The sequence below is a fragment of the Pinus tabuliformis genome, chromosome 1_2, assembly GCF_031772625.1.
Source record: "Pinus tabuliformis cultivar Carrire ecotype Pingquan chromosome 1_2, CPIR1, whole genome shotgun sequence".
Classification (NCBI taxonomy): domain Eukaryota; kingdom Viridiplantae; phylum Streptophyta; class Pinopsida; order Pinales; family Pinaceae; genus Pinus; species Pinus tabuliformis.
The window spans coordinates 279264006-279408184 of record NC_142298.1 but is presented as its reverse complement, the minus strand read 5'-3'; the positions used below and the strand labels follow the sequence as shown (position 1 = coordinate 279408184).

The 144179-nt window shown below is 36.5% G+C and overlaps 1 protein-coding gene across 4 annotated transcripts; it reads right to left on the bottom strand.

Moving 5' to 3' along the window:
• Positions 1-79696: 79696 nt before the first annotated feature.
• LOC149205425 (myosin-12-like) lies at positions 79697-114919 on the bottom strand. Of its 4 annotated transcripts, XM_089395067.1 has the most exons (40): positions 114463-114919; positions 111310-111438; positions 110607-110750; positions 110252-110397; positions 109817-109973; positions 109643-109701; positions 109346-109505; positions 109020-109169; positions 108727-108863; positions 108462-108608; positions 108250-108351; positions 107722-107779; positions 107471-107572; positions 107132-107169; positions 106696-106822; positions 106430-106600; positions 87691-87822; positions 87448-87554; positions 87247-87307; positions 86966-87143; positions 86578-86783; positions 86116-86235; positions 85683-85781; positions 84997-85212; positions 84701-84840; positions 84405-84506; positions 84089-84206; positions 83918-83968; positions 83710-83793; positions 83408-83578; positions 83030-83185; positions 82705-82902; positions 82452-82598; positions 82271-82341; positions 81911-82010; positions 81135-81191; positions 80930-80986; positions 80743-80823; positions 80539-80618; positions 79697-80366 (listed from the first exon to the last, which is right to left on the bottom strand). In XM_089395067.1, the coding sequence occupies exons 1-40, from the start codon at positions 114463-114465 to the stop codon at positions 80243-80245; spliced, it is 4686 nt and encodes a 1561-aa protein (XP_089251193.1). In that variant the 5' UTR covers positions 114466-114919; the 3' UTR covers positions 79697-80242. The 4 variants fall into 4 exon arrangements, with proteins under 4 accessions (XP_089251193.1, XP_089251191.1, XP_089251192.1 ...); XM_089395065.1 differs by lacking the exon at positions 114463-114919 and having other exon boundaries at positions 111310-111444; XM_089395066.1 differs by lacking the exon at positions 114463-114919 and having other exon boundaries at positions 83918-83965; positions 111310-111444.
• Between the last annotated feature and the right edge of the window lie 29260 nt (positions 114920-144179).

Genomic DNA, 144179 nt, shown 5'->3' with positions numbered 1-144179 from the left:
TTATTCCTTTGGGGTTATTTTTCTAGAGATTCTTACTGGGAAGCCACCTTCAGATAAGGATTTTGCAGCATGGGGTCAAAACTTTGTTGATGACAAGCATCGCCTTTTGCGCATCATAGATCCTACTCTTCAACCAGAGGTTGAAGGAAGGGAAGAAATCTCAGTGTCTATGGGGATTGCATTGAATTGTGCTTCTGCTTCCCCTCAAAAGAGACCATCAATGAAGGAGGTATTGCATTTTCTAGAAAAAATGCCATCATCCACAACCGATTAACCAATTCTTTCTTCCTATGTATCATCCTTGCTTTGACATAAGTTGGACAGAGATGAGGACTTACACCCACATTCCGTATTCAACAGCTCTACTTAGACATTGACATAACTGACATAGACACCTCTATGATTGGGACTCAGACAAACTCTGCTGTCAACTCAGCTGCTTATGAAATCTCTAGAGTCTTCTTAAAAATTTCAATATTTCTACAGTTGAGGATTGTAGCAAAACTCAGGGATCAAACTTAACTCCATGCTTATGAGGCATCCGTGTTCTCACAGTTTACTTGCAGCTCATTCTCAGTTTTAATGGGAAGGTGATATATGGTGTATTATTGTTGCAGTGGCAGGGGATGGATTTTAATTGTTGGTTGGACCAAAAGAAATGGATGCAAATCAATATTGAAAATTAGATTTATTGGTTCAGCTATAGTTTGCATATACAAAGAAGAAACTGCTCCTTTTTTAGGTTATAATATTTATATATACATGTTCATCTCAGCAACAAATGATAATTTATCAAAACCATGAGAATGCTACACAACTTCCTTCATAAGCCTTCTTAGGAAGACCATGAAATAAGACAAGTGACCCTGTGCTTGTATTTGTATCTTATTCTACATAACATCTTCTTACTTAGCTAGAGAACAATTGGCTGCAGTATTTATATCAGTTTCTGTGGAATGTTTCTGCTGTTATATATTGAACAGGTCCATTATACCGTATTACTAGATTCTGCAGAGTCTATCCCTATTTTCTCTTCTTTAGAATATATATCAACCCTTTTGTTTTGTTTCAAGGATATGTTGCAGTTTATTTCATTTCTCCTTTATCTTTAATATGGATATTTATCTTTTTTATCACCACGTTCTCTGTGGTTCATTTAAATTGGATATTTTTCATTTTGTTCATTGGGTTCTCTGTATTTTGTTATAACTAGTTATTGATAATTTTGCCCACTGAGTTCCCTGAGGTCGAGTATAATGCTTTCCTTGCTTATCAAAGAGTATTGCTTATCAAAGAGTATTGATTCCTTTTCAATTTCAACATTCTTGATAACCAAATTCAGTTCTCTGTAATCATTGCAAAAGGGAGTCCATTATCATGTAGGGTTTGAATTGTTATTCTCCTCTTGTTGCATGCTAATCTTGATCACCTCGTTCAGCTTCTAAGGTTCTTAGTGGCCTATCATTTTCAGATCCTTTGACTAACACTATATCTCTCCAATCTTGCAGGATGGTCATCAAACTCTCCCTTTTATCTGCCATGGTGGGCCAGGATTAAAATTGCAAAGGGAGTAGCCAGAGGCCTAGCTTATTTACATGAAAGGAAGTTTGTTCATGCAAATATTAAGCCAAGCAACATCCTTCTGGGCTTTGACATGGAGCCATACATAACAGATTTTGGGCTAGAAAAACTACTGGATAGTGCCAATGTCAAGTATAGTAGCTCTGCTATCCACCTAAGGAACCTTGAAGGTATATTTTTAGGGAGCAAATGCTCGACTCCCGCAATAGCCTGAAAAAAACGTTTTAATTTAAAATAGAATTATCATGGTAAATTGGTATAAGAATATTAGTAGAAAAAATCACCTAGTTATAAGCCTAAATATTGGGAAAGGCTAATTCTTCATGTGGCATAATCAATTAGCCATGTTATCTTGCTACATGATGCAAAAAAATGACCCATGGATCCTAATACTTTTTAGGGCTCTTTTTCAATTCAATAGGCTTTTCTTCTTCTTCTTCTTCCTGAGATGGTAAAGATAATGACTCAAGAATGACTCTAAGCTTACTAGATAACCAAATTCTCAACATACCTTGCAATGCATATTTGTTATACCTCTATTATAGACCAAGACAAATGTAACAAATCAATGTACACTAGTGCATCAATATGATTGTTTTCACATAAGTCTTGATCATTAAAAGGACATTAAGGTTTGTACCTTTTGGGACAATTGCTAGTATAGTCAACATTAGAGAAATACAAACGACCCAGAACCTGAGAGAAAATACAAATGACCTAGATCCATTAAAACCTTGAAAGTTTGTTCATGAACTCTCTGAATATTGTATAAAATGTGTACTGTATTTGAAACTTCAATTTGCCATTAAATTAATGGGACATGAATTCCCACAAAGTAGTTCAAAAATGTGCAATTAAGTTGAGCTTTCATCTTGTCATTCAATTGATGGACACTCAATATTAAAAATATAAGATAAATATATAGGAGTAGCATGTGAGTGTCAGTTTTATAAAGAAGATTCTTTTTATTATTAATAAAAATATAGATAGTTAGTTTCATTTTAAAGGGTTATAAATATGAGTTATAAATACAAGACTTAAAAGGTTGTAAATATTTAAAGTGTTGTAAGTATGAGTTATTAATTGTTTTTACTCAAAAGTTGATAAATAGAAATTTAGCAATTTCTTTTTAATTGAGTGACTCAAATTCATGTTTCTTTAGGTTGAAGGTAAAGCCACTAAAGTGTAAAAAATTGTGATGCCAATAATTAGAGGGATTGTCATCATGGGGTGATAAAAAATTTAATATTCCAAGAAGAGGAGGTAGTGGTAGATTCTAAATAAATTAGCAATGCAACAACATAAATGTTTGCGACAAATTTAGAGAGATCCACCTTGTTGAATAATGCACACACTACATGGATAATGGATTTCCGCACTATATGCCTTACGGCGTTTTCTTTGCAACATCTGGTGCAATGCTAGTTAAATTACTCTTAAAGGAATTATAAAAAGGGGAATGTTCTTCTTCTCTTAGGACTCTACAATTATTCAAGACTACTCAATCGAATTTGGTCTCTAGATGCTTAATTCATTGGTTTGGCTAGTTATCTCTCTATAAGAGTTTGTTTCCATTTTAACCATATGAGTTGACTACTAACTATTGACAATTAATGGTTTATATTTTATGTTTATGCACCATTATATGGAGTTAGTGAATAATTTGTTAAGAAGGGGAGAGGAGTTATGGTGGTAATGAGAAATATTTTAATGGAAATTTTAACTAGAAAATGAGATAGAATTCTATAGTTTCAACAGAATTAGGATCAAGGGCCCTTAGCCTTTTGGTTGAGGGTATTGGTTGGGTAATAAGCCTTTTATAATCCATAGGTTGTCTAGATATTGTTGTACATAAAGGATTTGTAGCTAATAACCAACATAGACTATTCTCAATGGCTAAGTTAATTAAATATCCTTACTTAAAAAATTATTGAATCCTTAATTTTTGAGTTGGATATAATTATTCTTATTCGTATGGGATATTTTTATTTTTGAATTATGCCTCAAATTGTTGTGAATACGTATAATTTTTAAATTGTTTTTTTATAAACTTCTTAGTTCTTTTCCATTAACTAAAATGCAATTTTTATTGGTAGTTGTTTGGTAAACTAAATAGAAAATTATAATTTTTAAACTATTTTACCCTACATAATTAATAAACCTAATGTTGACCCAGGTGATACCATTTTAAGGAACCACTCTTAGCCTAACAACAATGTGATGAATATAATAATTTAACAAATTCTTTCTTCCTATTATTTTCCTATTGTGTTTCATTTAGGTCATAAGTAGTCAAAGCCAATCATATGCTATCTTTGATAAATGAGAACAATTATCCACAATGGTGAGCATTATAGATACTAGTTTTTTAACACTCTAACTTTGATTATATAAAATATGATGTAATATATATGTGTGTGAATCAGGCTATGATTCAAATAGTAAAACTAAAGGCCAAGCAGTATAAATAATGTGCATCAAAGTTATTAATAAAAAATTCGTCGTTGACTCTAAGACAAATGGGACTAAATTGGGGGAGGGGGTGGGGGGTGGAGGTGGTGAGTGTGGGGAGGGCCTATGATTCCATGAGAGGGGTACTTAAGGGGGCTCAAAATTGAAAAGGTCATAAAATACAATATTTTAATGTAACCCAAAGTCCCTTTACCTTAGTTTATGTTCAAAGTATATCAAGTTTGGGATGCATGCCAAAGTAGTTGGAAGAAGTCTTTAGAGTGAGAATTGGTTAGTTGAAGCCATGCATACTTAATCCTTATCTTTCTAGGGAATTGACAATTCCTACTTTTGATCATTTTATTAGTATTCTAGCCTAATACAACCTATAAGAGGAAGGGAAAAAAACTTATAATAGAGGTTGAATTGTGATTGTGATAGTAATTTATATGAGATCTAGGGATATTATGCCACTGGTATGTAATTCTGTTATGAAAATTTCCATTAAGATTACATGTAGATCCTAAGATCGATACCTTCCTCGCTAGTCACTAGTTTATGCTAGAGCCTAGGAAAAAGGTGTTATAGCCCAAACGATTACATTGTAGAGAAGGGGATCCACCCTTTGGGTTGTGAAAATTGAAGGGGGAAAGAGAATTGATGGAGGAGCATCACATGAAATGAATATCAGTGGCCTAAGCAGTCAAATCATCTTTTAGTAAAGAGGGTTGGATCTCTCGAATTTATTTTTATATCAATTATTGTAATAATCAGCATATTTTGATTATTATTAGAATAGGGAATAAGTTTGTTAGAATAGGTGTGGATCGAGGCTTTAGAATAGGGATTTAATTGTTAGCCTGATAAAAATAGAGATTGAGTTGTCGAATGCAATTAGAGTAGGATTTGATCAATAAAACAGAAAAGATGTAATGATCGAGGGGATGGAGGAAAAAAATTGAGCTTTAAGAATTAAATAGGACAGAGAACAGAAATTGACAAAATCAAGCCGAAAGGGCATGACTCTATGATTTTTTTTTATCTATTGAAATAAAGGATTGAATTGTGGTGTGTATTATTGTCCCTGGTGTGAATTCCCTTCGTAATTGTGTATCATGTTCACGATCATCTCTAGTGTTATTCTTATGGTTATGTGTTATTAACATAAAGAATATAGATGGAACAATGTCGAGGTTGTTATTTTAAAGGTTCTGTGTTTGAACGCGTCAAAACCCTTTTGATCATAGACCAATGGAATGGTGAGCAGTGAAGGGTTGTGGAACGATGAGTCATAATCGGCGGAACCATGAATCGGAAGGAGACTGTGGAATGTTGAGTGCACAGAGCAGTGAATCGTCAGCGGAACGAAGAGCGCATGGAACTGTGATGGTTGTGGAACCGTGAGACGAAACGAGGAGTGGTTTTTGAAAACAGCAAGTGGTTATCGCGCGAGTTCAAAACCATAAGTGGTAATATTTCTGTGAGCGCAATAAAACATGGGAGTGCCACGTAGCCCACTCAAAAGCACCGATATCATGTGATTTCAAAACAATAACCAATGCGCTTGTTGGAGCACGATATTGCGTGAAGACCATTAGATCGAGCTGATAAAGATCGATGTTGGAGATTACATTGCGACGATTCCAGAATTAAAGTGACCGGTGATTGGTCAAATCAAGGTGGGACTGTTCGTTGATTGGCCAGAGGTAAAGTGGGACCGCCAAATCCGAGTTTGGGATTGTCCCTATTAATTAGGTTGCAACCTTTGGGTTTCCACCAATAAAATTTGAGATTCTGTTGACCTCGGCATCATTTGGTATCAGAGCCAGGGTTAGATTTTGTTACAGTAAACATGCCGCCTAGGAGAGGAGCTGGTATAGGTCGGGCAAGACCTGTCGCAAATGAAATCTTGCTAGAAGAGATTTGAAACCTATGTACAAAATGGAGACAATGGAAACTACTCAAAGGAAAGCACCTGATGAAGGAGATGTCAGTGCTGCAGAGGAATCTTCTGAGGAAGCTACCAAAGTTCTCAAAATGTTGGTCAAAGTAAGTGGAAGACCAAAGGTGGAAATACCTTTGTATGATGGAAATCTCAATGTAGAAGAGTTGATGGACTGGATTAGTTCATTGGACAAGTATTTCGACTATGAGGAGGTTGATGACAAAAAGAAGGTGAAATTTGCAGTTACCAGATTGAAGGGTCATGCAGCTATCTGGTGGGATGAACTACAAACATCCAGAGCAAGAAAGGGGAAGCCCAAGATCAAACAATGGGATAAAATGGTGAGTAGGTTGAAAGGTAAATTCATGCCAAAATATTATCAGTTAAATCTTTTCAGACAGTTACAGAATTTGAGACAAAAGGGGATGACTGTCAAAGAATATACAAAAGAATTTTATAAGCTAAGCATTAGAGCAGGACATGTAGAGGATGACGTAGAAAAGGTAGCCAAATACATCAATGGCTTGAGATATGACATAAAAGATGAAATCAACTTGCTGAGTCTAAAGACAATTGAAGATGCCTATCAAGTAGCTTTGAAAGCAGAGGAGAAGATGTTGAGAAAACAAAATCAGAGGAACAAAGGGAAAAGTTCAGCAAGAGGTAGAGGAACTACCAGATCAAGATTTCAGCACCCTCAGGGTGACGTAGGAGGTTCAAGTAGTAGACCACTATAGGGAGGAGACTTTAGTAGAGGAATATTTGCACCCAGAGGAAGAGGCCGAGGAAGAGAAATTCAATGTTATACATGTGGAGAATGGGGACATGGATCATGGGACTATCCTCATAATAAAGAAACAAATTAGTGGAATGTGAATGTGGCTGAGGCAAAGGAAGAAAAACCTCAAATTACAAATGAGGAAGAATCACCCAAAGTAGGAGAATCTTTGTTATTGAAAAGGGTATTTCTTAAAGCAGAGAAAGGGATAGGAAAACCAGCTTAGAGAAAGAGTTTATTCATAACTACATGCAAGTCCAAAGGAAAATGTTGTAAAGTGATAATTGATAGTGGAAGCACTGATAACATTGTTTCTATAGAAATGGTGGAAAAGTTGGGATTAGTAAAAATAGTACACCCTACTCCTTACAAAGTATCATGCCTGCAAAAAGGACATCAACTTATTGTGACAGAAAAATGCAAAGTAGAAATCCATATTGGTACTTACAAGGATGTGATATTATGTGATGTAATGCCAATGGACGTGTGCCATATATTGCTAGGAAGACCTTGGAAGTTTGATAGAAAAGCCATTCATGATGGTAGAAGAAATACCTATACCTTGGAGAAGGATGGAGTGAAGCATACATTGTTGCCATTAAAGGATGAAGCTGACAAAGGAACAGCTGGAAATAGTGTTATGCTGATGAGTGGAAAGGAGTTGTTGCAAGAAGTTGGAAAAGGTGAAGAAATGCATTTTGCTGTCATAGGGAGGCCTAAGGTAATTTTGAATTCTACACACTTGGATGATTTACCTTAAGAAATCAAAACTCTGCTGAATGATTTTGCTGATATTATTGTGGATGAGTTTCCAAATTCATTGCCACCAATCAGGAGTATTAGTCATCACATTGACCTGATACCTGGAGCAAGTTTGCCAAAAAAGTAGCATACAGATTGACTCCTCAGGAGAATGCAAAAGTTGGAAGACAGGTGCAGGAGTTGTTGGACAAGGGGTTGATCAGAGAGAGTCTTAGTCCATGTGTTGTGCCAACAGTGCTAAGCCCAAAGAAAGGTGGTGAGTGGCACATGTGCACAGACTCTAGAGCCATCAGTAAAATCTCAATCAGGTATCGTTCTCCTTTACCACGAATGGATGGTTTGATAGATTGTTTAAGTGGGTCAAAGTAATTTACTAAAATAGATCTGAAAAGTTGATATCATCAAATAAGGATTAGAGAAGGAGATGAATGGAAAACTGCATTCAAAACAAACAGTGGTTTGTATGAATGGTTAGTGATGCTTTTTGGACTCACTAATGCACCCAGCACATTCATGAGGTTGATGAATGAAGTCTTGAAGGACTATGCAAGCAAGTTTGTCATTGTTTACCTTGATGATATTCTAGTTTTCAGTCGAAGCAAAGAGGAGCATTTGGAGCATCTTAAACTGGTTCTGAGGACTCTGCAAAAAGAGAAACTGCTAATAAATCTGAAGAAATGCAGTTTTATGAAAGAAGAGTTGATCTATTTGGGATTTGTAGTTTCTAAAGAAGGTCTGAAAATGGATCCAGAGAAAGTCCAAGCAATCTTGAACTGGCCAACTCCAAGAAACATATTTCAGGTAAGAAGTTTTCATGGTCTTGCAAGTTTCTATAGAAAATTTATTAGAAGTTTTAGTCAGATTTTTGCACCAATTATTGAAAAAATCAAAGAGACTGATCAGCCATTGAAGTGGATAGAAGATGTAGACAAAAATTTTAAGTTGCTGAAGAAGAAAATCACAGAAAAACCAGTTTTAGCTTTGCCTGACTTTTGGAAAAGTTTTTCAAGTTGAAACTGATGCTAGTGGAGTTGCAATTGGAGTCATTTTAAGTCAAGAACAGAGGCCAATAACATACTTCAGTGAGAAACTAAATGAACCTAAGAAAAAATACTCCTCTTATGACAAAGAATTTTATGCTATTGTGAAAGCCTTAAAAAAATGGAGACATTATTTGCTGCCAAAGGAGTTTGTATTGTAATCTGACAATCATGCATTGCAGTTTATAAACAATCAGCCAAAATTGAACCAGAAGCATGCCAAGTAGGTAGAGTATTTACAAAGTTTTACTTTTGTGATAAAGCATAAAAGTGGTAAGTTGAACAAATTTGTTGATGCTTTGAGCAGGGTAAATTTCATTATGCAAGAATTGAAAGTTGGTGTTGTAGGATTTAAAGGAATGGTTGATATGTATAAAGATGATGCAGATTTCAGAGATATTTATGTAGTTGTACAAAATCCGACAGTTCATAATAAAGCCAGTAGTTATATTATCTTATCCAAGGAGGTTTACTATTTAAAGGTAACAAACTGTGCATTCCCAAATGTTCTATGAGGGAAAACATAATCAAGGAGAAACACCGTGGAGGGTTATCTGGGCACTTTGGACAAGACAAAACCTTTGCTCAGGTAAATGCTTTTTATTACTAGCCAAAAATGCAAACTGATGTTAGGAGATTTGTTGAGAAGTGCAGGGTCTGTCAGCATGCTAAGGGGAGAAGCCAAAACACAAGATTGTACCAGCCACTGCCAATACTAGAACAACCATGGGATGCAGTTAGTATGGATTTTGTTTTGGGTTTGCCAAAGACTCAAGGAGGAAATGATTCCATTTATGTTGTGGTAGATATATTTTCTAAAATGGCACATTTCATTGCATGCAAGAAGACTAGTGATGCAACACATATTGCTAATCTGTTTTTTTTCAGAAGTTGTAAGACAAAATGGTTTGCCTATAAGTATTGTGTCTGACATGGATACAAAGTTTGTTGGGAATTTCTGGAGAACTATGTGGAAGAAACTAGGTGCAAACCTTAGTTTTAGTTCAGCTTATCATCCTCAAATGGATGGACAAACCGAGGTAGTATACAGAAGCCTGGGAAATATATTAAGAAATTTATTGTATATAAATCCTACGCATTGGGATTTAGCACTTGCTCAAGCTGAGTTTGCTTATAATGACACCCCTAACCATAGTATTGGGATGAGTCCATTCCAGATTGTTTTTGGAATGAATCCAAGAGGTGTGTATGAGCTCAGGAACTTGGGTAAACAGGAGGCAAGAAGTGCAAAGGCTAAAGAGTTTGCAGAGAAGATGCAGAAACTACAGGAAGATGTCAAAGAAAGATTGCAAAAAAGCAGTGGAAAATACAAACAGAGAGCTGATATAAAGTGAAAAGAAAAAGAATTCAAAGTGGGTGATCTATTGACGGTGTACTTGAGGAAAGAAATATTTTCTGTTGGGACTTATAACAAATTGAAACTGAAAAAGATAGGACCATGTAGAATTGTGAGAAAATTTTCAACCAATGCTTATGAAATTAAGTTGCTAGAAGGGATTGGAATCTCGCGTATCTTTAATGTTGCAGATTTGTACCCATACAAGGAGACAAAGTCAGAGCTACAAGATGAACCTGCAGAAGATGAAGAACAAACTGTACATTGGGAAGAACAAATTCCTAAAACAGTCAAGAAAGAGGTGGAAGTTGTTCTGGAGAAAAGAGTAACTAAAACAACCAGAGGACATGTTTATTTTAAATATTTAGTCAAATGGAAGGGACAACCAATAGAGGATGCCAATTGGCTGACAGTAGCAGAGTCGTAGAAGTATGGAGTAAACCCTGAAAGTATGATGAATGATTCTTTTCTTCCCCGGGAGTCTGATGTAGGAGCATCACATGAAATTAATATCATTGGCCTAAGCGGTCAAATCATCTTTTAATAAAGAGGGTTGGATCTCTCGAATTTATTTTTTATTTCAATTATTGTATAATCAACATATTTTGATTATTATTAGAATAGGGAATACGTTTGTTAGAATAGGTGTGGATCGAGGATTTAGAATATGGATTTAATTGTTAGCCTGATAAAAATAGAGATTGAGTTTTCGAATGCAGTTAGAGTAGGATTCAATAACACAGAAAAGATGTAATGATCGAGGAGATAGAGGAAAAAGAATGAGCTTTAAGAATTAGATAGGACAGAGAGCAAAAATTGACAAAATCAAGTCGAAAGGGCATGACTATGATTTTTTTTATCTATTGAAATAAAGGATTGAATCATGGTGTGTATTATTGTCCCTGGTGTGAATTCCCTTCGTAATTGTGTATCATGTTCATGATCATCTCTAGTGTTATTCTTATGGTTATGTGTTATTAACGTAAAGAATATAGATGGAACAGTGCTGAGGTTGTTATTTTAAAGGTTCTGTGTTTGAACGTGTTGAAACCCTTTTGATCATAGACCAATGGAATGGTAAGCGGTGAAGGGTTGTGAAATGGTGAGTCATAATTGGCAGAACCATGAATCGGAAGGAGACTGTGGAATGTTGAGTGCACAGAGCATTGAATCGTCGGCGGAACGAAGATCGCATGGAATTTTGACGGTTGTGGAACCGTGAGATGGAACGAGGAGTGGTTTTTGAAAACAGCAAGTGGTTACCGCGCAAGTTCAAAACCATAAGTGGTAATATTTCTGTGAATGCGATAAAACATGGGAGCACCATGTAGCCCACTCAAAACCATCGATATCACGTGATTTCAAAACAATAACCAGTGCGCTTGTTGGACCGTGATATTCTGTGAAGACCATTGGATCGGGCTGATAAAGATCGATGGTGGATATTCCATCACGACGATTCCAAAATTAAAGTGACTGGTGATTGGTCAAATCAAGGTGGGATGTTCCTTGATTGGTCGAAGGTAAAGTGGGACTGCCAAATCCGAGTTTGCGATTGTCCCTGTTAATTAGGTTGCAGCCTTTGGGTTTCTGCCAATAACATTTGAGATTCTGTTGACCTCGGCATCAAGAATTAGTTATTTGGAATGGATGGGTGAGTGAGAAGGCTATGAAATTAATGGAAAACTAGGTTGAGATATTTCTCATTTATCCTTATGGACTGGTAGCCCTATCTCAAGGGTGGCCTATATTAGAAATACCTAGTGCAATAATTCCTATGGCTAGGAGGAATGTCCCATGCCTATAGCCAATCGATGTAATTCATTATTAAAGATAAGTACTCTATTATGTGTATTTTATGTGTTGTTTATTCTACTGTTTTATATGCTTAATTGTTATTATGATAATAACTAGTTTTATATGTAAATATAAATCTCGATGTCTAACTTGAACTACGTAAGCCTACATGTCATTTTTTGGATATTTGCACCATATGACAAGGCATATTATATCATAGTGGTGGAGTAATGACTAAATTCAGGGGAAACTGGTGAGAAATTTATATTACCTTACTACCCCAACAGGCACAAGGGTGATTAAGTATGCCATTATGTCATATTAGAGCTCAATTAGAGGTCATGTATGCTACAATGTGGTAGTAGAGATTTAATAGAGGTTGGGTACACTACAATGTGGTTATAAATCTTGATTGGAGGTCAAGTATGCTACAATGTGGTATTAAAGCTTAATTGGAGGTCAAACATGTTACAATGTGGTAATACAGAACAATTTAATGTTGGGTATGTCTTTTCCCATGGGGAATAGAATAGTTGGTTAGTGGGTACACTATTAAGGTACTCCATATATGATGATAATTGGTTTGAAACCATAGGTAGTCCCACCACCTATCATTTAAAAAAACGAAAAAGAAAAAGTTGAGTATGATACAATGTGGTATCATAACTTGACTGGAGGCTCAATGTGGCACAATGTGATATCAGAGCCCTGCTTTGGCATAATTACTCATGGTATTAGAGAAATAGTGATCCAAGTTTTAAAAAAAAAATGAAATGTGGTATGAACATTGTGGGTTTCAAAGTCAAAGTTGTAGTAACTGGGTTTAGACTATGTGTGGATAGAGACTAAATAGAGTTATATGTTTATTACAATGTGGTACTAAAATAAAGGTTTCCACACTTAAACTGCATTGGCCTAGAGACTTCAAATTATAGAGGTGGAAGTTTTAAATATGGTCACAAGATTATTAATAAAATCCCCCCATGTGAAATTAGGGAGATTATTTGGTGTGAGGAAATTAAGCCTCAAGGGTTAAAATCCCCAAAAATTGCACTCAATTTAAGCATGAAGATGCTTAGAATTGGATATATTTTAGAGCTATAGATTCAACCATGGAGAATTTGGGGTAGAAAAAATATTTGTATTTCTAAGCAATTCAAGCCAAATTTGCACCTAGAATCATTGAAGTGACAATTAACTATGTTAGTTTTCCAATTACATAGTCAAATTTGGCCTACAAGGCTATACTTCATATTTTTATGGAATTTTGTGTAATGGGAACTTTTGAAAAATGTGAAAATGCCAAATTTCAAAACCAGTAATCAAGACTGTATTATTGAATCATTTGCTTATGGAATTGTTGTTGTTGTAATTGAATTTTACCAAGGCTTCTAGAATGGACTCAGTAAACCCTTCCACAATTGATTCCGCTAAAGGCTTTGACATATACACATTAGAGGAAATTTCTCCAAAATTGGGCCTCCTAGGGAAATAAAATATTAACCCATGTACGCTACATCAAAGTTGTGCATGCTACATCACATATGCCATATAAGCTAGACTAATATAAAATATTGAAATGAAAGTTAAAAATAATAATGATAAGTTTAAATTATTGAACATAAATAATAAATGATAATAAATATCATACTATAAATAATACTAATAATATGTAATATAAAATAAATGAAATAATATATCATTAATTTTTAGTAATAAAATTTAATAATCATAGTTTTTTTCCCAAGAAAAAAACATTAATTTTATTCAATTTGAAGTAAGGAACAAAATTACATTTTGTAAATGTTATAAGCATTCAGTAAGATAAGCCTCTGAGTTTATGAGTAAGAAGGAAAAAACTAAAAAAATAAAAATACATAATAAACTTTGGAAGTTAGGTATAATAATATAATAATAATACTAATTATAACATCATCACGATATAATAATATATTATATATTAATATATAATATAATCAAAATATTATATTAAAGATCAATGCGATCGGGAAATACTAAGAAATACTTAGTACTATAGTATAGATTAAATAGTATATAAAAAAACAAATAATATTACAAGTTAAAAAATATATTATAATTTTATATTTACTGATGAAATTTTATATATAATTTTATAATTTTATAAAGTAAATTTATAATATAATAATAGTTATATATTATTAATAGATAATAGAAATATATATTAAGAGTGGTAGGTGTGAGGAGTGTGATTTATCACTCTAGAGGAATAATACACAGAACCTTCTCTTGGAGTCTCAAACACGCCCCCAAAAATCAAGAAGATAATATGCATTGTTCTAAGGAATCTCTATAATGGTCTCACTTCCTATGGTAAATCTAATTATAATATGTGACTCCAAAAACACCACAAGGAACATGCATCATGGAACTTCCCCCCTCGACCCTCAACTTTAGTCAATATTCTAGCATATATGATTAGGATCAAAATCCATCCTAGACATAGGTTATTTCATGTTCTATGTTCCAACAACTCCGCAGTGAATGAACTAGCTTCCCAAGCAGTGAGGCACCCCATCAAAACCTTGTGAATCAACTCAAGAGTATCATTTGACTAGTTCCTTGATGAGTAGTTGGAAACCTAATTAGTAGACACACTGGAAATTTTGATTGATCACAAAATTCATCACTAATGCACGGAGAATGATCTGGGTTTCCACGGAGAATGATCTGGGTTTCCTTTGGTCTAGTTAAATATACATGTAGGTCAAAGTTTGTCTCATTTTAGGGGTGTTTTATAAAATGTATATAATATAATTTCCCTAGTTTAATATAATTTAGTTATAAAATAGATGGTTTGAATACAGACTTTGAAGATTTTTTTCCTAAAATTGATGTAGCCACACTAAGTGCCCTAGTCTATCTGTTAGACATTTTGGAGGTTTTTCTGGCCTATTTTATGGTCTAATTTTCTCATAATCTAGCAAGCACTTGTTAGAATCACAAGTATGAGTTGTGAACTCTCTATAATTCGAGTGTCCCCGGGGTCTTTTAGGGTGTTGAATCCATATATGTAGTCAAAAACCAAGTTTGAACAAAAAAAAAAGAATTGACCAAAAAAAATTGTCGAATTCCAACCAAAAATTCCATTCGTCTAATAATTAGACAACACCTAACTGATTTGAAACTTTGTTATGCTTCCATGCACGGGTTTTTCTCAATATAATTTCCTAGTTGTCATTAAAAAAATAATGAAAATATACATTATTGTTGCTATACAATAATAATATAAATATAATAATTAATAGACTTCATACAATAAATAACTAAAGTGCTAATAATATAAAATATTCCATATTTTTTTTAAAGTTCAGCTGGTCAAACATGTCCAGGGGGATTGAACTTCCGATCACTTGGATTCACAAGGGCTTGCTAACATGTTTTTTTCCCAATAGTGCTACCACCTGTGGACAAGATAAAATATTCAATAATGAATATTTTTAAAGATGTTGAATATATCGAAAGACATCTCACCAAGTTCTTCTTGGAAATATAACTAAGTTCGGTCTTCATAATTATCCTTGCACTTGTATCAATATGTATTTCATGTAAAAGAAGAAAAAATATTATTATTATTATTATTAGTCAAAGCATGTTCTTCACGCTTGTAGGGTTCTTTGATTCAAAAAAAAATATAGTATGAGTCATTAAGTCAAATTCCCATTTGGACTTTTTGAAAGAAAAGAAAAGAAATTTATTCTTGAGTCAATGTGTCTTCACAAGACCAAGTTGGCCCTCCACATGGACAAGTCAGCCAACCCATAAGTTGTGTTGCTTCATATGGTCGAACAAGTATATGTTAGCACCTCTGCTCCACATTTTGGTAATCACTTCGATTTTATGTGAAAGCATGAGAGAAAAGACCAACGAAGTCAAAGGAAAGAGAAGGAGATCTACAGAGAAAAGAAGAAGAAAAAAATTCCCTAATTTTGTCCACACATGTGACGTACCTACGGTTTTTCAGAAGTTTTTAAAGGGCCAAGATTTCAGGGCCCGAAATTTCAAGGGCTGAATTTTCAGGGGATGACCAGAATTCAAAATTTTGACTAGCTTCGACTTTGTTGACTTTGACTTGGTGGATGAGACTTGGAGGAGGGATGACTTGGGTTGATTGTGACAGTCTTGGTCTTGGTCTTGGGTTTTGGATATATCAATTTATCTAATTCTATAAGAATAGGATTGTTTGGGTTTTCCCCCTTGTGGGGTTTTGCCCTAGCTTGGAGCCTACATCTTTGTGTTCTTTGTCTCTTGTGATATCATGTTTTGGTAATTGTTTGATGAAGAAAAACATAAAAAATAAATAATAAGCAAACAAATATTCACAAGCAATTATCAAGTAAGAGAATCAACCCTAATCTGCTAGCCTATTGGTCTCTCAACATCGTTTCAGAGTTGAGGGTAAAGGTAGACATTCTGAAGATCACATCTTGTTGGCACAATTGAAAAACCTTCTACAACTATCATATCTCTCAAGACACTCTTGTAGCAACTACATATTTCAAGATATTCTTGCAGAAATTAGACCCAGAGATCATCATCATTATAGCAGACATCATTCAAGAAAATTCTTGGAAGCAACATCAACTTAGAAACACTCCTATAACAACTTCTCATTTTACAAAGGAAATATGAACCGATACCTAGAAGAATAGTCCAAGACCTCTGTTGTAAAAAAAAAATAAGAAGCAAGAAATATGTGACCTATCTTGTACATGTTCATGTGATCCAAAATCACTAATCCATGTTGTTAAATTTTCTAAGGGTTATTATTGTTCTTTGCTTTAGATAATTTAATTTCTTCATTTGCATATTAAATTCACCCCATAACATCATATCATTATTCAAATTTACAATATTATTCAACAACATATGCAATTATATAGAAAGAACAATATCATAATCAATGCAACAGAACATAAAGGAACAATAGAAGAAAAACATTCACACATAGAGACGTCGGGATTGGTCAAAGACTAGGGAAAAACCCACTATAGAGAAAACCCTTTCAAAATCTTATTCTTATTAGATTGTCAATGAATGATTTAGAAAAAGAGAGTACAATGATCCATATCTTCAACCATAAACATATCCATCAAAATCAGTTAAACAACATTCATGAGATGAACCCAACAATGTTAATAATCAAAACCCTACTTCAGAAGCCTGCAGTCAATTGTCATTGTCTGTAGTCAACTGTCAAACATTGCATTCAACTAACAAAGTTTGCGGTCAACTGATAAAACCAAACCCTAGCTTCTAACCACACGCAGAGAGTGATGTGCATGCCGCTGAAACCCTCCAACCACACACATGAGCCTACGTGTCTGTGGTTATGACCGAAATTTTCCTAAAGCATGCTTGCAGCTAGAAATCAAAACCCTAAAGACATGTGTGAGCTTCGGACCCTACAATATTAGACCTACCAATCTCCGCAACCCAACCTCAGACATGTGCAAGCCAAGCCCAAAGAAAGAAGAATGATCATAATGATGATGTCCAAATGAGGGGCACTTGACTTGTATTTATAGCCATCGATGGGTGTCCAATTTCTCTTTTGGGTCGACCTGTCCTTTTGTGCACATGTGGTATTTTCCTCAAATATACACTTTCCCTTATCCAAATTGAGTGCTTCAATAGTAAAAATCGGTCCTCTCGAAAAGAGGAATCTAGTCCCATGTTTGGAATCTGTCACTGAGTTGCAAAATTAACACTCCCTCTCAGTAAGGGAGAAATTCCAAGTGCATCATGTAATCATCGCAACTATCATATCATCAAATCATATCCTCTCTCAAGTATCTTGTCATCAAATGTCGTCACTGATCATCTCTACTTCTACCTGCTTATCTCTTGATTGTCTCTGCTCATATGTTGAACATTGTCGAATCTAAATGAAGAAGAATCTAACATCATAGGGGAGCTTAAGCTACCACCCTTTATTCATCAGGGAGTCATTGTTACCACCTGAAATCACTACCAGCGGGGAGCCCAATGCTACAACCCAGAGAAACATCAGAAAGCTTGTCATTAGGGAGCCTTGCTCAACCTCAAACCACATCGGGGAGCACATCCTACAACAAAATCCAATGAAAATGAGTAAGGTCCTATGGGACACTCTCACCTCATGTCTATGATAGTGGGGAAGGTCCTATTAGACACTCTCATCCCATTGTCAAGAAATAGGTGAGATACTACTTATCAAGCAAGGATCAAAACCATCCCATTGTGAAATTAATGGGCGAGATACCACTTTCTATACAAGGTAGGGATCACAACCATCCTATTTCCTATTGATCTTCCCAATAATGACCCGCAATAGTCATGTGGTAGAACATATGTATCATAATCAGCTTGGGTTGTACACCTCCAAGCACTCTCTCAATCCGTTGGCCAAACGGGGAGCGGTATTCCCAACAAGTCCGACTTATGGGTATGATGCCAACTGGGGTATACTCTACATAGACCAAGATAAGAATGCAACATCTCCAACCCTATAGATAATAGATAGGGATGAAACCCTATTATCGAGAGATCCTTCAACCCCAGGATCCCTCCATCTGAATTCCTCACCCTGGGAGCTCAGACATGGGGGGAAGAGTTGGCTCATTGTCCTCGACCAATCCTTGTCTTTGTAGATCAGAAACATATCAACATGCTCATATTCAATAGTTGCTTAAACATCATATTGCAGAAGACCTTTTTCTTCCTATTCATGCAGGACATCAAATCAAATATTATATTAGAACAAATATATATCACAAAAGGATACCTTATTCATCCTCCCTCTCATGGTGGAAGCAACCACAGGCCTAATCTTGTCTCGTACAATAACATTGTCTCAATATACGAATATATCTCAGTCCCAGCTATATATGGGATTCTCTTCCAGTCAAATCCCACTCTTTATAATTGTAATGTATCATTGTCACATCCATAACCTATTCAAAATAGCTCTCCAAAGATTTTCTTCAACCTGCCTCATAACTAGCCATGCTAGCAACATCGTACTCAACCTCGTTCATGATTAAAGCTACGGTCTTTTCATCCAAAAATATCATTGTAGATCTCATACCAAAGTAGCACCTAGATGTCCTCATCTCATCAATAAAAATCCCAAATAGCATCAGTACATCCATGCAGTCAAATATCATAGGAATAATATCTCAGACCCCATGCAAATATCTCGAAGTGTGTTTGGCGGAAACCCAATGTGTATGAACCGGCTCAATCATGAATTGACTTAGGTTGTTTTTCTACAAAACACGTGTCTAGATGGATGTTTGCAAGGAATATCAATGCTTCAATCAACTATCAGTTGTCAAGTCAGGTTCAACAATATATCTGCATAACTTCTTGAAATTCAATCGAAATGTCCAAGGATTTGCATTTCCTCTTTCCAAAACCTCTTCAATAGCTTCATGATATATATTTTTTTTTTTCCAAACTTCATAAAGTAGTTCATCATGCCAAGATTCTTCATTTCGAACTTGAGAGGCCAACTCCCTCTTACTTTGATCAACAGAGGCTCATTACCTATCAAGAATAGACCATCAGTATATAAAACCAAAACCAAAGGCATACCTTGGACCGCTTTTCAAGTAGATATTTGGATCGGCACATCTTCCTAGCTTCACCAGGTAACTATCAATGCAGACATACCAGGCTCAAAAAACTAGCTTCATACAATGCTTTATGCAAACATAATACTTAAAACATAGTTACCAATCAAACGAGAAAATGACCTAGTACCCGTTTTTTTGAAGTAGCAAAAAATCACTCGATTTTCAAAAATAGTGATTCAAAATACACCTTTGTTTTTTGAGCATATTTTTGCCACTTTAATTTTTTTTTATCTATCAAGTATGAACAATTTTTTCAAATGTTAGTGATTTTCATGTTGATTTTGAAAAGTGTTGATGCAGCATCAACACATTTTTTAGAGGGCTTATTTTTGATACTTTAAATTTTTTTATGTATCAAATGTGAACATTTTTTTTGTTAGTGATTTTCATCTTGATTATGAAAAGTGTTGATGAGCATCAACCCTTTTTGTTTAAAGGGCTTAGTTTTTACAGTTTAAATTTTCTAATGAATTAAGTGCGGATAATTTTTTTTAAATGTTGGTGATTTTCATGTTAGTAATAAAACATTTAAAAAAAAAAACATGACAAAAAAAAAATCAAATACAAAAAATATATATTAAAAAAAAACCTATAAAAATGTAAAAAAATAAAATAAAACATAAAACATGGCACAAAAATAATAATAAAAACATGTTAGTAAAAAAAAAAAAAAGGACCAAAAAAAATCAAATACAAAAAATATATAAAAAAACAAAAAAACCTATAAAAATGTAAAAAAAAAAAAACAACCAAAATTAACTCGTAAAAAAAAAACAATAATAAAAAATTTGATTTTTTTTCAAAAAATATATATATAATTTAAAGAAAAACAAATTGAACCACAAACAAAAAACAACCTCATTAAAAAAAAAAAAAAAAAAAAAAAAAAAAAAAAAAAAAACCCAAAAAAAATAATGAAATTTAAATTAAATAATTTAAATAAACAAAAATTTAAAATAAAATAAAATAAAAATTTAAGAATTATTTAAAAAATAAATAAAACAAATTCAAAACAATTAAAAATTTTATAAAAATAAAATAAAATAAATAATAATAATTTAAACATATTTAAAAAAAACAACAAACAAATTTAAATAAAAAATAAAAATTCAAAACAAATTAAAAATTTTAAAAACAAAAAACAACCAAAAAAAATTAAACAAAACAATTAACCCAGCCCCCCACTCTCCCCTACCAACCCTCGGCCTTCCCCTCTCCTGTCCCCTTCTCTCCCCCCAACCCCTCCCCTCTCCCCTACATCCCCTCTCGCCCCTACTCCCCGCCCTCCCCCCCGCACCCCCCTCTCCTCCCCACCTGGGCTTGCAGCCTACAGCGTCTTAGTCTCTGGCCGCAGGTGGGGGAGGTTGCACACAACTCTCCCCTACCCGCCCGAAGGGGAGGGGAGGGAGGTACGTGGGGATCGGGGGAGCGGTACGGGAGAGGGAGGGCCGAGGGTGGGGAGGAGAGGGGGGTGAGGGAGGCAAGGAGAGGGAGGGCCGAGGGTCTGGAGGAGAGGGGGGTGAGGGACGAGGGGATACGAGGTCTGAGGGTGGCGAGGAGAGTAGGGTGGCGGGCGGAGTGGGGTTAATTGTTTTTTTTCTTTTTTCTTTTTTAATTGTTTTTGTTTAATCTTTAAAATTAAATTTTTTTACTTTTAATTTATGTTTTTCTTTTATTTGTTTTGAATTTATTTTTTTTTATTTTTTTTTTAATTTTTTTTTAATTTAATATATTTTTTTTTTTTTTTTAATTTAAATTTTATAATGTAATTTTAAAAAATTAATTTTTTTTAATTTAAATAATTTTTATTTTTTTATTCTAATTTTAAATTTATTTTTTTAATTGTTTTGAAAAATATATATATATATATATATATATTTTAATTTTATTTATTTTATTTTGCGTTAATTATTTAACATTTTTTTAAATGATGTTTTTATTTTTTATTTTTTATTTTTTGTTTGTTTGTTTGTTTTTTTTTTTTTTTTTTTTTTTTTTGCCGTATATTATATTTAGCGGCTAAAAGAAAATTAAGTTATTATAAGAAAGTCATCAACCCCACCCTAGAAGATCAAAAGTATCTCTCTATTTTAATTAGCTCAAAGAAGAAAATTAATATAGTAAAGATTAGAACGAATTCTCATGAGCTCCATAGTGAAACAGGTCGTTGGGCAATTCCTAAAACACCATGGATGGAAAGGATCTACCATATATGTGGGAATAGGAACATCGAGGATGAAAACCACTTCCTCTTAGAGTGCCCCGCATACAACCACATTAGATCTCAGTTTCACAATCTTTGTTACAACACTGACCTTCCTAGCCTTTTACAATGTCAAAATTATAGTGAGCTTGGAAGACTTCTCTCCAAGTTTTTTGAGCATAGGAATAAAATCTTAAATCAAATTAAATAATTTGTTTTTAGGTCCGATAGACCAATGTTTGGTCTCAGGGGACGTTAACCATCATCATCATCATATATTTTTTAATTTTTTTTATTTTGTATATTTTTTTTTGTTTTGTTTATTTATTTTTTATTTCAATTTTCCATTTTTACAAGTTAATTTTGATTTATTGTTTTTTACATCTTTTTTTTTTAATTAAATTTAATTTATTTTTTGTCATGAATGGTCCCCTTGCCACCCCTTGTTGGTTAGGCCTCGTGGTGGTCGGGGAAATTTTTTTTTTTAAGTTTTTAATTTTTTTTATTGTTGTACTTTATTTTTGTAACCTTTTTTTTTCTAGTTTTATTTTATTTTACTCTTCTTTTTTTTCTTTTCTTTTTTTTTAATTTTACATGGTATGGTTAATTTTTTTTTACATTTTATAAGTTTTTTTTGTCATTACTATATATTTTTTACATTTGATTTTTTTTGTCATGTTTTTTTTTATGTTTTATTACTTGTTATTATTTTTATTTTTTATTTTTTTTCAATATTTGAATTTTTGTTTTCTTTTGTATTTTTGTGTTTCTTTTTATTGTTTTTTTTCAAATTTGAATTTTTGCATTTCTATATATTTTTTATATTTGATTTTTTGTCATGTTTTTTTATGTTTTATTACTTGTCATTATTTTTTTTTTCAATATTTGAATTTTTGTTTTCTTATGTATCTTTCTTATATATATATATATAGATATATATTGCAGGGTCTGTGTCGATGCTTGTCTAGCAACCCGATCCCATTATGTGCAATTTGATAGTCTATTTTAAAATTTTCGTTATAATGAATTGAATTTGCCCCACAATGGGTTGAGCTCACCTACACTGCGTGTCAATTTGATAGTTGATTTTTAATTTTTTTTGCAATGTATCAAGTTGTCTTAGGCTAAAATTTCAAAATCATTATACATTTAGCATTTAAAAAAATTACTCTTGGTATAATAACTCTTTCATTCAGGTGTTCATTTTTAAAGTTTTTTTAGTCATAAAAATATTCCATAATGTCATGCTTCAAATATTTTGAAAATTTAAGATTGTTTTGTAGTCATAATCTTTGGTTTTAATTCCATGGTTGGAAAATTGTCAAAATTTTAATGTTTTTCTAAGTTGTGATATTTTATCTTTAGTGTTATGGTTGAAAACAATTATAAATATTTTTTCTTAGCACCATGCTTGAAAATTGTTGGAATTTTAAGGTTTTTCAAAAAGTGATATTTTAAATTTAATGGCATGCTTAAAAATCGTTGGAATTTTAAGGCTTTTCAAAGACGTGATATTTTATCATTAATGTCATGCTTGAAAATCATTGGAAATTTAATTTTTTCAGAGTCACAATATTTTGTTTTTAACGTCATTATTAAAAAATGTTGAAAATGTACCATGAAAAAAAAGATGTTATTCTGACATCAACACTTTTCGATTTCAAGGTGTCTTTTGCACCAAACAAAATGGCTTTTATTGTTTTTTACTGTTATTTTCAAAAGATATTTCAAATTTACTCTGAAAAAAAATGGTGATGCAGATGTAGAATCAACACTTTTTATTTTTGGGTTGTTTTTTCATGTTTTTTTTGGGATTTTTGGGCTCAAGTACCCGTTTTGAGGTAATAGTTTCCGTTTGATCGGTAACTATGTTTTGACCGAACCAACATGCTCAACCTCATACAAATCGCTATTGTGCAATCAAATCAACTAATTTAGCTTATCAAGCATTAGATGTTAAATCAAAAACTAATATTAAATACATAAAAGTTTCTACCAATATCATTGTGACAAACTCTTCATACCGGGTGACAGGTAAAGCTCACATCCAAATACCAAGTTATGACTTCATCTATTGTCATGTAAACAAATTGTTATTAAGCATTTTCAAACTCCATCAGGCCATCCACATAATCATAATATGAATTATTTTTGCCATTATACATCAATGATAAGTCATATAGGTTTCATCCAATCATACTACATACTAAATCACAATTGTTTACACTTCAACCAATGTTCCAAAGCCAATGATGCCAATACATAATCACTATTGGATACCAATATTATTCACTGGAAGTTACTTGGCCACATAGAACTGTCATCAAGGCAAATCATCAGTTATCAAATCAAAATCCTAATTTGTTAACATTGTGATTTCAATCAATCCATAAACCAAAACATATCTATGAACTATCAAGCATCATGTTGAAAACTCTAATAATGCTCATCTATATTAAACCAATCAGACAAATCTTGTCAATCTCTTGCAACTATTATCAATTACTGTCATATACTAGCTTTGATGATCAAATCAAAATGACATATTGATATGCATATTTCAGTCCCCTACAAGCACAATTTTAGTCAACACATTCACATTATTTATAGTGAGTCAAACATTCAAACTTCCGTGCTCATAGGACTTTTTATTGTCTGCTCCATATCTATAGGGCTTTCATACTCCTGGTGTGCTCCTAATCTCATACATAATGCCTCATTTTTTGTGTCCTACAGGAACAACCACACCCATAGGGCTTCTTTCGCACAGTTGGGAGGCTTATAACCAAACTCTTAAGCTTTTCTACCAGCAATTGGGGCTTAGACTAAGAGAAACTCTGTTTTCTCAAACCAGAACTTGTTGGATACATCTTATGGAGAGTTTTTCCCTCTTAATGAGCAACCACTTCAGTCATCATCATTCAAGTCGTCAACCTATCTATTATAATGCTATCATGCATCAAAAAAACTATTAGATCATCAAACTATATCAAACTCTTGGACATATATACATCATATCAATGGTTAGTGTCATATAATAGGGCATCTCGCAAGTGCTTCATCATACTTCAAGAATCATAATCACTTCGTTACTTCTTTTACATATTCAATCATCAATTCAAGACATTCAATTTTGTCACATTGTCCAATTTACTAAGCTTATCAAAACCTAAACAAGGTCATCAAGAAGATCTTGAATATCAATCTTATTGTTACACTTTCATCATTAAGGTTACCATGATGATCACAAGTATCAAATCACAATATATCAAATTCAATGCATCTGGTAAATTCATCATGTCTAGAATCTAAGATCCTTGCCACATATCAAGTGTACCAATATATATCACATGTACCTAAACTTACTATTATACTCATATATGAGTCATTCATGAAGGTGATAGTCCCATCATACCTTAGGGCTTACCTTGTCATCCAGTATTGCAGCTAAAACAATATATTATACATACCTTATAACATTAAAATCCCTTTTCACTTTGTATCACTTACTTGTCATGCATAACTGTAGCTCTTCTCTTCCTACACTAGCCATCTTTTCCTGCACTTCAGATGATCCTCAAAAAGGATATACTTATCACATCTTATTAGGAGGTTAGAAACATCCAAATACTCGAATATACATGCAAGAAGTATGATCAACGATCAAATCAATAATCTAAAAGTAAAGACATAAACTAGAAAAGTACTTATCTTCAATGAGAGGTGATCATCTCCCTCTTGAACCAGCCTTCAAGAGTCATGACTTGATCGGAATGGAAAATGGCATCAACCCATGGTATCCATCCACACATGTTATTCATCCACCCATGGAATTTACCCACGATATTGTAAGTGGCATCCACCCATGGTATTTATCCACCCATGATATTCATTCACCCATGGTATTGTGACATCCACCCATGGTATTCATTCACCCATGGAATTTACCCGTGGTATTGTGAAATCCACCCATGGTATTCATTCACCCATGGAATTGACCTATGGTATTGTGACATCCACCCATGGAATTGACCCATGGTATTGTAACTGAAAAATACTATAAGTAACAAGTCACATTTTGTAAAATGACAGTTTATCTGCCACAATGTAGCTTTTACAGTTATTTTTCATTTTAATAAAAAAAAATTTGTGGTTTTGTTCATTGGGCATTCTCCTCTTTTTCTTCTGGCATTTCAATTTTTCAGATCTTGGGGGCCTCTCTCCCAAAATCCATTTCAATCTTTTAGATCTTGGTAGCAGAGCAAGTTATGATTTAAAAGTGCATTTTCTTGGGCCAAGCCAGAAGAATTTTTCTTTTTTCATTTTTTTGCAGGAATGTTTTTGTGCGGTGACTTTGTAGATCAGATCTGAAATATTTGGTACAAAATTTACAAAAAAAGTACCATATTTGGATTCCTTGCGAAAAATACTAAAATTCAAAAAAAAAATTGGCTGAATTAGAGTCCGGATAAGGGAGATATCGTTGATTTAAAATCAACAATGTTGTAAAAAAAAATCTGACGACAATTGTTGGACGACGACTCTCCTATAATTTTTTGCAGTTTTTATACAGAATTCCAAAACAGTGATTACAGATCTGAGTTCCTCTCGAAAAAATCACCCAATTTCAAAAACAAAATAGGTCGAATCGGAGTTCGGATGTGGGAGATATCACTGATTTAAAATCAGCTATTTTTCAGAACTTTTGTGACAACGGAACTGTTGCAGCACAAATCCGAGATTTCAGACTGTCAAGATAAGGATTTCCAACACATGGGAAGATGCAAAATGATCCTTTTGTTTCCAAAAACAGGCTATAATAAATATTCTGAGTTATATTGACCAAGTTATGTCCATTTTAATTCTGGAGCAACATTCGGAGCAGTTTCCCTTTGGAGACATAACCTCCCACCCCGCTTTAGTAGTCACCTGGTTCACATTCATCAGTTTCATCATAGTAGCATTCCGCTTGGGTTCTTTGGAGATGTTCCCTCCCACTTTAGGCTATGTAGGCACCTGCTACTTCATCAATAACCAACATCACGGTTATGAGTCAACCGTACAAAATCCTTGTCATCGAAGTCCATTTTCTAGGCCACACACTGTTAGCATCACAGTTGGTCACAAGCATTACAGGGTATCTCTATCCTCAGATATTTGTTTGTCATGGTTATAGGTCATCCACAAACCCACACTTCATCAAAGTCCATTTTCTAGGCCACACACTGTCAGTATCACAGTTGGTCACAAGCATTACAGGGTATCTCTATCCTCGGATCTTCGTTCATCATGGTTATGGGTCATCCACAAACCCACACTTCATCGAAGTCCATTTGCTAGGCCGCACACTATTAGTATCACAGTTGGTCACAAGCATTACAGTGTATCTCTATCCTCGGATCTTCGTTCATCATGGTTATGGGTTAACCACATAAAACCCTTCTCTTCAGTGGGTCTTCATATTCAACAAAGACTTCACAGGAGGGAAATTCACGCAATGGGGACCATTGCTTCTTAAAAAGGGAGGAATGATCCGAATGGAAAATGGAATCAACCCATGGTATTCATCCACCCATGGTATTGTAAGTGGCATCCACCCATGGTATTGTAAGTGACATCCACCCATGGTATTGTGACATCCACCCATGGTATTCATTCACCCATGGAATTGACCAGTGGTATTGTGACATCCACCCATGGTATTCATTCACCCATGGAATTGACCCGTGGTATTGTAACTGAAAAATACTATAAGTAACAAGTCGCATTTTGTAAAAGGACAGTTTGTCTGCCACAATGTAGCTTTTACAGTTATTCTCCGTTTTAATAAAAAAAAAATCTTTGTGGTTTTGTTCATTGGGCATTCTCCTCTTTTTCTTCTGGCATTTCAATTTTTCAGATCTTGGGGGTCTCCCCCCAAGATCTGGATCATGACTATCCATTTTCTATATAACATTGTTGCCTTCATTATGTTTCAACCATCTTCAGCAAAAACCAAGCTTAATTGAGACTATCTCATCTATGGTTACCTCAAACCTGTCACAAATACTTGAACATATTCACACTAATTATGTTATAGTTTCTAGAGTGCATATCTCAAATCTTTGTCATAATCTAGGGTTTCTTCCAAATCCTAACCTTATAATATCCATCAAACCCTAATAGTCAAATTGCCTAGGGTTTCCTTCAAACCCTAGTATTCTTTTAGGTCTCCTCCATCTTCTCTTGCTTCCATGATTGGTGTCTTCATAGGGGATGATCTCAATGACTTTCCTTCTGCCCAGCTCTGATACCATGTTAAATTTTCTTAGGGCTATATTTTTCTTTGCTTTAGATAATTTCGTTTCTTCATTTTCATATTAAATTCACCCCAAAGCATCATATCATTCTTTAGATTTACAACATTATTCAAAAACATATGTGATTATATAGAAAGAATAATATCATCATCAATGCAGCGGAACATAAAAGAACAATAGAAGAAAAGAATTCACACATAGAGACACCAAGATTGGTAAAATACCAGGGAAAAACCCACTACGGGTAAAACCCTTTCAAAATCTTCTTCTTATTAGATTGTCATTGAATGATTGAGAAAAAGATAGTACAATGATCCATATATTCAACCATAATCCTATCCAACAAAATCATCTAAACAACATTCATGAGATGAACCCAACAATGCTAATAATCAAAACCCTGCTTCATAAGCCTATGGTCAATTGTCATTGTCTACAATCAATTGTCAAACACTACAGTCAACTGACAAAATCTGTAGTCAACCGATAAAGCCAAACCCTAGCTTCCAACCGCATGCACAGAGTGATGTGCGTGTGGCTGAAACCCTCCAACCACACGCATGAGCCTACGTGCCTACAGTTATGACTGAAATTTGCCTGAAGCATTCCTATGGTTGGAAACCGAAACCCTTAACACATGTGAAAGCTTCAGACCCTACAATCTCGGACTTGTACGAACCAATATTTGTGATCCAGGTGGATCCTCTAATACAATGGCATGGAAAAACTTAGAAAATCAAAGTAATCAGAAGGAAGTCAACTTAGGATCAGAGCGGAGGTCTAGTCTTCCTGATTCCAATGGTGCAGATGGTACTTCAATCCGAGTCCATATGATGAAGTTATCGCACAAAGAAGGGTTCTTCAATCCTTAAGAAAATGAGGATTTCCTTTGAAAATGAGTCTTAAGACTTTAAGACCAAATCACAATCAGAGGTTGCATAGAGGCGAACTTAAGCTTTGGGCAGTGGAACCCCTGATTGTCGATCTTCGATCATATCGGATCAGCAAATCGGAGGCAATCCCAATTGGAGGTCTTACCTATATGCATATCGGTGGTAGCAGGGTGCGATCGACGATCAGATTGGATCGGCAGAACCACTATCAGACACTCGGGGCAATATATGTGTGTGATGCCGATGCGATTGGCCAACGCCAATATCGGTGATCGGCGATCGGCAGTCGAACATTCCGAATAACCAGGACAGGGACACCCCCGATATGTCGATTTGCGACCTCAGCGTGGACCCTATATGGGAAGTAAACCCGATTTTATGTTTTATGAAGTTCGAGTATATTGTTTTTGGGCAGATTTCAGTGTTTTTCGGGATTTTTTTTGAAGTTTTATCATTTCAAATGATAGAATTCCATTTACAGGAACGGTTGCGCCCGCCAATCGTTCCATGCTACCAACCTCCATAGTTAAGCAGGCAAGCCCCAATTTAAATGGGATCATGTCCGAGAATCCATTATAAAAGAGGATCGTTGGAAAGAAGTATGGAGGCAATTTTGGTGGCAGCATGCTATTTCGTAGGAGGCTGAGAGCACATGTTGGTCTATTTTGGACAGTTTACATACTCCAGCGCCTCTCTTTGCTGCGGGCCGCTTTGGTGTTGCTTACCTCTCCATCTCAGGCATCTATTGCACAGCCATCTTGCAGATTGGAGGTATACGCCTCTTGTGTGACAGTTTGATGAATGTAATTCTATTCTTTCATGCCATTTGATAAGAAATGCCTCCCCATTGTTGAGCTGGGCCCGAAGACGTAGTCCAAATTGGACGAACTCTTTTATCAAGCCTTGGTGTCCTCTTTTGTGCCTTTTTATGTGTTTACTTCTTCTTTTCTTATGTGCACATTTTCATGTTAAGCTACAATTTTATATGTAATTCTTTTCTATACATCTATAAGAGAAAACATCCTGGATCAAGTGGTATTAGAGCAGGGCTTTTTAGATGTGAATTGCATGTTTGTATGCTAACAAGAGGCAGGCTTCAAAGAGGCGAAGGGAATCTAGAACCTTTCGATCCAGAGGCAGGGCGTGCACCTCGAAGAAGAAACATGGCTGAAGAGGAAGCTCATATTGAAGAGGAGCGCAATTTCAGAAAGACTTTCTATTTGATGGCAGAGAATGTCAGTTAATTGGTTCTAAGGCTGGAGAGAGCAGAGGGAAGAATTGTAAAAGAACTAGGCTTAGCACATGGAGATGGTGGAGGAGATCCCTGTTATAGACATATTTGGGCACTGCAACCCCAAACTTATATGTCCATAAACTAGGGACTCCTTAAGTCCCTAAAAGTGTTGTTTCACACCCTAAAGGATCATGGTCAACTGATTACCTCATTTCCCAGAAGTTCCACCTGAAAAACTACTCAGAACTGGCCAAAACTGGACCATACAGACTGCTCCGTGGGCAAGGTGCGATGCATACTGACTGCCTAACTAGCCAGGTGTGATGCATAATGAATTACCTTCTATGGGGTGCGATGAGCGAGAATAGACAAATGGCAGAGACATTTTGCAAGGTGGATGATCATGGAATCTTCCAAAAACTTCTCCCATGACACTTGCCTCTCTGAATTCAGCCAGGGATGAGTAAGAGATCATGAAATCTCCAAGTGGAACCAAGAACTATCAGTGGAATGACACTAATCAAAAACCCAGAGCTAACTCACACCATTGCAAGACATCTATAAATGGATCCCTCATCTGAGAGATCTAGAGGCTGGAATTTTGTATTTTGTAAGGAAGTGCTGTTGGTTTGTTGGTGAGAAGAGACATTGCATTGTTGGGTGATTTTCTTGTTCATGAGGTGAAGAGGGCTTCTACAACTGGGAGGATGATTCTGGATTAGATAGATGGGTTGTAATCCTCTCTTACATTACTATTAATAAAGTTCCTTGAGTTTTCTTCCATATGATCTTATATTTGTGAATCTTATTGTTTATGAATGCAATTGTATGGTCAATGTGTTTCTGATTCCGCATTGTTTATGATGTTTTAGATAGAGATTCTTTGATATTTTGTTGTTACTTTGACTCTACAGGTACTCTTTGAAGCGGGACAAGTAGGAGAGGAGTGGAAAATTCAATCAAGGAAAGGAGAAATCAAGCTAGGATCAAAACGAAAGATCCAGATTGGTCCTCTTTTCTTCTCTTCCATCTATCACACTTAAAGGAACTCTTGAAAATCTTTCATTGTTTGTTTCTAAGATAGCTACCCATCTTAGTGGGACTAGCAGTTTGAATCGACACTAGTTTTCCCTGAAACAAAATGGTGACTCCGCTGGGGAACAAATAGTTTGTTTTGTTTGTTTATTGTTTGCTTTATAAACTATAGACGGAGCCTGAAGTTAACCAGCTAGCCTTCAAAACGCCTTTGCTATGCAATTGCGAAGTAGATAAACGCTGCTTCAATCAATCTCCGGGTTGGTTTATGAACTGAACATCTGACTTACAAAGCATCCTAAGTGCCCTTGTGGTAGCTCAGAACCTCATCAGATCCTACCCTTATGCTTTGTGTTTACTGTCCATCATTACTCAACCTAAATCACTGAACTTAGCTACAAGTTTTGAGCAAAAACCAAGCTCAGTTTCGCTCCCTGGCCCATCGTACTATTTGTAACTATGCAACCTAGATGCATCGCACCTCCCGTGTGTTGCAGGTGAGATGCATCCCTGTTTCACTGTGTTGCAGGTGCGATGATTGAGTGACACTGTTTTCTTCTCTGAAATTTTGTTTTTTCTCCTTGTTTTCAGCTTTATTCAGTAGTTTTGCTATTCATGATCAGTACCTTCTTACTGAGACCATCTTCCTTCACATTATTTCAGCCTCCATCAGTTACGAATTGTAAATGTTTTTGTGTACTTGTCAATCATTTACAGTATTGCTTTGTCGAAAGTAGCCTAATCGAACTGTCGTTCTTGATGCAAGTGTCGTAATTGTCATTCTGAATCAAAAGAAGAGTGTCGTAAAGTCTTCCTCTTCTAGATAGTTGATTGTACTTTTGTCATTGTACTTGATTTGAAATTATTAGTATTTGAAGTGTCAAAAACAGTTTTCAATTCGAAATCGAAAAGTATCGTCTTAGTCTTCCTTTCATTTTGAAAAGAAAACTGTTAGTACTGTTGCTTTGAAAGAAAATAGTTCAAATCTGTACTTAGCTTTCTATTTGGGCATTCACACATTAAGGAAGCGGAAAACAAATACATGCATCTGCATCTACATTTTGACTACATGCGAAATTTGATTTAGGAAAAGTGCATTTAGTCTGTGCTTTATGCTCTCTGCTAAAAGAAATCGTCATCTTCTTTCCTTTGTAGCTAGGATTTTCATTGCTAAAAGAACATAAATGACTGTTTATCATTTTAGATTGCATATTTAGGAATTTCACATCTACATCACGCGGTGAACCTTGAAATACAAACTTCTAAGCAAGATCAAATCTAAAATAAACCTCAATGAACATAAAAATGCTTTGGAACCTAACGCAACACATCTAGAATTCTAGGATAGAGACGTGTTCCGGCATCATAAAACCTGGTAACTATCATTTTCATCGAAGGTTGGGTGATTCCTCCTCTTTGATACTACAAGTGCCAGTACGGACTTGTGCTCCCCGTACCATTGAGTATATATTGGGAGACCAAAATAGGCTAATATCCTCTATCCCTAGGAAGTCGTGGTTGCCGCCTTATCGATCGTAATGCACTAAACACAACATTCGGGAAGATTGACTGTCGTACATAAGTCCTTGGTAATTTCTCTATCATTTATCACCAAGGTGTATTTTGAAGTTTTACGATAGATTTGGTAAACCCTCTGTCCAGACTTCCAAAGTAGTCACTTTCATTCCTTTTCGACTCCTTAAAAGAAAAGGTCCATCTGAGCACTTGTCACTTCAGGCTCATTAAAAATTGAAGGCGACTAGAGTCACCTTTAGCTTTTTCTCGACTCTTAAAAATTGAAAAAGAAAGTTGTGTCAAAGCGTCTTAAAATTTATTTTAAATGGAATAACATCCTTGTTCCTACGTTGATCTGAGGTTGAGATAATGGAGTCTACCAATCAAGGAATCCCTCATGGAGGGAATCCTAGTCCTTTCTCCTCTTGGGGAGATATTGGTTCTCCATATATGGCTACATTGTCCCTTCCGAGAATCACAATCGGCCTACCGGTATGGCTTTTCTCGACCTCTATCATTCAAAACACCATAATTCCTCAACAATCTAATCAGCAACCAGATGATATTGAAGTTACCCCTTCGCCTTCTACTTCGTTTGTTTCTCCTTCCCCTTCTTCCTCTTCGCTTGGTGAAACTAGTGACACTAAAAACCAAGTAACTGAGAAGAAAAAGAAAGGGAAGGAGAAGAAGAAGAAGCCAGCTAAACAAGGGAACACCAATGTATCATTTGGTGAAAATCCGCACACTAAAGTTTCCAAACCAAAAACTCCATGCGTAATTTGCAAGGAGAGACATTACCATCGAGATTGCCCTTGCATCTCGCGGATCTTGAGAGAATGGTCTCCCCATTTGCACCATTCGGTGTCATCAACCCCTGACAGTCAGGTTGACAACACACCATCAACTAGTGAAAACGAAGTCAATCAACAAAAAGGAAAAGTTAGAGTTCCATGTAGGTTATGTGAGGGTGATCATACTCTTCACCGTTGTCCTTTTCTGGATGAAGCCAAAAGCATTTTGGATAACCGTCCTGCTTCACCGCAGCAGCTTCCACCCGAATACAAGAAACTCTTGCCAAGTCCTTCGCTATTTGAAAACCCAATTAACATAACTCAATTATCGATCGAATCACCTATCATTGAAAGTGAACTTTCTGAGTCCATACTGGATCAAAGTCAACTAGTTGAGATGGCAGTCGACCCAGTCTTGCCTTCAGAAAATCCACCTTCAGATGATATAGTTTCCAAAGAGGATGAGAATGACACCATTCAAATTCTTTTTGTCGATATAGAGTCTAATGAACTTTGGGGCAATCCGCCCATTCCTTCACAACAGGAAGAGACCCCCCCAGTTCATGAAACTTATCCGGACATTTATCCAGTACCTCCTCCGAGTAGTCTAGTCATTTTCTTTGATTGGGACTAACTAGCAAAACCTCGCCTTCCATCTAATGTACCATTCCGAATCATAGTACAAGTTTACAAACTGATTGTGTCTGGCACAATCATAGATGAAGGGGCTTCGGTGAGTATCATTTCCTCAACTGCTTGGAAAGTGCTTGGTTCACCATCACTTTTGCCTAAAAAACAAAATTTGTCGGGCTTCAACAAAGGAACCAGTCGACCATTAGGGATCCTTCCAAAGTTACCGATAACTTTGAGAAAGAAAATCGTTTATTTGAACGTGATGGTAGTCCAAGGTCCACTAGATTACAATCTACTCCTTGGACGTGATTATATATATAGCATGGAAGCCATTGTTTCCACATTCTTTCGAGTGATGTGTTTTCCACATGAAGATAGACTGGTGCAACTTGTTGACCAGCTTTCATTTCCTGGTTCAAACACAGCGATATATCAACCATCATCCCTAAATGGTCTCTTCGCATCAACAATGTCTCTTCCATCTTCATCCCATCCACCTAATTACCACGAGTAGTCCGGTGAGTGTGATGAAGACTAGGGGGCATGCACCCTAGTCTACTTCGGCAAGCGAACCTAGAGGAAAAGAGAGATTTTCTTGAAAGGTCATAATACTTGGACTGAATAACATTCCCGTATAGGTTATGTGATTAGTCTGATGCAATTATTTCCTTTGTACGTTTGTGAATGGAAGCTCACAGCATTCACCTTCGTACATTATGTGATTGGAAGCTCATAGCAATCACCTTTGTCTATTTTGATGGACGTCGCAAAGGAAGAGTTTTTGTCTCCCAACATAAATGATCATGCCTAACTGCAAGGACTTCCATTTGATAAACTAGAAACTCTCCTTTTACTGAAAGACCTAGGGGCATGCAAACCTTTGCATGCAAGTGAAAAGAGACCTTTGATTTTCTTAGTTTGTAGGTTCTTAACCCTTTAACCTCGTAGCTCGGTCATTTCTAGCTTACATAAAAAGGTCATGAGCACATGTTATAGTAGTGATCAAGCTCATTAAAAAATAAATCTACCAAGAGACATTATCAAAAGACTGGTAAGAGCAATGTTCCCGCAAGGTTCAAGCTCGTTAAAAAATCAACCTGCACTGAGCACATGTTGGCACAAGGTTCAATCTCATTAAAAAATAAACCTGCCTTTGGTAAACAACCTTTGTGATTGCTTTGCTATCTACCCTTTTTGAACTCTGGTTGTGTTCCTTCCGTCACCTCCATTTCATTTGGCCGACCATACGCTTCCACTTGATTGTTTACCCTTTTGAGGAACATCTACAATGAGTGATTCTGATTTCCACCCTCTTCACATTGCCATGTTTTGAGAAGTTCCAAACTTACCTGGAACCAGCTACTACCCAGAAATACCAGTTGTTCCTCAAAAATGAGCCTCTTTTAAACTCTTTTTAGACTCGTTAAATATAAAAATATTGTCAAGCTATTGGCCTTTCCAGCTCATTAAAGTAAGGGGAAAGCCATCCCTCTCATATATTTTAATATTTTTGGACTTGAGGGATTATTAAACAAAAAGATCGAGCACTTGTCTTTGTCATCTTGTTAAAACTATCAAAAAGTCATCCCTTTCGTATTATTTTACACTTTTTCATACTTAAAGGATTATGCCACGAAAAAGGACTGTTGGAGTCTCCTTTTCGTCCATTTTCAAACTCTCTAAACATGAAAAGGACTAAGTTATCTTTGTCGTTAAACTCGTTAAAACAATAGCGACAAACTTGTCCACCCAGACAAGAGCGAGTCTCACTGACGCTAGGCTCGCTAAACACAAAGCGACGGGTTTTCCCAAAGGGAAAATGATAGACCAATCATATGTTATCCTCCTCAAGCTTGTCAAAAATAAAGAGGTACTGGTCAGTAATGACTGGGGAAAAATGGCAAGAAAACTTGAAGAACTCTAGTGGTAGCAAGTCGCTCTTGAACATGACACTTTCACTCCATCACCGTGATTGAGTTGGGTTGGGTTTTTCCGTTCATCGTCACCATTTGTCCGCCGTGCCATCCATGGTTAACGCTACCAGTCCATATCAGTCTCACCAATATGTTCAAGAGAAGTCATTCAGAGAATTCACCATCCAGCAAATGCCTCATCCACTACATTACATCCACTCTTCATTTTTCATAGCCGCCATTCCTGAACCTTATATCATCAGATCGTTTTCACCTCCACAAAAATCATTTGCTCCGTTTCGCGTCGTAGATGTGGGATACATCAAGGCCCTCCTACGACAAGTCACTTCTTATCGACATCAGCTCATTATCCAAGAAGTTGACTTAGAAACAACCCTTTCAGTACTTTGAAGCTTGCGTGCCTCAATGGCAAGTTTCTCACTTCCGGCGACAGTTTTACATCAATGACCTTCGACCGAAATACTTTGCGTGGTGTTCAAAATCGGCTCATATATTCACACTGCATGAATTGTACTATAGTACCTTGAGGGTAATCATCATTATCAGTGACTCCTCTTGCATCTGTTAACAGCTTACATCATTGGCTGGTAATCAGGCGATGTCTTTCCATGTTCGACTTTAGAACATCTTTTCACATGGATCGACTTGTACATCGGGTGAAGATTGGATGAGTTTTGAAGACCCCGGATCTAGTTTCATCCATCTGGGCTGCGATATATTCAGGAAAATAAAGACATCAATTGTACACAGAAGCTGCACAAATAGTCATCTAAGCCAGGGAAGATGACTCTTCATGCGAAGAATCACTAGTCTGCAACAGCAGACGATTGTCTGTCCTATGTACATGAAAATGAATTTATAAAGTTGAGCATGGGAATGCCTGCCTCAGCTAGATCATGAAAATAATATGATGATGATGTATTGTATTGTATCTTATACAGGTCACCTTCCAGTTCGAATACCTTGGATCCTCATGAATAAAGCATTTCACCCGACATCAAAAGATTTATGACCTCATGCTTTAGGGGGCACTGTTATAGACATATTTGGGCACTACAACCCCAAAATCATATGTCCATAAAATAGGGACTCCTTAAGTCCCTAAAAGTGTTGTTTCACACCCTAAAGGATCATGGTCAACTGATTACATCATTTCCCAGAAGTTCCACCTGAAAAACTACTCAGAACTGGCCAAAACTGGACCATACAGACTGCTCCATGGGCAAGGTGCGATGCATACTAACTGCCTAACTAGCCAGGTGTGATGCATACTGAAATGGCCTTCTGTGGGGTGCGATGAGTGAGAATAGACAAATAGCAGAGACAGTTTGCAAGGTGGATGATCATGGAATCTTCCAGAAACTTCTCCTGTGACACTTACCTCTCTGAATTTGCCTAGGGATGAGTAAGAGATCATTAAATATCCAAGTGGAACCAAGAAATATCAGTGGAATGACACTAATCAAAAACCCAGAGCTGACTCACACCCTTTCAAGACATCTATAAATGGATCCCTCATCTGAGAGATCTAGAGGCTAGAATTTTGTATTTTGTAAGGAAGTGTTGTTGGTTTGTTGGTGAGAAGAGACATTGCATTGTTGGGTGATTTTCTTGTTCATGAGGTGAAGAGGGCTTTTACAACTGGGAGGATGATGTTGGATCAGGTAGTTGGGTTGTAATCCTCTCTTACATTACTATTAATAAAGTTCTTTGAGTTTTCCTCCATATGATATTGTATTTTTGAATCTTATGTTTATGAATGCAATTGTATGGTCAATGTGTTTCTGATTCCTTATTGTTTATGATGTTTTAGATAGAGAAGTTTTGATAGTTCACTGTTACTTTGACTCTACAGGTACTCTTTGAAGAAGGACAAGTAGGAGAGGAGTGGAAAATTCTATCAAGGAAAGGAGAAATCAAGCTAGGATCAAAACGGAAGATCCAGGTTGGTCCTCTTTTTTCTCTTCCATTTATCACACTTAAAGGAACTCTTGAAAAGCTTTCATTGTTTTTTCTAAGATAGATACCCGTCTTAGTGGGACTAGCAATTCGAATCGACACTAATTTTCCTTGAAACAATCCCCCTCCTTCTCCTCCTGTGAATGAAGGTTCTTCTTCCCCTCACCATAATAATCCCAGAAATCCCAGGGACATATCTAAGAAACCTTTCTTTAAATTAGATGTTAAAATTGATCTTCTTATATTTAATGGAGAAAGTAATGCAGAGAAGCTTAATAAGTGGATCAGGCAGATTGAGTTTTACTGCAGGATTCAGCAAATCGTAGAGGATGAGGCAAAAATCCAGCTGGCCTCTCTACGGCTGGACAGCACAGCGCTCATTTGGTGGGAGAGAAAATCGCAAAGCAGTAAAAATGTGGGTAAGCTCTTTTCCTCATGGTCTGATTTTTCTTCTACGTTAAGGGAACAATTTTATCCCTTAGGATACAAACAGAAAGCTTTGATGAATTGGAAATATTTAAGGCAAGGAAAAGGGCAGGATGTTCAGAGTTTTACAGAAGAATTTAGGAAGCAAGCACTGAATTTGGGTATTGCACTTGATGCACCTAAAGTTGTAACTAAGTATATTGGCTGACTACATAGTTATATTAGGCATTCATTGTTATTGTTTGAACCAACCACTATTAACGCAGCTAGTGTGAAAGCAATTCATATTGAGAATAGGGGCAAGAATGAAAGAGAGGACCAGTCCAGAAAGCCACCATTCAAACCTCCCAATGGCAAATCCAAAGTGAAATGGAAATGGAAGGAGAAAAAAACAGCAGCAACCAAAGAGGGAGAGCGGCCTTATTGCAATCATTGCAAGAAAGAAGGCCATGATGATGATCATTGTTGGAAGCAACACCCAGAAAAGCGTCCAAAGAAGTATGGAGGAAAAGGGAAGCAGAAAACAATGGCAGCAGCACAGCAAGACCTTGGATCAGATTCGGGAGATGAAGCATTGGTCACAGCAGCGAGAACAAAAGGTACCCTTACACCTCCTGTTGATCCTAAATCACATGGAAGCACTAGTTCTGTAGATGAGTCCCTTTAGAATGATAGAAAAAGAATTGAATTATTTCATATCAGAGTTGTAGTAAATCACACCAAAGTAGAAACTCTGTTTGATATTGGGTCCCAAGAAAATTTAATTGTAGAATCCCTGGTAAAGAAGCTTGGCTTAGAAACAAAACCGCACCCAAAGCCTTACCCGCTGGGATGGATACATGATAAAGCTAAATTAAATGTTACCCAGCAGTGCAAGCTAAATTTCGTGATTGCATCTAAGCTGGTAGATGAAGTAGAGATGGATGTAATACCACTGGATATTTGTGGCATGGTATTGGGGAGCCCATACCTGTATGACAGGAAAGCAGTCTTTTTCCGCCATGAGAATAAATATCACATCACCAAGGATGGAGTAGAATACATAGTGCGGGCTCATCAAAATAAGATTAACGCCAACCTCGTAAGTGTTGGGTAGATGAAATGGCTGGTGAATTCCAGCAAGACATGCATGCTTATGGTTGTAAGGGAGAAAGGGGCCGAATTTGCTGACGCGTTCCAGGGCTGCGATGGGAGGCATAAACAAGAATTGATGGACTTAATTTCTGATTATAATGAATTGTTTCAGGAGCCATGGGGACTACCTCCAAAGAGGGAAATCCAACATGAAATCCACCTGTTGCATGATGCCCCTCTGCTGAATATCGACATGTACAGGATGTCGACAGTTGAAATGGAGGAGATTAAGCGGCAAGTGCAGGAATTGTTGGACCAAGGCGTAATCAGGCCGAGCTCCTCTCCATGCGGTTCGCCGATTGTTCTAGTACCCAAGAAGGACGGAAGCTGGAGGATGTGCGTGGATTACCGCGTGCTCAAAAAAATATCAGTAAAAAATCGCTATCCCCTCCCACGCATAGATGATTTATTGGATCAATTAAAAAATGTTGTATATTTCACAAAGTTGGATTTGCGCAGTGGTTATCACCAGGTCCGAATTGCGGAGCAGGACGTGTGGAAAACCACTTTCAAAACCAAGCAGGGGCTATTCAAATGGATGGTAATTCTATTTGGGCTTTGCAACGCTCCAACCACCTTTATGCTTATGAATAATATATTTCAGCCCTTCATTGAGGAGTTTGTTCTTGTATATTTAGATGATATACTAGTTTTTAGCAAGAATTGGTTTGAACATGTGAGTCATGTAAAGAAAGTGCTTGATGTGCTGAAAAATGAAAAACTCTTTGTAAAATTGTCAAAGTGTGAGTTCAGGAAAAACCTCTTTGGGTTACCTAGGTCATATTGTTGGTCATGGTCAGTTAAAATTGATCTCGCTAAAGTTGAAGCAATTGTAAATTGACCTAAGCCTACTAGTGTAACTGAGGTCCGTAGCTTTCTAGGTGTAGTCCAATATTGGAGGATATTTATTGCTAATTTCTCTGTTATTGCAGCACCTTTGCACACATTGACAAGTGTGAAACAGGTCTTCCAATGGGGAGGAAGACAGCAGAAGTCCTTCGAAACATTGAAGGAAAAAATTAGCACCGTGCTAGTCTTAGCCTTACCCGATCTCCAACAGCCATTTGAGATCGAAACTAATGCTAGCAGTTATGCCAGGGGAGTTGTACTGATGCAGCAAAAGAAGCCAATTTTTCACCATTCTGAGAAGTTTTCTCAAGTTGTGATAAACTATCCCACCTATGACAAGGAGCTTTATGCCTTGGTGCAGAGTGTGAAAAAGTGGAAACACTACCTGATTGGCAAGGAGACCATCATCCATACAGATCATTAGCCCTTGCAATAACTTTAGTCACAAACCAAGTTGCAGCAAACTCATCATTTCAAGTGGATGGGCTTTGTTTAACAGTTTCATCTGGTAATAAAGTATAAGAAGGGCACTAGCAATAAAGTGGTCGATATGCTATCTCGCCCTCATATTTATGCTTCTGTTGTTTTGCATAATGCTTCATTGTCTTTTGAAAGTTATGCTGAAAAATATGCTAACGATGATGACTTTAAGGAGGTTTATGCAAAACTAAGCCATGGTTCACAGGTGGAAAACTATCGCTTGCAGGGGAAATTATTGTATCACCTTGGTAAATTGTGTATTCCCACAGGAGAAAGAGTGCATGTAATTCGAGAGGCCCACACCTCTCTTGTGTCTAGACACTTTGGTGTCGAAAAGACTTTATGTCATGTACAAAGATTTTTTTTTTGGCCTCATATGAAAAACACTGTGACTCACTATGTAAAGGGTTGTGTGATGTGTTTTGTTTCAAATCCCTCTAATAGAAAACTTGGGCTCTACACACCACTCCCTATTCCGAGTCGTCCATGGGAAAGTGTGTCAATGGACTTTGTAGGAGGTTTACCTTTGTCTAGGAAGAGTCACGACTATTTGTATGTTTTCGTTGACCGTTTTAGCAAAATGTGTATTCTTATGCCTTGTAAAAAGCAGATTACTGTAGATCAAACTGCTTCTCTTTTCTTTCAGCATGTTTGGGTCCACTTTGGATTACCCACATCAATTGTGTCAGATCGAGACTCTTGCTTCCTTGGAAAGTTCTGGACCAGCTTGTGGAGTATGATGGACACCAAACTGAAAAGAAGCACGACATTTCACCCGCAGATCGACAGACAAACAGAGGTTGTAAACCGTACGTGGTACATTTTTTACGAGGCTATTGTGGGAAACATCCCAAGTTGTGGGATGAACATCTCCCCTATATACAGCATTCCTACAACCGATCAGTGCATTCATCAACGCAACATTCACCATTCAAGACATGTTTTGGTTACCTGCCAAAGGACCCTTTTGATATGGTCTTTGGAAGGGAGGATGGCTCTAGTGGACGTAATGATAAGGACAAAGCTCAGCAGTTCATTCAGCGAATCCAATTGATTCACCAAGCAATGCAAGAGCAGTTGGAAAAAATTCAAGCCCGTTATAATGCTCGACATGATAAACACCGAGTTGACCATCATTTCCAAGTGGGTGACAAGGTGTGGTTCCACATCAGCAAAGACAAGATGAAGGGAGAAGGAAAGAAGTTGTGGCCAATCTGGTATGGACCATTCAACATATTGGAGAAGATTGGGAACAATTCCTTTCGTCTTAGCTTGCCGATATATATGCAGATGTACTCAGTAGTGAATGTGGAGAACTTGAAGCTGTATGAACCACCTTTGATCATGGACATTGATGAGGTGGGCACAGTTCCTACTGTCGATGATTTTCCACCAGAATATCTCAATGAGTTGCCCGAAGACATCATCCTCGATAGAAGGACCAGGACTTCATGGCGAGGAGATGTAGAGTACCTCCGAGTTGGATTCAAGGGAATGCATCCCAGCAAGGCCAAATGGTTGGAGAAAGAGAAAGTGAGGGAACAATTCCCTCACTTGCCAATTGACTAATGAAAAGCTTTTGGGGGTCCAAAAGCTCCTCAATGGAGAGGATTGATCCAGGTGCATCCTCAAATACAATTGCATGGAAAAACTCAGAAAATCAAAGTAATCAGAAGGAATTCAACTCAAGATCATAGCAGAGGTCTCATCTTCCTGATTCCAATGGTGCAGACGGTACTTCAATCCGAGTCCGGATGATGAAGTTATCACACAAAGAAGGGTTCTTCAATCCTTAAGAAAATGAGGATTTCCTTTGAAAATGAGACTTAAGTCTTTAAGGCCAAATCACAATCGGAGGTTGCATAGAGGCAGACTTAAACTTTGGCAGTGGAACTCTCGATCGTCGATCTCCGATCAGATTGGATCGGAAAATCGGAGGCAATTGTAATCAGAGGTCTTATCTATATGCATATCGGTGGTAACAGGGTGCGATCGGCTCGGATCAGTGGAACCACTATCGGACACCCGGGGTGATATATGTGTGGGATGATGATGCCAATATCGGCGATCGGCGATCGGACATTCCTAATAACTAGGACAGGGACACCCCCGATATGCCAATTTGCGACCTTAGCGTGGACCCGATATGGGAAATAAACCCAATTTTATGTTTTATGAAGTCCGGGTATATTGTTTTCGAGTGGATTTTAGTGTTTTTTGGGATTTTTTTTGAAGTTTTATCATTTCAAATGATAGAAGGCCATTTACAGGAACGATTGCACCCACCGATCATTCCACGCTACCAACCTCCATAGTTAACCAAGCAAGCCCTAATTTAAATGGGATCATGTCCGAGAATCCATTATAAAAGAGGATTGTTGGAAATAAGTATGGAGGCAATCTTGGTGGCAGCACGTTGTTTCGCAGGAGGCCGAGAGCACATGTTGGCCTGTTTTGGACAGTTTACATACCCCAGCCCCTTTCTTTGCTGTTGGATGCTTTGGCGTTGCTTACCTCTCCATCTCAGACATCTATTGCATAGTCATCTTGCAGATTGGAGGTATAAGCCTCTTGTGTGACAGTTTGATGAATGTAATTATGTTCTTTCATGCCATTTAATAAGAAAGGCCTCCCCATTGTTGAGCTAGGCCCGGAGATGTAGTCTGAATTGGACGAACTCCGTTATCAAGCCTTGGTGTCCTCTTTTGTGCCTTTTTATGTGTTTACTTCTTCTTTTATTATGTGCACATTTTCGTGTTAAGTTGCAATTTTATATGTAATTATTTTCTATACATCTATAAGAGAAAACATCCTGGATCACTTTGTGACCCAGCCTCAAGCCTGTGCAAGCCAAACCCAAAGAAAGAAGAATGATCATAATGATGGTGGAAAAATGAGGGACACTTGTAATTATAACCATCCATGGATGTCCAATTCCTCTTTTGGGTTGACCTATCCTTTTGTGCACATGTGGGCTTTTCCTCAAAGATACACTTTCCCTTGTCCAAATTGAGTGCTTCAATAGTCAGAATTGGTCCTCTCGAAAAAAGAAAACTAGTCACATGTTTGGAATTTTTCATTGAGATGCCAAATTAACACATTCAAGTGATAAAAACTTTATAAAGATATCTATAAGGCTATTATGATAAAGATATATGCATTTATGATACTACTGTGACAAGTCTGCAAAGTTATGATAAGGACAAAGGAACAAATTTGAAGTATTCTCGTTAAAAAAACCTAATTTCAGAGATTGGAAGAAGAATTTTTATATGTATAGTCTACATCAAATAGCAAAACAAGGAGACCCGAACCTATGACAAAACCAACCATTTTATAATGACATCTGAATCTTATATGGCACTATCATATACAAAATTTTATGAGAAGTCCAAATTCTAAGGTATATAGTATAAATTCTAAGGGAGGTTATGCCATAATATATGTTGAAGACAAAAATTTGTTGACCTTTGAAGTTTACCATGTTATAGTGAATGACAAACATGTGACACTTTGTTTTGAATATCACCAAAATATTGTGGTATATATTCTCATAAAGGGACCAAAACCATGTGGATCACCTTTATAATTAAAGGCAAACATTGTGGTAAGAATCCAAACTATTGAGGAGCCCTACTATCAACTCAAGAAGCATCTTTATATCTCTTTATAAGGATGACGAAGATGGTGCAAGTCTAGTCTGTCATATGCTTGTTAGGAGGCCGATTTTTCCCAAGTTGGAAAGGAGAAACTTAACTATGATTTTTGGCCTCATGAAGTTTTGTTGGTGCAGGTAAGGACATGTCTTTGTGTAAGCATTTCATGCCCTAGTTAGGGCTCTGTTCAAGTATGTAAATTTTTCTAAAAGATTGTCTCAAATTTGTGTTATTTTTGCTCTAAGTTGCGTAGAAAGAAGAGGGTTGAGACCCTTAGAAAGAGATTCATACCTTTGTGTTAGGGCCACTAGGCCTCAAGAATAATGTGCTGGAAATTATGTGTAAGAAGCCCTTAGAGAGGCTGAAACTTGTCTTTGATCATTCACAGGAGTAGTGATCTAGTTGGGCAGAAGAACTAGTCATGGGACAATGTGAATGAAGACATAATTGTTGGAAATTTGTTGATGTAGATGGGTCTATTCATAGGGTTTGAACAGTATTTAGTGGATTCCCAAGAACAATGATTCTAAAGGTGCAAAATCATTGCTAGGAGGCTGGTTTTTTGGTGCCCTAGTTTAGTATTATTTGTGTTGTAAAGAGGTTGTGTGTGTGGGAATATTTGCAAGCCTTAAGTTCAACAAATGCAAGCAGGTGTATGGTTGATGTGTGGGCTGATTTTTGAGCCTTAAGTTCCGCGACATTTGGTGAGTTAAATGGCTTCCATGTGTGCCCTAGATATGTCAACTTGAAGCAGTCAAAGAGACAGTGTGAGGATTGTTTTGTGTGCCCTATGTTCAACAAATTTATGTGAAAAAATCACAGTGAAAAGACAACTAGTAAAACCCTTATGTTTAGTATGTTTGATAAGCAAAGCTATTGATAGAAGTTAGATTACAAAGTTCCCTAGTTCAAAGGTTTGGAGGGGCAAACATGTGATGTGATTTGTTATAGACATATTTGGGCACTGCAACCCCAAACTCATATGCCCATAAACTAAGGGCTCCTTAAGTCCCTAAAAGTGTTGTTTCACACCCTTAAGGATTGTGGTCAACTGATTACATCATTTCCCAAAAGTTCCACCTGAACAAGTACTTAGAACTGGCAAAAACTAGACCATACAAACTGCTCCATGGGCAAGGTGTGATGCATACTGACTGCCTAACTGGCCAGGTGCGATGCATACTCAAATGGCCTTTTGTGGGGTGCAATGAGCGAGAATAGACAAATGGCAAAGACAGTTTGCAAGGTGGATGATCATGGAATCTTCCAAAAACTTCTCCTGTGACACTTTCCTCTCTGAATTCGCCCAGGGATCAGTAAGAGATCATGAAATCTCTAAGTGGAACCAAGAACTATCAGTGGAATGACACTAATCAAAAACCTAGAGCTGACTCACACCCTTGCAAGACATCTATAAATGGATCCCTCATCTGAGAGATCTAGAGGTTGGATTTTTTTATTTTGTAAGGAAGTGTTGTTGGTTTGTTGGTGAGAAGAGACATTGCATTGTTGGGTGATTTGCTTATTCATGAGATGAAGAGGGCTTCTACCACTGGGAGGATGATGCTCGATCATACAGCTGGGTTGTAATCCTCTCTTACATTACTATTAATAAAGTTCTTTGGGTTTTCCTCCATATGATCTCGTATTTTTGAATCTTATTGTTTAGAATGCAATTGTATGCTCAATGTGTTTCTAATTCCGCATTGTTTATGATGTTTTAGATAGAGATGCTTTGATAGTTTGCTGTGACTTTTACTCTACAGGTACTCTTTGAAGTGGGACAAGTAGGAGAGGAGTGGCAAATTCTATCAAGGAAAGGAGAAATCAAGCTAGGATCAAAGCGGAAGATCCAGGTTGGTTCTCTTTTCTTCTCTTCCATCTATCACACTTAAATGAACTCTTGAAAAGCTTTCATTGTTTGTTTCTAAGATAGCTACCCGTCTTAGTGGGACTAGCAGTTCGAATCGACACTAATTTTCCCTGAAACAAAATGGCGACTCCACTGGGGAACGAATAGTTTTTTTTGTTTGTTTATTGTTTGCTTTATAAGCTATAGACAGAGCCTGAAGTTAGCCAGGTAGCCTTTGAAACACCTTTTCTATGCAAATGTGAAGTAGATAAACACTGCTTCAGTCAATCTCCGAGTTGGTTTATGAACTGAACATCTGACTTACAAAGCATCTTAAGTGCCCTTGTGGTAACTCAGAACCTCATCAGATCCTACCCTTATGCTTTTTGTTTACTTTCCATCATTACTTAGCCTAAATCACTGAACTTAGCTACAAGTTTTGAGCAAAAACCAAGATCAGTTTCACCCCCTAGCCCATCGCACTGTCTGTAGCTGTGCAACCTAGATGCATCACACCTCCCGTGTGTTGCAGGTGAGATGCATCCCTGTTTCCCTATGTTGCAGGTGCAATGATTGAGTGAACTGTTTTTCTTCTCTGAAACTTGGTTTTTTCTCTTTATTTTCATCTTTATTCAGTAGTTTTGTTGTTCATGATCAGTACCTTCTTGCTGTAACCATCTTCCTTCACATTATTTCAGCCTCCATCAGTTAGTAATTGTAAATGTTTTTGTGTATTTGTCAATCATTTACGATCTTCCTTTGTCGAAAGTAGCCTAATCAAACTGTCATTTTTTATGCAAGTGTCGTAATTGTCATTCTGAATCAAAAGAAGAGTGTTGTAAAGTCTTCCTCTTCTATACAATTGATTGTACTTTTTTCATTGTACTTGATTTTGAAAATATTAGTATTTCAAGTGTCGAAAACAGTTTTCAATTCGAAATCAAAAAGTGTCATCTCAGTCTTCCTTTCGTTTTGAAAAGAAAATTTGTTAGTACGGTCGCTTTGAAAGAAAATAGTTCAGATTTGTACTTAGCTTTCTTTTTTTTCATTCACACACTAAGGAAGCGGAAAACAAATACATGCATATGCATCTGCATTTTGACTGCTTGCGAAATTTGATTTAGGAAAGTGCATTTAGTGTGTGCTCTATGCTCTTTGCTGAAAGAAAATCATTATATTCTTTCCTTTGTAGCTAGGATTTTCATTGCTAAAAGAACATAAACGACTGTTTATCATTTTAGATTGCATATTTAGGAATTTCACATCTACATCATGCGGTGAACCTTGAAATACAAACTTCTAAGCAAGATCAAATCTAAAATAAACCTCAATGAACATAAAAACACTTTGGAATCTAACGCAACACATCTAGAAGTCTAGGCTAGAGACGTGTTCCGGCGTCGTAAAACCTGGTAACTATCGTTTTCATCAAAGGTTGGGTGATTCCTCCTCTTTGATACGACAAGTGCTAGTACGGACTTGTGCTCCCCGTACCGTTGAGTATATATTGGGAGACCACAATAGGCTGATATCCTTTATCCTTAGGAAGCCGTGTCTGCCGCCCTATCGATTGTAATGCACTGAACACAGCATTCGAGAAGATTGACTGTCGTACATAAGTCCTTGGTAATTTCTCTATCATTTATCACCAAGGTGTATTTTGCAGTTTTACGATCGATTTGGTAAACCCTCTGTCTAGACTTCCAGAGCAGTCACTTTCATTCCTTTTCGACTCCTTAAAAGAAAAGGTCCATCTGAGCACTTATCAATTCAGGCTCATTAAAAATCGAAGGCGACTAGAGTCACCTTTAGCTTTTTCTATACTCTTAAAAATTGAAAAATCAAGTTGCATCAAAGTGTCTTAAAATTCATTTAAATCGGAATAACATTTTTCCCCTTTAAATTTTGAGTTGATCAAGTAATCCGCAATCATGGAAGAAAGTCAATCAAAACCCCATCGTTCGTGGAGACTAGTGAGTCAACCGTCTTTGACCCCGAAAACGAAACCATCCCAGGCAAAGCGTTCTCATTTAACTAAGTCGAATTCACCTGATTTATTTGAAACTTGTGTTTCAACATCGTCAAAGACTACAGTTACTCCAATTATTTCTGGTACATCTGCCTTTACAGAAGAAGTTCCACAGTTACAAGAGAACATTAGAGTTGATCCTAGTGTAATGGTATACACCTCTATTCTTGAAATAGCTCCACCTAGGACTAATCCAAAAACTGAAGTTCACTTGCCTGAACATCGAGAAGTTGAATTCCATAATTTAGAAGGTGTCACCCCTCCAGTATCTGTTACTGTAGAAGCTACACTTTCTTCGGCTCTAGAAATATTTTACGGACCTCACGATCTACCTCTTCCACCTGGATTTATTGCTATAGAAGAGATAGTAGAGGATATTCCACCCAATACTCCAGTGCATTCCGGAACTGGGATCCACTTACATCCTTCTACTACAGAAGTTAGTTCTTTGTCATCGCAAGTTCCTGTCGAATTGCTAGGAAATCTTTTGGATAGACTAAACATGTCTGAACAACCATCAACATCTAGGACTGTGTCAATTGACACAGCTATGGCAGAGCTTCCTGTTGTCGTTCCTAGAATGATTGTTGGTATGCCATCTATCTTGGCAAGTTATCAACAACAAGCCAGAGTCCAATCAGGGACTGTTTCGACGACATGGTCAGTTCCTATTTCTTCATCCGGATTCTCATCTGGTATTTCTTATGTTGAAACTCAACAAGTTGATCCAATGTGTCTTCAAAGGCCAATCTACCCTTTAAGTACTGGATTACCACCATATGGGGGGTAGTATGCCTTTTCATTTTTCCCTCCTGGAGAACAACCATATGGGAGTTTACAACAAAGTAGGTCAAACTGGAATTACATCCAGCGGTTGGGTACCAATACTACTTCAACAACCAAGGGTTGTATATTCAATGCAACCAGTCCATACTGTGTCGAATATTCCCACTACACTTGCTACTGTGACTGTATCGCAAGTACAAGCACTACCTGTTGTATGTCAACCTCAAGTTTCTTAGGTTGCAATACAACAGCGTCTCGTCTCAGCGATTCAATCACAACCTCAGGTTAGTGCCTCCTTATCTGTAGTGACTCAGGCTCAAATAGGTACTATGACTCCGCATCTTGGTCAATCATCTAATATTTGACAACAGCAAATGGTCCAACAACCATGGCTGGTTCAATATCAACAACCACAATTCCAGCAATCATACCAAAGACCTGAGCAACAAGTCTTTGTAAGTAATGGGCAACCGCATTTCCAAAGCAGTTATCAACAACCATACTATAATGGTTATTCCCATCAACCTTATCAAAGTTACCAGCATCAAATACATTATGCTGGTATGCAAAGACCTACTGCTCAAGTGATTCCATCTTATCCTGGGTATGCTTCGCCTAACTTGAATCAACAGTTGCCCTTTGTAACAACGGTAGAATTACCAGATCTAAACCGTTTAACGAATGATCCAATTGCTTACGCCCCTTGGTGGCCTGCGATTCCTCATAAACTTCCCTCTCATATTCCTAAATTCAATGGAAATCCAGGTGAAGATCCATCGAATCATGTAATGACATTCCATTTGTGGTGTTCATCCAACACCCTGAATGATGATTCGATTAGGCTTCACCTTTTTCAGCGAACGTTAACTGGTCCGATAGCTAAATGGTATATAGAATTGCCTAGAGCTTCGTTTGATAACTTCAACACCCTTGCCACTACCTTTTTAACCCATTTTCAGTTACCCATAAGGTACGAAACAGGGATAGAACTCCTTACCAACTTTAAACAGACGACAGCCACTCACATATCTGATCATATTCATGAGTGGCGACATCATCAAAGAATGGTAAAGACGTACATTCCTGATCAGCTTTTAGCTGAATGGTTTATAAATTCATTGCTACCCTCTATTACAGAGGATGTGGCTAAGGGAGGGGTTGTTATAGAAGCGCAAGTCATTGCTCATGCGCAATATTTAAACTTGATCTATACTCAGTCTAGCATGCTCTATGACAAAATTCCTGACACTCCTAGACCAAAATTTTTCATTCCTCCTCCGCCTAAATCAAACAAATACTCTCATGTTGGCGATGGCGTGATAGGTACGACAAGCACGAAAACCAAAAAGGCTACATCTAAGAAAGCTCATACAATTTCTAGTCAAAAAGTAGATGAGGAACCTCTCTCCTCGGAGGTCAATGTCGTGTCAACCGACAAAGGCAAAAATGTTAAGCAACCAGGGGGCAAGAAGAAAGGGACAAACAAAAAGAAGAAACAAAAGGATTTGACTCCTGAGAAACCTTCTGGAAACCCTACTGGAAACAAGAAACCTAATCGGCCATGTTTCATATGCGATGAGGACCATTACACAAAATATTGTCCACATCAAGCTGAAGTCAAGAAGTTTTTCAAAAAGACTTCAAATACCTCAGCAGTATTGACTGACCTGTTTCCAAATCCAAAAACTAACCTAGTTGCTAGTGATCGTGCTTCCCCATCCCAAGTGCTTATGCTATCCATCTCAAAACAGAAAAATGATGCTTTGATATCTACAAGGAATAAGGATTATGGAAATCCACAATCATCGAACGGCAAGGCTATAGATCAACCAAGCAATTCGACAACAACTTCGTCAGAAGTTGTTCCACCAATCATTCCTGAATTAACAATAAAACCGCCTAAGGGAGTAGTACATAAATCGACATTTAATACTCATGCCCAAGCAGCACAGAATTATAATATAGTGGAGGATCTGGCCCAATCACCATCTGCTATGTCTACACTTGAAGTACTGCAGAATTGCCACTCCCAAAAGCAAGCTTTCTTATCAGCGATAGGTGGGATTGATCTGGAAAATTCCAATCTGGTGACCTTTAATCATAAAGGATACGAACCTCAGTTACCGGCACAGCTCTCTTTCCTTATACAGGTAAAATCCCTCAACAAAACTGCTCATCGAACAATCATTGATGAGGGGGCATCTACTTGTATTATGTCAATGAGTTGCTGGAAAAATTTAGGCTCACCACCCTTATCACGATCATCAACGACATTAAAAACATTTGATGGAAGAACATACACGCCATATGGGATATTAAGTAACTTGCAAATCGAATTGGGGGGCAAGATAGTAGAAATTGAAGTCGAGGTCATTGATGGAAACCTTGACTACAACATCGTACTAGGAAGACCCTAGATTTATGCTATGGCTGCTGTTGTGCCAACTTATTTTAGAAAGATTTCATCCCATTTTCAAGGCAGAATTACAGTCATTGACAAACTAACCTTCCTCCCCAATAGTTCCCAAGTTACTGGAAGCATTCCATTGATCCATGGAAACTCTCAATCGCTTCAAAATATTGGAGTAGGTCTCCTGAAAGACCCTTCCTTAATGGGTACTTTTTCCCTCTCGCCTCCGAGTAATCTGGCGGAAGTGGCCATGGTGGAAGCCTGTCACATCATATCTTCTACATCAACAAAGATGAAGAAGAACTCTGAACATTTTGATAGTGTGGATCATCGCGAGGTATTGCCTCCAAGCCCTACCATACCTACATCATCTGACAATCAATTCAGTGATGTTGTACATTATGTACTGGGGGCATTGGAACCAGATCTTTCCTTCATGACCCCTTATGAGTTGTGATAAAAGGTCGCCAGAGGATAGTTCGTTGACTGGTGTCAACCTCGTTAAAAGATGAAACCAAGGATCTGAGCAAAATTCCTTGTCTTGTGTCAAGCTTGTTAAAAAAAGAAACAAGGCTAAGCAAAGTTCCAAGTCGAGTCTTTCACTTGATCTCGTAAAGGAACCTTCATTCCATCCACCTAATTACCACGAGTAGTCTGGTGAATGTAATGAAGCTTAGGGGGCATGCACCCTTTTCTATTTTGTGGACAAACCCAGCTGTAGAGATAAGTTTCCTTGTAAGTTATGTGATCGGTCTGAGTGACCTTTCACCTTTGTCTATTTGGCGGACAAAGTGCGGGAAGTGTTTTATCTAAGTATTGATAGAAAATCATCCTTCTTAACCACAGTAAGTTTCCATATGGTTACTGAAAACTTTTTTTATGCTGGGGGCATGCAAACCTTTTTATACAAGCAAAAACGACCAATTTCATTGTTTAACTTTTTAGCGTTTTTAGCTTTTTAGCTTTATAGTTTGGTTGTTCCTAGCTTACATAAAAATGAAACTGAGAATAGTTTCTCCTGATTCAAGCTCATTAAAAAATGAAACCACCTTTGGTAAATAACCTTTGTGATCGCTTTGCTATCAGCCCTTTTGAACTTTGGTTGTGTTCCTTCCGTCACCTCCATTTCATTTGGCCAACCATACGCTTCCACTTGATTGTTTACCCTTTTGAGGAACATCTGCGACGAGTGATTTTGATCGCCACCCTCTTCACACTGCCATGTTTTGAGAAGTTCCAAACTTACCTGGAACCAGCTGCTACCCAGAAATACCACTTGTTCCTCAAAAACGAGCCTCTTTTAAACTCTTTTTAGACTCGTTAAACATAAAAAGATTGTCAAGCTATTGGCCTTCCCAACTCGTTAAAGTAAGGGGAACATCATCCCTCTCATATATTTTAATCTTTTTGGACTTTAGGGATCATTAAATAAAAATATCAAGCGCTTGTCTTTGTCGGCTCGTTAAAACTATCGAAAAGTCATCCCTTTCGTATTATTTTACACTTTTCGGACTTAAGGGATTATGCCATGAAAAAGGACTGTTGGAGTCTCCTTTTCATCCATTTTTAGACTCTCCAAACAAGAAAAGGACCGAGTTATCTTTGTCGTTAAACTCGTTAAAACAATAGCGACAAACTTGTCCACCCAGATAAGAACAAATCTCACTGACGCTAGGCTCGCTAAACACAAAGCGACAGGTTTTCCCGAAGGGAAAATTATAGACCAAGCATATGTTATCCTCCTCAAGCTTGTCAAAATAAAGAGGTACTGGTCAGCAATGACTGGGGAAAAATGGGAAGAAAACTTGAAGAACTCTATTGGTGGCAAGTCGCTCTTGAACATGACACTTTCACTCCATCACCGTGATTGAGTTGGGTTGGGTTTTTCCGTTCACCGTCGCCATTGGTCCGTCATGCCATCCATGGGGTTAACTCTACCAGTCCATATCAGTGTCACCAATATGTTCAAGAGAAGTCATTCAGAGAATTCACCATCCAGCAAATGCCTTATCCACTGCATTACATCCACGCTTCATTTTTCATGACCACCATTCCTGAACCTCATATCATCAGATCGTTTTCACCTCCACAAAAATCATTTGCTCCGTTTCGCATCATATATGTGGGATACATCAAGGCCCTCCTACGACAGGTCACTTCTTGTCTACATCGGCTTATTATCCAAGAAGTTGACTTAGAAACAACCCTTTCAGTACTTTGAAGCTTGCATGCCTCAATGGAAAGTTTCTCACTTCCGCGACAGGTTTACATCAATGACCTTCGACTAAAAGACTTTGCGTGGTGTTCAACATCGGCTCATATATTCACACCACGTGAATTGTATTGTAGTACCTTGAGGTTCATCATCATTATCAGTGACTCCTCTCGCGTCTGTTAACAGCTTACATCATTGGCTGGTAATCAGGCGATGCCTTTACATGTTCAACTTCAGAACATCTTTTCACATGGATAGACTTGTTTATCGGGCGAAGATTGCATGAGTTTTGAAGACCTCGGATCTATTTTCATCCATCCGGGCTGTGATATATTCAGGAAAATAAAGACATCAATTGTACACAGAAGCTGCACAGATGGTCATCTAAACCAGGGAAGATGACTCTTCATTCGAAGAATCACAAGTCTGCAACAGCAGACGATTGTCTATCCAATGTACATGAAAATGAATTTATAAAGCTGAACATGGGAATGCCCGCCTCAACTAGATCATGAAAATAATATGATGATGATGTATTGTATTGTATCTTATATAGGTCACCTTCTAGTTCGACTACCTCGGATCCTCATGAATAAAGCATTTCACCCGACATCAGAAGATTTACGACCTCATGCCTTAGGAGGGGCGGCTGTTATAGACATATTTGGGCACTGCAACCCCAAACTCATATGTCCATAAACTAAGGGATCCTTAATTCCCTAAAAGTGTTGTTTCACACCCTAAAGGATCATGGTCAACTGATTACATCATTTCCCAAAAGTTCCACCTAAACAACTACTCAAAACTGGCCAAAACTGGACCATACAGATTGCTCCATGGGCAAAGTGCGATGCATACTGACTGCCTAACTGGCCAGGTGTGATGCATACTCAAATGGCCTTCTGTGGGGTGCAATGAGCGAGAATAGACAAATGGCAGAGATAGTGTGCAAGGTGGATGATCATGGAATCTTCCAAAAACTTCTCCTATGACACTTGCCTCTCTGAATTCGCCCAGGGATGAGTAAGAGATCATGAAATCTCCAAGTGGAACCAAGAACTATCAGTGGAATGACACTAATCAAAATCCCAGAGCCGACTGACACCCTTGCAAGACATCTATAAATGGATCCCTCATCTGAGAGATCTAGAGGCTAGAATTTTGTATTTTGTAAGGAAGTGTTGTTGGTTTGTTTGTGAGAAGAGAATTGTTGGGTGATTTTCTTGTTCATGAGGTGAAGAGGGCTTCTTTAACTGGGAGGATGATGCTGGATTAGACAGCTGGGTTGTAATCCTCTCTTACATTACTATTAATAAAGTTCTTTTGGTTTTCCTCCATATGATTTCGTATTTGTGAATCTTATTGTTTATAAATGCAATTGTATGGTCAATGTATTTTTGATTCTGCATTGTTTATAATATTTTAGATAGAGATGCTTTGATAGTTTGCTGTTACTTTGACTCTACAGGTACTCTTTAAAGCGGGACAAGTAAGAGAGGAGTGGCAAATTCTATCAAGGAAAGGAGAAATGAAGCTAGGATCAAAGCGGAAGATCCAGGTTGGTCCTCTTTTCTTCTCTTCCATCTATCACACTTAAAGGAACTCTTGAAAAGCTTTCATTGTTTGTTTCTAAGATAGCTACCCGTCTTAGTGGGACTAGCAGTTCAAATCGACACTAGTTTTCCCTGAAACATGATGGTTGGTTGATATTGTGCCCTAGTTCAGTAAATGCAAGGAGGAATTTTGTTGATAAGAAGGCAACTTGACAAAGACCCTAAGAATGTGATCCTTTGAAGCAACAAAGGACATTGTTAGTGAGTAGCTTTGGTGGAGTCCTGAAGAGCACACATCTTGGGGGAGAAAGATGGTTTGTAGTGGGAAAATCAGTGAGCTTATGTTTAGTCATCTTGGAACAACCAAGAGAGGTTTTCAGTGGTAGATTGAAAACTGGAGATGCAGCATTCTGAAGGTGCAAAAGTTGTAGTAAATAGTAGAAAAGGAGGCAAAGTACCTGCCAAATGTGTTGAAGTTACATGGATTGAAAGGGTTGTGGAAGAACTACATCAGCAAGTAGGCTAGTTGTACTTATTTCAGGGTAGATTGGTCACCATAGTTGTTGATACCAAGCCCTAACAGGTAGATGATGTAAGGGAAGTATGAGTACTTCTAACGCAAGCTTGGGTTTGTAGATATCTCCTCCCTATTTGAGAGGGAGTGAGAATAGATTTATCCTCTCAGGTTGAGAGGAAGTGGGGTTGGACACATGGTTCTCCTTGTGTCATGTACTATGGCGGATTAGGATTAACACCCTAAGTCAAGTACACGAACATGGATAAGGAGAATGGTGCATTGGATAAAAATTCTTTTGTTATGTATTGTGATTGATTAGAAGTAACACCCTAAGTCAAGTACATGGACATGGATAAATAATGGTTCAGTGGAGAAACATTTCCTTGAGGGAAATGGTCAGGCGGAGGACATATTTCGGTAATCCTAGGTGGAGTATGTGCCTCGGAGAGGCGGTGTGGTGTCTGATGTATGCTTTCCGTCATTATGCTTTAATCTAGTAGAGAGATAGAGCTTGTAAGTCAAGGCATTGCTATGTTTGAAAATGTTGGTTATGACAATGAATATGCCTATCAATCCAAACTCTTCTTATGAGAATATTTCAATTTGAGAGTACCCCAGTATCTTGTTGAGTCAAATATGAATACCTCCCTAATTAAGAGGGAGTGTTGGAAATGTAACTAGGTTCGGTCTTCATAATTATCATTGCACTTGTATCAATATGTTTTTCATGTAAAAGAAGAAGAAAACAAATATTTTTTTATTATTTTTATTAGTCAAAGCATGTTCTTCATTCTTTTACAGTTATTTGATTCAAAAGAAATTTTATTATGATTCATTAACTCAAAGTCCCATTTGGACTTTTTGAAAGAAAAGAAAAGAAATTAATTCTTGAGTCAATGTGTCTTCACAAGACCAAGCCGGCCCTCCAAATGGACAAGTCATCTAGCACATAAGTTGTGTTTCTTCATATGGTTGAACAAGTATATATTGGCACATGTGCTCCACATTTTGGTAATCACTTCGATTTTCTGTGAAAGCAAGAGAGAAAATACTAATGAAGTGAAAGGAAGGAGAAGAATATATAAGGAAAGAATTGAAATGTGTTTCCCTAATTCTGTCCACACATGTGAATTACCTTCGGATTTTCAAAAGTTGTTACAAGGCTAAGATTTCAGGGGCCGAATTTTTAGAGGATGACCAGAATCAAAAATTTGACCATCTTTGACATTGTTGACTTTGAATTGGTGGAGGAGACTTAGAAGAGGGCTGAATTTTGTTCATTGTTACAGTCTTGGTCTTGGTCTTGGATCTTGGATATCTCACTTTGATCTAATTCTATAACAAGAGGATTGTTTGGGTTTTCCCCCTTGTGGGGTTTTGCCCTGGCTTGGAGCCTGCATTTTTGTGTTCTTTGACTCTTGTGTTCTTCATGTTTTGGTAATTGTTTGATGAAGAAAAACATAATAAAGAAATAATAAGCCAACAAAATTATTCACAAGTAATTATCAAGTAAGAGAAATCAACCCTAATCTTCTAACCTATTGGTTTCTCAATAGGTCTTTACTAAGTTGAGGTTTACATATGGTTAGATATTTCCAAATAGAGCATGCCACAAAATAATTATTGGATTTTATGTGTCCATCTTAATGTTTTATGTTGACTCAATTCTTTGAAATTCTATTCGTTATTGAATTTCCAATTCATCAAGCACTATTTCTCTTATAAGGTCCATTTTAGTCCCAAATTTGCTCTAATGTAGGTTTACCACACTCAATAGTCGACCCAACTTTATGATCGACCAAATCTACTACTGAGTGGACTTGTCTTTATAGTTGAATAAGATATTACATAAGTTGATTTGACCTAATTGCACCAATAGGCACTCTACAACCCAATATGGGGAATATTTTTTAGTGTCTGTAAATCAGTGTAAACATTTTAATGTCAGTTCAATAAAAATTTAGGATAGGGGAGATTTTGTAGTGTTTGTAAATTAGTGTAAACATTTAAATGCCGACTTGATAAGAAATTCTTTCAAAGAATATATACATTCATATTAGGTTTAGAATTCCATATGACAATTCTTTATATCACATGGATTCATATCAAATATATATATATATATATATATATATATATATATATTATGTAAATAAATATATTTACTTAGAATTATTGCTCGCCATAATTTAAGCAAGTCTCTCCACCAAAATGGGCAGGATTCTTATGTAATTAATCATACTTATGAGTTACTACCCACTATAATTTATGCATTTTTTAGCACAAAAATAGATAAAAGTAAAAATTTAATGGTTGCTTCACTTAACATATTTATTAACGATAAAAAAATTCATATATATAATACATATAAAATAAAATAATAATTATTGATTTATATAATTAAAGTACAAAGAAATGATGATTCACACTTATCAATATATATTAATGATTACATTATATAATGATTATTTTATAACTATTATTATATTATAATTATTTATGATATTATGATAATAAATTTAAAATGAGATAGATATATTACTTGATATTAAGTTGCATATTTTACATCCTATTAAGTTATTTAAGTGAGATAGTATTGTTGTATGTCCTAGAGACGAAGGTGATGCATCCCTCATAGAATTCATGAAGAGCTTATCATAAATAACCTTCAAAATGATAATAACAATATATATAAAAAAGGAAAAAGTTGTCGTTCATAACCCATTTGGACATTTTTATCCAATTTTATCTTACTGTCACTTGAGAGATGGTTGAAAATTTAGGTATCTTAATAATATAAATAGTTTTAATATAATATTGTGTTTAATATTAATATTAAATGTTTAATATTAGTATATTATTATATTAATATTATTAAGTTTAATAACTCTCAATTAATATAATATTAGGCTTAATATATTAGAATATATATTAATGCACTATTTTTTTATGCAATTCATGGACCCCAGAGATCGGTGACCACTACATAAATAGTATATTTGTACCAAGTAAATCCACCAGAAGGGACCACGTCCTGCCAACTCAACCACAAAGTCTAATTCCAAGAGTGTCAAGAGAATTGAACCTGTGACCTCTCAATATATTAATGCATTATGCTAGAGAGCTTTAATATGTTATAATATTATAATACAAAATATTAATATTATAATATATATTCTTTCTTCTTTTTTCTTTCTTAGGAAAAAAGGCCAGTAACATTATTTATATAAAATAATTTAATATGTATATGTTTGTAGCATTCCAGAAGCTATTGTAGCCTAAAAAGGATTCCTAAATGGCATCAACTATTCATTTTTATACAAATATGGATCGTGTCCCCGTCTTATTATAAATTTTTGTAGTTCCTTCATTTTTTTATAAATTGTTGATGTGATGTTGGTAGAGATAGTTGAAAAATCACAAAATATAAACAAATGGTAGAATCCTGAAATGTCCCATGGATGTGTATCTAAAATATATATTTTGATTTCTAATTTGTTCACATACATCCTACCTTTGGAATGAGAAAAACAAAATAATGTCCAGATGAGTTCTCATAGCAAAAAATAAGATAAAATACTTGAGATATCTTAATTTAATTTTGTCATAGGTTGAGAGGATGTTTTGTGATTTGACCATCTTTTTGTTCGATGAGATTTGCATTTCTCTCATCCATTTCCAGTCCACTCTACGAGAGGTCATTGACATGTTGATTCATGTCCTTGTAAATGTGATCAATTGTGATATGAGTGAAGTGCATAAGATTTGTAATAATTCTTTGATATGCATGCAATAATGTGTAGTTTCTCAATTGACTCATGTGTCATTCATCAAGTCTATAATAAAGTTGGAGTCTCCATATATATGAATGGTGGATAAGTTTAGATCTTTTGCAACTCTCATAAGGATATTCAAATAGAATGGTTGTGCATCATTGCTAGTGGTTGTGCCTATGTTTCCACAAAAAGAGAAGAAATGTGAATTTTTTATAAAGATTTAGTCATTGATTCCTCCTTTGACAGGGTATGTTGAGCATCTCCATCAAAGAATGCCAAGTTTTTTTTATTCCTAATCACAGTTTCAGTGTTGGGAAGCAATGTAGATTTTTTATGAGAGGGAAGAATTGCTCCCTGAATACTCAGACTTTGAAGACCAACACGAAGAAAATAATGTCCCTAGTCTTTGAAGATATGATGATTCTATTATACACATATGTTTATATTATATTATATTATACATAATTTTATAATGTCTAAAAATAAAATATTATATAATACCATAATACTATATAATATTTTATTTAATATTATATGATATTATGTGATATTGAACATTCTTAACCATAGAGAAATAGTAAGTAAGTCTTTTATAAAAGGTAAAAGAAGATGGATTTAAAATGTCATTGAAGTCTCAAAATAAGATAAAATATAAGATACTAAAGATTGTTTAAATTTCAGGGGTAAAGGAATATGTAAGGTCCTAATTCAAGTTTAGATTATTTTTACATTAATATTTTACTTTTTTTCTAAAATAGATACATTTATTTCAGTGTAGATGTTGATTTCTATTCTTATTTGATTGATTTCACTTGATGCATTGATTTCACTGTAGATGTAGATTTCTAATCCTCTTTAATTGATTGGACTAAATTCAATGATTTCAATGTACATGTTGATTTATAATCCTATTTGATTGTTTACAATAGATGCATTGATTTCAATGTAGATGCTAATTTGTTATGAAACTAGCTCACAAAAATATAGAAAAGATAGATCAACGACTTCAAAATTGGCCTCTTCGAGGGTGAAACCTCCTTTACATTACACAAATTAACAATCCTTGCATGATACAAATGAAAAGACCTCCTTTCTATATATAGGAGTCTAAGGGATCATAATATAATCAAAGTCGACATAACAATAATAATGTAAGGGCACATCAATAACAATAGTGGGCTTCTATGGGACATAATAATAACAATTTGGGGACTACATGGGCACAACAATATAATAAGGGGATTGCACTAATAACAATAAGGGTTTACACCAGTGGTATAGGGACCTAACATGCCCCTCTCCTTCAAAAAGTGTTGTCCTCAACGCTTGAGTAGTTCTTTATGCTTCTGTATAAAATTCTCATCCTCCCATGTGGAATCTTCAACGGGTATGTTCTTCCAGTTGATGATATACTCTTAAATTGATCAATTTCGTAATTGTCGATTTCTTTTTTTTTTGTGACCGCTTCAGGTTCCAATATGATTTTTCCTTCCTCATCAAGTTCTAGCCATATTGTTTGAATTGGGATCTTCTCACCTATAACCTTCTTTAAGCATGAAACATGGAAAATTGGGTGCACTTGGGAAGATGAAGGAAGCTCCAATTTGTATGCCATAGTACCAATCTTTTGTAACACCTTGTACAAACCATAATACTTTGGTGATAATTTATCATCCTTCTTAACTTGCTTGAGGGACATTTGTTTGTATGGTTGTAGTCGTAGAAATACCTAGTCACCTACATCAAAATTTATTTCGCTACGATGTTGAGTTGCCTGTTGTTTCATTCTATTTTGTGTCAAAGTGAGGTTATCCTTTAAGAGTTTTAGAACTTATTGTTGATGCTCGATGTGATCCTCCACTACTTGAACCTTAGAATTTTCTTTTAAAGATGATGTGATGGATGATGGATGATATCCATAAAGTTCCATAAATGGGGTCATTTTTGCTGCAGTATGGAAGGAAGTGTTATACCACCATTCAGCTAGAGGAAACCACTTGACCCATTGTGTCTGTTTATCAAATAAAAAGTAACGAATATATCCTTCCAAACATTTGTTCACTATCGCAGTTTTCCCATCAAATTTAGGGTGATAAGATGAGTTATGAGCTAATTGAGTACCCAAATATTCCACCTCTTGTACTCCAAAGAAAAAATTGGAGATTTTTACTTATAATTGCTTCTCCTCCAATAGTTTGAGCACCTTGTCAACATGTTGAACATAATCCTTCTAAGACTTGATGTAGATTAGTATATCATCAAAAAATACTAACACAAATTTTCTATGTAAGGGTTTGAAAATGGAATTCATCAAACCTTGAAATGTAGAAGGTTCATTGGTAAGGCCAAAAGGCATGACCAAAAATTCATAATGACTCTCATGAGTTCTAAATGTTTTTTTTGGAATGTCTTCAATATTCGTTCTGCTTTGATGATATCATGAACAAAGATCCAACTTGGTGAAGTAAATTTCTCCATGTAATTCATCCAATAATTCATCAATGACAGGAATGGAAAATTTATCTTTAATAGTAAGTTTGTTGAGCTCCATATAATCCAAACACATGTGCCACGATCCATCCTTATTGTGTACCAATACCACTGGAGAAGAGAAAGAACTTTGAGTAGGTTGAATTATACGAACCTCTAGCATTTCTGCAACCATACATTCAATTTCACTCTTTTGGGCATATGGATATCTATAAGGCCTGATGTTTGTGGGAACACTTCTTGGAATCAAATGAATAGCATGATCATGATAACGAATAGGTAGTATGACTTTGGGAGTCTCAAATACCTTGGAATGATTTTCCAAAACTTTTTGGAGATCTGGAGAAAAAGATGATTTCAATGTGGGTACCTCTAGTGAACATAATTGTGCAATTTCGCCCCATTTTTCTTTCTTTAGAAGATTTGTCATGTTGTTAGAGCTGATTATGTTTCCCAGTTTCCCTACGATGCCCTTTAATTCAACCTCCTTTCCTTCCCAAAAAAAATTCAAGAAAATTTCTTGAAAATTAAAAGTTGTTTTACCCAAAGATTGTAGCCATTGAACTTCTAGTACAACATCCACACCACCCATTGGAATGGAAAGCATTGTACTATTCAACACATATTCTCCCATGGATAGCTTGATATTATGGCACTTTCCAAAGAAATTTATGGTTACTCCATTTGCAACCATTACTTGACACTCTGGTGTTGGATATAAGAAGCAATTCAATTCCTTGGCTATCTTACAATGAATAAAAATATGGGTACTACCCGAATCAATCAACGTTGTTACCTTTTTCTTCTTGATATGCCCGTCTATCTTGAGAGTTTGAGGAATGGTAATTCTTGTCAATGGATTACAAGATATGGTCAGATTGATTTCTTCTTTCTTTGGGATTGGTTCCTGGTGTATATCCTCTTCTTTTGATGTTTCTTGTTCCTTTTCTTGCTCCTCTTCCCCATCTATGTAAATTAATTTCTTCTCAACACACTTATGACCTTTAATATATTTTATATAACAATTGTAACAAAGCTCTTTTGCTCTTTTTTCTTCCAATTGGTGTGGTCTCAATCCTTTGGGTGGTGAAATGCTAGGAGCAACAACACTTCCATCTTTATAGTTAAGAGTGGTAGGCTTCCTTGTTACCATAATTTTGCTTTCAATTTTTCTTGCCAACCTGTATGCCTTCTCAAATGAATCAGGTTCCTAAAGGCGAACCTCATGTTGACTGTTATCCTTTAAAGTCCCTATGAAGACATCAATCCTCTACTTCTCTGGAATATCACTTAACCTTATATTCAATTTTTGGAAGTCCTCAATGTGCTCTGCCATTGAACCCTTTTGTTTGGGATTTATCAATTGGCTAAAGAATGTGTTTCTCTTTGTATCCTCATAATGTGTTATCATTTCCTCCATGAAAATTGACTAAGTGACAAGTGGTTTACGAGAAAAAATCCCTTTATACCATAAAAATTGATTCAGTTCTAAATATAAATATTCAATACGTACCTTTTGTAACAGTTGCACAACATGTAGATCAAAATATTTCTCCATCTGTAGTATCCATATTATGGGATCCTTACCATCAAAATTCCTCATATCGATCTTTGGAATATGGTGGGTCTTCAATCCAATGTTAGATTCTATGAAATCATGATTAACATTTATTTTTTTCTCATCATGAGTTTCCTCTACTACCTTTTTGTCATTAGGAGGCCTTTCTTGTAGCAACTTTGTCCCACCTTCCTTCAAACATTCCATGTCTTTCTTCAAATATTCCATGCCTTTCTTCAAATCTGCTTCCCTACCATCGATATTAGCTTCCATGGCACATATAAAACTATTTATCTTAGCTTTGATCGCATTCTTCAAATCATCCATCCAATTTTGCTTATTAGGAGTTTCTAATTTCTTGATTCGAGTCATTATTTTTCTTGATTTTAGCAAGCTCGATCTTGAATCTATTATATCTATGAAATTTCAAATCTCCAAGGTCTGAACTTGCGAGCTGTAGTAGCCCTCTGCATCTGCTTTTCAATGCCACCAGTCTGATCGAAATTGGATTCTCCAAGAAAGAGTTATGCCCAATCTCCTAAGATGACCTGACTATATAAATTTTTAGTAGATTGAACTTGTACGAAGTGCCATGTGTCACTATTTCGACCTTCAGACCTGAAAAAAATACACAGAAAATTATAGCCCGTCCTCTTTCAGTAACGTCTTACGAAATTTCAATCTGATGCTCAAAGAGAAAGTTGTGACAATTTTCCCAAGGTCACATGTTTGGGATGTAATTCGGGAGCCTGCATAAACCCTAAATGTCTTGGACCGTATCTCCGAAAATATAGCGAAAGAAGATCTGAAATTTGGGATTGAACTTCACCAAGATTTCGGCTCAAATGGGTTTTAATTTTAGAGTCTGAACCTTCGTAGAAAAAATATTATAGTGAAAATTCCTCGATGACCTGTTTGAGATGGAATTCTAGAGCTTGCAAAAACCCTAACTTCTTCATATCATATCTCTGAAAATATAGCGAGACAAGATCTACAATTCAGACCAGAGGTTCAGAACGATTTCGGCTCAAATTTATTTATTTATTAGGTTCTGAAACTTCGAATAGAAAACGTTATAGCGAAAATGTCGCGATGACCTGTTTGGAGTAGCGAAACCCTAGAATCCAAACCTCTAATACCAAATGTTATGAAACCAGCTCACAAAAAGATAGATCAACGACTTCAAAATCAGCCTCTTCGAGGGGGAAACTTCCATTACATTACACAAATGAACAATTCATGCATGATACAAATGAAAAAACCTCCTTTTTATATATAGGAGTCTAAGGGGTCATAATATAATCAGAGCCGACATAACAATAATAATTTAAGGGCACAACAATAACAATAGTGGGCTTCTATGGGGCACAATAATAAAAACATGGGGGCTACATGGGTACAACAATATAATAAGGGGGTTTCACTAATAACAATAACGGGTTACACTAGTATTATAGGGACCTAACATAATTTTTTATATGATGTAACTAAAATTTAAACAATGTGCATTGATTTCAAAGTAATTAGATTAATAATGTTCATTGACTTCAGTGTATGCACAAAGTAATTATTAATGATATGCATTAATTTCTGCGTCACAATAATTACTAGCCTAGATCGATATTAAATAGAAATGAACATCAAAGAGCCCATATCCATCTTAATCATTAGTCTAGATCCATCGTAAATAGAAATGGACAACAAAGAACAAGTCAACAAAGAATGGCACAAGAAATGACAACTAAGGATGCATTGATTTCAATGTAAATGTTAATTTGTGATCTAATGTAAATAGATAGATGATGTGCATTATTTTCAAAGTAACTAAATTAATAGTATGCAATGATTTCAATGGATGCATAAAGTAATTATTGACATCCGACATTTTTTTTCTATGTTACAGTGATCATAAGCCCAAATCCATATTAAATAGAAATGAACGACAAAGTGAAAATATCCATCTTAATTTTCAATGCAGATCCATCTTAAATAGAAATGAATAACAAAGGGAAAGTCAACAAAGAAAGGCATAAGAAATGGCAATTATTGAGGAGTGTCAACAATAAAAGGAAAAGCAACGAGCAAATCAACAAAGACAATCACAACAAATGACAATAACATATGAACGACAAAAAACATATCAAACAGAATATCAAAGAGCATATAGACAAAGAAGGGCACAACTAATGACAATTGAATATTGTCAAGAGTAAAGAATACAAGAAAATGCACAATGAAGAGAAAATCAACAAAAAAAGGCAGAGGGAATGAAAATTGAAGAGCATGAAGAATAGAGGAAACAAAAAGATGAATAAAAAATAACATATCAACAGTAAAAAAAATTATTCAATCAACTCATGCATAAAACAAGATGCAAAAGAAAATCCTACGAAAAAAATGTTTAAAAGATATATATTCCCAAGATCAACTTGTAAATTTGGCTTATATGAATATTGCACATCGAAAATTTAATGATAGGATTTATTGATTAGCTCAAGTTCAAATATGGCATTTGTGTGACGAGTCATATGCTATAATTCAAGTGTCTAATATAAATGCAGGCCTAATGTGCATGAGATGTAGAAGAGAAGGAACTAATCAGATGAATCTCAGACATATTTAAAATATTTAAAATGATTAGATTAATCATATGTTAGATAAATTTTGTGTGGTTGCACATGACTATTAAAACCAACCTAAATCCATCTAAACTTCAAATCTCAAGCATTGAGAGGGATCAAATCTCTCAAGGTGTTTTGCACTCAAAAAGAGGTTTTCACCTTGAGAGATTTGATCGCTCTCAGCACTTGATAGATCCAAATTTAAGATGGATCTAGGTTGGTGGTATAACAACTCAAACTACTTAGTTGTATTACCTATGCAGATGACCCACATAGTACATTGGTTGACTTCCTAGCTTAGTCAACTACTCAACTAGACCCTCCAACATGTACAATTCCTAGACAGTGGGTTCAGAGAAGGATCCACTTATGTGCCCAAAATTTGGATTTCAACAACAAAATTATTTGGACATAAAAATAAGGAAACCAATGGCCTTAAAGAGCATAAATCATGCTTAATTTTCTAGGATGTTGAATTATTTCTATTTAACAAAATCTAGTTGAATGCACATTTTGTAGGATAAAGAATACAAGTGGGACATAATAGGTTTAGAATGAAGGCTAGAGATATGAAAGATGCTTAATAATATTACAACCATGAGGAGGAAGTCAAAGGTATGAATATTGACTTAGGTGTTGAGCAAACAGAGTCCAATGGACATAGAAGTGGGGTGGAGTAAGTTGAGCTAATCGATACCATGAAGAGTTTGATTGTGGAAGTGGAGAGTCACAAAGTTGATAATGAGAGGATAACTAGAGCTAAAGATGAGAAAAATAATATACATACATGATTGTTATATACTATGAATCAATCGCAAAGGAAATTAAAAAAATAGATCAAGTTCAAGGTATGAAGAGGAAATCATATCGCATGGAAGGAAGGATAGTCATAGAGTATGTAGGAACCCAAGGAGTGATAGGATGGCTCACATACAACCTTACTCACCTTATTCAACCAAGAAATCACATTTGAAGAATCACTCAGTAACCCAAAAGCATCCCTTCTCGGGAATCAAAGGAGAAGGCATGAATTAGATAATTTGTAGGAAGAGATAAGGAAGCTCGATTCATCAACTTTCTATAGAGAAGATAAGAAGGGGGGAGAGGGGAAATCCTAGTTACTTTGAATCAAAAAATATTTTTGTTGCACAATTACTCATCCAACTTGGAAGTTAGGATTGTTATATACCATTTTCAAGGAAAGGCTTCTTTGTAGTGGGAGAAGCTGAAATATGTAAAGCATATTAATGAAAACAAGATCCCACGGAAGCAATTCAAGAGTTGTTTGCAACACTATCTTTCGAAGCATTACCATGACAAAAAATTACAATATTTCTTTGAGCTTAAGTTGGGAAATATGACCATGGATGAATATGAAAGGAATTTCTTGGACTTGTTAAGATATGTTGGTTTCATCAGGGATGAGAAGGTAATAATACAAAGGTTCCACCAACATTTATTTAAACATTTACAAACAACAACAATCTCATAATTTTCCTATGCTTAACCCATCCATACCTTGCTTTTAAGATATGGTCTCCAAGACAATTTGAATCATGGCTAGTATAATGTGTGCGAAAATGAATTAATTGTTCAATAATAAAGAATGTGGCATACCTTGTGGAGTCTCCTTTATGTCAAATATGTCTAAGTGATTGAGATTTAATGGCAATGCATTATTTGAGTGGCATTCCAATCTCAACCTTTGCTGGTCTTGGTAATTGATCTGAGAGTAGGCTTCAATCAACTTCCTCATACTTCACATATCTATGTTGGAGCAAATCTATGCTTATCTCCAAAACCAACACACTCAACAATTGGATGTATTATGCGCATTCGCCACTTGATCTAGAAATATAAGTAATTATCACATGCTAGCAATTTATTTCCAAAGTATACATAAAGTTTCAATAACCACCATACACACTATGATTTAATGGGAAATAGATAACCTTTGTGCATTGATCTCACTGCCTGCTTTTTTTAATTCTGGTGGATACCTTCACATGGATCATTTGCAACAACATCCCTTGGTTCCTTCATTCCACTACAACATTGTTTCCTTTTATTTAGCAATGAATCTTCTAAACATATTTTCGACAAGTTTGTGACATGCTAATTATGCCAAATCTAGAGAATTGGAATTCGTATCCTTCAAACTATTTCTTCCTTTTATATTTGCATCTTATAATACACATTATCAAGAGCTCCATGGACCACAATCATAAGCTCTGTTAGCATTTATTGGGAATATGCACATAACCATAAAAGACATTGACAAACAAAATTGCATCATTACACAAATTCCTTTTAAACATCACATTGTATCAATCCTTCATTCATAACATAGATTTCTCTCATTCAATACAGTGCTTGAGGTCTCTTTTGGGTCCCTTTATATAGCCTAAAGAAACCATAACTAACTTGCCATAACATATTTTATGTGCAACCATATGCATAGTTATCTCCCTCTATGTCTCTCCTAAAATCTCTTAATTGATTCTATGAGATATTCATCCCTATTTTTTCTCATTATCCACATCTTTGATTCATATACAGATTTTTACACATGGTCTACTTCACACATATTATAACGTCTTTAAAAATGTCGCAAGTAAAAGTCAATCCTTTATTTCTCATCTGTCATGGTGAGCAAAGCCTTAAATTTTTTAAAGGTAGTGTTACTTCATATATTTTCAATATTATAACTTTAAAGGTAGTCTTAATTCATGTAACTTTAACATCATAACTTTAATAGTAATGTTAATTCATGTAAATTTCATATTATATTAAAAAGTCATATTATTCCATCGTGGTCATATTAGTTATTTAACATTTATCAAATATATATGGTTTTCACATTCATATCAATTATACAACATCTATTAAATATATAATGTTTTCACATTTACATTTATCTTTTTACTTATGTATATATTTCTTGTTATTTGTTATATTTAGGCTATTTTACTATGTATATATTTCTTATTATTTGTTATATTTATACTATCATATTGTGTTTAAAATTTAAAATTCAAATAATACACAAATGCAATCATTTTCAACATAGTATTATTATACTCTTTAAAAGTCCAAATAACACACACAAGCACACACATGCCATCTAAAATATAAAGGTTTAATAATTTTTCACAAAATAACTAATAAGCCTTATATGAATTTCAAATAGATATACATTTCTTTATAACTTTTTAAATATGTAACTATTGCATAAATAAGATTTTGCATTTTGAAAATGTAATTGTATACATTATAAATATATAGGAGTTATAGAGATATCATTATATATAAGTTAGAGAGATATCATTTTTCCACGCTTATTATTCTATGCATCTAGCCATGCAACACTCTCAACACACTTGACATGCAAAAGCTAGGAACCTTTCACTAATTTGTCTTGATATTAATATCCTTTCACTATCTATCTCTATTCTCAAACCTAAAGTATCTAGAATACATAGACATAGGGCAACTATGGAGGAAGTTCACAAATCATAATTGAGGTATACTTGGATTTCACCAAAAGATTGTTTTCTTCTAAACTTTATCATTTTACTATATTTTTCTCCAAATTGAAAATGATTCTATCTTCACTTGACTATGTTAGGGGTTAACCCTCTCATACCTTTGTTTCCTTCTTTTACAATTCAAAGTTTGTTCTCACTTGCAAAGTATGGACAATTTTCATCATATAACTTGTAATTAACTTAGATGTAAGCTATGTATAGTGGAGTCTAAATTGGATAAAAAGATATTTTTTTCGTATTTTTCCTATATGAGATCCATTATAGATATTATTGCCTAATTACACATTTCACACTTTAAGATCCTAGAATCTTCATGAAGACTAGAGGTGTGATGCACTTTTAATTAGAGAGGCTACTAAATTCAAAAAGAATGTGTTACATACCTCTATATCCAAACCATATATGAGCTCTCACTTCCCCATTATTCAAGCAAAATAGAAAGGGACATGTAGATCTTGTCAACTTTTAAAACAACATTCCATATCACATTCTTCTGTAGTCTAAAGCTTAAGTTACTCTCTAAGTACAGGCTCATTACAATGTATTACTCACTTTTTCTCAACCTAAAATGTTAAGAGAGACCACACTTTCTATCTTTTATCTTTTGTCATAAATATGGTTCACTTCACTATTATTCATTTGTATCTCATATTTCTTTGTCTTTTTCTAATTTATTAGTGATGTCATTACTTCTCTCCTTTTAAAATCACCAATTTTTTCTGTCTTCTTTTCCAAATCCCATTAATGAACTCTCTTATTTATAAATATTAAAATAAAATAAAATTAATTAAATAAAACTTCTTACATATTTAATTGCATTTAATAAAACTATTTATCAAACACCCTTCCTATCTTGATTGTATCCATTATAAATCTCTCCCTATTGTGATTTCCTTCCATTGTAAATATTTCCATGATTGAATTCTATCATCAAATCTTCCTTACCACAAAAACAACCATACATCCATTGTACCAACTTAATTCAAAGAAAAAATATGCTTCTCATTATCTTATTTTCAAAATGCTACTTTAATAAGTAATTACCACCACAGAGTGGGTTGATGTTAGACTTGAGTTCAAAATCTCCCTAATGAATGCACTATTAGCATTAAGAAAGGACCATTCTATAAGCAGCGCTTTCATAGAATTAGTATAGATCCATCTTAATCATGAATTTTGGCATGCATCAAGAGGGATCAAATCTCATCCATCTCATGCTATATAGGGTACATAACTTAAACTTGTAAATTCAAAAAATATTACCTAAAAAAAGCCAAAATATAAAAGTGACAAACATCTAACCATAAAAAATTATTTTTTTCAATTGTTTTATATAATATACACATTTATTTTAAACAATATATAATATATAAATAGTTGACATTAAAATATTTTTCAAACATGTGCATTGAGACATTTTACTTATCGACTATATTATCCACATTAAAATAGGTTTTTTGTTATTATTATATTTTTAAGTATATGGGAGTATTACATAATCTTGCATGAAATTTTACTTATGGACTACATTATCCACATTAAAATGGCTTTTTTGTTATTATTATATTTTTTGTAATAAGATAAGATATATTACTTGGTAAACTGACAAATTACAAAATTTGGGTTATGTGAGAAAGAGAACCCGGCACAAGACCCAACTGAAATACTAGTGTTGGTCATAGCAAAAGCATGTTTTGAGTACAAAAGTGGGAACCGTGGAGCCCTCTTTACAACATTCTCAAAATTAAGAGTATATAAGCCAAGAAAGGAGAAGGGAGCTTTATCACGGCCAACCACACAAATTTTTGTTTTCCTCCGTGCCAGAAAGGCTTTTGCGGAGGGAGAAAAGCATACACAAAGGAAGAATAACAGGGAAGGAAACTAACGACATCACTCCTGGTTGGTGGTGACCCAATCCTCATCCAAACGAATGGGAGTTTCCTTAGCGCTTCCCTCCTGCTGCGTGGTGGTGATCCGATGAATCGTGGAGGCCCCAATGTCCTCTTTCTTGATGCTCGAGGATCCTTTAGCAGTTGAATGGACCTTCACTGTCGACTTTTTCTTGATGACACTATAATTCGGAGCATCTTGAGTGATGAATCTGCAGTGGTGGATAGCTTCGACATACATTACAAACTTCTCCATGAGCCAGTCAATCTTTGTTTCCAGAACCTTGGTGCGCTCCTCTTGTTCCTGCATAGCAAGCCCCATTATGGTCTTCATTTGCCACCATGTTTCAATAGAACGCGCGTAGAGGTTTTCGTGCGCCCGGGTGAAAGCAGGGTCCAGAATCCAGGAAAATTCGGTGTCGACCTCCTTAGTGGTGACCTCTCTATGGAGAACATTTGCTTGGGCTTCTAAGTCTTAAATTCACTGCTAAGTTTCTGGATTAACAGCCGCCATGTAGCACAGAGTTGCACTCCTAACAGATGTCTCTGCGCGAGTGATAAGAGGCGGGCCCATGGAGTGCCAGCGGGAGGCGGCGTGACCGCGTGCCCCTCCCTGACTAGGACCAGTGATGGAGCAATTCCTCCGGGCCATGACAGAAGCATAAGAACTGGAGAGCGGGGGGAACCTGAGAGCAAGGGACCAACTGAGAGGGGAAAAGGCAAAGAGCTTAATGAGGGGGAGAAGGGGGAGGGGTGAATTTATAGAAGTTGGGAGAAGGAGGGAGGCTTGAATGGGGGAGAGTAGGCAGGAAGGGGAAGCATGCGAAGCTCTGATGAGGGGCGGTGGAGGAATGATAGAGCTAAGAGGATGTGACTGAGAGGCGGCAGTCACACAAGGGAGAGGGGAGGTGGCATTGTGGGCTCTAGAATCAGGCGAGCCTAAGATGAGACCGTACTCCAACGCCATCCACCTATCCTTCCAACTGAGCAGAGAATCGGCCTTGTAATGATGAAAGGTACGCAAACAATTATTGTTTGGTAGATTTGTTGTCTTCCTCATTGATTGTTGTGCATTGCTGACGAAGTTCCCCTTCCTCCAATTCCTGCCACCCTCAGGACTTCAAGCGTAGGGTACCAACCGTACCCTCATTCGCCAGTCTGTTCGCAAGTTTATTTCCCTTCCTTCTGATTGCTTGAAAGTGGAGGCCAGCCATGTTGTCAATTCCCTGCTTGATCCGATGTATTATTTTGTTTAGGCGCCAGTTTTTCGAGATTTTGTCCACATCAATGCCCTGCTGAAGTTTTTTGTCAATTTGGGTGGCCAGCGTGGAGTCTCCTTCAACTATCAGAGGACTGAGGTTTAGGTCGCACGCAGTGGTGATGCCATGTTCCAGGGCATGAAGTTCTGCGACATTGTTTGTGGCTGAACCTATATTTCCCTCATAAATCTAGATTATCTCTCCTTTAGAGTTTCTGAAGACTCTGCCAAAACTGGTTGGGCCCGGATTCCCTTTGGCTGCGCCATCGTAGTTGAGCTTGAAGGTCCCCTACTCTGGCGGCCGCCAAGTGTTATTTTTATTTTCATGCCTGGGGAGGGGAGTGACATCGCGGACCTTGATTTGAAAGAGATCCAGCATTGAGAGAATGCTCACTTCGAGGAAGGTGGGAGGGGCTTTGACAATCTAAGTGGGTAGAGAGGTCATAGTTTCCCGGAGCGCACTTTTTATCTTCGAGATAATGAATTCCTCCTGGGTGGAGAAGCCACAAAATATTCTTGTGTTGCGTTCCTTCCACAGAGCCCAGCAGATCAGACCAAGAATTAGATTCCATGCGTGGTTAACCAGAGGATGTGGGGAAAAGACCGTTCTCCAGTTCGCGATGGTATTTTGAATAGAAGAGGGGTCCCGATTAGATCTTTTGAAGACCAAAGAAATCCAATTCCATAAATTGGAAGTGAAAGGGCAGACATTTAACATATGATTGGGGGTTTCTTCTTCTTGTTGGCAGAGGGGGCATCTCGAAGGGCCAATAAAGCCTTTCCTTCTTAGATTGTCCCACGTTAAAACTTTTATGTGCATGACTAACCAAAGAAAGATAGAAATTTTCGGCCAGTGCTTCCTGTCCCAGATTGCATTCCACTTTGGATCTGGTTGGAGTTGATCATGCTTTGCAATGTATCTGTAAGCTTCTCTTAATATGAAGTGTCCCGCTGAATTTTGCCCCCTCTGATTTTATCCTCAGCAAAGTCAAGGAGGATTTGTCTTTTTTGTAATTCTGAAGAAAGCTCCGACCAGGCTTTGGGGTTCATATGGGAAGTCCATTCCTCTTGTTTCATCCAATTTCTCCATCTATCAGTTTCTTCACTTTTTCCCCAGTACTGGTTGACTTTGATCTTCCCTCTATTTTTCATTTTAGCCTTGATTTGGTTATAGTGATATTTATCAAGTTCGGGCTTTTGCTGCCAAGCATCCCCCCAGAAAAGAGCCTTGTTCCCTCTGCTTATATCCCAGAAGCTATGTCTTTGAACGATGTCCCTACTCTCCCAAGCTTCATTCCAGATGATTGAACCTTTGATGTTTCCATTAAGCGTGTTTATTTGCTCTTGCGTTAAGGAGGGGGTGTACTTTGCTTTCCAAAGGATTCCCCAAGGCGAATTGCGGTTTGCAAACCATATCCATAAGTTTTTGGCTCCTAGGGGGTGTATTTCTCTAAGACCGAGGCCACCATCTTTTTGGGCTTGCAGATTTTTTCCCATGCTACCAGAGCCCATTTCTATTTGACCTCTGTACCTCTCCATAAGTCTGATTTTGTTGGAAATCACTTTTGGGGCTGCCAGAGCCGAGTACAAGTAAAGCGGGATGGCCTGAAGGACGAATTTAACCAGGATAAGGCGACCAACCAAATTGAGAGATCTGAAGGTCCAATTGGCAATTCTTTTCTCCATTTTGTTTATCAGGTTCTCCTAAGTGGCCCAGGAGAGAGGCCTATCTGTTAGGGGAACCCCAAGGTAAGTGGAGGGTAGAGTACTAATGGGAATAGTCAGGAGTCTGGCAATGTTCCTACAAATGGGCAGCGGAGTGTTAAAGAAGAACAACTTGGATTTCAAGGGGTTGATGGAGGGGCAAGAAGCAACAAATAAGTCCGTCAAGGTGGACGTGAAAGAGGCAGCCTATTTGATAGTTGGGAGGTCCATGAGAAGGGTATCATCTACAAATTGTTGGTGAGTTGTAGGGGGGGCAAGGCATGGGGCTAGAGACCAAAGAGCTTATTTTCCTGCAAGGCAACAGAGAGACAGCGTCCTAGCCCTTCTGCCATTATAAAAAAGAGGAAGGGAGAGATTGGATCCCCTTGCCTGATACCCCTTGAAGGATTGAAGGGTTGCGAAGGTGATCCATTCCCGAGGATGGAGAAGAAAGCTCCCGGCACCATAGCCATGATCCACTTGATTCTTTCTTTGTGGAACCCAAACACATCGAGGACCTGTCCCGTATAGTTCCAACAAATTTTGTCAAAGGCTTTGGACATGTCTAGTTGAATCATCATACCTAGTTTTTTTTTGTAATTTGAGAGAATGAATAAGATCATGAGAGAGGATGATGTTATCTATGATTTGTCTTCCTTCCACATAGCTAGACTATTAGTGGGAAGTGAGGAGAGGGAGGATAACTTTAATTCGATTGGCCAGAATTTTGGAGATTATTTTGTATATGACATTGCAGAGGGCTATGGGCCTAAATTTGTCCAAGGAATCCGAAGAGATTCCCTTGGGTATCAAAGTCAGGAAAGTAGAGTTAAGGGCTTTAAGGACATATTTTTGAATACGAGATTCCTCAACCAAGGAATGAACTTCCAATTTTATGATAGGCCAGCAAGCTTTGTAGAAATCAATGGTGAACCCATTCATACTTGGAGCTTTGCCATTGGGCATTCCCATGACCACATCTTCCACTTCCTGGAGGGAGACTTTCCTTTGGAGCATTTTGTTATTGTCCTCCATGAGGATTTTGGGGATATTCTTGGTGATCTTTTTGATATCCTTATCCTAATCATTCCTTGGCTCTTCGAGAAGAGAGCTGAAATAGTGGTTGAGCTCTATTTCCAACTCCTCTTGAGAGTGAATGAGATGACCCTCTTGATTCTTCAAAGCCATAATTCTATTATTCCTCCTGTATTGTATCATTGTTTTATGGAAAAATGTCATGTTCTTTTCCCCACATTTCAGCCAATTTAATCTAGATTTTTGATGCCACAACTTTTCTTCCTGAATGGCTCTTTGTCCCAACTTTGTTGCAGTCGTTGTTCCTCTTGCTTATTGTTCTCCGTTAGCCCTTCTTCAATTATTTTTTGTTGGAAAAGTTCCAGTTGGTGTTCCAAGTTTTTTTTATATGTGATGATGTTGCCAAATGTATTTTGTTCCATTTTTTTATTTCCTCTTTGATGTGTTTTAACTTTTGTTGGAAAGTATACATTTTGTTTTCAATTTTGATAGGAGAGTAAGTCCACCATTGTTTCATTTTTTCCATGAAATCTTGGTGATCCAACTAGAAGGCCTCGAATCTAAAAGGCTTATTTTTCAGACCATTGGAAATTTGAAACTTGAGAGAGATAGGCCAGTGATCAGAGCCTGCTTGCGGAAGGATTCTCACCTTCGTTTCCCAGGAGGTGAGATAAGTGGCCTCGGATAGAAGGAAGCAGTCTAAACGGGAGGCTATTCGATGGTCTCCTCCTCTTTTGTTATTCCAGGTGAATAAGCCATTGCTAGTGGGAATGTCAGTGAGGTTGAGGTTTCCAATGGTGGCGAGGAAAGCCTCGGAGTCTTCATCTAACTTCCCGATTACTCCTTTCTTTTTAGATAAGTTAGTTATCATATTAAAATCACCAACTATGGTTTTGAGGGGATGGTGCAAAGGGTCAAGGAGATTGGATAAGGTTTGGAGCATTTTGATACGATCTGTCACCTTGCGCGGGGCATAAATATTGGTTATGCAAATGGTCTCGTTAGTGCCAATAATTCTCAGGATTACAATTATGGAACAGTGAGTGGCCAGAGAGGAAATAAGGTCGAATTTAGAGTTTTTCCAAAAAGTCATTAAGCCCCCCGTCGTACCTGAAGTCGTATTAGCCAAGGAGTTGTAAGGCTTGAAGCACGAGTTGAGGAGGGGAGGGTGACTCAAATCAAGTTTAGTTTCTTGAATAAGAAGGATGTTGGGTGATTAGACAAGATTTTGGTTTTTAAGATGTGTTTCTTCCCAGGACTGTTAAGTCCCCTAATATTCCAAGAGATGCAATTCATTGACATGGAGACGGGTATAGAGCAAGAGCCTTTACCTTTCCTTCATTGATTAGCTTGGCACCCAATGCTTGAAGGAGCTAATTGGTGGTCTTTCGTCCTCGCTTTCTACTTGAGCCTTTGAGGTTGAGTTCTTCTACTGGTATATTGGCTAATATGCCTTTTGAAGCCGTGCTTTCTTGTACTAGATAGTGAGTTTTGAGTTTTAATTCTTCCTGGAGGAGATAAGCTCCTTCGATTTTTTGTAGTTGTTGTTCTGATATGGCATTTATTCCTTTTTGTTTCCATTCCTTTGCAATTGTTGCAAGGTCTACCCCCTGCAGAGCTTCCTCTATTGTGTTTTCCTCTGGAGTTTCCTCTGTTTCTACTTGCTGCATTTTTGTATCCTCTTGCTCCTGCTCCTTTCTTCTATTGGTATTACCTGTGTCCCTTTCATCGTGTTCGTTGTCTATTGGGTTCATTTCTTCCTCTCCTGCTTCATCTGCTATCAATTCGTTATGATCCATTTGCTCTTGGGTACTGTTCAGTATTGCCTTGCTTCTTTAGATAGGTTTTTCTTGGGGATAGTTTTTTTCGTGTTATTCTTGTCCCTGGAGATGACTTTGGTAAAACCTTTGTTGTTTTTTTGTTTATTTACTTGCTTTGGTGTTTGGGGGGTTTTATTCATGGGACAGTGTCGAAAAATATGCCCATGCTCATGACACTTTCTACATCGGAAACGTATAAGTTCATAGTCTATACTTTGCAGCCAGACTTCATCCCTGAAGATTAATTTGATTACGTCTGGCTGAGCACCAGAGACATCTATGTATACGCAGATTCAGGCATAAGAAACATAGTGTCTCGTTCTAGTGCCTTCAAACATTTTAATGTATTCCCCCAGCTGGTCTCCTATTCCTTTTAAGACTGAAGGAGCCCAATAATCAGTTGGTAAGGAGTAGAGGCGTACCCAAACTGGAACCCTAGTGAAATCCTCTTTTCCGGTGTGAAGTTCTCCCTCCAGAATCTCATGTATAAACCAGCTAAGTTGTAGAAATAGGGTCCTCCTTCAAAAATTTTGTCTCTATCTTCTAGGAGGTCAAAGATGACTGTGAAAAATCCTTTGGAGCCCAACTGAAGTCTAATCTCCCCTTTGGGTGTCCATTTGCTCAAAATCCACCAATTTAGGGCTCTTTTAGCTGGCCATAATCCCATGAACTTACATATAACTGCGTGTCCCTACATGTATTCTTTATATTCAGCTACCCCAAGGTCCTGGATTTCCAGTTCTAGGATTTTCTTGGCTTTGGGGTTACAGTTATTCTTAGTCTTTTTCGACTGATCCTGCGGGTGCTCCTAAGATTTTGAACGATTGACATTGCAAGGAAGGGCGAGTCTACAGCCTTGCTCTTGTCTGCCCGAGTATCCTTGGTTGACCTTTCACTGTGTCTTCATTCCTTTTTGGCAACTCATTTTGTTGTGGATGAGTAATTTCTTCTTTGTTCGAGCTTACTCCTAGTGGCATGCAGAAGGCAGAGCTGGTGGCAAACTTTGTGAAGAATGAAGCCTGGTCTGGCAGCCGACCAGAGACCATATCCTTAAAGGAGCAGGCGCCAGGATGTTGTAGCGGATCCGCCATGACTGGCAGGGCCCAGAAGGCCAAAACCAGAGGCACCGAGGGGAGGTCGCAAATCTCACACAAACCCTAGTCGCGCACTCGTCAGCTTCTTCATTCCTATTCCGATTCCCCATGTATTACCGTTATTATTATATTTTTAAGTATATGTGAGTATTACATAACCTTGCATCATAAAATATTTTATTGGTGATCCATACTAAAAAAATATATTATTAAGAATATTTGTAAATGTTACATATTAATTTTATATTAAGAATTGAATGAGTTACACATCTCCCTCTTATTAGGTTTATCCTCTCATTATTCTTATTAGTAATATTTTTTATTTTATTTTTTAATGTTCAATTATTTTTTTCTTTGAACATTTAATATTTTATTATATACAACATTAAAGTATTTTTCCTTTTGACATTTTCTTTCTATATATGAAATCGATATCCAATAAATTGATTTTCACATAGTTTATTTAAATCTTGTGTTGAAATATTTTTGAAAAGTATAAAATTTAAACATCTTACTCATAAAAAAAAATTACTTCATTTTCTTTTTATATATAGATATATCAACATAAATTAGCTAAGGTAGAACTTCAAATAATTTATTTAAATTTTGTATTGAAATATTTTTTAAAAGTACAAGGTTTAAACATCTTCCTCGTATTTTTTTTACTTCTAATTACTTTATTTCTTTTTGAAGTTGATATGAAATTATATTACTTCACGTAGACATCTAAATATTTTATTTATGATTGAGAGTAGGTGAAATACATTGGGTTGTAATAATTGATATTGATTTTCTATTTAGAGAATATTATATTTTTTATTTTAAGATAGACACATGTCAACTCCATGTTGAATATGGACATGGTTATACATCACCTTCATACTAGGTTGTATAATGCACTTTTCGAAAATGTTAAGTCGAATATGGACATGGTTATACATCACCTTCATACTAGGTTGTATAATGCACCTTTCAAAAATGTTAAGTCGAAATTATCAATAAATACTTTAGTAGTTAATGAGAACAGCTGTAAATACGCCCTCATTCTTTCATGATGATCCATGAAGGATAAAAAAGGCAAAACATCTGGTTAATTAATACAAACAGAACAGTATAGGATTATTAGATGAACCTTGGAAAATATTATTTAAAGAGAAAAATGAAATCAACAATGTTTTTTCCATGCTTTTTATGGCAATTGGAAAATATTCAAGCTGGCAGTTTAGACTACCAGCCCAATACAAATAAATATGCGTGTATATATATAAAATCACACCGGATTTGAACCAATGTTTACGACTATGAGAGTATGGCCTGCAAGCCAAAACAAAATTGAATTTCGCTCTGGCCAGTATAATGTCAAGAACGAGGAAAAAGGGAATTTTGATTTGTTCCAAGCTTGCTAATCTTATTGGGTTTCTCATGGTCAAAAAGGAACTTGGTTTGGGTATCAATATGGAGGTGGAAAAGAAAATATGGAGGGGCCTGATTTGCAGATCAAAGTAAAGAAAACAGCCAATATCAAAATGATAATATTCGGAAGTAAAGAATCAATCTTCGTGTGGCACAAAAAATGGTTAGGGTAAGCACTCTTGGCAATATAGACACTCTTTCTCAATTAAAAAATTAGTTGAGATATCAATATTAGAGGCGGTGAAAGGGACTGTCATCGCAGCATTATTCGGCACGTGGCAACAAAAAATGGAAATCTGAATTCTGACGAAGAAGAGGAGGAGGATCGACATCTGAAAGATTCATGTCTTGCACAGATTTTGATATATCATCCACCGTGAAGGGAATGCTGCAACCAAAATCATCATTTTCAAATTTGTCATATCCTTCATATAAATATATAAAGCCTTATTACATCCTACATGCAATTTCCATTCACATGCACTAAAACAAAAAAAACCAAAAGTGATGTGCAAAAGGATGCACCATCCCACATTTCCATATTGAACATAAAATTTTACCTGGAATCATCATCTAGCAAAAATGAACTGCTCATCATAATGGAGTCTTCAGTCATCATAGTTCTCAACTGGGCAATAACCTGCAGAAGGTAGGTTGCTTCTTATTAGATCTGACGAGGACATTCAGAACCAATATCCTTATGGCCAGAAGATTTTAACCATTTGTATAATTGAGTTGGTGGAAGTTTTGACTCCCAGACTTACATCTGGAGACACGCTGTGTGTACCATATTTATCATCCCAGAACATGGTACTGATACGATATATTTGTTGTAGGCTCAAAACCTGGAAACAGATCATGTTAACTACTTGAGAAATTGTTCAGATACATGAAGCAAGCAACCTAGACTTTGAAGTGGTATAGCTGGCATCAAACATGAACATGACTCACCGGACAAAGGTCATTGATAATTTCTTCCACGGACTTCTGGGACTTTTTTTGTATAACCTACACGGATTAACTTGGATTTAATCCACAAAATATTTGAACTAGCATACATCAATAAACACAAATGCAATAACCCAGTGCAGGCAATTTTAAGAATGCAGCGACAAGATTGGCAAAGATCCCGAATGACTTAGAATGGTTAACCTACCAGAAATCCCACAGCTTGCCGGATATGTGTGAGTTCATCCCATGCTGACCCTGCATACTGTGTATTCAAACTTTTTTAGTTCAAGAATATTTGAACTTTTTTAGATGAAGAATATAATACTGGCGTAATTATATTAATTAAATGGCTAGCTATCAGCAAAACACACACTTCACATTTCTAAAATTAAAAAATTCATAAAAAAATAACTAAACTAAAGTTTGATTTTAAATTATTTTATTCATGTAACAAAATTTAAAAAATCATACAAAAATAACTAAACACACACTTCACATTTCTAAAATTAAAAAATTCATAAAAAAATAACTAAACTAAAGTTTGATTTTAACTTATTTTATTCATGTAACAAAATTTAAAAAATCATACAAAAATAACTAAATTATAACTTTATTTTAAAACTTAAATTATTATTATTCATGTAACAAGATTCTTAACCATGGAGATTCACTGAAGATTCTTGACCTATAAATAACGTTTGTTACAATACCATGGGCATAACTATTTTGGAAATAAATCTCAACCTATCTCAACCTTTGGTTTGTCAATACTACTAAGAATATTTTAAAATATTAGAATTAAAGGTTAAATCATTGCCATCCACCCAATAATCATTGATAATTAAAATTCTGAAAGTCCATTTCAAAATAGACACATGAACGAGAAATCACACAAAATCTGCAATCTAAACTGCTCCCAGCTCACTATAAACACAAGATATATTAAAACACAAAAGATATCAAACGTGATAGAATACCAACCTCTGCTGTTGCTTCATGGCACCAACGTTCCAGTTCTGCCAACCCTGCCTTAACATACTCCCCGTTGCTAAATGAGCAACACTCGCGGCGTAATAGAAGGCTGCAAACAAATAATAAACCTGACGGTATAGTTCATGGGATCTTCACGGGTTTTAAAAGGTCCAGGCTTCGTAGTCTATTATGTGTGTTTAAGAGACAACATTTCAAGGAAAAGGAATTTATGACAATCAACTGACATGAACAGCCACTTGAAAACCACTACATAGATAAAACCCAGTATCGAAATTCCTACTACAACACTGGAAGCTATAAACACTTGTTAAAGTCAACTGCGCTCAAAGGAACTCATCACTGCCTTACCTGTTGAAAAGTTGCACATTTATGAAAGAAAATGTCTGAGTAAAGATGTTACGAACCAAAACTGAAGGCACCTGCAATAGAGGAATGTTTAAACAGCCGAACCAAAGAATTTTCCTACTCAACAAAGCCTCATGAGGTACAATTCCCAATTTTCAACTGAAATAAATAAAACATAACTCACATAATTGGCTTTCAGTTTTTCCAAGACACTATTTAGGCTTTTGAGAATGCTTTGCCAATGGCTGCTTAATGCTTGTTTGGCAGTTACACTTGCTTGGGAAGATCGAGAAGACCCTCTGATCGGACGTGTTCTGGCTGTTCTTGGTGCCTAACAAAAAAACCGAGGATGCTAGTTTTTGATGATTCATGATAGGATAAGACTATAGTTCAACTTGAAATAATCATAGTAGACGCCAATGCTTAATACACTATACCTGAATGCACAAGCTAAGTAAAGGAGATATGTCCTTCTTCAGGTTATCACGAATTACTCCATAAATCTTTTCTACATAAGCTGTAAGTTGTTGCTTGAAAAGCAAAGCCGGGTACTTGGCCTCCACTTGACGTAAAACATCCAACTTACTGATCATCCCACCAGAAATACCCATGCCAGATTGAGATGACCGGAATCCCTAGACACAATCATTAGACAGTAAATTTAAAGGTCCTTCAAATAACTATCACCTGACACCACAGGCAAGAAACTTTTAGTAGAAATTTAAGCTAAGATAGAAAAATAAGCAAATATGCATAGCTTACTTGAGCCATCTTCCCAAACAAAGAAACAGATGATAATCTGCCACGTTGAGAAGCCACACCAGCTGCAGCACTTGCTTTCAGTGTGCTCTGCAATAGGAATAGTAAAGTAGATGTATTTGACAGCCAATAATACAAAATATCATTGCTTTCTTGACTCTGCAAGAGACAAAAACACGTGTCAACAGTGTTTTCCTTGGTAATATCTTCAGATAACTCTTTAATTAAAAACGGTCATGTAGCAGTGCTGAGCAATTCTGAATAAACATCATTAATAAGTGAATTGCAAGATGGTTAACTATTGGAGTGAAAACATTTCTCATCCTGTTTTGTGGTTTCAAAGCCGGGAATCGTAGCAATTTGATAAGCAACCTTTATTACCTCAACGGCTGAACCAATCATGTGAATAATGCGGTTGAACACATTGGTCTTATCAGCTTCAAAGGATCTCCATTGAAGAAGAGATTTGTAGATGGCACATGCCGCAACAGGTCTACCCCGGCTGAACCCAACATCTTGGGAGATACATTTGATGAGTGCATCGTGATTTTCCTGAATAACACAAGCACATAAAGTGTTACAATATAGAAAAATGGACGTCTTAAAACCATCTTTGGTAGACATTATCTTACAATGTACCGAGTACAAATGCTATTATGCATCTCTGAGAATTAATCACATACTTGCTGTCTGTTATTTAGAGATCTCTGTGGCTTCAACTCTCTTTCCACGTGTCTCTTAACAACAGGAGCAGCAAATTGCATATTCTGCAAATGATAATGCTAAATTTATTAGTTTACAGATTGAAGGACATGATTCTTCATGCGTGAACAACTAAATTTGAAGGAAGGATATATCAATTCAGATAAACTAGAAAATTAGACAACTTACTTCGGTATCTATGGATTCCATATTTACAAAGGGACCATTCTCCATATTCTTCTAGGAAAAAAGAAATTCACAGCAAGTTCAAGCTAAGTAAACAAATAAAACTCCAAAATATATTAAATTGCAAAATCATTTGTCATCTGTTGTAACGATTTCTGAAAGATGACGAAATACCTCTAATACTGATGCTTTGATCGGTCTTGGAGGACCTTCAGGTGTAGGCACAACCACAGTCTGCTGTTCACGAAGTGCTTGATTCTGAGATTCCAAATCTGCCACCTTTTCTTCAAGTCTAAACCAGAATAGAAATAAATGAGATCAAAAGACATAAGAATGAAAATATAGGAAGACAATGGCAACACATGGAACATGTGCAACTTTGTAGAAAAAGATATAAATGAATAGTAGCATGGACAATATCTCATGAATCAAGAAATAGAGGAAGCTAAACTAGAAGCTTATATTATGGAAAGCAATTAAAGCAACTGACGTTTTAATCTCTACTGGAAAATCTCTGGATGTCGACATGACCAAGGCCTGTTGACGAAGTACTTGATTCTCAGATTCCAGATTTGACAGATTTTCTTTGAGCCTGAATGATAATATAAACAAGTCAACAAATAACACCTTAAAGAAATGACATGATTTATATAGGAACAGTCAAATCACAAAGAACGGCATAAAACAATCAAGCTTTGCAGTGTGTCGTAGTCATCTGCAGGTATCAAGAATTAAAAATTAGATAAATTTGCCTGTACAAATTGCAAGAAAAAGGGGTTTCAAAACCTTTGTAAAGAATCTTGAAGTTGATCTATCTTTGATTTTTGGTCTTCTGATATTTTAAGCCTTTCTTCACTCTCTCTTAGGGCTTCAGAATATTTTCTCTCGGCCTGATCAGCTACCTTCTGCAGTGACTCTACTAAAGTCTGTAACATATAAACTTCAGGTCATTTTCTTCTCGATTTTATAAATTCAAAGAAAATTTCATACGTGCAACTTCTCTGTGAGATACCATAATATATATGAGAAGCACTATTCTCAGTACCAAACCAGAAAATTTTCATAGTTTGCTATGTTCTTACCTTGAGTTCCTCATTTTCATGTGTGAGTTTCTCAACCTTGGCAGTATCCACAACAGGTACCTCCTTTACAACAGCATTTGCCTGTTCAACAGCTATTTTTGCCACTTCACGCTCTTTTGCCAACATGGAATTTGCTTCTTGTGCTTGAGCTTGCAGCTTCTCTATAGCCAATTGCAATTTAGCAATCTCTTGTGCTTTGGCTTCTTCGAGGTCCGTCTGCATGATCGATTCAAGTTTGTTCAGAGTCGAACCCATCAGAGATTATTGTCACTGACTCACTTGAAGTAAAGCACCTGAGTTGAGGTGGTAAAAGTTAAACATGTTCATCCTAGTTCTAAGCCAATGATGACTGATACCATATTATGATATGAACCAATAATTTGTTTTATAAAACTACTGGGAAAGTCTATAATTTATCAGTACCGACGAGGGGCATGTGACAGACTATAGTAACCGACTTCGGCACAAAGGATGCCACTTTCATCTAATTCATAGATCTTCATATGAATTAAAGTTGCTTTTACACAAAATCCCTGGACAGCAATAAAAGTCGGCCGAAGAGTACTACATGATACGTACATCTAAGCCTGACAAAAACTTCTCTATACGACCCAGACAACTTTGATCTTGTGAGATTCTGAAAAATCTAACAAGAAAAGCTAGCAAAAGCAAAGAAGAAATATTACCCTCATGTGCTTTTCTAACTCCAGTCGCCATGTCAGCTCTTCAACACGTTTCTCCAATTTGTCCTTTGCTTCCTTTAATGCACCGGTTTCCCTAGCAGCCTGCATCAAAAGAATCTCTCAGTTCAAAGAAAAATGTTGTTACCTTAATCTACAGTAGAAGCACGTGAAAGGAAACTATCCCAAAGCATGGCAGAGTGTGGATGAATCGAGGAAAAGAGAACCTTAATACAGAACCAATTAACAATGCAACTTGTCTCTTCTTATCAGATAACAAACACTAATATACAATCAGAAAGAAGGATGCCTGTGATAATAATTGAACCATGTGTTCAAAATAACAATATTTACGTCTGAAAATTCAAAACAGGATGAAATCTTCACATATAACTTTTTAAAGGAGACAAGATAGTGAAGGATGTGATAATAAGCTCACCATCTTAAGTTTTTTAAGCTCCTTTCTTGCAACCCTTGATCTCCAGGCACACTGTAAATCAAGTGCTGCTTGCTTCTTCTTCTTGTAAGACTCGTGAGCTCTGTGTGCACGCCATTTAGCCTGAAAAAGACACTAATCATTCAGTTATCCAAATATTAAGTCTGAGTTATACAAGGAAGACAATCTATCTAATATTTTGTAATCTCATCGTCCCTCCAACTCTATCCCTGCCACATTGAACCCCTTTTCAAAGCTAACAAGCAACAAAACAGGAATTCAAAAAGCTCAAGCTTGTGAAGACACTGGAGGCTCTCCTTCATTCGAATAACCATACACAACTTTCTTATATATTAACATAGCTTGTAATGTGTTCTCAAGTAAAACGAATTGTATTTCAATTTTCAAATAGCAACCGTCAATTAGCAATTGTTAGCATGTAACTACTAGAAGAGAATGACATACCTGAATAATAATTGCAGCTTTACTTTGCCGTCGAAATCGATATTCATTACGAGCAGCCATTGCTCGAAATCCTGTCTGGACAATAATAGCTGACAACCGAAGTTTAACATAGGTTCTTCTGGCTTGATGCCCACGCAGATGTTTTTGTATTTGTATTGCAGCAGCCTCCCTCTTCATGTGTTCATAAAGCTTACGTGCAAGCTTGCCTACAAAGGTTAATGAATGAGAAACAAATGAACTTCTATTGGTTCATGCAAAATTGTTAATTGAAGATAGATAAAACAGAATAAACGATAAATGGAGATATCGGCAAAAAGGAACAAGTGCCCCATTTCAAACCATAGAGACACAAAGATCGAAGGTTTTGAAGTAGACAAGAATAAAATACCTCTCCATAAAGCTTGGAAATGAACTGCAGCCTTGCGCATGGCAACAAATTCTCTCTGAGCCAGATGTGTACGAACTTGGCGCTGGATGAGTCTCGCGGCCTGTCCCAATATTTCAATTCTTCGAGCATCTAACTCAGCCATCTGTCCAGCTCTTAGGAAAACCTTTGTTTTCCCTATCTGAAAATTTATTTTATTTTATTAGACAAATCACTTCAACCATAGAAGCTAAACTAAGTCAAAATTATATCTGAACTCATCTCGGCAAATTCCTTATACAAACCTGATAACCTTTGAGACCCATTTTTTCACAAATCTTGTCACATGCAGTTCTTTCATCATAGCTGCAGCCAATTAAACAAGTTAGAACTGTAAAGAGTGAATCCTAAAATGTTTCCTCTATCATTTTTAAAACGCAACATTGAACTTTATGAGTAAGAACTTCGTTGTTAACTTGGTAGCATCATGGCATGCAAAAACCTACCCCTCCAAAACTTCTGGCGCAAGCATGCCAAAACGGTCTAGGAATTCATCAAATGTTCGTTTAGTGGGATACCCAGCACAACTAATCCTAATTGTCTCCAGGACACCCTAGAATATGAAAATGCAGACAATGTCAGTGCTAATTGTCTACAGACAATAGATGCTGGTTATAAATATACCTTCCTTTAATGTATAGTATGTATTTGAGCTCAAACTGAAGCAATAAGTGCCAAAAGTTACTTACACCACAACGTAGTTGTTGCAAGACATTGAAATTCTCAAAAATCCCTGGTTTGAGGACACCATTTGGTTTTACACATCTGATATAGTGAGGCTCCGTTGTGCTCAGGGTTTCCATAAGTGCTTGTAATTGTTGCTGGAAAAAGCATAGCCACAGTTAAAACATATGTGATCGCAAACAAAACTGTAACAAAGGGGAACGGAATGTTATTTTTAGCAAAAGACTATATTTTATAAACTACATGTCTATGGCCTTTGCAAACTGAAAGATCAGAACTTATAACACGCATGTGTAATAGATAGCTCTAACAAACATGCAAGGGAACTTGTGAGCAAAACTAAAATGGAACAAAAGGTCGTAGGTGTAAACTGTGAAGCAGAAACAGTTACAAGAAATGCATAGAAGTCATATTTTGTCCCCTCTGCAACAGGGTACAGGAACTTTGAGTGGATCGTGAAAAGCTCAGAATAAGGAACTTTGAGTGGATCGTGAAAAGCTCAGAATAAGTTAATGTTGTGGCAAATAAACCATCTTTCCTTCCACAAATCTGATAAGAATCCAGCAGAAATTTCAAAAAGAAACAGAGTTCAAAAGCCATGCATCCATCCATATCTTTAAAAATTAAAATTTTGAATGAATGGAAACTCTAACTTTCAATATCACTAGCTTTAGCAACTGGAGGAAAGTTTGCTAGAAAATTAGAGAGCTCCGAAAATATTTTTATTGGAAAAAACGGATTTGGATTGGAAACTCTTTAATTTCTTTTTCTCGAGATAAAGGGGGTGACGCAGTGGATTTTTCTTCTGCTTTGGAAGCGTATACCCTCCCGTTAGACAACGGGGAAACATTCGGAAGAGTTGGCTGGAAAATGTTCGAGCCCAGTCGGAAGAGTTGGCTGGAAAATGGGTGGGTGGTGAGAACATGGAGAGCGGAGGCGCCATAGCAGATACTGGTATGGTTGCTGCAATGGACAAAACAACAACAAAAATGTTGTTTTGCTTGTTTTTTGGGTTTTCTTTCGTTGAACCAGCCGACAGTTCCATTGACCGAATTTGATCCGCGTCACTGAAAATAATCGATATTTTTCCCTCGCAATTTATATCATAACGTTTCACCAATGCTAAGCATTAAAATACTGGAATTTCTTAATAGATAAAATTAGTGCAGTAATATAAATTAAAATGATGATAAAGAGATACCTTTATTTCATAATATATTCACGGATCATAAAAATTAATTAAATTATTATTATGATTACTATTAATTAAAAATATAATGAATGAGTTAAATAAATATATATATATATAAAACAAAAATTTTAATTATGGAGATTGAAGTTGATTTTATTTATGGAAATAGATTTACAAGCAAGCCTTTGTTACAATATTAATACCGTGATTTATTAATACCACATGGCCAAAAACCATAACTCATTTTATATATGATTAGTTTTTTATATATCATTAGTTTATAAGACATTTTTTTAATTAATTAAGTTAACTAAAAGAACCAAAAAAATACATAATTACTTTAGAAATAAATCTAATCTTTTGATTTCTTATCACTATTAAAAATATTCTAAAATATTATTCCTACCATCTACCTAATACTATGGATAGTTAAATTAAAATTGAAAAACCCATTCTACATTAAACATGATATTGATATAATTATTATAAAATTCACTAATTTAGCACTTTCTCCAGTATCTCTAACACTTGCTCATTGGTATTTTTTTCCATAGATGGAGAGAATTTTGAGCAAATTATTTAAGGGAGCCATATTGGAACCTTGAGAAATGGATGGGACTTGAGCACCCTCTATGGGACTTGAACACCCTTTCAGAAATGGATCATGGATCCTTTTGTATATAAGATGTGTACAGATAGAAACTCTGTACAGAGTTTTGTATTTTAATTTTTTTAATATATTATGGTGAATCAATAATTAGTAGTTGAATTAATTTGGGTGATACCAAGATCAAACCTAGCAGCCGTTGAAAAATGTAACTAGTGTCGGTCTTTGTAATTGTATTTGAGCCATGATATAATATATTTGTCAAAAGAAAGAAAAAGAAATTTTATCGACTTATTAAAGCAAAGGGTTTCATGCTTGGGTCAATGGTTTTTAAGTCAACTTCCATTATAGGCTTCTAGGGTTTATGTCAAGTGTCCTTGTCTTCGTCAATATGAAAAAGACCCTTCTTGGGTTTCATCTATCAAAGAAGAAATTTAATTTTATGTAAAATAGGTCATTTAGGCCTCCTCCACCAAGTCAACCTCAACCTGGACAAGTCAGCCTAATTGAAGAGCAGAATCTACTATATAAACACAGCAACATGACCTCATTTGAAGCACATCACCAACAAGTTCGATCTGCGGTTGTGGGGGCAGAAAAAAGGTGTGAAATTCAAAGAAGAGAGAAACCCTAGCGAAGGAGGAGGTCTTTATCCAGCATAAGAAGTCGATTTTTCTCTCTTTATCTCACACGTGCGAAGTTGTTGAGTTGTTGGAAGGGCCGAAATTGCAGTATTGTAGCTGGGCCGAAATTCTAGAGTTGCTGGGGGGTAAGATTTTGGGTTGTTGGTGGTTTGTAGTTGCTGGACAAGAAGAGACTACTCAAGTTTGCTTAATTATATTGGAAGGTTGACTTGGTGGAGAACAAAGGTATTGGTCTATTTCAATTTGATTAGTGGAAGAGTTTGACTAGGTTTTCCCCTAGAAAGGGGTCTCAACCCTGGCTGAGTGCCTACCTCTAATGTCGTTGATCTTCATGTTTTGTTTTGATGATTGCTTGATGGTACAAAGATAAAAGAACATAAAAAAGATAATAACATAAGAAAAACAAAAGTAATTATCAACACAAAGAAATCTTTCTACCTTTTTTATTTTTTAATAACAACAGTCACTATAACACCAAGACACCAAGAGTATATCCAACAGCTGGTAAACCAGATATACCAGGAATTTGTAAACCAAATATCCCAGGAATTTATGATTAGCAAGAGTCAAGACTCCACAAAGGTAGAGCAGCCTACCCCTTCAGCATTATCACAAGCCAAAGATGTCCCGTGTACATTTGATTATTTTACCTGGGGTTGAGCTAAGGGTAACCTAGGTTGTAAGCACGAGGGATTGCATATTTTATCCCATTATTGGCTGTAAAACCTTTTCTACCGGACATTATCATCCAACGAGGAGTTTGGTTTCAACGCTTCATTACATATCAGAACAGAGCTAGAACTACCAGTCAGGTAATTACAGTTATTTGGGTTTGAATTTCACAACATTGTGGTAAAAGCACCAGGGCTGTCCAAAATTAAATCTGAGAATTTCTGGAGTAAGAGTGGCTCGATGGTGGGAACAACGTGGTCCAGTGGGTATGCCATTGTTTGGTATCAAAGATTCAGTGGGTATGCCATTATTTGGTATCAAAGATTATAAGATCTTTGCATCACATTGACAATGAAAATTGCGGCATACAAGTGACATTTTTCCCTCAAAGAGATTAAGAAGGAGCAGATACGGCTCGTCCTGGTCTTAGAGAAGAGCTCAAGCATCGAGACCTTTGAGGAACAAGTTGCAACTATTGTTGTAACCTCGGAGAATTTCAAGAATTTTCTATCACTACAGTAAGGAAATTTGTCGTTGTTTTATAAAAACAGTTTTGTACAATGGATTTTGATGTTGTCAAACAGAATTGGAGTGTAATTAATTGCCATCGTTGTGCATATCAGTCATTGATCAGAAGGAATCTAGTCATTGCAGGTTGGAGGATCGAGTCCAACCTGCAGCTGCTAGAAAACCCGGAGAACGGGAGGAAAACTTAGAAGGTTGGTAAATCTCATTAAGAAGGGGTTATTCCAAATAGAGGATCATTTGGAATAATAAATTTACAAAGAACCAATTTGAATAAGAAATTTGGAATCGGGAATCAGAGAAGTGTAATTCAGAACAAAGGAGGCGAAATTCGGAATTTTGTAATTCTGAATGGAGGGAGAATTTGAAATGTTGTTGTTCCAAATAAAAAAGACAGCTCAAAATTATGTAGTTCGAAACAGGGAAGGCAGATTTTGAATTCTATAATTCCAAACATTGAAAGAAGAATTCGTAATCTGTAACTCCGAGTAAAGAAGAATTTGGAATTCCATATTTCCAAGAAACGAAAAGAGAAATCAGAATTCCTCAATTTCAAATAAAAAAGGCACAATTCAGAATGATGTAATGATTAATCTCAAACAGAGAAGGTAGATTTTAAAATTCCATGATTGCAAACAGAGAAGGAAAATTCGAAATTCCGTAAAAGAAAGCTCGGAATTGGGAATCCATTAATCCGAGTAGAGAAGGATTTGGAGTAAGGGAAAGGTAATTTCAAATGGTAAAACGAAATCGAAATTAGTTAAACTTTTGAATACAAGGAAAGGCAACAACAGACGCATGGAACAACGGGTTTCTGAGAGGCATAATAGATTGATCAGTGTTCCAATTTGAGCAAAGTAGTAGAAGTTGGAAGGAGAAGTTATTGGTAAACTTAGTTGTCTGATATTTTATTCTTCTGTCTCAGAATCGTTATCAAGTAAAAACTTGCAAGCTTAGATGGAGCAGTGAATAAATCACGGACAAGTCTGTAAATGTTGAAAACACCATGTAGATGAGGTCAACATAAAAGACGTACCTGCTGATCTAGCAGAGACAATCAGAGGTTTCACAAAAACACCGTTGGAAGCCCAGGAAGAGCAAAGTAAGAGTCAGCAATCAATTATAGTGGAGCTTGAGAAAGATGTGAAAGCAGCTGCAGCAGAAGAATGGAGACCACAACAAGGATGGGTGTAGAGATAACTCTACAAAAGAGTAACCTAGGAAATCCTCCTCTGAGTTCACATGACATACTTCTACTTCGGGGCCATCTGGTAAAGACACAACACGAGAGAAAGTCCCAAAGTGAAGGTCTTCAAAAAGAATTTAGACAGATGTAATATTCCCTTTTCTTGATATGATCAAAATGGACAAAATTTGCCCATGGTATTTACCGTGGTATTTTCCCATGGTATCTGCCCATGGTATTTGCCTTTATTTTTGGGGGGAAATAATAAAATAAGGTTTCCAGAGAGTCCATCAAGCCTATAAAAGGGGATAGGAGCTAAGCATTGGCCAACTTGGATCTTAATGAGTCAGTGCTAGAATCTGTCACTTTTGGTGATGGTGATCCTGTTGAGGTGTCATCCTCCACACCAGCAGATGCAGAGATGACATTGGATACAGAGGAGGAGGATGCAGCGAAGGAGAGCAGTGGAAACCATGATGATGACAATGATGTTGATTTTGATGATGATGATTGATGACTCATGAGCTACCTACTTCCTTGAGGCTTGTAGTTGTTTTGTATTTGCTATTTCTATTTGCCATTGGCATTACTACTACCTATGTAACACATTTTGACTTTGACGACTTAATGAGAAAACTACAGTTTCTTGTCTTTCTCCTATTGGATCATTGATGAATCTGTCACAATTGTATTTACATGCCTAATGTTACTTTGTAAAACTTACATCTAGATGAAAAATCAATATCTATGTTTGAATCAATGAATCTATATCATGAATGAGAATTTGTGTAAGAAATATCTCTCTCTCTCTATATATATATAACGTGTCATGTTCCGGGGGGTCAACGTGCCCATGTTGGACACTCGAATCCTCGTGTCTTGCATGTCCCGTGTCCTCGTGTCAGGGGACTTAGGTTGAGAACTTGGCGTGGCCATTTCCACTTTGATCCTAGGACGAAAACTCCGCATTGAATTTGTCTAGTGGATCTATTCAGGGTCCATGATTATGCTACAATGTTTTAGTATAGTCTTGTTGAGCAGTCATGCATGCCATCTGGCAGGGGAATTTCACGGTTGATCATTCTAGCATGTATTACTTTCAGATAATAATATAAATAAGGGTTGCATCTTTTTTAGATCCCTTGTGTTCTGTGTTTCGCTTCTTAGCTTTTCAATTAGAACACTGAAATGTTCCAAATCCATTGATTATTTAGTTGTTTGGGATCTTACAGTGGTATCAGAGTTGTGCATCCTGCTAGCCTCTGGGTTCTTGTTAGCGGATCAAATTCTTATTTGCAGGATTGAAATTTTCTATCGTAACTTCAGTGGGATTATTCCTCACCCTAGCTGACATTTTCCATCTTTGGTGGTACTTAATATCACCCTAGTGGGTCTCTTATTTTTCAGCTCATTATTTTTGCAACTAATTCAAGGACCAGATCTATATCTGCAGAGGTTTTTCTTTTTGGGGTTTTAAAAAAAACAAACATTTTTCTAGGATTTCTGTGTTGATCATCCTCCAGGGTTTGAAGGCACTGGTTCCTTGGTTTATCTGCAGGATTGATCGGGTTGTGAAGGTTATCACATTAGTGATCATATGTGATACATGGTCGAGCGATCAATTTAGGAGCAAAGAAGACCACATGCCATCTGGGCAACGCACCAGTGTTAAGAGGCCACATTCAATCGTAAGCACCAATAAATAGAGGTGATTTTTCTGTTCTAACATAGGCCACAGATCGCACAATGGATGTTGGAGACCAGGTCGAGCCTTGCAAATTTGCTATTAAGCACTGGACAACTAACAAGAGATCTTGAGCATTGTAGAACTATCATTGAGCGTTAGGCCAATGGAATGAGAGATCTTGTATAAATACTATGGTTATCGATAGGTGCAGGCATCAAAGGGCCACAAATCGATGAATTAATCAACTCCATATGGATTGGGTCGTGATAGGATGGAGCCAATATCTCCTTTCAGACCGGGCGTTGACCCATTGCATAAGTTGATCTCAATATTTTGCGCGGGGATCATGATTAATAGTCCCATGAAAGGTTGGAAGGACGCGAAGCCAAATTCATTACTAGCGGGAGCATACAATGGTATCGTAGGCCAATGAACTGTAGCAACAACATTTTGAAGGCTGAGAGTGCTTGTGAGGGTTCATCATATCAATTCAGCGACCATATAACAATTGTGTTAATGAGGAACCATACAGCTGGTCGCAAAGAATGATAGAGACCACAAATCAAGATTCACATACAATGGCAGCAAAATAATGGCCAAACCGCACCCGCATTGCAGATCTAGGGATCGCTGCTCTCTGAAGTAGTCAAGGTCGTAAGGAGATTGGTTGATGGTAAGGTCAACAAGTTTTCGTTTGCAATCCATAGCCCTCCACACACAGGACAGACCATCTCTTATTGCGCACCGTCAAGGAGCAGAAGTGGATCGCAGGTGGCAGCCATGATGAAGTTTAAAACTAAGGGCCCTGCGCATATATGGTGATTGATTGACGTGCACCATATATCCATCATGTCGAGGTTTGAGAAGCCTTCCCCACTGTGGAGTAGTCGTGGTTTTGAAGGGAGCCGCACAATGAGATCCATGCCCAGACACCACATTGGTCGAGGTGCCTCTCTCAGTTTTTCTAGTTCTGCTTATGACCCTGGTTTATGTAAATCCTCCATCAGATAATAAAGGATCTTACAAAAATCAATATAATTTTATAAATGTTGCTCATCCCACTGCGCGTTACTTAAAGTTAAATTCAGGAGGCTGAAGTAATTCTTCCAGCGAAGATCGAATTCGTTGTCATCCCAAGATATCAGATCCATTAATCTTCTTTTAGATCTAGTTACTTCTAGTTCGAAGAGCTAACATCCATTGGTTATCCAAGGTCGAGCTTAATCTGTGGTTACACATTCTTTTTTCGAGGGCCAAGGAACCAAATATGTAAGAGGCCAAGTTGTATTAATTAATTTGTGAAGAGGTCAGGATTATCTCCCTCGCAGATCAAGTTCTTTGACAAGAGGCCGAGATTTGGAGTTGAATGGTAATTCTTTCTCTGAGGGCCAAGTTGAATGATTTTTTGAGGCTGAGAATACTGTGATTAAAAAAAAAGACGAGGGGTTGAATTGCATTAACACCAGGCAAGCATTTTTTCAAGAGGGAATAGATCTCTGAAGATTTCCATTATTAAGCTGAGATTGGAAGATTGTAATTGTTTTTAGAAGGGCAAAAATCCACCTTCAGCAGTCAATTCCTTGGTTTGTGTTTATCTGAGGCTCCAATGTTGTTCCAAAGGTATATTACTAAGGATTTCATGGCCCAAATTTTATCTCTGCAAGAGAGGCGAAATTGATTTGTCTGTGGGTATAATTGTTGGCATATTTGGGCATTCATTGCAGATTAAATCGTTTACATTTCGTTGAGGCCGAGATTATTATAATTGCAGACTCTTCTTGTTTATTCAGAGCCAAACTTTGTCTCATTGTTTCAAAGGTAATTGCATCTATCAAAGGCCTGAGTTCTTTTTTGGAAGAGTGACTTGCTTGCTTCAGGAATTCATATCTGAGTATGGTATATGCCAATTTAAGAGCTCAGATCTCCATCATTTATAAAGGCTGTGATTCAGACATTGAGGACGAATTCCCTCTTGATGAAAATGGTGTTTAGAGTTATATTACTGAAGGGTGTATCAGATTCCTCCAAGCATTGTAATCCCTTTCCTTTGAATAAAAATATCATTTGCTCCTGATTTCAAAAAAATAAATAATAATAATAATAATAAAATAAAAAAGAAGAAGAGGATTCAAGAAAGCCAAGGAGAGAGAAGGAAAGCTAAGTATTGAGATCCAAGCCATAATGTCATCACTTTACTTTTGGAAACGCCTTAGGAATCAGCGTAGTAATGCATCAGTTGGTTCTCTTGGCTACTATATTTTTGTGGATCAAAAACAAGAGCAGAGCAACAGGCCTTTCTCTCATAAGGTCCATACGATCCTTCAACAGTTAAAGGATCTCCGAAAGGAAGATGTAAGAAGCAAGGGTCTCCTTGAACTTGGATTCAAATTGCAGGGTACAAAGTCAAAAGATGCCCTCCTACTGTTGGACACATTATACATGGCTCTCTGCTTGATAGAGAAATCATATTGGAAAAGGTCGAGTTGGGCCTTGAAGCCATCCATGCTTGCTTTGATACAGCCTCGGTTCTTGGAGCATTCTTGTGAAAAGGTTAGACTCACAGTCACCTCTTGTCTCAGTAAAATCCTAGCCTTAACAGCACCACTACCGCCCTACAATGATGACATCATGAGAAGGATTTTTCAGCTGATGGTAGAAGCCTTCCAAGGGTTGGACAATATCACGCTTATTACGTTTTTTCAGAGGTGCAAAATTTTAGAACGCATGGTGAAATTTAGATTTGGTATACTTATGCTGGATCTAGAATGTGATGACTTAATCCTTCAGATGCTCCAATACTTCTGCACCAACATTACAACATCTCATCCAAACTATGTCAAAACAGACATGCAAGAGATCATGTCCTTGTTCTTGGGAGAAGATAAAGCCATATGCAAACAACTGAGATCCAAATTGTTGGCCATTTGGAGGAAGGAGATAATTGTGTCGCTTATTGCCTATGAACTAGTTGAAGGGTTGGTCAAATAGAACATCAAACTACTTAGGAAGAAGTTGAACAAGGAGGAACTAACAAGGATTTATGGAGACAACAAGAATGAACTAAGAAGGAGAGGACTATGCTTTATTTGCAAGGGATCTTGGGCACTTAACCATTCATGTCCACATGATAGCAAGGAGTCAACAAGGACAGAACAAGAGGAGATTCCTTCAAATCATGGGGAGTCTTCTATTGTTGGGTCTATTGATTTTCAGGATAATGAGCAACAGCGTGATATTATTCAGGGATACTCGTAGAATGACAAGCATTCAGAAGTGCATGAGGAAATTCCACCTAATTGTGTTGATGATGTAGACTCCTATACAACTGAGTCCATAGGTCTCCAGGAGAATGTCCATAAAGAATGTGCGCAGTCAAGTATAGATAGTAGTCCACCAATGCATCTATGTTCGACAACTGGAGAGATTGTCTTCACAGATGTAGGAGGCTAGGTAGGCTTGAGTGAGGAGCCAGTAGTAGTATACTAACATGATGAGCATGATCATGAGGGGTAGCATGACAAATATAGTATGCAGGATGAGCCATTTCTAGAGAGTTGGTCAAAGGTTCATGTTGGAGCTTTGATAGTTGAGCATCCGATGCAGACAAATATAGAGACACTCATAAGGGCACCAGTACGTCTATCTCTCGATACCTGCCTGGGATATGATCTATTTATACCCGGATCTCGATTGATACACGGATGGATCTTCTCAATTTAGAACCGGATCCCTCTCGCGAACTGGAGAAGACAATTAGCTTTACGGCGGGGTTTCTATTGCTAGAGCGGGCTTTACAAACACGGACGGATGCTGGGATAATCAAACCGGGCGGGATTGGTTGCTATTACTTACGCAATTACTGCTTGCCCCAGATCGAACTCTCCCTTACATACGAGGGGGAAGCTGCAACCTTGGCCTCGGCTTCATCTTCATTCTCCTTCCTTCTCCTATCATTTCTCTGGCTTCGGCCTCTGCTTCAGCGCTCGCTTGCTCGCGATGCTCTCCCTACCTGCTGGCTGCCCATATTTATTATAACGTACCTCCGACAATGCTGCTATTATATATGTAATTATGCATTCATTCGTTGCTCAATATTTCAAACCTCCGCCAAAGGACAAGTAGTTGAAGGGTACTCAAGTTGTATGGGCAAAGATTAAGCGATGGCGGCCTTTTAGTCGAGCGTTCGTTACCTCTCCCATAGGTCGAGAGTTCGACAGGCTCACCCTCATCCATATGATGGATGAGCGATAAATCCCTCACCCTGCCGGGGGCATGATGGCGGCCTGGTGGTCGAGCCCTGCCGGGGGCATCCTCTCCTTAACAGTCGAGCCTGTTTACGCATCCTTAACAGTCGAGCATGCTTACGCATCCTACGAGATTGGCCATTTTACCTTGGCGGAGGTTAGGGAAGTTTGACTTCTCATTCAGAGAAGTACGGTGATTGGATTCGAGAAAGCGTAATTACATATATAATATATGCATTCACGCTCTATCGATCGAATATCGTATACAAATAGATATATATCATTATATATGTCATTATGCATTCATTCGTTGCTCAATATTTCAAACCTCCGCGTTATTGGGTGGGGGTGAGCAAGCGAACTCTCGACAAGGGGGCCGCCATCGGAGATGAGAAAAAAGTAAGTCAAAGTGAAATAAGTGCCGCCCATCATCACATCTATAAAATGCATATCGTTGTAAACAGGACATATTCTCCTTGCCCCACCCACTAGCTGGGCGTAACCCCACTCTATTAACACGTCTTATCAAGCGAGAAAAGAAATCCCAGCCCAGTCATTACCGGCTTCAAAGGATCAGCTATCAATAGGCTGTCAATTACCACTAGCTATCGACTATGATCGACAGGCAAAGAATCCTGGGTCGAGTGCATTGGGTAGCGGGATCGAGTAGCGGGATCAACTGCATCAACACCTCGAGTGCATCGACTAAAAGCATTAACTAGTGGCTAAAGGGCATCCGGGTTCTCATAGATAAACAAATTGAAAGAGCCTATTTCATTGAAGAGAAAATCCATTTCATTCTTGTCCCCTCAAAGGGAGCAATTTCATTAATGAAAAAAAAGGGTGAGGGTGAGCCAGCCGAACTCTCGACAGTAGGAGAGGCCCGGTAGGGACTCACCGATTCATATGGGTGAGGAACCGAACTCTCGACAAGGGGGCCGCCATCAACGTAGTCGCTTGTCCGCATCGGGCAAGGTGAATGAGGCGGTTTTCTAATATCTGTTCGAAGCAAACTTAGTGCCTTCGCCAAACTTGGTAGGCGAGAAAGAAACCTCTAAATCACTGGGATAAACTCTTGGCATCTCCACGTGGCCTGGACTAAGACTACCAGCATCAAGTGCATCAACTCTAGGATCGACAGCATCGAGTATCCCCCCCATTGAGTAGCCCCCTGTGATTAGGCCCTACCATTGGATTATAGCGGATTAGAGCTTCCATGGATTCCCATTGGCTTATTCCCATTAGAGCTCCCATGGATTCCCATTGCTTATTCCTCCCATTGGATCACCTGCGGATTATTCCATTGGATCACTGCTGGCACTCAATACTATTAGCTGTAGTCTGTAGAGTAGCTGTAGTCCCCACATGCACTAAGAACTACCATTAGTCCCATGCCCTACTAAGGCCATAGAGAGTGAAAGCCAAGTGAAAGTCTCCATTCTTTTCATTTGAAACTAAGTCCCCTTCCTTGCACTAGGAAGCGCAAGCCCCTTCGGGACCTTTATCCCTGAGCGTCAGCGAAGAACTTAAGCCAATCCAATTTGAGCAACCGGCCTTTCGGGAAAAAATCAAGAATTTCAAGATAGATCTTATGATGTTGAAGCAGAGTCTGGACAGTCTGAGACACTGTCTTACAGGAGAATAGGAAAATTGAGGAGCTCATAAGGGTATGTGCCGAATCAACAGCCAAGTTGTCTAGTGTTGAGGAACAACTTAAGTCCCTCACAAGGCAGCAAGAGGAGTACAGTTGGGAGTTCCAAAGCAACCCTCTACAAGAGTACATAGATAAGGCTTGCAGCACTACCAACCCACCTTTATACATTGGGGAGAGCAGGGCAGAGTTCTCCAAATGGATCATGTTGAGTGACCAAGTGGAGCAACATGAGTGGGGCATCAAGCAGCATCAACATAGTAGATTTGTTCCATGTGCAGGTATTCATCCTTCCCATGGCATGGATTGGCGAGAGATTATGAGTTGGTACTCTATTGATGGGATGATTCTAAGGAGGACACTCTTAGCCAAGGGCATATCACAACATGGGCCCTTAGGCACAGGCAATGATGGAGGGTTGAGGCAGTATCATAACCCACAGGTCCCAGGACTTAGGTGGCATTGGGATCCAGGTGGATCTATTGAGGGCAGGATTGGTCGGAGGATTGTTTGGGATCCAGGTATCGAAGGATCCATTCAGGATCATTTAGCATGGAGGCATGGGATAACACACTGGTTTGTATGGGATCATGGTATCAATGTACAAATGCTTTTGTTGTGGATAGAAGTGGATTGCTTGAGGACAAGCAATCTTTGGACGGAAGGATTTGTAATATTCCCTTTTCTTGATATGGTCAAAATGGACGAAATCTGCCCATGGTATTTGCCTTCATTTTTCGAGAGAAAATAATAAAATAAGGTTTCTATAGAGTCCATCAAGCCTATAAAAGGGGATAGGAGCTAGGCATTGGGATCATCCTAAGTTGTCTATCTTATTGTGTTTGTTGAAAACTTGGCATGGCCAGATCCACTTTGATCCTAGGACAAAAACCCCACGGTGAATTTGTCTAGTGAATCCATTCAGGGTCCACAATTGTGCTACAGTGTTTTAGTGTAGTCTTGTTGAGTAGCCATGCATGCCATCTGGCAAGGGAATTTCATGGTTGAGCATTCTGACATGTATTACTTTCAGATAATAATATAAACAAGGGCTGCATCTTTTTCAGATCCCTTGTGTTCTGTGTTTCACTTCTTCGGTTTTCAATTAGAACACTGAAATGTTCCAAATCTATTGATTATTTAGCTGTTTGGAATCTTACAACAGATCAAACCAACTACTTTTGACAGAGATAAAAACAGTCAGGAAGCAAAGGCCTGGATGCTGGTAATGTTGGACTATTTCCAGCTTTGTGATTATTTAGAAAATCACAAGGCAGGATTGCCTATCTATAATTTGATAGGCAAAGCATCATTTTGGTTTGAGCATCACCAACAGGTGAACATAATAAGAGAGAAGAGAACCACTTGGAAGCAATTTAAGAAATATTTAGAGCAAAAATATCTTTCTGCTCTACTATGAGAAGAAGTTCAATAAGTTTCATGACCTCAAGTACAGATCTATGACCATAGATGAGTATGAAGCTAAGTTCATAAGAACTTCTGAATTATGTAACTTACATTAACGATGAGCAGTTGAAACTGAACCGCTTTCTAAGTGGATTGTAGATTCCAATTGAAAGTCAGATCCAAATCATGTTGCCAAAGACATTGGAAGTAGTTGAGAGGAAAGCGAGGTTTAATGAAGACCAAATGAAGGATAAGCAAGAATTTTGGAAGTGAAAGGATAGGAAGAAGGAGAAGAAAGAAAACAAGCAACAGGGATATAAGCTTCCTTTCTTCCAACAAAATCAGAATGTTTCACAAGAAGATTAGCCATCTCAATAACACACACTACTGAGACAACTGGATGAAATTCAATGAATTTGGCAGAGCTTGCAATGCTTTGTGGGTAGACAAGGTCACTATGAAAGATTGCTCAAGATGGCAAGGAAATGCCAGAGCATTCAGTAATTTACAAAGACCAGCTACAATGGGTGATGTGACACAAGAACCTGGGATTTATACAGTGCTAGAGTGCTGACAGTCGGATCACCAATCCACGATGATTGAGATCCAAGGTAAGATTACAAACCAATGTGTTTCTATTTTAATTGACCCTGGGGCTGGCCATAGCTACATTACCACTAAATTGATTTAAAGTTGTCTTAAAAGAGTTAAGCACAAGAAGTCATGGTAGTGAAGAGTTGTCCTTTGGACATGAACAAAGTCTTCACTTATGCAGATTTACACGTGTCTTCCCTGGGATTATCATGAATATATTTACTGAGATGGATTGGTTAGAGCTTCGCTGAGACAAAATCGATTGCTACAACAAGAAGTATGGTTATTTTAATCTCAAGAGGAAAGTGAGAATGGTGCAAAGCATCCTGAGGCCTATATCTATAAGGTAGATTTCAGCTTTGTAGATGAAGAAGTGTTTCAAGAAAAGGCTGTCGAATATTTGCAACACGTGATAAAGTCTGAGGATAAAGGGCCTCGGATGGAAGTTTTTCTTGTTTTACAGGAATTCCCCAGACTTCCTCCTAAGAGAAAAGTGATGTTATCCGTGGATTCTAGTTCTAGGAGCTGAGCCAGCATCTAAGGTTGTGTATCAAATGAGCATGCCAAAACTACTAGAGCTAAAAATGCAAATGCAAGAATTACAAAGGCTATGTGAGGCCAAGAGTTTCTTTGTAGGGAGCAGGAGTTTTTGTGAAAAAGGACAAAACTTTGAGACTATGTATTGATTAAAAACAGTTAAGTGGAACCATGATAAATAAGCAAGTATCTATTTCCAAGGGTCAACAACTTGTTTGACCAAATGACAGGTACAAAAATCTTGTCCAAACTAGATTTAAATCTGGTATGAATTAAAGATAAAGACATATTCAAGACAATGTTCAAAACTCATTATGACCATTATGCGTTTGTAGAAGTGTCGTTTGGGTTGACTGATGCACCAGCTATTTTAACGTGCATGATAAACAATGTGTTTAGCAAAAACTTTGACAATTACTTGTCTATCTAGATGGTTTTTCAATTTATTCCAAATTAGAAGAAGAGCATGCAGAACACTTGTGAGTTGTATTACAAGTTCCAAGAGAGCATAAGCTATGTGGCAAATCAAGTATGAGTATGCCAAGAGAGCATTAGCTATGTGGAAAATCAGTAAATGTAAGCATAAGCTACGTGGAAAATCAAGTAAAGGCGAGCAAATCAAATTCGTTTGTGAATATGGTTTTGAGATCAAGCACAGTAAGGAAAGGAGAAAAATGATGTAGATGCACTCAACAGAAGGATGCATTTACTTTCCATTAACATCTTTGAATCTGATGTGAGACAAAGAGTGCTGGAAACTCTTGTGACCAATGAGTACCACCTTCAAGTGAAGGAGTTGCATAAAGGAAAGGAAAAAGTGCATCGCTAGGAGGGATATTGCATTGCTGAAAATGAACCTATGTTATGCAAAAATAGTTAATTTGTTTCCAATTCCATAGAACTGAGGAAGCCAATAACAAGATAAAATGCACAATGTTTCAGATGTTGGGCATATAGGTTATCAGAAAATTAGTGCTGTTGTGAGAAACAATATTCTTGGCCAAGTATGAAAAACGACATATAAGAGTATGTATCCAAGTTCCTGGAGTGTCAGAGAATAAGAGTTTGTTGCAGTGTTTGCTAATTTCGGAGGAAATGAGATGTGGTCACCATGGACTTTATCACAGGATTACCCAGAACTATGAAGCAACATGATTCCATCATGGTTCTCGGGCTTAAGCTGATGAAGAAAGAACATTTCGTTTGTGTACTCTACCCATAAAGTTCTTGAGATGGTAGCGAAATTTATGTGAGAGATAGTAACATTGCATGGCAAGCCAAAAGTAATCATGTCACATAGAAACATGAAGTTCAGCTCAAAATTTTACAAAGATTTGTTCCAAACATCGGAATGTAACTAAATTTCAGCACATCCTATCATCTCCAACAGAGGAGCAGAGTGAAAGGGTTATTTATGTTATTGAGGACATTCCACAAATGTATGTGATGGACAAGTCATCCATGTGGGAATGCTATCTGCACTCGTTGGAATTTGCATAGAACAATAAGATCGTGCATAATTGAGGATGCATCCATTTGAAGCTTTGTATGGAAGAAAATGAAATGCTCAAGTGCATTGAGATAATCTAGTGGAGAGAATCGCACTCAGGCCAGAGTTACTCAAGAAGATGGAAAAACATGTTTCCTGAAATAAGCAAAATTTGAAGGAAGCCCGAGATAAGGAAAAAAGCTAGGCAGATTTGAGTAGAAATCACAAGGCATTCGGAATTGGTGATCATGTAATTTTTAGGGTGAAACCTAAGAAGAGTTCATTGAGATTGGGGAATCTTGCCAAGCTAGCTCTGAGATTTTTTTGTTCCATTTAAAATTCTTGAGAAGATAGGCTCAGTTGCATATAGATTAGTATTGCCTAATAACATTAGAGCTCATACTGTCTTTCACAGTTATTTAGTTAAGAAGTATGTTTTTTGTTTTAATTACATGATCAATTGGACTATAATTCAGGTGGCACCAAATGGAGTGTTTCGAACTAGACCTTCATTCATCCTCAACATGAAGGTGACATTGCTTTAGAAATGAGCACATATATAGGGCAGCGTCCAACGGGAACATTAGAGATTGAATGAGGTGACTTGTGAATTTGAGGATTCCATAGGAGAATAGTATCCAGTTTTGTTTGAACTTTGAGCCATGAAGACCACAATAAGGCTGTTGCTATTCCAAGGGGAAGGAGAATGCAGTACCTGGTTTTGATAAATCTCTTTGGACACATATCATTATTTATATATGATGTGTATATTTTGTATTTCATGCATCAACTTATTTTGCTTGGATTTTAAGTCAAGGGTACCCTGGAATGTTTTCTCTAGGTGTCAACTCATAGATACCTTGAGATGTTTTGCATGGGTGCTAAGTCAAGGGTACATCATCATTGTATATATTGTGTATATGTGGCAAGTATATTAGACCATGTGAAATCCTAATTGGAAGCCCAAGACCAAGGCCCTGCTACTAAATTATTAGTTGCTTATACTTTTAATCCTTTTACTAAGTTGAGGCATAAAGTTGTATGCACTAAGCATGATGTAATAACTAAACAGAAAAAATAATATAAAATGAACATGAGAATGGCTACGTAGAACAAAACAAGGAGGGTCTGTTACTTGAAAACTGAAAATGGAAAGGGGAAAAAGAGAATAGGAGCATGTGTTGCTCATCATACACCTGGCTTGACTGTGAAATGTCTTTGAGAAAAGATGACGGATCATCACCTTTCATGTAGAATTATTTTGTCTATAAATTTAACCTTTGGACCTTATGCAAAGGTTCTTTCATCACTTATTCATCCATTCTCCTCGCACGAGTAGATGGTCCCTCTTCGTGTGACACTCTTTTAAGATAGGGCTTGGGCAGGTCGTGGTCAGAGTTAACTATGTAGGGATGCTGCATAAAATGAGAAATGGCTGAGATTTTTCACCCTTACTAAGCAAGAGGGTTTGAGACAGACTGAGTTAAAGTTACAACGTTTTCTTTTTGCATCCATGGAGAGTTGGTACTGAAAGGCAGAAATAGATTGTTAAATAAGAAGTTTAATGGTGTCTTCTTCAAGCAAGCACGTTGGCGGGATAGGGGCTCTTGTCCAGCAATGTCTAAATGTAGGCAGAAAAAAGGTGTTGTATGTGATTTAATGGTGTCTTGTTCAGGTGAGGAGGTTGGCAGGATAGGGGCTCTTGTCCAGCAATGTGCTCTCCCATTCTAGTAGTGTCATGCAAAAGAGAAAGCAACAATGTCTTTCAAATCCTGAAATTCAGGACAGATGGTAACTAAACAAGGTCTAGCAGCTAAGGGCCAGGGCCCCTTTTCTTAGGACTGGACTAACTAATGGCTGTAGTGCAATATGTCTGGAGGAGGAAACAGTTAGACATGTCTTTGGGGGATGTAGAGTGATAAGGGCTCTGTAGTCTATGATGACGGACTTTTCAGAATATGGAACTCTTTTTGTTGGGCCTCTTATTTGGAAAGCAGAGATCGACGAACAGACATGATAGAAGGATTTTGAACACTATAAGGCTGACAGGAATTTCTGTGGTGAAAAAGATGCAGGGCCACTTTTGATCTGGATTCAGCTGCACAAATTTTAGCTAGGATGAAACATTATAGGAAAGATCTCTTTTTTTCTAGAGATTGGTGCAAACAGACATGTTGGCACTTCTCACTTGCTTTGAGAGAGGGTGTCATCCTGGATGCTGATGCAATTTTACTATTTTAAATTTTTGGTGTAATATTAGATGTCTACTTTTCGAAAGAAAAAAAAAACACAGGTCATCATGCCATTACCTTAAAACGCGTGCCGATAGAGGAGAATTTGGATGATTTTGAAGATTCCTCTGGCAAAGGAGGAAAAAGCGATGCAACAAAGGGACATGGTGAAGCATTCAACAGAGCTTGATGCTCTGGAACAACAAAGTCCTTGTTCTTCTCAAGGAACAGATCTGCCAGATAAGTAACCTACACAGCAGATAAAATTCAAAGTAAGAGCATTTACACAATCCTAAAAGCACTGCTTAAGTCATATAACTTGGCCAAAAAGAGCAAACCCTTACATCACCAGCATAGTGATTGATTGTGAATTCAGTACGAGCCAGTTTTGGCTTGGAGAAACGTTTGTGGTTTTTGTAGGTTTGGTACATCTTTTGAGCGAATGTTTCATGTGTTGATTTTGGAAACATACTGCACAATCAAGCAATACAGACAATTTAGGGGCATTATAACCTTTTGCCTCTGAAATCAATTTCTCAATTGAGTGAACTACCGCATATCTTATTTATACCACATTCAAGATGACTAGTATAATTGCAATAATAAGGCCGCTTCTATGGAATGCTTCATCTTGACATATATATGACAGTTGAATTGACTTCACCAATTAACATCAATTCCAAATAACTAAATAAGTGGTGGCAATTGTATCAAAGCATTAATGAAATAAATTCCGCTTAAGTGAGATCAGAAGATTAAAGACAGATAATACAATCATACCAAGCTTCATCCAGAAGTGCAATAATTCCTCCAGGTTTCTGCAAAACCATGCACAGCTCCTTGTTATTAAGTCAATCATGGCAGATATCCACTTCAATTTTCAAAGAATATATAATAAAATGTTGAAAGAAGATCAGAAGGTACACCCAAATTTCCTTGTTGCACTATAAAAGAACAATATCCTTGACTGTGTATCTCAAGGACCCACTGTCATGGTCAATATATAAACTCTGTGTTGCCTCTTCTAATGCAGAGCATTTATAAAGGCAAATTGATTTTGGCAAATTCAATTTTAGCATAACGACAAAGAATATAACATAAAGGAGAAACAATGGAAACCTTCTCTATAAGATCCAGCACGTCTTGATTATCCACAAAGTCTATGTTACTCCAATTGATACCTTCCCTTATATATTCTTCCTGTTCCATCTTAAAGACATGCTGCATCACATGTACCGATTGTGCCAACAGAAATAAAACATCATTGAACTGTAGGGGGTTGGAGAGTGTCAACTATAAATGTGGACAGAAGAAAAAAGAAAGCAGATTCATTCCCAACATATCTCAAGCATCTAAGAGTGTTTCAAAACCTGATTGAAATGCTGCTGTAGCTTCTCATTTGTAAGATTAATACACATTTGCTCAAAACTGCCATGAAAGAAAGAACAATATGAGAAAATACATCATAAGGAATGCTGACGTCAAGAATTGCAATTTCAATCTTTTTGCATTTTATAATTTAATTAACAGGATCTTTTCCCCCAAATGGATCTTTTCCCAAAATAATTTGCAAATATCGATGAGAACATTGATTATATTTGCAAATAAACACTGAAGTTTGTATGGTTGTAAACTGATATTCAGGCACCAAGCAGGTAAGGAAAAATATATGACACTTTCCATGTACACTGCCCAGTATTTTTTTTCATTTATGAGAAACAACAAATATCCATTTTAAGACTCAAGAGACATAGCTTTGGATCAATATTTAAGAACTCCTTTATACCTTCAGAAAGCTATCTACTGTTCTCTCAAATCTTCAAACAATGTACTTGAGTCAAATAGCCTTTAACATTTGTTAAAATTACTCCTACAAGTTGCAAATGATGGAAATATACCTGTTGACCTTGAAACATTCAAATCCATAAATATCAAGAACTCCAATCAAATATGCTGAATTGGGATCCTGACCAATTGAAATATTGATTTTATCTACCAGCCTGTAAATATTATGGATTAGGAGATTTTAGCATAGAAACTAAAGCAACACTTGATTTGCTAATGAAATGCACAAATTATTCTAGTTTAGACTTTTGCAACTATTTTTTACCAATCAAATAATCGTGAGTATATCGTTTTTGCCAAAGCATCTCGATTGAGAGTTGCAGCAACAGGATCAAGCAATTTTATTATGTTTCCATCACGTGTGACAATAACACGTTTACAAAGAGAGTCTTCAAGGCCCTTGACATCACACCTGAGATAGAATTTAATGTGTTTTAAGTTATAACAAAGTGATCCAGTTCACCTATAAAGAACATATAAACATGAGAAACAATAAATTATTTTGTATGTGTGATACATTTGTAGCTTACATGAGAAGTTCAGCCGCTGTTTGAAGATGGAAAATAGATTTATCATCTTTTAGTTGAGAAGAGTCTGGTTCCTTCCCTTTGACAAACTCAACATTACCGAGATGGAGAATAGCTGCTACTACTCGAAATATCGCTTCCTGCAGATCCAATCATTCAAATCGTCACTTTCTATATATTTGAATACATGGCATGATTATGCTGCTGCATATTATCAATTGCATTTATGAACAGACTACTATTGTTGTGCACATAAATTTTCATAAGATACAAATGACTACATTTGCAAAGAATACCTGTTCTTCTGGACTAATTCCAACCACATCCATGGCATTTCTTGTCTCGAGATACTCTCTAGCATCATCTATAGTACTCACTTTATAGCAGTTAGTCTGGTTAAGATAATGAAATGTACTAGGATCTCCCAACTTGTATTTAGCAACATCCTGAAAAATTAAAATAAGGAACCACATTGGTAAGATTCATGAATCTGAGATTCTTGGCGTGAAAGTCTTGCAGATTATTATCTACCAATTCAGAAAGCAAATAGTGCATTAAAATAAGCTTCATCAATTTTGTAAAATTCCCCTTGACATTTGTTATGCATAATGAATGGATGTACCTCTGGTGGTGCAGCACAAAGCATGTAGAAACAATGATAATTTCTCTCTGGATCAGAGACCTGACAAACACGAGACCTTTCTAGAAGGTACGTCCTCACAGCAGCTCCTGATATCTTTCCATTTTTGTCGAACTGGAGTTCAACAAATTTGCCAAAACGACTGCATCACAGATGCTTTTCTATCAGATGAGATATACAAGCACCATATGTTTCACTGCCATTCCGAAATCCATTTTGTTGAGCTTAGTTCAATTGGCTAGTTACAAAATAAATCATAGTTGCGCTTCTATGAGTCACCTGGAATTGTTGTTTTTGACGGTTTTTGAATTACCAAAAGCTTCAAGAACGGGATTTGACTGTAGACATAACCAGTACACATTATTTTAGTAATACAGCAACAAGTACACTATAAGCTATGGAGAAGCATTACCTATAACCATATGTATGACAAAGAATGCAGTTGTTTCTTACTTCCAGGACTTGTTGCTCCACTGTTCTTCCCTCTGTTCCTGATCGACCACCCATAAATGCAAGGTAACGCATAAGCATTTTTGTTGTTTCTGTTTTTCCTGCTCCACTTTCTCCGCTGACTAGGATTGATTGGCTTTTACCCTCCGTGACCATGGCCCTGTATGTAAACAATTAGACTTTATGTAAGAGTGGCCTCCCTAAGGGAGGTTCAGGCTCAGGTTTCCCATTGCCAGGCACATCCACATTTAGCTTTAGAACCCGCGCTATCATTTTCATGTATTGATTACTGATAGGAAATAATACCCTCTAACCAATAGGTCAAATCCATTTCATCTTTTATGCAAAGCAAAGGATTTATCCATTAAAGATACTCTCTAGGTGGATTGTTTCCAGCAAAATGAACAAATTCAAATAACACAAGATCCATGATGGTACCTGTAACAGGCATCTGCCACTGCAAAAAGATGAGGACTTAGCTCTCCAAAAGCAGCACCTTTATATTGTTCCATCATATGGGTATTATACAAGTGTGGAAGTCTTCTGAAAGGATTGACGGCAATCAATATATTCCCTGTGTATGTCTGTCAATAAGATGTTGTTCCATTAGACCAGAATAGCTTTAGGTAGTACCGTAGTTCTAAAGTACCATTGTAGTAAAACAGGAAGGTACTTCTCAAAAGTATCCAAAACACTAAACGTGTTAGTTAGAAAGAAGCACAGCAATTTCTTAACTTGCTTGAAATGAATTAAAAATACAATCTCAAAGCATCATAGTGAGCAGGCCCCTTACATAAATTTCATTAAGATTAAATCTAGCATACAAATTTTGTAGAACCCCTGGCTCATGCAAATAGGCAAGTTTCGTCATGTCGTCTAGCCCCGCAGAAGGTGCTTCTGCATCTTTTGGATAAATGGCTGACAAATGAGCCACCACCTGAATAGAGAGCACATCAATTGTTATTGCTAATCATCCTTCCATCATTTTCATAATACTTGTAAGCTGTAAAAGAGATATGCACTAGAAATACAGTGGGACAATTGAAATTTCTATCACACCAGAACTATACAAGGCTGATGGGAATAGTAAAGAAACTTATTGGTATTAATATTTTCACAAAACACCATATTTTCTTACAAACAATCTGCAATTAATTAAACAGACAAGCCTTGAGTTGACCATCACTGCTGCCTGCTGACAACTCCAGTATGTGACACATAAAAACGACAGTTGATCAACCATTCTTTCTACCAGCATAATCTAGCTCACCATAGCTTCTTACGCCAATTTGCTTCTTGGGATAGAAATATGTGACACAATGATCTAGTATTTTCCAAAATCTTCTTGGCATATAAAAATCACTTCATTCTAAAACATTAACAATATTTGTAAGAAAAGGCACCCATCTGAACAGACCTATTTGTAAGAAAAGGCACGCATCTGAACAGACCTGCTGAGTGAGTCATCTGTGTAAGAGGTGTCAGGATGTTCTTACCGTCTTCCCATTTGTAGTTTGAATTTTGGCTTCCTGCCCGTTGATTTCAATAACCTCTCCATCAATCCAGGCTACTTCGGGGTCTCCTACCCACACCGGGGATCCCACAACAATGTTCACTGGAGTTGTCTGCATTAAGACAATTTATTGGAAATAAATCAACAGGAAAATAGCCTAGACCCTTGAAGTCATTAATTTTGTACATATCGGTTAAGAATCCAGGATTCTGGATTAAATAATTATGTGTAGCCTTGATACATACATAGCAAAGGGAATGTAAGTAATGACAAGGATAAATACAAACTAGCTAAAAGAATGAATTGCTGACTGAGAGAGCTTGCAAATCTTCTGGATGCAAATTTTATTTAATAGCATATGTCCTTGAGTTCGCTTACAAAAGAACAAGATTCGGAGCTGGACTCCATCAAATGCACGTTTTATCATTTAAGATATCAAATATAATAATACACATTTTATTATTTAAGATATCAAACTTCAAATTCTAGTTATTAAACGGAGTGCAATAAAGAATTTAATAATGCTACTAAGTTTGATTAATAGAATGCAAACTGCTAATAGCCAAATATTGGAGATTGCTTTACTCTAATAGGTTGTAATTGAAGCAGTGCACAAAGGTTAAATAAAGTTATAAACATAAAATTAAAATGCCACTTTTGCAGGGTCCAGACTCTATGCTTACTCAAAATAAATCTATAAAAAGCTTGGATTTTGATTGCTTCCCCCAGTCACAATAAGATGTTTTGTGTTCGCCAAGCAGCATTGTCTGCAGGTAAGTTTATTATTAATGATGGAAAATTGTAAGGATGATAATTTATTTTAAAATATAAAAGCATGGGTGAATTTTCCTAAATTGTAAAATATTGACAATATTATTGTAAAATATTTCCAAAATATTTAAATTTTTGAAAATTTTATATAGTTTCTATAACATTTTAAGTTTATTTAAAGTAAAATAATTTTATTATATAAAATTTGGATGAAATTCATTTTAACAAAAGAAAGCCCTGAAATTTTCCATATAAGAAAGGCAACCCTAATGAGCTAGCTCTGCGCCTTAATTATAAGTGCTCTTTTTTCTTTTCAATGTCCACTCAAACCAAGAGGCTTTTAGAGATTGGTTATAACTGACAAATTACCAGAATATTGGCATGATGGGTACATTTTACGTTTGACTCTTGAAATTGGCATTGGAAATACTGGTTCGGACACAATCTGATAGCAAAATTTCAGGCCTGAGTGAAATGTAAAATATACAGTGGCGTTGGAAATACTGGTTGGGACAGAATATGACCGCCATATTTCAGGCCTGAGTACCAACAGCAGTGGACTGATTATTAGGATTCCCCGTAGGTTATCTATTATACCACAGAGATGCTAGAGAACATTTCATTCGTTCATTCATGCACTGCAGCTTGGATTGGCATCTATAAAATAAGCAAACGGAGTTCCTTAGTCGATGCTGCCCATTATTCTTATTCCAGAAATTCTCACACCCAACATTCCATATTTTTTTTTTCTTAATGTTGATAAATTGATATTGTAATAAAGATTCCAGCGGCGAGCTTAGTTTCAGAAGCACATGCCTGTTCACTTCATACCCGTTTGGAAGTTGAGCGTCCATCTTCATCTGACGGGAAACTATTGGTTGAAAATGCTGATGGGATGGTGTTCTGTTCAGCTCCGCTGGAAACGCACTCGCGGGGTCGCGGTATTATCGAATAGATAATGGAATGTGGTATGGATACACGGGCAGGGCTTCTCTCCAAGCTCGGACAGCCTGGTTCCGGGGGAATGTCGGAGCGTAAATCTAGCGCGGTTTTTAGTGGTTTGGTGGTATGGGTACGGTTTTTTCTATAATAACACGTAAACGCCTTGTACTTTATTGACAGACAGTTACGAGACAATAAAAATAATTATATTTGTATAAATTAAATTTTCTGATAGAAGCGTAGTGTGCTACAGTGTTTGAAGGACAGGACAGGTCAGTTCGAACAGCAATGGACAAATGAGTATGAAATCGTTCGTTTTTGACAGAGGGAGATGCAGATAATTCAATTATACATATATTATGGTCAATTATAAATGGTTGATAAATGTTATAGTTATCTATGTGGACAGTACCTGTGTGAAAAGTGATGTTTTTTCTTTTGAATTATGCTGATAGGAGAAATATGTTTCGAGAATTTTTTTGGGATGAACTTGTTTCGGACATAAGACAATTTTGAAATGGAAAAATAGGTTAGGAATTTTAAATGTTATTTATAAATTTTCAAATTTTTAAATCTAAATTATTCATGGAAATTTGAAAAACTTATTCCGAAAGATATCAAGTTTATTAGTGTTGTAATAACTATGCTATAAACGCACATCCATTCATGATCAGTATATGCTTTTAGTTAAGATTCGAATTTCAAAATTGATATACCTAGTTTTCATATTTCCTCAACTCATTTTTGTGTTTTGTTTAAATTAGCATAGATTTTTTTAATACTGATGATCGAGAGGATTTAATTTTTTCATTTGCGATTTTATAAGTCAACATTATCTTTTTATAGTTATTTAATTTATTTTTTATATTTTTTAAAATTTTTATTTTGGAGGACATAAACTAAATTTCAATTTTGATGAGGCATCATTACGCATCATACTAGGTTATAGACTGAGCATCTCCGCTCAAAGATCTTAACAGTTTCTTAAATTTTTAAATTGTATTTGACTAACAAATCACCACTTCACAAATTCCATTCATGCTTCTAGCTTTTATAAGTAGAACTTCGGGGTAAATCACATAAAGAGAGACATTTGTCGACGCCTTTAGAACCAACTATTGTGGTTCATCGTCAGGGCAAGTTTCCAGCTATCAAAGAAACAAGCACTCCATGACCTTTTATATTTCCCAGTTCAATACTTACACATAATCACACTTAATGAAATAGCTTTTTTCATGATATGGTTTCTGGTTAATTTTAATCTTGTAAATTTTTTAAAATTTGAATTTAAATTGTTTAATGCAGAATTTGAAAGTCTAAAGCTTTTTTAGCCTACTGAATGTGAATCTATTTATGCATTCAAAAATAAATTCTAAATTACAAAAAAATCACAATTTTTATATATAATTATCCAAAAACTCACCATCTTCTATGATTTATTGATATCGATCACAGCCCCTTCCAAATTATCTTCAGCAATCCGAAATCTTGATCTTCTCGTGATGTACAGGTACAAACTCAGCTACAAAATCCAAAAGGCAAATTCAACGATTTTCGATGATCCGACCTGAGACCAGTTGATGATCCTCCTCCTGTGTGCGTCTTTCGCCAAAAAAACGTAAAAATGACGCTGGATCGAATCCCGGTAAGCATTAAGCGATCCTGCTGCTGCTCCTCCTCCTCTACAAAAACCAATTTGGAACAGCTGGCGCGGGATAGCAATCGATAGTATTATCGCCGATCCTAGCCGAAGACGAATGCTGTATTCTTTATATGTCACAATCGGCTACAGGATTGGAGAAAAAGAGAGGCTTGAGGCTTGATTCTATAGGGGCTTTATGGCCGGCCCTGCTTTATCAACTTTGCTTCCTTCGGCTCTTTCCGACCTCTCCCACCTCACCCACCTCACCTTCCTGTTCTAGACATTGATTCTTTATGGGGAAAGAAAAGAAAGGAGGAAATTTAATGAATATATTAATAATGGATATAAATTATTTACATCAAAGAATGGGGACGGCTGCCTGAAAAGTAGGTTCTGAAACAGATGGGTTCTGAAACAGTTGAGTGCAAAAGGCAAAAAGAGAAGTGTGTGGTGTTTGAAGAAGAATGAGAAAGACAAAGAGCAGAATGAATGGAAGTAAAAGCTTAAACTCACACATCAATCCACCATACATCTTACAGTTGTCAAACAGCATATATTATGTTTCACCCATGTGTGTATGCTCTTTCTTTTTTACTTCTTTTTCAAAATTGCAACGTATTTCTTTAATGTACTTGTATCTACGTCTCGTATAGTAAAGTTTCTCTGAGACCAGGGAAAAGAAAATTGCTTAATTCGATTGTATTTTCACAGAATGGTCATCGCACTTCACTCCCCATCACCCAAATATTGTAGGTCGAATTTCCAAAGTTACTCTCTCCATAGCAACAAGTTTGGAAATCTCTGCATCTTATATTGAATTTCGGAAATCTCTGCACCTTATATTGAATTTGTCAAGTCTAAGTATTGCATTCTATACACCAAGGTGGATAGCTATAGTGGAGCAGAAAATATTGTAGCATTGTGGTGGAGGAGGAACCTTGTAATGTTACAGTGGAACAAATTTTGCAGTGTAGTGAAGCAGGGAACTTTGCAAAACTGTAATGAAGTTAGAACATTGCAAAGCTTTAGTGGAGTAGAGAATATTGCAATGTATTTTGCAGTGTTGTCGTGACGCAGGGAACTTAGCAAAACTGTAATTAAGTTAGAACATTGCAAAGCTTTAGTGGAGAAGAGAATATTGCAATGTTGTAGTGGAGCAGAAAATAACGCAAAGTAATGATAACAATTAATCTGTTGATTATTTTCAATAAGTAGAAATGGTCAACCATAGATTGTGTATGTTTTTAGTATGTCTATGTATTGAGTGTTAGGAAATATGTAAGATTAAGTTTTATTTCATTATATGTTGTTGAATTTTCTCCAAAATTAAGTTATTGTTAATGATCTTTTGAGCCCACAAAGACTATATATCTTTACTATTTAGTTGTCAAGAATAGTAGTTTGAATGTGCTTTGGAGCATGGGATTTTTCTTCAAAAGGGGAAATGGTTTTCCCTTGATATCAAGTTGTTGATGTTTTGTTGTTCATTTCATTTGTTTGTAACTATTATATTATAATTTCTACATGTTTTTCTCATGTAGGAAGCATATGTTGGCAGTAATGCTTCCATGTCATGTGTAGTTGTCATTAGGAGTTACAAGGAGTCAATTTAGAAGTTGTTGTTTCCAATGTATGAGTTGTAGCCATGATCTAGATGTGTGTAATTTATGTCTTATATATTTGTATATATGGTGATCAATAAAAGTATCAAGTATGATTTGTGTTGTGTATCAATCTCTCTCTACTCTCTTTCAAATTTCTAACATGATATCAGACCCTGTTCTAGCTTGATTCCCTTGCTGGAAGGTCAGGAAGATGTGAACACCATAACAATTGATTCTTTCTAATAAGAATAGGGTAGGAGAGTAAATCATTTTTTTTATGTAGTAGAACAAATTGTTGTTTTGAGAGTGATTGTTAAATCTGTCTTTATAAATATTTATGCATGTGTGTGTTGTGTGTAAGAGGAGGATGAAATCTGGCCATCTTTGAAGAAAACGTCCAACAATTTGCCAGAAAATACATATCTCAAATCCCTTATTGAAATATGTCATTTAGAAACTGCAGCGTGGAATTTAGAAATTGTGGGCTTCTTCTTCTCCACCTTGTTATTGTTCTTCAGGGGTTTAATTGGATCTGTTGCGGGCTCGGAAATGAATGCCTTCGGGGTTCTCTCGAATCTGCATAGCCGCATGAAGAGGATTTGATGACGGTTCTAGAGGAATATGGGAGAAGCCCTTCTGTGGTCGTTGGTTACAAAAAAGTAGAAGAGGGTGCAATGTTCTGAGAGGGAGTGTTAAGCTTACCCTGAATGCAATTATGAATCTGAGCTTCTTCTATGTCATCGGAATGCCTTGGATCGTTCAGGAAAAATTCCACCAGTGGGGCCACGACTGTCTCTCTGCTCAAAATATCACGACAATGAAGAGTCGGGTCTCGAATCCTGGATGTGAGTCGCGTCCCCTTGGATTCATGTTTTCTGCGTTTCTTATGCTCACGGGTTTCGCAACAGAAAACTTGTCGCACGAGGTTTTCGTCGAGGTGACCAATTCCACTGATGTAATTTGTCCTGGTCTTAGTACTCTGCTTACGGGCTCGATTTTTATTTCTCGGCACCACCTACTAATCATATGGTCCAAAGCAAGTTATCCAACATTAATTCTGGCGACGAAAAGGCTAACATCAAGCCTCTGCATCCTTTCGTCAAACCGGCTCAAAACTAAAAGGTTGAAGAATCGTTGAAGTAAAAGTTGAATCGTTTTATGGATACATGGTTGACATCTCTCGCCTTGAAGAGCATCTACGGCAATTGTTTCCAGCGCCTTGGGCTAGTAAGCCGAAAATTCAGTTTTGTCGGAGCTGATGAAAAAAAAAAAAAGTTCCATGCTCAGATTTATACAGGCCTCCACAGCGTTACATTAAAATGTCTAGTGGCAATGGATGTCTTCTATGAGCTATGAGCTTATCATGGGTCGATGTTTATTTTGGATCTTTCTTTCTTTTCTATTGTGAGTTTATATGTATGTTTGTAGTACTTTTCTATTCTGGTTATAAAAAGGGTTGGTGGTTCTTACGCTGGAAGTATCGGCGTCTGAAACATCAATTCTTGTAAGGTCAAGTTGTTTTATCAACTCTTGAACACATTCAGTGTCCAGACCTCCATCCTAGAAACTGATGGATAGTCGAAATCGAAATATCTGACAGATAGTAGTTGGTCCATAGGATGGTTCATTACTTGGTGGCTCTTATCGCGGAAGCCCCAACAAGCCTAGTTGTCAATATTGTTGATCTTGCAAAGTTCATCAACGATGGTCAAAGGAGGTTACGTTTTAAATGGAGGTCAAGTGACGGCTCGAAGATGTGGTGGTGAAAGAGCGGTGTTTGCAAGATTCCAGAGTGGATGTTAGTGTTGATGAAGACCAGTCAGACAAATATTATATTTGTTGTTGTAATATGTGTTTTCAATGTTTTTCATGTAAGCATTAAGGGAGGGTGTTGGAAGTAATGTTTCCATGTCATGTGTAGTTGTCATTAGGAGTTACGAGGAGTCAGTCTAGAAGTTATTGTTTCCAATGTATGAGTTGTAGTCATGATTTAGATGTGTCAAAGTCAGTGATTTATGTCTTATATATTTGTACATGTGGTGATCAATAAAAGTATCAACTGCCATTTGTGTTGTGTATGAATCTCTCTGCTCTTTCTTTCAAATTTCTAACAGCGTATTCTACACTTTTTCCTTCATTGCATTTAGGATCAGAGCCTAATCACCTTGAACATCAGGTGTTATGGACAATTTTTGTGAGCATTACATTGATAAAAAATAGAACCATGTCCAATTTTGTTATAGTTCTCATAAATATTCTAGGTTGTAGTTAATTCATTCTTATGTATTTCATTCTTTTAAATTTTTTTCAATTTCTAAGGCTTTATATTATGTTTCATTCACCGGTGGTTATTCTAGAAGGACATGGGTATATTCCTTTCAAACTAAATATGAGGTTTTTAGCCAATTAAGGAACTTAAATCTCTCTTGAAAAATCAAATGTAAAGATTAAGGTGTTGAGGAATAATAATAACAGTAAGTTTTGTTTTCTAAAGTTTGATAATTTTTCTAAGGAGAATGGCATTGAAAGACATAAGAAAACTTTGTATACGCCTTAGTGGAATGTCAATAGAAAGTTGATGGTGAGAGGTAGGAGTATGCTTAATGGAGTTGGCCTAGAAAAGTTCTCAATAGAGGCAATTGTTGCTTCATATTACTTGATTAACAAGTATCCTATAGATTCAATGTTAGTGGATAATACACCTATGGAGGTTTGGACAAGCAAGAAGCCCTCACTTCAGTATCTTCGTGTTTTTGGTTGTGAGGCATATACTCATGTGCCTAAGGATAAGTGATGTAAGTTGGCTACAAGGTGATTAAATGTATTTGCATCAAAAATGGTGTTGTTGTGAAAGGGTATATGCTTTGGAATCAAGTGGATGGAAAAGTTTAATATAGTAGAAATGTTATTTTCAAAGAAGTTAAACCTTCTCCCATAGTGATGATGCTAGAAAAGGATGAGAAGAAATTAGTGATTTAGCCACCATTCAAGACCAAAAAAACTAAACTAGAAAGTGAACAAGAAGTTCATAATGTATCTAATCAGGAGGGTTTAAAGAGTTCATAAGAGAAGGAAGAAAATCCACTTCAAACTTTAAGGAGGTCCACTCAACAACAAAGGAAACCATAGTAGGTATAATTATACTCCATCTAATTTCATATGTATATTTGTTTTAATGAGCGTAGAATTATGAAAGAGGTAATGGGGATGGAAGTCAAGAATCCTGGAGACTAGATATGGATGAGGAAATTATTGCGCTTAGAAATAATGATCGATGGGACTTAGTACCATTACGTAGAAAATGGAAACCCATTGGACATAGATGGGTGTTCAAAAGGAAGATCAGTTTAGATGGCAATCTTGAAAAACACAAGGCAAGCTTTTGTTGATAGTGTTGGATCTCGCCAACATACAGGGGATCTCCCCGATATGAAGTCCCAATTAGATCTCACACCGTTTGGTATAGGAGTCCCATCCAGAAATATGACCTGACTGTCATTTACTTGAATATTTTCCTTGGTTGCAGTTGTTAGGATAAGAGAGCAATGCATGTGTACTTCGAATGAGCAAGCAAGTATGCCTTGTGAAATGTTCAATTATAATTTGTATCAAGGTTATTTCATTGGAAGAAAACAAAGTGATTAAAATAAGTATTAATACTAATCCAATAAAGACACACACATATCATAAGGAAGAATTGTTAGTCATCAAGCGAAATAGTTCACACAGATGCAACTATCATGAAAACAAATACAACACATATTCAATGATATGAGAACCGAATCCACCGAAAATATTTCAATTTCTTTAGTACATGTGAATACCAACATATATTGCAAACATCCAAAGAATAGTCTCAAAACATTCACGATATACGCATGAAATGTGTTGGCTCAAAAGAGCTTCAAATATTAGGTGAAAGTTCCAAGATACATTAATACAATGAACACCACTAGCTCCAATAGTGGAGCGTTAAGCCACTTCTTTCTCTCCAAAAGAACTATCTTCCTCTCTAATGCTTGGGTGGAGAAGCCAAGGTTAAAAGTCTTATCTTAGAGTAATGGAGGCTATTTTATAACAAAAGGAATGAAATTTCATATCCTCATGACTTTTGAACTTCCTCATGAATCTTAGAATTCTAATGTGACCTTTGGACTTCTATAATACTTTTGGACTTCTCCATGTGGCTCTTTTGTCCATATATGACTCTTGGACTTCCACATATTTACATTTACAATAATTGTCAAAATTATATCATAATTTCCACATCATCATGTGACGACAATATGACAAGTCAACAAAATTGATGACTTGGACTCATGGTGACTTGTACATAAGGTTCTTTGATAAGTGACGATACTGCCACTATGCCTTCAATACTTATAACAGGTCTTGCATTTTTGTTTCCATCTACCCTCCAAATGGTCTTGAGAGATCCCGAAATCTTCACGAGTCACTTTAATCATCAGGATCTGTTGTTCTTTCAACTGTCACAACATGGTGCCTTTGTCTTCAAGATGCTTCCTTAGGCAACAATTCTCATTAGATCTCCTCACAGATCTTTTCCATGCTTCATTGAACACCTGTAGATGTAGATCACTCATGGCAAGCAAACATTAGCCCAAAAATATCCTATTTTATCATGCTTCATGCAAATTTTTTGTTTGTGGATCAATAGTGCACCAAGGGAAGAGAGAGAAGCTTTCTGGGCACAAGGCACACTTGCAAGAGACAAGGAGGGGCTTCATTGATCATTGATGATGCATTGTGTGCACAACTAGAGGAAGAGGAGGCCTGATGGAAGGTATAGGGTGCAACAACAAGGGATATTCAACATGATTTTTCATTAAGGATGCATTGTGTGCTTAGAAGGGAAGTCAGGGTCACGAGGAGGTCGAAGGGCGCAGGTACAATGCACAAGGGAGGTCTCACTACCCATTGAGAGTGTGTGGTGCACTCAACTGGGAGGAAAAGGCTAAGGCTAGGTGCAGGGCGTATAGACAAGCAACAAGGATGGGTCTTAATGACTGAGAGTGTGATGTGCACTAGAGAAGGCTTTCTAGGCACAGGGTACAATCACAACTGGCAAGGGGGGCTCCACTAAGCCTTGAGAGTGCGCAATGTGCTTCCCTAGCCTAGAGGGAAGCTTGTAAAGTCAGAAAATTGTTTAAGTCTAGGAGGGAACAACCTTGAAAAACACACTGAGTTAGGAGTAAAATCAAGTGCGACACAACTTAACTCATTAATAGAACTTAAATAAGACCCAAAACTAGGAAGTATACATCAAAATTCCAGTTCACAAGCACTCACCAAGTATAACATATAAAGTATGTGCGATTGCGACCAAAAAGTGTCGTTTTATGACCATAAAGTGTAATATGACCCTAAAGTGCACTATTGTTATTCTTGATGATGTGACAACACTTAGAAAGGAATATGAACACTTAGAATATGTGAAGAAACATGAAATGACACTTGACAACCAAAAGCGACACTTCACATGATAGAGGGTAGGCTCCAAAATTTGAATATAGCAAAATTTTGGAGGGTGTTATAGCAGGTTGGCTGCCAAAAGATATTCCTGAGTTGAGGGGATAGACATTGGTGAGATATTTTCCTTGATTGCCAAGTTAACATATATTAGGTTCCTATTATCTATAATTGTGTCCTTTGATTTGGAGATATAACATATGGATGTGAAAACTGCATTCCTACATGGTGACTTGAAGGAAGAGATCTATATGACATAACCACAAAAATTTGTTGAAAAGTTAAAGAGTCATTGCTTTGTAAGTTAAAAAAACCTTTATATGGTCTCAAATAGTCCTTAAGAATGTGGTACGAAAAGTTTGATTCCTCTATGTTGTGATTAGGATATCTAGATACAAATCATATCACTATGTGTATTACAAACAAGATCGTGGTCATGTCCTTGCGATCACCTATATGTGGATGATATATTGTTTTTTGGTAATATAAAGGACGTGATTTGTGATTTGAAGTTTCAACTTTCAACACAATTTGGTATGAAGGACTAGGGGGCCACAAAATATATCTTAGAAATGGAGATTAGGAGATATGGAGAAAATAAACGAATTTGGTTGAACTAGAATAAGTATATAACTCAATACTACAATGTTTTCACATGGTAGATTGTACACTATCGAGTGTTTTGATTTTGGTGGGAACTAAGCTTTTAGTTGAGAAGTTCCCTACAACAACATTATAGATGGAGGATATGGTTCATATTCCTTATGCTAGTGTAGTTGGTAGTTTGATGTACGCTATTGTTTGTACTAGACTAGACATTGCCCAAGTAATGGGAGCTTTGATTTAATTCATGGCTAATATCAAATGTGAACATTGGGTTGTAGTGAAGAGGTTGTTTAGATATTTGTGAGGTACTTATGAATATTGCATTTTCTATCGTAATGATGTTTTAGATGATTCACACTCAATGGATATACAAGGTTATGTTGATTCTTATTAAGCAGGGGATGTGGGCAGAAGGAGATCTATGAGTGGATGCGTGTTTTAATTGTTTGGTAGAGCAATGAATTGGGTGATCGAGTGACAAACTATGGTTGCTTTGTTCACTATACAGTTAGAGCATGTGGTAGTTATTCATGCTTGTAAAAGAGGCCATTTGGCTTGTGATCTATGTTTAAAAGTGGGGCTAATTCAAAGAGCTATTGCAATAATGTGAGAGTAATAGTGCCATTTTTTTGGCTAAGAAGCAAACCTTTCATGCAAAGACAAATCATATATATATATATATATATATATATATAATACCATTTAATTAGGGACACAGTAAACGATGGAAAGGTGACACTAAAGAAAATTAGCACATTGCAGAATGTTGCAAATGCATTGATGAAACAGTGAACACAAGGTAATTCAAGTGGTACTGTGATTTTATGGGCCTTATGAGCCCTAACAATTAGATCATATTTTATGCATTCTCCCTTGCACCCTTGCAAGGTGTAAGCCAAGTGGGAGAATGTTGGAGGCATCATACACCATAAAGAGCTATAGTAGAGGAGAGAATATTGTAGAGTTGTAGTGAATTAAAGATCCTTGTAGTAGCGTACTGGAGCAAAGAATATTTCAGTGTTGGAATGGAGTAGATAACATTGCAGTGTTGTAGTGGAGTAGATAATATTGCAATGTTGTGATGGAACATTGCAATGTTGTAGTAACACATAAAATAATGCTTAACAATGACAAAGATTAACATACTGGTTATTTCTAGCAAGTAGAAATAATAAACCTATTGGTGGCAAAGCACAATGCATAGTAGTGGCAAAGAATAACCTATTGGTGGTTTCCATAAAGAAGAAATAATATTGCAATGTTGTAATGGAACCTTGCAATGTCCTATTGACACATAGAATAATGCATAGTAATGGTAAAAAATAACTTATTGGTGGTTTACAACAAGTGGAATTAATAAACGATAAATGGTTTATGATTTTCTATGCCTATTTATTGACTACCATAGATAGAGGAAATATGTGATACTGAATTTAGTTTATAGCTAGAGGAAATGTGTGAGAGTAACCTTTATTTTATTGTTACACTACCAAAATTTCTCCAAAATTATGCTAATGTTGAACATTCTTGTTGAGAGCATAGAGACTCCATATTTTAAAGTTGTTAAATAATATATTGGGTGTGCTTTAGAATGTAAAGTTTATCTCCTAGAAAAGTTTTCTTTGGATATTATGTTGTTAATAGTTTGTTGTTAATTTCATTTGTTTGCCATGGTTAAATTATAATTTTTGTCTCATAAATTAGTGTAGGATCTATCCTTTCATATTTACCAATATACTCCAATTACAACTTTAAGTTATTTTTGTTTTCACACCAACGAAAATTTTAAGGATGAATATTTATCTTAATGTTTAGAAACCTTCGCGAATCCAATATGTGAAATGTAATGTGTTTGGTGATATTCTTCTAAGAATATTCAAATTTATAATGATTTTAAATGTAGTCTCTATAAAATAATGACGATTTTTATGGTAAAATAATTTTATCATATAAAATTTGGGCAAATATTTTTTAAGAAAAATAAGAATTGGAGAATCTTTTTTTGGAAAAAGCATGAAAAATTAGCCCACTTGCGAATATTAACCCCTAAAATTTTCCATATTTCACACTTTTATACATAATAATTATTATTACTATATTATAATGATGAATAAAACTTTAATAATAATTTTGATAATTTATTATGACAAAAATGTAATCCCCTACCTTTATATAAATATTATCTAAATATAACTATATTAACCCAAGAATAGACCTCCCTTCACGGGAAAAAAATTAAAATAAACTCCCAATCACTTTATCCATTACCTTTAATATTAAATATTAAACACTTTTAAAAATAAAGAAAACTATGATGTACAAAGAAAAATCCACTTGGAAATGTAATGCTTAAGCTAGCATAATTCCAAATAGTCAACGAGAAAGCGAAGGGGTACCAATTGAATTGCACCTAATCAAATGCAAGACCCTCTACCTATTTTTTATTTATTTTCTTCATTATTTAGGTCAAAGGGTTAACTATTTTTTATTTCTCTTCTCAATTATTTATATAGGCTGGATGGTATTGTGTACCTAAATTAAGGTAAATGTTATATATAAAGATGATTAATTTATATTTAAATTAATTTTAAAAAGTTATAAATTATTTGATTGGAGAATTTTATAATCACGATTGAAAATATTTAAGAGTGGTTTTTAATAAGTTAGAAGCTTAGAAAAGTCTATATTAAATATTTTGAAATTATAATTTAATGTGAGTATATAAAGCTTTTTAAGGTAAAGTATTTTTCATTTTCAATTTTTTTAGTACCACAAAATTGACAAATTCTTTCAATCTATGATTCAATATTTTGACATTATGATTTAATATGAGTATATGAGAGACATTTTAAGATAAAGAAATTTTCATTTTCCACTTCTTAGTCCCACAAAGATGACAGATTATTTCAACCCATAACATTCGGGCATTTTCCAATGCCTTATTTCACTATATAGCTTGTGAGAATTTGTTTTTATTTTTACAATGTTGCTTTTTTCTCATTACACTACTTTTTGTCAAAAAAGAGAAATACTTTTGATCTTTTTAATTAGGGTTGATTACCTCCTTGTAGTATTTTAATTTTATTTTATTGTTATATTTTCTATCACATCACAAATTCTCTTTAAATTTAAATATAATTCTTCTATAAAGTGATTTTTCTTTTATTCTCTAATTATTTAGCCAAAATTTAACATCTTTATGTCAACCTTACTTGAGTCTTAAGTACTTTAACTAGAATTTGAAATAATCTTAAAAAACTTCTTATATTACATATTAATTTTGTTATCTATTAATATATATATATATAAAACTCTGAAATAATAATTTACAAAACACTTGTGTGGATTGTGGATCCCGTTGAATACAACCATTGAATTAATAAGCAAATGCATTATGGAGTGGATAATAACCATCATTGAGGGGTTAAATCCCTTGTTAAATTAGAGATTAGTGGTTGCACAATTAATTAATAACAAGTTGGAATGTTTGTTTGATGAAACATGTCTGTTTTATATATATATATATATATATTTTGCTCTCTCGTGAGTCTTCCTTAATTAAGGTAAGAGATGGTCACACTTAAAATATATGGCATCATGACGCGGGCCAATGAAACTCCGTGAACTTGAAGTGATCAAAGAAAGAGATGATTACACTTAAAATATTTGGTATAATGTGGAGGACCAATGAACCTCCATCATTTAGTTAGCCATCTTGCCAAAGGGAGTGGATGTTTCTTAATAATCATGGCGAACTACCTAACTCTATACTATAATATATTGAAGTGCAAAGAGTAAGAATAGTCTATTGAGGTTATAAATTTATTTAGAAAATAGTTGAAATTTTGACATGATTTTTGTTAAAATTTGATAATAATTTTGGGAAATTTGAGTTACAGATGTCAAATCTCAGGATTTTGGGTGCATAGGGGGTTTTGATGGTGTTGAATCCATTTCCACCATAAAAAAAAAATAAAAAAATTCAAACACTTCATCATCAGATTTTTTGAAAAAAAAAAATGTCGGATTATGACGAAAAATAACTTTTTAGGCAAATTTGTGGCCTTGGTAGACAACAACTTAACGAAAAATAGATCTCATTGCCCTGATGATGGACTCACCTAGCTAGTCCGAAACGTTGGTTTCATAAATTGCTCACAGGTTTTTCCATTAGCCTCTGGTATGGAACAACAACTTAACAGTATGATCCACAAATCCCTTTCTTCCATAGTGTCGAACCTTCCTCTAATATTGGTCTAGGCATTTTATAAAAAGAGAGAAATAACCGTTAAATAAAAGTTTTTGCCTTTTTTTATTGATATAAATGTATATTGTTTTTGAAATATTGTAGTTTATCTGGTGTATGTCATGGAGAGTTTTTTGGCATATTTTCCAGTGTAAGTTGTCGAGAATTTGGTAAGGATTTCTTGGAATCACAAGTTTGAGTTGTAAACTTTCCACAATCCAAGTGCCCCAAGGGTTTTTAAGGTATTGAATTCAAATATATAGTCAAAAACCCATTATAAACAACAAAATTTAAAATTTGGAAAAAAAATAAATAAATAATCGCTAAATTCCAACAAAAAATTTCCAAACTATAACATGTTTAGACAATGTCATAAATTTACTCAACCATAATAATATTATTAAGTAGATTTATTATTAGTAGCGTTGATTTATGTTGTCTTTACTTTAAAAAAAAAAGAGGAGAGTAAATGTTAGGTTTGTAGGAGCATTTTCCCACATTGTTTTAGATCTTAGAGTTAGTTCTCAAGCTAAAGGGTACTCTCGACTCTCCTAAATATATTTTTCTATGAAGCTTATACTAAATATATTTTTCTATGAAGCTTATACTAGTTTTTATTGTAGGGATAGGGTGGTACATAGTATATGCTTTTGCATTTCTTAATGATTATGCTTTTGTTGCAGGTGGTAAAAGGGAAATATCACTAAATATGGCTAGAAATATAGGACGTTTTAATCATGTTTCCTTTCATAAAACACATAATTTAAAAGAACATGAAAATGAGTGATAGGAGGAGGTTGAATACTAGTTTTTTATAAATATATTTATGGGAGAGAAAATAAAATGGACATGCATGCTGACATAAATCTATTTATTCAACATAAAAATAAGGCAATAAATGAAAGAACACTAGTATAACTTGTTTGAAGTTTATTATTTCACTAGTGGAAATATGCCTTGGCTCTAAATACAAAATAAATTTAATACTTTTTCATATTGGATGAGGACCGTAAAGGTTTAGTCGTGGCATTTATTGCTTTCCTTACCAAAATTCGGAGTTCATAATTGCATACAGATAGCAAGTGAATGAGAGTAGAAGACGGGAATAAAACTAATGTGCTAATGATGAGTCATAGGACTAATTCTCTCAAAATTCTAATGGCCTAACTATATACAATTTCCTGTTCATAATTGCATACAGATAGCAAGTGAATGAGAGTAGAAGACGGGAATAAAACTAATGTGACAAATCCCCCTAATGATGAGTCCATAAAAAATATAAAGTGAAATAGGACTAATTCTCTCAAAATTCCAATGGCCTAACTATATACAATTTCCTATCCTCCTATGAAGCTCTTTTTATAGACTACGTTGGCTTGTTGTCTTGTGCTAACTAGTCCCCTTTGCTAACTAATCGCCCGCCCTTTCATAGGGATTAGTTGGTTAATAAAAAAGTATTAAGACTCCTTATACGACCACAAAATTAGTAACCACCATGTGGGAATAACCAAAACTAGTATTTTCTACTTGTGTCTCTTTCCCCTTTTGAAATCCCTTTGAGGTTTGAGAAGGTGCCTTTCACATCTATTGTGATGTCTATTATAGAGGTGTAACTTGCTATGTTGACAATGTTTGGGCCAATAGTTGCATGTTTTGAGGTACTTCCTTTGATGGGGCTTTAGTGCCACGATCATAAACAATGTTCAATTTTCACCATCCTTCTTACTTAAGTATTTTCCTAACCTTCAAAATTCTAAAGGACTTATTTAATTTTCTCTAATGCATATGATTTAAGGGTGGCAAGGAATAAGAAAGCATTTCATTAGGGTCCACATGGACATGAAAGAATGTAGTTAATTCAAAATATCAAAAGCTAAGGGCATTTCTCCTTTGAAATATTCAACCTAGTTTTTTATTTTTATTTTTGCATCCCCATCATTGTGTCGAGAGGAGCTCTAGAGCCAAGTGTAGGGGAGATGTGTAGGTTTAATGTAAGAAAGTAACCATTTTTAAATATCATTCAATTTATAAGACATAAAGGATTTCTAAACATTTACGTGACAGCTCAATTAAATAATAATAAAAGGTTAATGGTAATAGAGAGATTTATAGTGTCCGTAAAAAGTTAAAAATAATAAACATAATAAAATTCAATTTGTTATAAGTTAAGATCTATTTTACCTAAGATTTTGTGACCATATTTAAATTTAATTAATGAGCACATAAAAACTTTAATACTTATAATAAGCTTACAATATAACAATATTTTTAACCATAGATATTCACACCCATAGATATTATTAACTTGTAAATAGGTTTTGCTACAATACCATGGCTCATCAATACCACATGCCCAAAAACCAACTCTCATTTCAAAATCAAAGTATTTTATTTGAATTTTATTTTATAACATTTTTTTAATTAAATATAAGAGCAAAAATATTATAATTACTTTTAAGATATATCTAAAACCCCTATCACGCTAAAATATATAAGATATAAATAGTAGTATAAATTAAGATCCATTTTACCATATAAGTTAAAATAATAATTTTGTAACCATATTTAAATTTCATTAATAAGCACATAAAAACTTAATACTTGCAATATAACAAGATTTTTAACTATGGATATTCACCTCCACTTTAACGTGGCATTATTATGTTGTGAATAGGCTTTGTTACAATACATGAAAATATAAATTAAATTAAAAATAAATAAAAAATTATTAATTATAATTATTAATTATTAATAATTAAACCAGCCCAAATCCATCGTAACTCTAGATCTATCAAACTCCGAGAGGGATCCAATCTCTAGAGGTGCAAACCTTCCTCAAGTTTTGCACTCAAAAAAGAGGTTTTGCACCTCGAGAGATTTGATCCCTCTCGACGCTTGATAGATCCAGAGTTAAGATGGATCTAGGTTGGTTATATCTATGTTCCCTATTTCAATTATTACATTCAACATCCTCAACTTCCTTAGTTTGCTCCTCTTTACATTTCTTTTTCTTCTTCCAGCTCAACTTTTATTTTTTTCTCTTCTTAACCCCCTATATATACATATGTTACTAGGCACTTTCTATGTATAGATGCCATCACTGGTAAATAAGGCCCATGCAATAATGTGACATCAATAAATGTAAGAAGGCTTACTATGAGATTTTTTCTATTAGAAAAATTCTAGGAGGTAGAAAATACTATATAAAGATGTATCAACAATGTGAAAGATGTATTGTGAAGTCATTTGTAATCAAGTCAAGTGCTTAATTGGAGCTTGTCCCCTTGAAGAGGCAAGTGAACATTGCTTCCACTAGTAAAGGCGTACTTTTTGGTGCAGTTTTAGTTCATTATTTGTCTATTGTGATAGCTAAATATCTTTTCTACAGTAAATCTCAGCAATATCTATCATTTTTGCTCTATATATTTTTCAATTGCTAATAAATAACATCACAAGTGCTACACTTTCTTGAACACATTTTTAGAGAATTTTTTTAAAGCTAGATACATGCTTTGGAATCTATAAATAACATAATATTTTATCATTCATGGAGTGAACTTATGATATAAGAAGCACATATGTAAGAAATATAAGAGGTTTCACCTATTTGGAAACCCAAGTAACACTTGATGGTACCCCTTTGAGGGGTATAACATCAAAAAACACATATATATGAAATTTCACTTCCACATACCATCAAGTATATTGGATGTCCTCGAGGGACACTATAAAAATGGAGACATTTTTATTGTGACAACATTTTGTCGCTATTACGACAACATTTCGTCGCTAGTGACAAAATGGGGTTTTGTCACATTTTCAATGTTTTGCAAATTCGTCGTAATTTTGTTAAACGTGGTACAATCACATTATCAATGTTTTGCAAATTCGTGGTAATTTTGATGGCCAACACACGTTGGTACACGGATGAACTAATCCAAAGAGCGATCGAAAATCCAACGTTGATAGACCGACGAGAAGTCATTTTTTGTGACGAATGCACTATATATTGTCGACATTAGCATCTGTCGTAACATAGACGAGTAGTAGCCTTTGTAAGACCAACACAGGCATTGTTTTCAACGCTAGTAGTTGTCGTAACAACGACAAGTAAATATCGTCGTAAGAACGGCACTAGGCGTTATTTTTACAATGGATGTGCTATAAGCCCAATGTTAGCAGTCGTCATAACGTCTGACATAAGAGTGACGAGTGACAAATACTAAATTTCGTAAGACTAACAGGTAGTATTTAAAAAAAAAAAAATATTGCAATACAATGAGCACAAAGACTCTGACCTATATTAACGTTCTTTCAAAATGTATTATTTTACAGAAACATCTAAAATGTGTGAGATATGTTATCATATTTTTTTTTGTTACATGACACTCATTTTGTCATTGCTTCATTTTGATATAACATATACTTGATGTTGATGAAGCAAATATTAGCTATATTTATTAAGTTGCAGTTGATTTCATAGAGAAGGTTGAAAGAAATGGGTGAAAGTTTCTTGTGTATTGTTTTAAAGGAAAAGTCGTAGCACAACAATTGTTCTTGCATATTTGATGCTATAGAAGTAAGGTTATTGTGGGTTTTAGTAGATTTATGTTATTGTTTCCTTATGCATTTTGTGCCATGTTTTTGTTTCATAGTTCTGTTGTATTCCATTATACATTTCTTTTTTTTGAGGTCTTATTTGCAGACATGAGACATTTCTTGAAGCATGGACTAGATTTAAAGAAGTTCACTATCGAGCACAACCAAATGATGGTTACATGAGAATTCTTGTAGAACTGGATAAGAGATTGTATGGAAAACCTTTCATTGATTGGCAACAAAGGAAGTTTATCATAAGGAGTTGCCTAATTTGTGGCAATATTGTAGGTGTTAGTAGCAATTTGTTGAAACTTCATTTGCGAAAGTCACATCAACAATTTTCATCGGGAAGTGTGGATAACATAGAAGTAAAAAAATTACAAGGAATTATTGATTCTGTTTTAATTGGCTACTAAGATGATTTTTTCTAAGTAATTAGTCTAACTGAAGTTTTGGATTTATGTCATCTTTGACCAGGAAATGCTTTATTGTACATGGACATTCGTTTGAGACCGATAAGAAATTTTGTTACAATCTAGCCACGTGTTACTATTTACAACCTAAAATCATAGCTAATATATCTTATATGTTCCTCATTTTAATGGTCTAAGATTATGAATTGTATGATGTCCCTTAATATGCCAGTAATTAAGCAAGTAACAGAATAAAGGACAATCAAATTGTCTGAAGCTATAAGTATTAACTATGCAAACTATGCATTGTCGGTTGATAGAGTCACACCCAGGGTACAAATGTTTTTGATGGTTCGCATGAACCAACCATGAAGTGATATACGTTCATTTACTCCCTATTAGATTATCTGGAGGAAACTAATCTTGAATTATTATGGTCATCAACCTCCACCAAATTTCATGGTGAATGTGATTCAATGCTGGGAAAGTTCACTAGCTTCAAACTAAACTTCGAAACAGATACACATATGTTCTAGTTCATAGGTTTTATCAACCAACATCTCTTTGGTGATTTGATGAGTGACAACTCCCTTATAGTGAATTCAAACCCCATATCATAGTGAACATAGTCGATAGGTATGGGGCATTACACGAGGAACTATAATTGTGTCAAGCACAAAATGGAGGAGACTCGTTTAGTCTTTGGAGAATGGATAAATGTCTCAGACGAAACATATAAATATTATTCTCATGGAGCCTTGGAGAAATCTCTAATAACCAAGTAGACACTTATGGCCTTCTCCAAGGATTGTTGATCTCTACAACTGACAATATCCCTTATTTGATAATCATTGGAGACTCTAAGCTACATATTCACAATTTGGTTTTTGATTCTCTCCCTCATAAACAATGTAAAATTTGAAATGGGAAATCTAGCCAAAAAACCCCCAAAATACATGAAAAACAGTGCTAAAAACGAAAAGTGTGTATATTGGAACAATGTTTTTTTTTTAGGGTTAATTTTCAACATATTTAAAAAATGGCAGTAAACCATTTTTTTTGTGAAAAAAACAATTTTTTTGGAGGAAAAAAACACACTAATATTTTTGGTAGAATAACATTTTTCTTTCCTATGTATAATTTCAACGTTTTTTAGTAATGATGATACAGATAAAATAATGGGATCCGAAATGCATTAAAATTCCATCAGTTTTCATCCATGTTGTTAAACATATAATAACATGACACTAAAGATCGCTAAAATTATAATTGTTTTCAACCATAACATTAAAGATAAAAAAAATGGAAAATTTTCAACCATAGAATTAAAAAACTCTAAGTTTTCAACACATTTAAACCATGACATTATGAACAAATTACATGAATAAATTAATCAAATTGTCAATACTTGTAGATTGAATGAAACATAAATTATATCTCTAAGTTATTGTTGCATTGTAGATATTCTAAACAATACAAATCATCATAATTAAAACATATAATCCAACAAACATAAAAATGACTCATAACTTAACGATCACGTACAAGTCAAGTAGAGGAAGTAGTGTACAGAGAAGAGGAAGCATCTTGTTTTTTTTATTATCAGAAAAATAAGTTTTTGCGGTGGTTGAGAAAAAACGGACTGTGTGCTAGGGTTTGTGCGACCTCGCGTTCTCCCCTAGGTGCCTCTGGTTCTGGCCCTTGGGGCCCTTCCTGCCATGACAGCTCCACTACAGCTTCCTGGCACTCGCTCCTTCAAGGATATGGCCTTTGGTCGGCCGCCAGACCAAGCTTCATTCTTCACCAAGTTTTCCTCCAGCTCCGCCTTCTGTACACCACTAGGGGGAAGCTCGGACAAAGAAGAAACTACTTATCCACAGCAAAATGAGCTGCCAAAAAGGAACAAAGACACAGTGAAAAGATCAACCAAGGACAATTGCGCAGACAAGGGCAAGACTACAGACTTGCCCTTTTCTGGCAACGTTAATCCTTCACAATCTCAGGAGTAGCCGCAAGATCAGGGGAAAAAGACCAAGAAAAATTGTAATCCCAAAGCCAAGAAAATCCCTGAACTGGAAATCCAAGACCTCGGGGTAGCTGAATACAGAGAATACATGCAGGAACACGCGGTCATATGCAAGTTCATGGGAATATGGCCAACAAAAAGAGCATTGAACTGGTGGATCCAGAGCAAATGGACACCCAAAGGGGAGATAAGACTTTAGCTAGGCTCTAAAGGATTTTTCACAGTCAACTTTGACCTCCTAGGAGACAAAGACAAAATTTTTGAAGGAGGACCCTATTTCTACAACTCAGTGGGTTTATACATGAGATTCTGGAGGGGGAAATTCACACCCGAAAAGGAGGATTTCACTAGGGTTCTAGTCTGGGTACACCTCTACTCCTTACCAACTGATTATTGGGTTCCTTCAGTCTTAAAAGGTATTGGGGACCAACTAGGGGAGTATATCAAAATGTCTAAAGGCACCAGAATGGGTCACTATGTCTCCTACACCCGAATCTGTGTTTACATAGACGTCTCTGGGGCTCTACCAAAAGCAATCAAACTAATCTTCAGGGATAAAGTTTGGTTGCAAAGTATAGACTATGAACAAATTCCCTTCCGATGCAGGAAGTGTCACGAGCACGGGCATCTCTTCCGAGATTGTCCCATGAATAAAACCCCTCAGACACAAGAGTAAGAAAATAAACAAAAAGAGAGCGAAGGGTTCACCAAAGTAATCTCCAGGAACAAGAATAATAGGAAGAAATCTATCCCCAAGAAGAACCTATACAAAGAAGCAAGCCAGAATCAGTTCAAGGTACTGAACAACAACCAACAACAAAGGGATCCTAACGAAATGATAGCAGATGAAGCAGGAGAGGAAGAAATGCACCCAGAAGACAGTGATCAAGATGGAAGGGACACAGGTAATACCAACAGAGGTAAAGAGAAGTCGCTAGAGGATACAGAAATGAAACCAACAGAATCAGAGGAAACACTAGAGGAAGACGCAATAGAAGAAGCTCTGTAGGGGGTATACCTTGCAACAATCGCAGAGGAATGGAAACAAAAAGGAATAAATGCCATATCAGAACAATAGTTACAAAAAATCGAAGGAGCTTATCTCCTCCAGGAATAATTGAAACTCAAATCCCACATTCCAGCACAAGAAAGTACAACTTCAAAAGGAATTTTAGCCAACATCCCAGTAGAAGGACTCAACCTCAAAGGCTCAAGCAGAAAGCGAGGACGAAAGACCACCAGTCAGCTCCTTCAAGAACTGGGAGCCAAGCTAATCAATGAAGGAAAGGTAAAGGCTCTTTCTCTATACCCATCTCCATGTCAATGAATTGCATATCTTGGAATATTAGGGGACTCAATAGTCCTGGGAAGAAACGTATCTTAAAAAGCAGAGTCCTGTCTGATCATCCTGACATCCTGCTCATTCAAGAAACGAAGCTGGACTCGTCTCACCCTCCCCTCCTGCTCAACTCGTGCTTCAAGCCTTACAACTCCTTGTCTAATACGGCTGCAAGCATGACGGGAGGCATAATGACTTTATGGAAAAATTCTAAATTCGACCTTTTATCTTCTCTGGCCACTCACCATTCCTTAACTGTGATCCTGAGAATCATAGGCACCAACGAGACCATTAGTATAACCAATGTATATGCCTCGCACAAGGTGATAGATCGTATCAAAATGCTCCAAATCATTTCCAATCTCCTCGACCCTCTGCACCACCCCATCAAAATCATAGCTGGTGATTTCAATATGATAACTAACTTATCTGAAAAGAAAGGAGGAATCTAGAAGTTAGATAAGGACTCTGAGGCTTTCCTTGCCACCATTGAAAACCTCAACCTTATTGACATTCCCACAAGAAATGGCTTATTCACCTGGAATAACAGAAGAGGAGGAGACCATCAAATAGCCTCCCGTTTAGACCGTTTCCTTCTCTTTGAGGCATCCTATCTCACCCCCTGGGAAACGGAGGCGAGAATCCTTCCGCAAGCAGGGTCTGATCACTGGCCTATCTCTCTCAAGATTCAAATTTTCAAGTGTCTGAAGAATAAGCCTTTTAGGTTTGAGGCCTTATGGTTGAACCACCTGGATTTCATGGAAAAAATGAAACAATGGTGGACCTTCTCTCCCTCCAGAACTGGAAACAAAATGTATTCTTTCCAACAAAAATTAAAACATATCAAAGAGGAAATAAAAAATGGAATAGAGATACTTTTGGAAATATCATCACGGACAAAAAAAACTTGGAACAACAACTGGAACTACTTCAACAAAATATAATTGAAGAAGGGCTATCGGAGACTAGAAAGCAAGAGGAAAAACCACTACAAGAAAGATGGGATGAAAGAGCCATTCAGGAAGAAAAGTTGTGGCAACAAAAATCCAGAATAAATTGGTTGAAATGTGGAGAAAGGAACACAAACTTTTTCCACAAAACAATGATACAACACAAGAGGAACAATAGAATTTTAGCTCTGAAGAACTAAGAGGGTCATCTCATTCACTCTCAAGAGGATTTGGAAACAGAGCTCACAAACTATTTAAGCTCTCTTCTCAAAGAGACAAGGAATGATCAGGATCAGGATATCAAAAAGATCACCAAGAATATTCCCAAAATCCTCATGGAGGACCATAATAAAATTCTCCTAAGGAAATCCCCCCTCTAAGAAGTGGAAGATGTTGTCATGGGAATGCCCAATGGGAAAGCTCCAGGGCCGGATGGGTTCAACACTAATTTCTACAAAGCTTGCTGGCCTATCATAAAGATGGATGTTCATAACCTAGTGGAGAAATCTCAAATTCAGAAGTATGTCCTTCAAGCCCTCAACTCCACCTTTTTGACTCTGATACCCAAAGGAATCTTTGCAGATTCCCTGGACAAATTCAAGCCCATAGCCCTCTGCAATGTCATATACAAATTTCCCTCCAAAATTCTGTCCAATCGAATTAAATTCATCCTCCCTCTCCTCATCTCCCACCAATAGTCTGGATATGTGGAAGGAAGACAAATCATGGATAGCATCATCCTCTCTCATGAGCTTATTCATTCTCTCAAATCCCAAAAAAAACCTGGTATGATGATCCAACTAGATATGTCCAAAGCCTTTGACAAAATAAGCTGGAACTATATGAGACAGATCTTGGATGCGTTCGGTTTCCACAAGGAAAGCATCAAGTGGATCATGGCTATGGTGTCAGGAGCTTTCTTCTCTATCCTTGTGAATGGTTCACCTTCACAACCCTTCCTTCCTTCAAGGGGTATCAGGCAAGGGGATCCAATCTCTCCCTTCCTCTTTGTTATAATGGCGGAAGGGTTAAGTCGCTCTATCACTACTTCCCTGCATGAAAATAAGCTCTCTGGCCTCCAACCCCATGCCTCTATCCCCCCTACAACTCACCAACAATTTTTGAATGACACCCTTCTCATGGGCTTCCCATCCGTCAAAGAGGTCGCCTCCTTCATGTCCATCTTAACAAACTTCTCTGCTGCTTCGGGCACCTCCATCAATCCCCTTAAATCCAAGTTGTTTTTCTTTAACACTCCGCTCCCCATCTGCATGAACATCGCCAGAATCCTAGCCATCCCTATCAGCTCTGTCCCCTCCACCTACCTTGGCGTTCGCCTTACTGATAGGTCTCTCTCCCGGGCCACTTGAGAGAACCTACTAAACAAATTGGAGAAAATATTGGCCAATTGGGCCTTCATATCCCTAAATTTGGCTAGTCGTCTTATTCTGGTTAAATATGTCCTTCAGGCCATCCCACTATACATGTACTCGGCTCTGGTAGCCCCAAAACTAATATCAAACAAAATCAGGAACCTCTAGAGGAACTTCTTATGGAGAGGTGTTGAGGTCAAATAGAAATGGGCTCTTGTAGCATGGGATAAAATCTGCAAGCCAAAAAAATATGGTGCCCTCGGTCTTAGAGATATAGACCTCCTAGGCAAGGCCCTGGGAGCCAAATTTTTTTGGAGATGGATAGCTAACCCCAACTCCCCTTGGGGTAACCTCTAGAGAGAAAAGTACACTCCCTCCTTAACGCAAGAGAAAATCATCAAGATCAATGGAAACATCAAAGGTTTTGTCATCTGGAATCAAGCCTAGGAGAACAGGGACATCATCTAAAGACATAGTTTCTGGGAAATAGGCAGTGGCAACAAGGCTCTTTTCTGGGAGGATGCTTGGCAACAAAGGCCGGAACTTGATCAAGATCATTATCAACATATCAAGGTTGAAATGCAAAACAGAGGCAAGATCAAAGTCAACCAGTACTGGGGAAATAGTGAAGAAAATGACAGATGGAGAAATTGGATCAATCAAGAGGAATGGACTCCCCAAATGAACCCCCAAACCTGGTCGGACCTCTCTTCAGAGTTACAAAAAAGACAAATCCTCATTGACTTTGCTGAGGATAAGCTCAGATGGGGGAAAAACACTGCAGGACACTTCATCTTAAGCGAAGCCTACAGATACATAGCAAAGCACAACCAACTCCAACCAGATCCAAAATGGAATGCAATCTGGTACAGGAAGCAGTGGCTGAAAATGTCCTTCTTCCTTTGGTTATTCAGGCACATGAAAGTTCTAACATGGGAGAATCTAATAAGAAAAGGATTTATAGGCCCCTCGAGATGCCCCCTCTGCCAACAAGATGAAGAAACCCCCAATCATCTGTTAAATGTCTGCCCTTTCGCGTCCAATGTTTGAAATTGGATGTCCTTGGTCTTCAAAAGCTTTGATCGAGACCCCTTTTCCATTCAAAATACCATTGTGAACTGGAGACAGGTCTTTTCCCCCCATCCTTTGGTTAACCCCGTTTGGAATTTAATTCCAGGTTTGATTTGCTGGGCTATGTGGATGGAACACAATGCGAGAATCTTTTGCGGCCTCTCCATCCAAGAGGAATTCATTATCGTGAAGATCAAAAGCACGCTCCGCGAAACAGTAACCTCTCTACCCACTCTGACTCTTATAGCCCTTCCCACTCTCTGTGATGTGAGAATTCTCTCAATGCTGGATCTCCTTTATATCAAGGTTCGCGAAGTCACTCCCCTCCCCAGGAATGATAATAAAAATAACATGTGGCAACCACCGGAACAGGGGACTTTTGAGCTCAACTACGATGGCGCACTAAAGGGAATCTGGGCCCATCATGTTTTTGAGGGGTCTTCAGAAAATATAAAGGTGAGACAATCTGGATTTATGAGGGCAATATAGGTTCTGCTACCAACAATGTCGTAGAACTTCATGCCTTGGAACACGGCATCGCCATAGCGCACTTCCTCAACCTCAGTCCTCTGATAGTTGAAGGAGATTCCATGCTGGCTACCCAAATTGGAAAAAAACTTCAACAGGGTATCGAGGTGGACAAGATCTCGGAAAATTGGCACCTAAACAAAATAATACAATGAATCAAGCAGGGAATTGACAACAGGGCAGGCCTTCACTTTCAAGCAATCAGAAGGAAAGGAAATAAATTCGCAGACAGACTGGCGAATGAGGGTACGGCTGGTACCCTATGCCTGAAGTCCTGCGCATGGTAGGATTTGGAGGATAGGGATCTCCGTCAGCAATGTGAATCTATCAATGAAGAAGACAATAACTCTAACGAATAATAACTGTTTGAGTACTTTTCATCATTATAACATGGATTTTCTGCTCAATGAGAAGGAAAGGTAGAGGGCGATGGAGTACGGTCCCTTCCTTGGATCGCTTGTCTCGAGAGCCTGTGATGCCACCTCCCATCACCCATGTGTGACCGTCATCCCTCAGTCTCATCCTCCCTGCTCTGCCATTACTCCCCCGCCCCTCCTCAGATCTCCGCATGCTTTCCCTTCCCGCCCCCTCTCCCTCATCCTAGCCTCTCTCCTCCTCCTGACATCTATAAATTCACCCCTCCCCCTTCTCCATCTCATTCTTCTCACTGCCTTCCTCCTCCTCTACTGGCCCCTTGTTCTCTGGTTCCCCTTGCATTCCAACCCCTCTGTTTATCTCATGGCTCCTAGGATTGGCTCCACCTTTGGTCCTAGCAGGGGAGGTGCACGCAGTCACGCAGCCTCCCGTTGGCAGTCCTTGGGACCTGCCCCTACCACTCGTGTGGAGACCGCTGCTAGGCACGCTGCCCTGTGCTACTCGACGATGGTTAACCCAGAGACTCGGTAGTGAATTTCAAACTTAGAGGCCCAGGCCAATACTCTCCGCAGAGAGGTTACCACGGAGGAGGTTGATGCAGAGTTTGCCTAGATTCTTAACTCTGCTCTCACTAGGGCGCGAGAAAACCTCTACGTGCGTACAATAGAAACTTGGTGGCAAATGAAGACCATCATGGGGCTTGCTATGCAGGAACAAGAGGAGCGTTCCAAAACTCTGGAAACCAAGATTGACCGGCTCACGGAAAAGTTTGTAGTGTATGTTGAAGCCATCCATCATTGCAGATTTATCACTTGGGATGCTCCAAACTACACTGTCATTAAGAAGAAGTCTACTATGAAGGTTCATTCAACCGCTGAAGGAACCCCGAGCATAAAGAAATAGGACCCTTGGGCCTCCACGAGTCATCGGGTCATCACCGCGCAGTAGGAGGGAAGCTCACAGGAGACTCCCATTCGCCTGCATGAGGATCGGGTCACCACCAACCAGGAGTGATGCAGTCGGTGTCCTTCCAGTTCATCTTCCCAAGTGTATGTTCCTCTGCTTCTACGAAAGACTATCTATCGCGAAGGTTCACAATTTCTGCAAGGTCGGCTGCCACATGGTGTTCTACTCCCTCCTCAACAACTAATTTCTTCATTTTGATTTGTTGTAATGAGAGCATCTCTCGGCTCCTCTTTTGTACTTGGTTCCCTCTTTTGTCTGGTTCACACTGTAAATACAGCTTACGCTACGACCAATGCTAGCTTTTTTGCAGGGTTTTGTGTCGGTTCTTTCCCGCACAACTCTTTTTTGTAATCTATCAATTTATCAAGTAATATACTATCTTATTTACAAAAGAAATGACTCATAACTTCATTTAACACCATATGGAAACCAAAAATTTTATTTCAAGATATGATGCAAACATCAATTATATAAACCTCTTAGACAATTATTCAAAATGACTCATATTTTCTTGCACACCATCAGAATTCACATCTTCAGATGAATGACTGGATGCAGATGAAGATGTTCCATATTCTTCTCTTTCATCAACTAGTTCCCCATCTGAGTCCACATGCATGCCCACCATTTCAGGTTTCAAAATTCTTCTAGATCTACGACTGGTTTTAGCAGACTCCCATCTCAACACTGTTTCTTCTGGTAACAACCTCTTCAGAATCTCTATCATCTTGAAGCGAAGAGTTCCTCTCTTTGTTAAATTGAAGTCATAAACAAGTATGTCAACATCCTCCAATTTTAAGAGGTCTGTGTGGCGACGATTTATATTTGTACCCTTTATTTTTCTCTTTTCGCCATTTTTTTTATCAACTACCATCTCTGGCTTGTACACACCATTGAATGGGTGTGTATTTGTGGCATACCAATGTACTTCAACACCTGCAACATCTTCATTTTCTGTAATGACCTTTATAACCTTAGCAACCCATAATGGATAGCCATTAGGATCTCCATCTACTAACACTACGATCATGCAACCCTCCTTAATATCCTGTATTGAACCCCTGTAAAGGTCTTCCATGGCTTCATGTTGTGCACGAGATCTTTTGGAACCAATATACATTTATCTTTCCTCTACCTGTGAAGAATTAATAATACCTTGAGATTGTTGTTGTTCAACAATGTTTCTTTCCTCATGTTTATTTGACACATTTTGTGGCCAAATAAATGGAGTTTTCAAAGGTATATCTTCATTTGTTGTTCTTGAAATGATATCACTTTAATTATTGAAAAAATACTACCACCAAATTGAATCAACAATATCAAAGTACTCATGTATATCTAATAATTTTTTTAATTTCTTCTAGGCAATCAAAATAATTTATATCTCTATTATGCCTGTGTGCATTATGAACTTCAACAACTAACTGTAATAACAATATATTTGACACAAATATTGGATGATCTGGAATGAACTTCAAAAATGCCAAACCTAATGATGACGCCCATTCTGTAGTAGTTGAATACTTCTTGCCCCATATTCGTGTTTTCCCATCAATTTTTTTGATACGAAATAGATGTTGGAAGCTAATGTCATTAAGTTGTTCAATGCATTTCTGCTCACCATTCAATTCTAGAATAAACCTTCGCATGTCAACAGTTTCTTCCAACACATCAAAAATAGGCTTTGGCATGTATGATTTCTTAATACATTCAATTAATGATGGCAAGCTCCCAACTTCCTTCCTCTTTAATGTGACTGAAAAACAACTAAACATATGATCAATATGGTCATGAGTGTGCCCAAGAAGAAAGAAACCAACCTTTACCTTCTGAAAAATTATCAATTCAACAAGCATGTTTAGATATCCAAAAACAATCTGATTTTTGTTTTCACGACAAGTGTTGTCCAATTGTAGATACAAAACTTCAGGAAGATTACCATATCAATGAGAAAGCACATCATGAATTATGGTTATTGTCATATTTGCATCATTATGAATATTTGGAGCTGTGAAGTATACCCTTGGAAAATTTTTCCCATTGAAGACCATACAACCGACCAAGTGATACTGAATAAAATTTTCCTTCTGTAAATTTTTGGGTGTGCGAACAAAATGTGGTAGAAGTGTTTTCTTCTTGTCCATACCATCAATTATCAAACACAAATATTTATTTGGATTATCATAACACTTCTTTCGATGCTTGTACAACTTTTTCCTTTCACTTGTTTGTTGTTCGTGATGCTCTTGAAGCGCTTTGACAATGGAATCTACACAACATAAAAGAAAGTCATTAATAAATACGTTTTCATAGTTGATGACTATACAATTTTAAAAATTAATGTTATGAATGCCTATCTCTTTCTGCCCCTTCACATTTATCCCTTTTTTTATTTAAGAGAAGCACATGTACTGCAAATCCCCATCCTTGTCTTCTTAGGAATATGGACATTGTTGAATTCTTTCTTCCATATCTTCACAAAATATTGATATGTAATAAATCAACCATTTCCTTCAGCACCTTTTGCATATTCTTTGTATAAGTTGTAGATTTCTCGTCTTGAGAAATTATCTGGAATATGTATTGTGTCTCTATTTGGCATACACTCTCCATGCTTTGAAAAGAAGTCTTTCATCCATGACATTATAGTATTTGATAATGGCCCAAACTATCGTTTATGACGTACTTCTGAATAAAATGTGGGATCCTTTTCCAAATTTTCTTGGATTCTTGACAGACGAAAATTACCCATTGAATGAAACATTTTGAAAGCCTTTCTACAGATAAATAAAGGCCCAATATGATAATCATAATTTGACAATGTAGATTGGATGCACCCCACTAAATATGAATTTTTCATGCTTTTATTCATTGACAAATATCTCTTCCTTTTCTCCAATGCAAACTTGAAATCCATATGTTTCAAGCAATATTTTTGACAACATTCACTTGAAATGAGAGCATCGATAGAAATTATTCTCATGAGATATTCTGCTCCACCCCTTGCATAACTAGAACATCTTGGATTGATACAAAAATTTCTGCTCCTACTCCTCGATGCAATTTTTGTTGGCAACATCTCTATCATTGGGTCATCATATGTATAAGCATTTTCATCATCATTATGAGGAATATTATCCTCACTATGATCATCTGTGCTTCTGAATTACTGACTTGGAGGATATTCTTCATCTTGCACTTCTTCAGTGCTACCCTCATAGTCCTTATAATTAGGACTAAATGGAAATTTTGACTCGATGTTTATTGGATATTCTTCATCATGTGCATTGTCAGTGCTACTCTCATAGTCCATAGGATTAGGACTACGTGGAAAATGTGACTCTTTACTTACTGGAAATTCTTCATCCTGCCCTTCGTCACTGTTGCTCTCATAGTCCTTAGGATTAGGACTAAGTGCTTCATCCTGCCCTTCGTCATTGCTGCTCTCATAGTCCTTAGGATTATGACTAAGTGCTTCATCCTACCCTTCGTCACTACTTCTCTCATAGTCCTTAGGATTAGGACTAGGTGGAAAATGTGACTCTCGATTTATTGGAAATTCTTCATCCTGGCCTTCATCACTGCTGCTCTCATAGTCCATAGGATTAGGACTAAGTGGAAACTATGACTCTCTATTCATTTGAAATTATTCATCATGCTCTTCATCACCGCTACTCTCATAGTCCATAGGATTAGGACTAAGTGGAAACTATGAATCTTTATTTATTTGAAATTCTTCATCACTGTTGCTCTCATAGTCCATAAGATTAGGACTAAGTGGACACCGTGACTCTCTATTCATTTGAAATTCTTCATCACTGTTGCTCTCATAGTCCATAAGATTACGACTAAGTGGACACCGTGACTCTCTATTCATTTGAAATTCTTCATCATGCTCTTCATCACTGCTAC

Excerpts from the sequence above, each read along its gene's own strand:
- LOC149205425 (XM_089395065.1), bottom strand. The coding sequence starts at position 111,444 with ATGCAGACAACTCCAGTGAACATTGTTGTGGGATCCCCGGTGTGGGTA. Across the intron at positions 107,170-107,470 it reads TGCTGGATCTTATAGAGAAG|AAACCTGGAGGAATTATTGC; the intron begins GTTTCCATTGTT and ends ATGGTTTTGCAG. Across the intron at positions 87,555-87,690 it reads TGCAACAACTACGTTGTGGT|GGTGTCCTGGAGACAATTAG; the intron begins GTAAGTAACTTT and ends TTCATATTCTAG.